A 142,289-nucleotide genomic window follows, 5' to 3' on the forward strand; every position below is an offset into this window, starting at 1 on the left:
AATGCAGTTAAAATACATTTTAAACAACTGGATTAATAACCAGTGTCAGGAGCTTGGTGTATCATGAAAACCCAGAACAAAATAGGACTCTGGGTTTTACCTTTGAGTTTCCTAGGAACCACAGTGGGAGACACGAAAGGATCATAGAGTTTGTAAATGGAAGCAGTCACATTTTTTTTTTTTTTTTTGTGGTGCGCGGGCCTCTCACTGCTGTGGCCTCGCCCGTTGCGGAGCAACAGGCTCCAGATGCACAGGCCCAGTGGCCATGGCTCACGGGCCCAGCCACTCCACGGCATGTGGGATCTTCCCGGACCGGGGCACGAACCCGTGTCCCCTGCATCAGCAGGCGGACTCTCAACCACTGCGCCACCAGGGAAGCCCAGCAGTCAATTTTGATTGGAAGCTTTATCTCTACCACCTTCTACACTGTGTTAGAGAATGACTCCTGTGTATATGTGTGGCATGTGGTGTTTGCAGGGGATCTTATCTAATCTAATCTGGTTCTCTCATTCTCTAGCTGTGTGGACAGAAGTCCAGAGGGGATGTGATGTACGCAAGGGTGTAGGTGTCAGAAGTGGGATTCCACCTATCCCGACGCCAATGACCAGCTCGATTAGCTGGTCTGTTGCTTTATCTCACAGTGACTGTGGTCAGATGAAGAAACTTGTCTCGGTCTTCAGCCTTTCCCTCCAGCTGCTGTCCCTGTGGGTGGACTCAGACTTGGGGGTGGACGTGAGGCAGGGCTCCACAGCGGGCCTTGGGCTCACCTTCGGCCATGGCATCTGTGTGCCAGCAGTGGCAGGATGGTTCTGGTCCCTCGCGGATTCCTGCTGACCCCCATGCCCTGAGCCACCCAGGGCTCTGCCACTAGGATGGAAGCTTCTACCTGGGCCGGTGCCTAAGATCGGGCTGATGTTGGCCATGGTGGCGGGAAAGGGCTTGGTGGCCGGCAGAGGTGAGGCAGGCCGGGCAGGGCTGCCCTCCCCCAATCTCCTCCCAGAGACGGACATCGTCAGAGTTGCCCTCCCACCGTCTTGGTGTGAGGACATGGCCCCTTCAGTGGTGGCACTGAAGTAGAGTGTGGAGCTCTCCTGTCCTTCCCCTCCACCCAGCCACCCCCCTGCACCCCTCCCCCGCACCCCAGAAGCAGCCCCATCTCCTTCCTTCGGGCTGCCCTCCTGCTGCATAGCTGACGGCTTCTGGGCAGGAGTTTTGTCATGATCATCGCTGGCAAAAGAGACGTAATTTGAAGTTTCGTCAGCCTCTGCTCTGGGGACAACTCGAAGCTCAGAGCCTTCCTCTGAGGTTAGGGGTTTGTGGGGTGACAATGGGGGCTCTTGCTGGGAGGATGGGGGCTTCCTCTCCTGGTTGCAGTGTTGGCTCAACCCCCATGGAGGGGAACAAAAGAAGCCAGGATTGTCTTCTCCAAAGAGTGCGTTGATCTTTGACACATTTCCCGTTTTCAGGGCAAGTTTCACCAATAGCCAGTGGTGATGGCTGAGGAAAGAGGCCTCCTCAGCCATCTGGCTTTCCATCCCAGCCTGTGGGGGACCCCACTGTGGGCCGGGGGGCTTCCCCAGGCTTGTTAGCACATCACTTTCCTCTTGGCAGGTCCCCAGGCTCTCCGGCCCCTCCCCAGCTGGCCCCGAGGCCCGGGGAGGAGAGTCTCCCTCTGCTTTATCACCCCCTGCAACGCCACAGGACTTCCTTACAAAGCCCTGCCAGATGTCTGTGGATTTAGGATGGAGCAGGCTGTAATAAATGACCAGCGAGACGCTGCCTGAAAAAGAAGAAAAAGAGCACACGGTTATCTTCTTTGAAGTCCTGCGTCCTCGCTGTGGTTTGTAGAATTCCAGGTTCTGCAATTTTGAGTGGAGTCATACAACTTGGGATCCAAAACAGGACTCGTTGGAGCACCAGAACTGGATATTTGGGGGGCATTTAAGTCTTCTCCAGCTCCCATAAGCTGCAACTGCGTCTACACCTGAAAATCTAAGAACAAAGTCTAAGTCCTGTGGATTCTATGGCTTCTTCCTTAAGGGTTGCTCCAACCGAGTCCTCTAGACGTGTGTGTGAGAGACAGAGAGAGGTTTGGTAGAAATGATCATTTTACTCTCAGAAAACTGGGTCAGATACTCAGAATTCAACCATCTACTCACCGGTTGATGGATTCCAAAGCGAGGGGAGGGGGAGGTAAGGAATCATGTCAAAAACAAGACCCAAGCAGAGGTTAAACATACGCATCAAAAACCTCGTATCAAGGAATTTCCATGAACAGCAACAATACTTCCTTTGTGCATAAACATCTTAATCACATTGTTGTCAGGTTCATTTATTTTGATCAGAAGTGTTGGCTACGGCAATAATTCATTTAACAGAGCTTTCCAGTAATCCTCCCACGTTATTTCCAGCTTCCTGTTGTACTGGACCAGGCGCCTGGTTTCAGGGCGCTCGGTATAAACAGCGTGAAACCTGACATAGGCGGGGAAGGAGGGGGGAGAGCATCGCAGGGGCCAGGAAATCGCAGCAGGGATGGAGCTAGAAGGAGCCTAAGAGACGCCCCCTTGCATCCTCTCAGGGTACCTTTGGGGGAATGGAGACAGAATTCCTATGGGATGTGACCGAGTGTTGTTTCTGCAGGGGGCTCGGCTCCGGCCGTTTCTATACGTTGTTCCAAGTTCTCACAGCCAGCGTGAGGGAGGTATTGTCACTCTCCTTCTACAGTGAGCCACCCGAGGCCAAGAAATGGGAGCTGACCCCCTTCTCCCCCATCCTGCAAGTCCCAGGTACATGTGTTCAGCGAAGGTAGACTCTCCCTGAGGCAGCGTGTTTCACCGGGTTCCTGGTTGCAGCCCCAGGCTGGCATGCAGTAGGTACTCAATAAATGCTTATCAAGGGAGCTCAAGATGGCAGCCAGAGTTGCTTCTTTATAGCCTGTGCTCCGCTGACTATAATTCATGTCCCATGTTCCCACTGAGGACTCCCTCCAGCACCACAGGGGAATCAGCTCAGGCTGCCCCAGGAGCCCCACACATTTTAGGAATGGTGTCCGACATCTCTTTTCCAACTGGAGCGTGAAGCAGATTGGGCGGGGGGGACCTTTTTACGTCCGCCCCCGCTGTGCTCACAGGACTCAGTGAGAACTGGAAAATCCGAATGAGTGGTTGGGTTGCCCGGCTTCACCGTCCCTTCATCCCAAGTGTCACGGTGCCCATGCCCCCAGGAAGGATGGCTCGAGCAGTGCTGGGAGCTGCCATGTGAGAGAGCCCGGCCGCTTCATGCCTGGGCACCCCGGGCACTTCCCTGCACCCTGGCGCCTGGCATAGATATTATTATTTTAAAAAGCACCAACCAGCTGTCCTACGATAGGCAGGTGGTTGGCACAATGAGCTTCATCCAAACCACGGACCAGTCCTCAGCAACAAAGGAAGGGATACTGATACACACGAGGGCTCAGAAGAACTGCGGGGAATGGCGCTCCGTGAACCAAACCAATGCCCAAAGCCACACATTGTACAATTCCAGCTGCATAACATCGTTGCAGTGACCAAATCATAGAAATGGAGGACAGGTTAGCGGTCGCCGGGGGTTACAGAGGAGGTGGAGATAAGAGGAAGTGGATATGGTTTTAAAAGAGTAACAGAAGGGTCCTTATGGCCACAGAAGAGTTCTCTCTGCATCTTGAATGTGTCACGTCAACATCCTGGTTCTGATGTTCTGCTGTAGTTTTGCGGGAAGCCACCACTGGGGTACGGGGGAGGGATGCAGGGATCTCTCTGCGTTCTAGCTTTCCCTTCCCTCCCTCCCTCCCTCCCTGCTACCCTTCCTTTCTTCCTTCTTTCCTTCCTTCCTCTCTCTTTCAAACTCTCTCTTTCATGCACAATTTTGAAAATTTTCCCTGTTCCTTACCATAATACCTTCCATCCATCCTCCTAGATCCGACTCTCAAGTTATCTTCTCGTTGAATTACTTTCATCCATCTCCAGCCACATTAGCCGTCCTTGCGTCATTTCTCACTTTACACTCTTTAAAATGTTTTTAAAAAAACATTTATTGATGTGGAGATCTCTGTATTATTTCTGAAAACTTCAATCATCTCAAAGGTAAAAGTTTAATTTGAAAAAGAAGGGCTGACTTGGCCACCGGCATCTCTAACGAGCCTTGGTTCCTGACAACGGAGGGGGTCGAGCTTAAAGGCCACCGCTGGTTCGTGGCCCTCGAATACTTGTTTTATGGCCACGTTTATGAATCTGCTCCGTCCCTGGAAGAGTCATCTTCATGTCTCCAAACGCTGGAAGCTCCGGGGCGTTTCCTCTCCCTGGTCAGTGCTACCCCGACGGGCCTGTCCAAGCCCCGGCTGCTGGCCACGTAAAAGGACCCTACTCCCCGCCACCCATCCTCCTGCGTCAGAGGTCAGGGCTGCCCGGCGGTGCCCCGACTCCCACGCGCTCCCCCCGGGATGTGGGTGGCCAGAGGCAAGGCCTTGGGGCGCGCGCGGGAGCTCGGGCCCCGAGTTGTTGCGAACACCAGGAGAAGCCTCTGCCCTGCACCGTGTTTCAGAAGCGCAAGGACCCACGTGGAACATTCGGCTGTTGTCCTGCAAGCTCTGGCAAAGGCTGCAGAATGAGGGCACCGCCATCGCCGGGCCAGCGCGTGCTGGGGCAGGAGTGCGGGGAGGAGGCCGACAGCAGGGGTGCGTCTTCTGTTATTTTCCAAGTTCAGGAGAGGAGCTCACACCCGATCTGCTAAGCCGGGTTAGCGTGGTGGGCACAGCGTGGACCTTGGAGCCGTTCCCTCATCACGAGACGTAACCGATCACCTTAAACCGCCAGGCCCTATGGCTCTGCCACTCCCAGACCGCCTGACCTCGCGGCATCGCTTAACCTCGCCTTTGCCTCACCCCAGGCTGGGGGGAGCTCAGCCCCTCTCCTAGGGTTCTCGTCGAGACACCGCACGTGTGTGGAGCCAGGAAGGCCCCTGCTCTGCCCCCTGCGCACCCACTGCCTCGATGCTGGGAAAAGAGCGGGAGCTTACGTCCTTGACCCCTGCCAGCGCGCCAGAGAGGGTCCCACCCCCGAGGCAGCCCCTGCCTCACCAGCAGTTCCTCTGAGCACAGCCAAGCAAGGCAGACGGAGGCTGATCCGGTTTCTCGTGCCCCTATGGGAGCGGCCTTGCTGCCCGCAGGGCAGGGAGTTTCCCTGGTCTCCATCCAGCTGCTTCTGAGCACCGTTTCCTACCCTTGGAGGGAGCTTATTGTAAAGAAGCAAGTTGGGGGAGGGAGGGAGGGGCTAGGAAGGAGACGTGGGGTCTTACCGATCAGAAATCCAGACAAGACTCCGGCTACCGTCCACAGGCTGGTCCGCGACGCTCCCTGGAGAAAATCCGTGGCCAGCAGCACGAGGATGGTGTTCTCAAGCAGCATGACCTAGGGCACCAGAAGGAGAGTCAGCACGCTTGGTCGGTGCAGGCGGCCTCGGGACGCTCCCGTCCTGCGATCGGCCGCAGCTCCCTTCAGGGTTGGGGGCTCTGTCCTCGTGCCCACGGGGCCCTCCTGGAAGCAGGGTCAGGGTCGAGGGAGCCTCCCTAGCAACGGGGTGTTCTCCCTGTTCTCAGTGCAGCTCATTAAAATGTCTGCAGAATCATAAACGCACAGGAAATGTAAGGGCACAGCTCACGAGGCTCAGGGGATTCCCTCCAGTGAGTCAGGTGGGGCTGATAGCGACTTTTATTTCCTACTTTATATGCTGCACATTCTCATGTTACATTAACTGTATGCACCTGTTGGCTTTACCATGCAATAATTAAAAGTATCTGCAGAGCTCACAGTGACACTGAATTCCAGTAAGCCATACTCAACACACTTTCGTAACAACTTCAGAATTTTTTTTTCGAATATTTACCTCTTTAAAGGTAAATCTGGCCCCTGGCCACCAGGTGGCAGCAGGGGAGGTACTCTTGCTGGCTGAACAGGAAGTCTTCCTCCCGGGCCTGAAATAAGGGCAGCTCTTACAGAAGGCTCTCCGTACCTCCCGTCCAGGCGGGCTTATTAGCTAAGGTTTCCAAAGCTAATAATTTTAAATATAAGTTAATATAAAAATATTTTAATATAAAATATATCAATATAATACAAAATATATTTCTTAAAATAAGTAAATAAACGGGATGTAATTCAAAGATGATGTATTTAAACACTGTAGGAGACATTTTTTTAAAACCCTGAATTGTCATACTATTATGCTAAAAGTCTTCCAAGGTTTGGCATAGCCATTCACTGGCATCATTTTAACTCTAGAAAGGTCAGATAAGGAGAGAATAAAAAATGATATTAGGGGCTGCTTAAAAATCCTAAGAATACCCACCTCCCCATGCCTTAGGCTCTGGGCAGCTGTGTTTCAAGGGTCCAGCAGATGTTATTTCGGTTCTAAACGGCACTGCCCAGCAGCCCAGCCTGCAGAACTTGGAGGTACCCTCTCTCCTCAAATCAACTACATCTCATCAGCTGTCTGGCCCTCTTGACATATACAAACTCTTAAGTTTGTATATGTCAAAACAAAACAAAACAAAAAAACTGGTAGTGCAGACTGTGGAAAAAAAAAATCCATCTCCTTTTTCCCGTCCTTACTGCCATTTCACAGTTCTTAACTTCCTACTTCCTGTCAGGGTTCTACTGCAGTCTCTCTTCCCCACCATTGTCGGGGTGACCCGTTTCACCTGCACATCAGGCCTTGTCATCCTCCCTAACACACCTGGAAACAGCCCCACCTCCACCCAGCGTCACGTGTCCACTCCTTGACAAGGCAGCGGTCCTCTCGACAGTGTGTCCCGACTCTCCGGTCCAGGGTCACCTTCCTACAGGCTGCCCCCTAAAGGACTGTGACTGTTGATGTTATGTGTCTGCTTGACGGGGTCAAGGGATGCTCAGATGCTGGTAACACATTACTTCTGGGTGTGTCCGTGAGGATGGGAAGAGATTAGCATTTGAATCAGTAGTCTGAGTAAACATCACCTTCACCCATGCAGGTGGGCTCCGTCCAATCTGTTGAGGGTCCGAATAGAAGAAAAGAGAGGAAGAGGGAATTCTCCTTCTCTTCTTGAGCTGAGACATCCACCTTCTCCTGTCCTTGGACACCGACCTCCTGGTTCTTGGTCTTCTGGACTTGGACTAAATTACCACGGGCTTCCCTGGTTCTCCAGCTTGTGGATGGCAGACCGTGGGACTTCTCAGCTTCCATAATTGCATAAGCGAATTCCCATGACAAATCTGCTCTTACCCATCCATACACATCCCATTGGTTCTGTTTGTCTGGAGAACGCTGACAAATGCAGTGACTTTCCACTGACAAAGACCCTCTTCTTGACCAAACGACTCAGACAGGCTCCCCTAAGCCCTCTTCTGGACGAGGCCTCAGCCTTGGCCTATAAAAACTGCAGACTCGTAGCAGAAACGATTTTGCCCACCTCTGCACATTAAGAGACCCGAAGCAACACTACCATAGTTTCTAACAGCTCAAGCCTGCCCCCCTAGCATGATGACCCCAGCTGCAGTTAAGTCCCTGCTTAAGAAAGCTCAGGGCTGCCAGGAGAACTTACCGTTCATTCCAGCCAACATCTGGTCACAGGCAGATGGGCCCTGAACCTCCTCTTAGGGGGCGTTACCTCAGAAAGTCTGCGATTATAAATCCTTTCTCTGTCCCTTTGAAACGTACATCTTTTACCACCCAGAGCTGTCTTCTCCAGGACCTGAGGACCATCTCTCTGAAACCCACACATCCCAGGAGACGACTCTCCCAGCCTGTGAGCTCCCTGCTCTAAGGTGTGTGAACACTCTTCACGACAGAGACGGGAAGTGTGTTTCTCATCCCGAAAGTGCCAACTAACACCCCAGATGGTGAGGTCGCACTGACCACACCCCTTCACTCCCCGACTCTGCTGGAGCCCACGCTGTCCCACGCCGTTCTCCCTTTAAAATATGCAGTCACCTCTGCACAAATTGAGGTCGGGGTCAGTCCACGCTGGACCCCTTTCCTTGTTGCGACTGACTTAATAGAATCTGTTTTCATCGCCGTCAACTGGCGTCCGGGTGTGTTTAACTCGGTACCGTCCACACTGGCCTTCCTATGGCCTCCCCGCACCCCGTGGCCTTCATTTTGCTTCTGCGTCTTTGCCACTCCACACTTGAAACTTCTGTAGCGTCTAAGTTCTGTCTTTTCCTATTCAATCACTCTGAACTCAGTGGTCCGGTGACTAGGACAGCTGCAAAGAATTAAGCATTTGTTTCCCTTCCTTATGTAACAGCCCCCAGAACTCCTGGCACAAGGGTGTGAACGTGACAAAAACAAAGAAAGAAAAGCAGCAACTGTGAAACGTCTCCTTACGTAGTACTGCTTCTCAGGCCGCCCATGGGCATCGGCACGTGAACACGCTGCTCCGGTGAACGGACGATGGAAAAGTGACCCTCAGGTTTATTCACGGTGCATGGGGGCGGGGCCCTGCCACACACTCAGCCCTCACCCCCCGCAGTGAGATGGGCCTTCTTACTCCCGGTTTCCAGATGTGGAAACTGAGGCTTGGTGGGGCTCTGTGACTCGTTCAACATCACAGGTCCCCTTTGGTCTGTGGGCCCCGTGGTCTATGGGGTCACCAAGCTCTACGGTGCTCTCTTAAAACCAGGAGGTGACCAACGCCGCCCACCTGCTGCTAGACAGGAGCTGCACCTCCAGGCTCTTCTCTTTGTTCCCCCCTCCATCCTGGAGCGCCTGCACCCCTGAAAGTCTCTTCAACTTTTTGTATTAGTAACAGCCACTATTTGCTGGTTATTTCAGCCCAAGTTGTTTATTATTTAATCTTCCCAGGGACCCTGAAAAGCAGGTAGGTCTTACATCACTGTCACAGGGACACCGAGAGGTGGGTGGCTATGTCCTGATGTGCTGATGAAAAGATAGGTCCAGAGAGTTTAAATTCTTGGCCACGTCATTTGGTGACAATTAATGGTACAGCCAGCGTCCCACGTAAGCCCGTCTGATTCCAGAGCCTGTGCTCCGAAGCCCTGGCTGGTCCTCTCTCCTTTGCCATTTGCAATGCAGTTCAACTTCCCCCTTCTCATCAAAAGTGTCCCCGGTCATCCCAGTGGGAAGTGGCACTCCTGTGAGATTCAGACGCTGCTTTCTCTGCCAGCATTTGTCCACATTCTGCCTCTTTTTAAAACTTGTTTGGGTAGAAGCTTATCTCCTCCATGGGACCAGAAGCGGCCTGCAGGCAGGCATTACGTCATCTTTGTGCTTTTCACACTCTCTAGGACCACAGCTGTAACTCAGTGATTGAGCTGATTAACAAGGGCATCGCGTATATGACACAGAATAGAACTGTGATTGTATTTATCAGATGGGCTGACGTAGAGAGCGGCTGAAAAACATCGCCAAAGGCGCCACAATCCTTGCCGCGGTAACTACGTGGAAACGACTGGACGTCAGGTTGCTATTTTCAGAGCCCATCATCTCTGTTCAAGACTATAATTCCCTTTAGATTTTTTCCTAAAATTAAGCTATTCCTTCTTAATAGATATGTGTGCTCAAGCGCACACACACACACGCATGCACGCACACGTTCCACGTATACAGTAAAAGCTGGGATTAAACAAAACCGTCATCACCACTTGCCGTGTAGAACGTGGCCATCCGGCTTCGGGAAGGGCTGTCCCAGAAGTTGAGGTAGCAGAGGATGTACACGGCACCCGTGAGCAGGTTGAAGAGCCTCCAGCGGCAGGTGCTGTCCACGATGTCACTCTGCTGAGCCACGAGCCAGAACGTCATCACCAGCCAGTGGGCACCTGCAGAGAGCGGCCTCGGAAGTCAGGGTCCTCGGGGTGGGGGGCGCTGAGGGAGGAGACGGGGCGGGGGTAGGGCAGGAACTCGGAAACCAGCGCCTGTAGCCCTCCTCTCTGTTCTGACTGCATCTGACTCGGCACCCAAGAAAACAAATGAAAACCCAGAAGAGATTCAAGGGCCACAGAAAACCCACACTTTTTATTTTGATCCTCATGAAGGGTAGCTGACGTAATTTGGAGATGAGCAAACAAAGACTAGCTTCTGTAACACTCACTAAATATTGCGTACTTAGGCCTTTTTAGTTCCAGAAAGTGTTTAAAGAGCCAGTGACAAAACTGATTGCTCACTGTTTTTTAATCCCTGCTCGAAGGGCTAAAACCCTCCACATCCAAAGGAAAGATCTCTATGCGGTCCAGCCGTGATATTTGTTCCTATAGTTTAGGAGGAATAATGTCATACTGGAGTTTGAACTGAACTTTTTTTAAAAAACGAATTTAAAAAACCTAATGTCTCTTTAGGAACACAATTTCTTTCATAGATTTCTGCTTTCTGCCAATAAATGTATCCGTGCTTGTTCTAGGCTCAAGTCTAAATATGTCTCAGTGCTTCTTGTTCCTTCTTGTAGAGGGTGTTCCCTGATGACCGGAAGAGATTCCTCTCTGGGCAGGGACACACAGGCCCCCTGCAGGCATCCTGCATCACCAGGCAGACTCCCTGTCATCACTGGTCAAACCAGGTGCGGCTAGACTGAGGGCTGAGGGGGGCTTTGGATTCAGTGGAAATGTCCTGTTTGAAACAGAGAAGACGGCTAAAACTCAGCATTTGAATAACATGGAGGGCTTTGGGAGGCTATGAGTGACAGCACAGTATGTACTGCACGTTTCTGTATTGCGTCAGGGCACGTGGGACCCTGTGCCTCCCTCCTGTTTAAGTGTCAGTTTTACTGAGGATTTTCAGCCCATGATACAGAATGTGGAGCCCTCACAGCAGCTAGAGCTGCGCTCTGGGGCTGGCTGGTCCTGTGAGCGCTGGGCTCTCTGAGCTGCAGGTGCGTTTCTCCAAAGAGACCCTGCATGCATTCCTCCTCTCCCTGGACACTCGTGGGCTGAATATTCCTCCACATTCTTGAACTTGGGCTGGCCGAGACCGCTTTGCCAGGCAGAATACAGCAGAAGCCATGCTGATCCAGTTCCGGGCCATTCCACCCCCTTTCTCTTGGAATGCTCAGCTGACATGTCCGAATCCAGATGACTTTGCCGAAGAGAAAGGGTGGAGGAGCCCTGGGTGCCAGACGTCTGTACAGCCAGCCCAGTGGCCCCGGGCAAGAACCCCCCGCGGAGCCCAGTCAGCCCTCAGAACCGGGGCTGTTGATCATGAATGGTTCTTTTTTTTTTTTTTGCGGTACGCGGGCCTCTCACTGTTGTGGCCTCTTCCATTGCGGAGCACAGGCTCCGGACGCACAGGCTCAGTGGCCATGGCTCATGGGCCCAGCCGCTCCGCGGCATGTGGGATCTTCCCGGACTGGGGCACGAACCCGTGTCCCCTGCATCGGCAGGCGGCTCTCAACCACTGCGCCACCAGGGAAGCCCTATTGATTTGTTTTTATAGACACATGCAAAGTACGATTAAGTAAAAGGTTGAATAAGTCAAGTCTACTTCGGTTTTGGGTGAAAACTACATGGTGGTCTGCTACATTATCATCTGTAATTTTAGCAAATATTTTATAATTTAAAAACATTTAATAATTATAATAAATGAGTTATATTGTGCTCAATATAAGTGCTCAATAAATACAAGGAACTATCACATTCTTATGTTAGAAAACCCATCTTTAGACTGGTAACAAAAAATGCACAACAATTTCTAAAACAAACGTGATGGTTATATATATATATATATATATATATATATGGGGTTTTTTGAGTTTTTTTGGTTTTTTTTGCGGTACGCGGGCCTCTCACTGTTGTGGCCTCTCTTCCATTGCGGAGCACAGGCTCCGGACGCACAGGCTCAGCGGCCATGGCTCACGGGCCCAGCCGCTCCGCGGCATGTGGGATCTTCCCAGACCGGGGCACGAACCCGCGTCCCCTGCATCAGCAGGCGGACTCCCAACCACTGCGCCACCAGGGAAGCCCCATGAATGGTTCTTGTAAGGCATTAAGTTCGGGGTGGTTTGTCAGGCCCCAATAGATAGTCGGAACGTACGCTCAGCTCACCTGCAACAACCAGAACCCAGACGCGGTAAACTTGGAAGAACAGAACCAGACTCAGAACGCGGGCTCCCACCATGCCCATCCTCCAGAGCAGCTGGCAGCCGAGGGCCGTCCACGGCATGGAGAGGTGACCCGGCTTCATGGCGCCCATGGCACGAGCATAGCACACCAGGGCCCAGGACAGCACAGACCAGGAGCACAGCGCACTCATCCCTGGAAGCGAAGCGCACAGGACAGCCTAGTATTTACAGGACGTTAACCCTTAACAAAATCTGACTCCTCAGAGGGCATCGTCCCCTCTGTGCAAACACTCATGTCTTTCTCTGCTCTGAAGAAAAGAGGGTGTGCAGCAGAGCTTTCCTCTGCTTAACACATGGGCGTTTGTCCCCTCAGGTGGGCTGGGCTCTCCGTGTTCACCCTTTAAGAAAAGCATCCCAGTCACTGCTCCTCAGGCACCTCTGGTTTATGACGAAGCAGATCCTAACGGCTCTGAACGTGCTATTTCATCCCAGACGCACTTTGCCATTCAATCCATATAAAGGAGGTTTAATCAGAGAAATGAGACCAGGACATCCAATGGTTCCAGCCCATAGGAGAGAGCCTGCCCCCTGGAGTGAGAGCCAGCAGAGGATGCATGTTTGCTGGGGCCCGAGTTGCTGTTTCCACGGCTCTCAAGGTGTGAGGCTCAGACTGCAGAGTTAGTCCCGGGGGAAACAGACACCCTGATTTCGCAAGAGGCAGCACGCGGCACCTTCCCAAGGTGCTTTCAGGGTCATCTGACTATTTCTGTCCCATGGACCGAACCCCACGAAGGAAGCCGACCCCCGGGAACTCATCGCCCCAAACAAAAGCCAGTATTAACCATTCCCTTGGGCTGCCCTAATTCTCCCAAACAGGAAATCTTAGGTTGCCAGGTTTTGCTAAATAAGGGGTTTCCTTCTGTCCGCCTTGAGAAGTCGGACAGTCTGAGGTCAGTGGTAGGAGACACTCACCCGGCACGATACCAGTGAAGTCCGAGGCGAGAAAGACATATGTTTGAAGCAGCAGGTGGGGCCCGACCTGCAGCAGGGCTTCCAGGAGGCGCAGGGCCGACAGGTCGGCCTCCTGCATCCGCAGCTGGCCCCAGGCGGGGGCCTCCCCTTCCTTCCGGAGAACAGGGGCCACGGCGTCCCAGTGCCTGAGGAAGAGGAGAACCCAGCACTCAGAACCACACCGTGATAGCTTAAACAGGAACCCCCTTCTCTGGTTTATCGCGTAGAGACCGATAGCTTTCCAGGGGTTAACTGATCGCATCTACACCCCAAGTCCCTGAGCTCTGACTCCAGAGTGAAGGTGGCACGTCTGACCCAAGTGCTGCAGCAGGTGACCTTGCCCAGCAAGGCCCGGCCAGCGGAACACACTCTGGCCACACGTGGAAGGGGTGCTAGGCCGGGAGCCTGGACCACACAGGTTTGCTGCGGGCTCTCTCTGAGCCCCGCAAAGTTTAGCGCTAACCCTGAACTACCTCCCCGGCCCCAGGGCCTCTCGGGATGGGAATTAATCCACTTCCGCTGGACAGCGGGAAGGGCAGGGCACCATCGTGGGGTGTGCAAGGACGGGCTGCCCTGGCTGCAGGGACACACGTCCAGGAAAGGGAGTCAGTGCAAGAGAAGAAAAAGGAGGAAGTGCGCCTGTTTCATTCTACTTCCCCCAAACCCACCCTAGAAATGTTTCTGATGCTTCCATCTTACGAAAGCCGTCTGGAGGTACCACGGGTCGCTGTCCCGCGCCCCCAGGAGGGTCGCGCACGTATAAAAACGACACCGTTCCCCAGGCACGTGTGGGCTCTGGGGACTTCGGGTTTTCACAGCAGTTTCCCACTCACGCGCCCAGAAGCAGGAACACGGTGATCCCTACACCTGCCTGCAGCAGGGGCTGGCGTGCCTGCCAAGTCCATGTGCAATTGCGAACTTCTGTCCTGTCCAAGTTCAGAAAAACTGGGAATCGTTTTAATTTACCGACTCCTGAAAGAGAGCTGAGTGCGCCTTTCAAGTTACCCCAAACGCCCCCACCTCTGATCTCCGGCCAACATTTCTACGGCCAGAGCAGAAGGGGGTCCTCTTTGAAATGGCTTTGTTCAGGGTACACAGGGCCCAGGAAAGACACTTAAGAAAGACAGCTTTCCTCTTTCATGATTTGGATCCTGGAGTGAACTGATTTCTTACTGAGTCTTTGAAGCCGTGATCTCTGACCCAGATATAATGTTACGAAAAAGCATATGGGGCTTCCCTGGTGGCGCAGTGGTCAAGAATCCGCCTGCCAAGGCAGGGGACACGGGTTCGAGCCCTGGTCCTGGAGGATCCCATATGCCGCGGAGCAGCTAAGCCCGTGCGTCACAACTACTGAGCCTGAGCTCTAGAGCCCACGAGCCACAACTACTGAGCCCGTGCACCACAACTACTGAGTCTGAGCTCTAGAGCCCGTGAGCCACAACTACTGAGCCCGCGCGCCTAGAGCCCGTGCTCTGCAACGAGAAGCCACCGCAATGAGAAGACCGCGCACCGCAACGAAGAGTAGCCCCCGCTCGCCACAACTAGGGAAAGCCTGCGTGCAGTAACGAAGACCCAACACAGCCAAAAATAAATAAATTTATTAAAAAAAAAAAGCATATGAAGTTGAATACGGTAGCTTCCCTTTCAGTCCTGAATCCTCCATTCTGGGGACGTGCCAATCTCCCTTCCTACCCTCCCAGCCGCCTCCATTCATTCCATGTCCATCCTATTGGGCTGCTCCCACCTGCTGGAGACTGCAGAGGGTGCAAACGAAATTGAAGACCTTCTCCGGAAGCCCACGATTCAGTTGTGGAAAGCAAGCCATACACATGCGCAAAGTTTTAAGCAGGAAGAAAGACGTGTGAAAACGAGAGGGGCGGAAGGGGTCCCGGGGAGAGAGGAAAACATATTCAGGGAAAGGAGGGATGGGCATACTCAGGACAGGGACAAAGCCTGAGGGAGCACGGTGGCGCCGGCGGGGGCAGGAGAAGGGCCACTGAAACGGCGGTCCATCCTGGGGCAGCAGAGGCCTCTTCTGGCCCAGCTGAGGAGTTGGGTGTCCCTCCTGGACCAGTGGGAAATGGAGAACCAGTGGGAATGCAATCCACCTGGTTTTCGGAATCGCGTTTCTGGAACCTGCTGCAGGGGGAGGGACTCAGGCTGAGATCACTGGTTAGGGGGCTTCGGGGGGCCCAGGTGAAAGCGGAGGTACGGGGTGGTGAGTGGGAGGAGGAGGGCGGAGGTGGGAATGGATTCTCTCCTTCCAGGTACTCACCAGCTCCTGCCCGGATTTCTGGCCGCCTGCCTGGCCCTTGGACTCTCCCTTCTCAGTTCCTTTCCTGTGCCATCTCTAAGGGCCTTATCTGACCAGTTTACTCCTTTACTTAAACCTTTCCAGTGGCTCTCAAACCCCTTACCTGGTGGACAAGTTCCTTCATGGTCCAGCCCAGTCCGTCTCCGTCCACATTGCTCTCGTCCAGAAAATCCTTACCCCGCACTCACAGCACAACAGACTTCTAGTTTTCCAAAACCACCACTTCCAGCACTTCCTTCTGCAGCAGCTTTGCTGTTGCCTGGGTCCGAAGTGCCTCCCCTTCCCACGTGCTTCCAAGTCCACCTCATTCTTCAGCCCTCCCACGACGGCTCCTGTGTCCGGATGGCGGTTCCAGACGTGAGCACCATCAGAGTCACCAGGTAGGCTGTTGAAAGACAGGTTGCCCGGCCCCAGGCCTAGAATTTCTGATTAAACAGACGTGTTTGGAGAATTATGAGGAGTTTGCCGTGATGCCATGTGGGTCCCGGTGAAGCTCGAGAATTTGCGTTTTTAACGAGTTTCGGGTGATGAAGACGTCGCTGGTCCAGGGATGCACCGTGGCAAACCCTGGGGCTCGCAGCATCCTGTGAACATCTCTCTCTTCTTCTAATTCACTGTTCCAGCTCTGTTCACAATTTGGCCTCAGACTGTGCCTTAATCACGTGTCTCCAGTCCCTTTGGTCACACAAGGTTAGTAAACATGAACGAATAAATACCGAGCATATTGAGCTGTGTTGATGGTGGTCTAAGATTTCTCGTTGCACTAAGGACAACATGCACTAAAAATTGACGTTTGTTAACACGTTTAATTAAACTAACTTGGTCTTTGGAATGATGTCTCTCAGCAAGCTCCACTGAACAGCTTAAATAAAAAACCAAACGTATCCGCTTCCCCCGGAATAGTCTATCGTAGCCCCACAAGGTGAAGAATTAGTGATGCTCCTCTCCATCTTAACACTTTATGGTGACGTGAAAGCTGAGGCAGTGAACGGTGGAGGTTTCCACTAGGACTATACATTTTTTTCAACTTTTTAAAATTGCGGTAAAATGCACATAACATAAAACGTATCATCTTTACCGTTTCATGAGTACAGTTCAGTGACGTTAATAATTTAAATTTCATAATTGAATAGATTATTGACAATTTGCAATAATTCATAACGGTGTGCCACCATCACCACCATCGTCCCCTGTAACTCTTTTCATCTTGTAAAACTGAAACTCTGTCCCCATTAAACAATAAGTCCCCGTTCCCTCCTCCCCCGGCCCCTGGCACCCCCCATCCTACTTTCTGTCTCTATGAACCTGACTACTCTAGGTGCCGCATGTAAGTGGAATTATGTATTTGTCTTTTGCGTGGCTTACTGCATCATGTCCTCCAGAGTCATCCACGTTGTAGCATATTACAGAATTTCATTCCTTTTTTCCATTGTATGTACAGACCACATTTTGCTTATCCATCATCTGTTAATAGACATGTGGTTTGTTTCATGTTTTGGCTACTGGGAATAATGCTGCCAGGAACATGGGTGTACAAAGATCTCTTCCAGACCCTGCTTTCAACTTGTTTGGATATATACCCAGAAGTGGAATCGCAGGATTATCTGGTACTTCTATGTTTAATTTTGTGAGGAACTACCATTCTGTTTTCCACAGTGGCTGCACCATTTTACATTTCCACCATCAGTGTGCAAAAGCTCCAGTTTCTCCACATCCTTGCCAACACTTGTTTACTGGGGTTTTTTTTTAAACAGATTGATGTTGAATAGAACTTTTTTGGTTTGTTTTTGTTATCTGGAACTTAGATTATGCAATCATTCCAGTACCTATTTAATTAATTAATTTATTTTTGCTGTGTTGGGTCTTCGTTTCTGCGCGAGGTCTTTCTCCAGTTGTGGCAAGCGGGGGGCCACTCCTAATCGCGGTGCGCGGGCCTCTCACCATCGCGGCCTCTCCCGTTGCGGAGCACAGGCTCCAGACGCGCAGGCTCAGCAGTTGTGGCTCACGGGCCTAGTTGCTCCGCGGCACGTGGGATCCTCCCAGACCAGGGCTCGAACCCGTGTCCCCTGCATTAGCAGGCAGATTCTCAACCACTGCGCCACCAGGGAAGCCCTGTGTTTTTTTTGTTTTTTTGTTTTTAAATTTATTTATTTATGGCTGTGTTGGGTCTTCGTTGCTGCCCAGGGGCTTTCTCTAGTTGCTGCAAGCGGGGGCTGCTCTTCCTTGCGGTGCACGGGCTTCTCATTGCAGTGGCTTCTCTTGTTGCGGAGCACGGGCTCTAGGCATGTGGGCTCAGTATTTGTAGCTCGCGGGCTTGAGAGCGCAGGCTCAGTAGTTGTGGCGCACGGGCTTAGTTGCACCACAGCATGTGGGATCTTCCCGGACCAGGGCTCAAACCCCTGTCCCCTGCATTGGCAGGCGGATTCTCAACCACTGCGCCACCCGGGAAGCCCTACGTTTATGTTTTAAGTCCTTGCCTTTTTTACAAGCCACTTCATGAGGTTTGCGTTTAATTGGTTTTTTGCTGTCAGTAGATTCTTCTGCATTGCGTTACGACCCCTTTCTAAATGCTGTTTGTATAGGGCTGTGCAAACAGAACTGTTTTGGCTCCTCCTACAGGTGCTTTCGCTGAACTGCAGTTTTCTGAGCGGCTTCTTTGCTGGCCCTGACTGGGAATCGGTCTTGCGAAGTTCCGTGTGGATGTGCTGAAAGACACTCCATTACCCAGTGTCTTCTTTGCGAAAGCCCAATGAGCTGGTTGCAGGATAGGGAATAGATTTCTTGTTTTCTACTTTAACTTTCAAAGTTTTCTTCTAAGGAAGTAGATTTCCATTTGTTTGGTTTATTTTCTATCGCAGAAGCATTGCAAAACCATGTAGCTTCTTACGCTGGTTACAAAACTGAGAGACAAATCTGCGGTTCACCGTGAGCAAGGGTAATTGTGCATTTTCTGGCGTTACCTTCATTTCCAACATCCCCTTCCGTTTCCTGACTCTTCTCACTTCTTTTCTTTTTTCATGCCTTTTTTTTTGTCCTTTTAAATTATACATATATATTTTTAGTCACCTTAACTTTTTTTTTTTTTTTGGCCGCACAGAGCAGCATACGGAATCTTAGTTCCCTGACCAGGGATCGAACCTGTGTCCCCTGCAGTGGGAGCGCAGTCTGAAACACTGGACTGCCAGGGAAGTCCCACTAACTTCTTTTTTTAAATAAGAAGAGATATAGATGACTAGTTGTTTTTCCTAATTTCTAATTTTCCTGTCTCTCTTCATTTACCCATTTTAGTTTTTTAAAAAAATATATTTAGTATTCATGGCATCATCTGAGAAACTTGGGGAAGATGAGCGGGGGTCAGTATTGGACACCAGCATGGAAGTGGATACATGTGAGCCTGACGCTGCCCCATCTCTGAAGAAGGCACTGGATCAAATGGGACCAAGGGTCCCCCCAGAGCCCCAGAAGACAGATCTATCTGACAGTTATTCAGGAGGCTTCTCTCAAGTGACTGGCCCTGACTTCAATCTTCTTTTGAGCTATGACATGTTTGCTTAGGGGAGAGTTGATTCATTTTTTTTCAATAGGTGCTCTGTCCTTGAGGTCGCAAACTTGATGACTATAACGTACCACGTGGTCCCTGGAAGGACCGGAGCCCTTAATGGTTTTCATACCAAGTTGGGCAGACAGAAGGGTCAGCACATGTGGGTAGCGCCCAGTACAGGCTCCGATCCTCCCTGAGTCCAACAGGAAAGCCAGCTCTGCTCTCTTCCCACTGGTCAGAGTCCTATCGTTTCAGAGGAACCACATGGCTTGAACACAAAGGCTCAGCTTTAGGTAAAACTGCTGTAGCTGAGAATGCTTCTGCTGCCTTTAGAGATGTAGGGTTCCAGCTCCGAGGGGCCCAGAGAAATTCGGGTGGTTGGGTGATGTCTTTATCAGAAGTACCCTCTGCCTCCAAGCTGAGATTCATTCCCTCCTCAGACGCAGCTGGGAAATCAGAAAACTCACTTCAGCGCCTCCAGAGAAAGCCTTGGGCATGGCTTGAAGGCATAAACCACCCAGGACAGCCAGCAGCGCAGCCCGAGATCTGAGACTTGGCCGTGACTCCTGATAGCCTTTCTATCCTCAGCGTCTACAAGTTCATGTGCTCTTGAGCCGGAGGCCGTCACCGATCTGATCTCCCAATTTTCTCCCTTTCAAAATTCCTGGCAACTCTATGGGATTACGAGGCTGCTGAGAGCTGAAATTTGCCCCAGTGTAAGCTCACTGCCGCATCTCCCCTGACCCTCCAGGAATCCAGGTATCCCAGGGAAAATGACACCTCACCTGCTGCACTGGTGGGCCAAAGCCGAGCCTGCTGAGCGCTAGGCCTGCCCAGGATGCCTTTTTATGGAAAAATGTGGCCCTGGCACCCAGATGGCTTCTTCTCGCAATAAAAGCTTAATGCAAATGTTACCAGGCCGACCCCACTGCTGAGTCTGCTTAAATCTGTGTCACCCTCCTGGAGTGAGGGAGTAGGTGTTTACAGGGACCGGCCCTAACTGAGTCACTTTCCATGGCTCTAAAGGCGAGATCAACTGAATTAAACACGAGCACATAGGATTTGGCCCAAGTCAAGAAAAAGGTTTTGAAGGGTCACGGCTCCTTCTGGTAGGAGGCCCTTGAGGATGCTCAAGGAAGTTCAGGCTCAGTGAGGGGACAAATATCAGAGCAAATGTTCAAAGAGGTGGCTTCCAACGTTCTCCCAAGCCTGCACTTTTGTGACCCTAAGGATGGAATACATATGCGCAGAAGAACCCTCCTATCGCACGTGTGAAATCACGCTTCAGGGCTGAAAGGGGCTGCCTTACCGCTTCCACACGCCAAGCTGGAGGAGGTGCAGCACCACCAACGAGCAGCGACTTTGATGTCCATCTTCTCGGAACCAAAGGTAGCTCAGGCCCTGGACCAGGAAGCCAGGTAGTAGCACAGAGAGGGCCAGCCACCCCCAGAGGAGCCGGCCTGTGGTGAAGTAGTAAACCACGGTGCAGAGGCCTGGGGACCAGAGGAAGGACCAGAGGGTTAGTGGAAGGCAGGAGGGAGGGACCAGCAAACGCTGTGTCCCTACAGCCAGCAGTGCCGCCTGCTACACCTAGCCTGGAGTGGGCAGAGCCCGCGGGCAGTCTAGACCGGAATGAGGTCGAATGAAAGCGCCAGAGCTTCCCAGAGGATCCCAAAGGCCAGACACCATAGCTGTACAAAGGGACTGTTGGATCGCATAGGACAGCGTGCAAAAAAACCCACAAACACCTGTACTTAGTATGGGCTCAAAAATGTAAAACGTCCTCTCTGGGGGCGGCTTCATTTATTTTATTTTCGAGGGTTGTAGGATAGGGTCAGGGAATGGAAAGAGCTTGATAAATCTAGGTTAGGATCCGCCCTCCCTGATGAATGACAATAGACGTGGGTGCTTACCTCTGTCCAGTACTAGCAGGTGCTCGGGACTCACAGTAATTGTTTTACAGGACTATTGCTTGGGCTCCCCAGTGTTAGAGTTTAACGTGGATTTATGGGCACGTAAAGCTGTGAACTGCGGCGGTAAGAGAGCGCTGCCCCAGGTACAGACGGGAACCCTGCAGGTTCCCCGAGAAGCCACTCCTTGGTGCCCAGGCTCTGTCTCTTGCGCTAACCACCCGGCACACAAGGCAAACCAGGAGCCCCAGGCACCAGAAGCCTCTGGGGGAGTCACCGCCCTGCCCAGTCTGAGGAACGCTGAGGCCCAGGCGTTCCTAGCTGGGAGGGAAGGAGGACCCCACGTCCGCGGGGCCACCTGGGGTGGGTGCTGAGACCCGGGGTCCTGTCTCATCTTAGCCCTGCTCAGTGGCGGCGCTGGAACCCGGAGCTCTGGAGCCGATCTCAACGTGGGACCTCCTCTGGGCGCCTCTGAAACCTCATGGCGGGGACGACCCCGGGGGGCCTTCGTGGACCGCGGTTCAAACAAGGGACCCGCCGACGCGGCGCGGGGGCAACTCCCTCCCAGGAAAAAGTGCAGAGCCAGAGCCCGCCGGGGTCCCCAAGTGCCTGCGAGCTGGGGAGTGGCGAGGAACGCTGGGGGGTCTGGATGCTGAAGCCCCGTTAATTCCACTCCCCCCACCCCTCCCCCCATCTGCGGGGGCCCCGCGAGGATAAAGCGGCTGCAGGGAGCCGGGCGGCAGCGGGCGGAGGCTTCCGCTCCGGCACCGAAGGAGTTACAAGTTCAAACTGGAAAGGCGCTGAACCGCCCCGCCCTCGGGCCCCGCCTCGCCCGGCGGACCGCGCTCCCGACGCGACTACCGCGTCCCGCGCCCGCCGCCTGCGGTCCAGCTGTAGACCGTCCTCCCTCCAGAGCTCCGCGGAAGCCAAGCCCAGTCCCACCACAACCTGGCCCCAAGCGGCTTCCCCCGCCGCCCAGACCCCCAGGCCGGCCGGATAGTGGGGAGAGCAGGGCGCCCCCAGGCCCGCGTGCAGCGCCTCGGGCACCTGCGGCACTTTGCCGAGTTCTGGAGGCCTTTCTGGAGGGAAGGGGGGGGCCACGTGTGCCGCGACTCCTGCAGAGGATCATGCACCCGCTGGAGGGGGAGGGGGGAGGATCGTGCACCCGCCGCGGAGGGGCCTCAGATACAAGGGGACCACGCATGCAAGGGGGAGGGGGCGGAGGGGGAGCGGCATTCATCCTCGGGGGCAATCACGCATCCCCGGGAGGGTCGTGCATTCGCGGGGATCTACCAGGGACTGGGCGGGTGGGATGCCACCGTGCGTGCACTGGCGCGCAGTGCTGGGCGCAGGCGGGGAGAGGCCGCCGCCGTGGCCGGGGTGGCGTGTGGGTCCCCGGGCGTCAGGATGGGTCGGAGGGGTGAGCGTGGCCTGCCCGGCACTCACGCGCGCTCTGCTCGGCCGCCAGCAGCAGGGCGGAGAGGCCCAGGACCCCCGCGTGCATCCTCTGCGCCCGCCGCGCCGCTGGCCTGCCTCCCGGGCCCCCGCCCCTTCCCCTCCGGCCGCCCCGAGACGGGGAGGGTTCCGGCCGGAGACCCGACTGCAGGATGCATTTCGGCTGAGCCTTTAGGCGCAGAGTGTCTCGTCCTGGGTTTTCCCGAGTAGCTAGACGGGTCGGAGGGAGGCAGGGAGGGGGGCAGAGTTGTCTGCTTCCTAAGCAGGGAAAGTACCGATTACACCCGGCCTCTAGATGTGCGCAAAAGCAGTTCCTCTGCCGTCCCCCAACCTTATAACGGGCCCTGGAAAAGTACTACGTGAACCTTAGGACCGCAGGTCGGTGGTCAGCAGGAAGTTAAATTGGCCACCGCCTCCGGAGCCGCTGAAAGGCAGTCTGGTCAACCACTAGGCAGAGAGCACATGTAGGTCTATGGAAGGAGTTGAGTTAGAACTGTTCATTAGTCTTTTCAAAATCTTAGAGAGCATGTAAACTGATATCTTCTCCTGTATCTCACTCTCAACTCCATCCCAATCTCTGTCCTCACAAAAGGTTTTTTTTCCACCTGGGCTTCAGGGTTAATCAAGATTCCCATGCACAAGAAGTAAACCTGCCCACTGGAAAACCTTCTTCCAGAACATACATCTATCTATCTATCCATCCATCCATCCATCTATCTAACTGTGGTGTAAAGGAGGAGTGGTATTTAGTCATGATGATGCTGAGATGAAGTTGGGATCTTTAACTTTTAAAGCAGACAGTTATCCAAACCATTCCTCCTTTTGATTTGGGGGGAGTTTTCCACCTCCATCAAGGATTTGCCACGTCCAAACCATCTTGCTGCGCTGATCCCACTAGTTTAATGAGATGGAGTACCCCCTCCTTCCCTACAAAAGCCCTGCAGGAGAAAGAGCCACAGTTGAAGAACTTACATCTTGAAGGAAAATATATAGAGTTGGGTGACCCTATAAATCAAGTGAAGCTACAAAACTCATGATTATTTTCCATTTACCAAAGTAAAACCTCAAATTCAGACATCTTTGGCTCTTCCCTGCATTTTCGATGTGATTCGTACAAAATGCTTTATTTCATTGAAGGTAATGTTGATTTATCCTAAGAGGCTTCCTTCCCTCCCTTCCCCACGACCAATTTTCCACTCACTTTTCAACGCATTTCTGGTTTTCTGGTCAGAACTTTGAATTCTGATCTTCTACGTCTCTCCCCATTTCAGAGTCTCAGTTCTGTGATACAGATGATCAAACCCACTGTAAACATTTTGAGTCTCTTCCCTCTACATCAATACAAGGGAGCAGGTTTAAGGTCTGGGTTCCCATACCTTCAGGTTCATACCTCATTGTTAAGAGGCCCACTCCCTCTGGTGTACTACAGCCTCCATTTTTACTGACTGCCAGTCCCCAGACCCTCTTCTCCTGGTTGTCCTGCGAAGGGAGTACGTCATAATGTGGACCCACTGGGAGAAGGACCCTCCTCCACTAGTAAAGGAATAGAAAATTGAAGTCACATACAGAAATTGCGATTGAGAGTAAAGGGGGAATCGTTGTGGTATTCCATACTTTGCTCAAAGTTTCAAGTTTTAGAAAAAAATGTTTCCTGAATTCCTAGGTTTTTGGGGGTTTTTTTTTTTGGTACGCAGGCCTCTCGCTGTTGTGGCCTCTCTCGTTGCGGAGCACAGGCTCCGGACGCGCAGGCTCAGCGGCCATGGCTCACGGGCCCAGCCGCTCCGCGGCATGTGGGATCTTCGCGGACCGGGGCACGAACCCGTGTCCCCTGCATCGGCAGGCGGACTCTCAACCACTGCGCCACCAGGGAAGCCCCCTAGGTATCTTTGAAGAATAAACATGTAGCCCATTTTCATATGTTAAAAAAGAACCCAGTGATTTAAAGGTTAGGCGGAGGGTCTTTCTCCTTGGACAGCAGCAGTTTGAATAGGAGCTACAGTCGATGTCTTCTGCCTCGAACCTATGGGAGAGTTTTTGGAAGGAAAGGTAGAAAATAGAAAACTTCATGGAGAAAGGGGTTTATACTGTCCCAGGAGAATAGCCTCAGGTCAGAAAATAGTGGTTCCCACTCTGCATCAGAGCCATGGGATGAAAGAGATCGTGATATGGTGTGAGGGGGAGGAATCTGCAGAAATCTTGGAAACTAGAGAATCATGTATCACTAAAGTGTAAACACCTGACCCCACATCTAAGCCTTTTGAGTTCGATTGAAACAAATCCCCACAGATTCCTTCCACCTTCTCGGGCCCACGGCTCTGCCGTGTGACTTTGCCACTTCTCTCATTAAGGGCTGGACCTTTCTCTTCACCCCCAGAATGTGGCCAGCCTGCCATTTGCTCTGAGCAACAGAATGTGGGAGAACTTATGCGGTAGGAGTTCTAAGCCGAGCCCAGTGGCCCTGCAACTGCTTCTCTGTCTCTGTCTCTCTCTCTGGGAGTTTCTCTGCCTCTGCCTCTCACTTTGACTCCGTGGGCCTGTCACTCTCAGCACCCGAGCCTGTGAAGAAGCCTGGGTCAGCCCGACCAAGAGAGCCCTGAGTTCCCCCCAGTGACTAAGCTTCAGAGAGGTTTCTTCCCGACTCCAGGCCCCTCTGCCACTCAGACAAGCGGCCAAGGTGCCCCCAAACACACCTCCTTGTGAGATGCTGCCCCCCTGTGGTCACCATTGTAGGGGAACAGCTCTGAAATCCCTTGTCTAGCTAGGAATGCCGAGCACAGGCACATGTATAGGTCAGCGTAGATAAATCCCAGTGGGACGTGCACGCCTCTGGGAAGGGAGTGTGCACATCACCACTCCTGGGGGTCCCAGCACCTGCACAGGCCTCACCCCTTAACATCCTCACCCTCAGGCCTGTGGTTTGGGAATTGTGCTACTTTGTGCTACGAGAACACAAGTCATCCCAGTGGATATCCTGGAAGAATTTCCCTCAAGATTTAGGTTCGATATTGATGTGTGTCAAAGGATAACACTCCAAGTCCTGCAGACAAAGTAGGGAGATCCGCTTTGTGAGAACATTCATTTTTTCTTAGCGAAAAGTATATTGCACTAATTATTTTAAAAACTGGAATGTGTTGTCGCTGATAGTTTCATTCCTGGAAATTTATTCCATGAGCTTATGCAGGGGTATGTGTTCCTCTTTAGTGAGACTGCTGAGTGCATAATTCAGGAATCAGCTGAAAAATATAGTATGGTTATGGAAGGAACTCTTCATCCACTTAGCTCAATTCAGAGGTTTTGGGACAAAATAACAAGAGATTTCTAAGGTCTGGGAGGGCAGAGTTGCCTGTCTCTTTAGCCCACGGTGGTTTCCATCTGCAGAAATATGTTGAGGGACCTCAAAAAGTGTAGGACTAGGTGTCTTTGAGACTCTCCCATAACCTTGCCTGACCAGGGTCGTGACATTCTGGGAAACATGACCAGTGGAGCTGATGATCAGAGCTGTGTCACCACCAGGGCCTGAAAGGGTAGATGGGGTTAGGGGGATGCAGGAATGAGTGGAGCTGAGTTGTGTGGAAAGAGCTATGGAGAAAGGGGACACTCAGAGAGTGGGGCTGAGTCTCCGCCCACTTTCCGAGGGTGCAGACCTGAATCCCTGTGCTTACAGGGGTACAAAGAAAACCAGACACCAATACTTAGCTCCTTTAGCCACAGACTTTATTGTGTGAATATTTGCAACTATTATTCTATACACAAATTTTAATTTCTTCCAAACTCTACATTCTATATTGCTAGATCACTTCACTCTCCATTTTATGCCACATTTGCATGAAGAGGTATTTCCGCAAATCACAATTTGCCTGAACGTGTGTTAAAGGATTCTTTAAGAGGCTCCCCCTCCCATTCAGAGGGTCAGTTTTTTCTGATACGAAATCTAGCTGTAGCTCCACTTTGATTTTTAGGATTGCTACATCCTCAGTGTGAGAATTTAATGTTGACTAAGAAATAAGTGATCACTGAAGACTTCCCTACCTTCACGACACTGAGGGTGTGTTGTACAGTCTGAGCACACGTGGTCCAGAGAGGTTGCTCTATGAAGAATTTCTCATGACTTTACATTGATTCACTTGTCCAGGATGAATTATTTATAAGTATGCTTTGGTGTTGCTCAACGTAATTGGGTATTTCTCAAGAGTTCACATCTTTGTTCTTGTTTTAGTGTTTATTTTTTTCGCTGAGTTTCCCATGCACATCAAGCCTGGTGATCAGCTGAATGTTTGTTAACAGTCATTACAGTCTTAGTGGTTCTCTACCTGAAGATGGCTCGTGTTGAACAATAATTATCAAAGAAGAATTAGGGGTTGGTTATCCCCTGCTCAAGTCCTCTAGGGTCTTTAGAGTTGGGAGCTGTTGCTAAAAATACCCATATTGTATTTACAGAGTGAGTTCTGCTAAGTTACCTGAAGTCAGGCCAATGACTAAAGGCTTTGCCACAGAGACAGGGCACATATGGATCCACGTCCACAGGTGATGCCTTTCTGGACTGAGGAGTGTGATGCCTGAACAAGTGTCCATATTGATTACAGACAGAGTGTCTTTACTGGGTGTGAACCTTGGTGTGGTTAAATGCTAAAGCTATGCTGGTGTTCCATCCACATTCCTCACATGTATGACGCCATGTCATCTCAGATCAGGACGTCTACTGAGGGCCCTCCTGACTTTCTCTCCAGTGCTGAGTTCCCTCATGTCGTCTCAGGGAAGAGCCTCGACTGAAGCATTTCCCACACCACTGACATTCATAGGGCCTCTCTCCAGTGTGGGTTCTCTCATGTTCTCTCAGTTTAGCATGTTCACTGAAGGCCTTCCCACACAGAAGGCATACATGTGGTTTCTCTCCAGTGTGGATTCTCTTGTGCGAACTAAGCCCTGAACTGTGACTGAAGGCCTTCCCACACTCAAGACATACGTGTGGTTTCTCTCCACTGTGGATTTTCTTGTGCGAACTAAGGCCAGAGCTTTGAAGAAAGGCTTTACCACACTGATGACATTCATAGCACTTCTCTCCTGTGTGAATTTTCTCATGTTGTTTCAAGGAGGAACTTTGATTGAAGACTTTCCCACACAGATTGCATTTGAATGGTTTCTCTCCAGTGTGAATCATCTTGTGTCTTATGAGTGTAGAGCATCTACTAAAGACTTTCCCACATAGAGGACATTCATACGATTTAGCTCTAGTGTGAATGTGATCCTGTTTGTCAAGGAATGACCCTTGACTAAGTGATTTTCCATGCTGTTTGCTGACATTACTTTTCCTTCCTAAGGGAATTGGTGAAAGTTGAGGTGAAGATCTAGGAGTAAATTCATCACTCAAATCAGTCCATCCAACAGGATCCCCTTGTGTGTGAGAAACCTGCTTTGGGAAAAAGATAGGAGGCTGTTTCTGGTTGCCCACGTCTACGCAGACACTCATTCCTCTACATTTACACCCTATAGGATCAGTCAGTTATAGTCTCTTCTTAAAATGTTTCCTGTGTCAGTTGCATACACATGTTGTGTTACTCCTCTACAGACACAAACATTCTCTTTTACAGTTTCCCAACCCAGATATCAGATTAATTTTGAAGACTTCAGTTTGTTCTAAAGGCTAGGAGATGAGCAATATTTGTGCAACTGACTTTTTCTTAGGTCTCATGTTGTGGTTTTGAGCTCATATTAATTTTTCAACTGACTTCAGCCTATCCAAAAATATTCCCAGAAAGAGCTCAATCTCCACTTAATTACATACAGGCAATTTTGCTCAATTACCAACTTATCTCACTGCCAGGTCCTTCATTTGGATGACTGGTGTTCCACCCATGAAACTTACCATTGGCATGGTGTGAGATATGTGCTTCCTGTACACTTGTTGCATGAATATCATTTCTTGTTGTATAAGCGGACTTTCACTGCCTAAAGAAATGGAAAAAATATAAATTTTAAAATGAAATTAGGGAAATAAAAATGTAAACAAACACCAACGTCCATGTGAGTATCTTTCAAAAATTGGCACTCTGATGGAGAGAGTGTGTATAATAAAGAAATACTCAAGGTAGTAGAAATACTTTAAAAGTCATTGTCTATTAGAGAAAAACAGGATTAAAATATAAAAATGTAATGTGGTGGAGAGACATCGGGTCAGCAAATGATGGAAAACACATTAAATGGGGCGATCAGGACAAGAATCACTATGTGAAAGTTTAACTGCAGTGAGTCCACAAGCACCCTTTTCCTTAAAGAATAGAAATGGCAGGAAGTAATATGAATTTTCATTGCTAGATGCAAAGAGTGATAACAACATGAAGAATTTCAGCCCAGTGTCCTCACTTCCAGTTTAGAACATATCGCTCACATCATAAAACTTTCATTTGGTGTTTCCAAGGACTTAACACACTGACTGAAACTTTCTTGCAGTGAAGCACAGGCCCCTGATTCTTACCTGGACTCTGGCCTTGGAGGCATCCTGTTGCTTCACTCCACAGCTCTTTTCCTTGTTCGAGCTGGGAAATCACATCTGATTTGCTGATCTGATACCCTGTTTGATATGAAAAAGAAAAAAAGCGTTGGATTTTGAGTCTGGGCTAATTACCCTTTGCTGTGCTCAAGTCCAGGGTAAGGGAACGAGGAAAATAAAGAGATAATTGAAGGTCAGTGCAGGCAACAACATCTTCAACAGACAGAACAGTGAGGGTCCTTCAGCAGACCAGGAGGAAATCCAGAGCAGCAGCAAACACAGTGAGACCCCCTAGCGGCTGATGCCTGTGCACAAGTTCAAAGAGAGATTACAGAATCCTCAGTGTTTTCCAAATGGGAAAGATTGAAAGACTCTACAGTGGGCTGAATATTACTTTCAAACAGGAGCCAGTAAGGATACGCCTTACAGGAATCATCAAAATTATGTCATATACACGACTCTGGTCTCAAGCCTTCATGGAGTGACTAGAACAGAAGACTCATTTTAAAAATATTTGATCCATTTACTTATGCATTAAAATATCCATTGAATCCCCAGTTCTGTTCTGAGTGTAAACACTGAGTAGCCACAGAGATATGAAATGTGGCCAAGATTACTTTCCAGTGTAGTAATGAAAAGTGCCGTGAAAAGAAACGTCTTCGTTTTAAGTAGTTATGAGGACTATCAAAGAAGCAGGAAGGACTTGGAGTGGGACACGGGGAAGCTGATCTAAATGCCTGTTTGGTGAGTGAATGAATGCAGTGAACACGTACATCCGTGTTGACAGACTCACCTACGGAGACCAGGTGGGTGATATTTTCCAGCATCACGTTTCTGAACAGGGTTTTCTGGGATGTGTCCAGCAGGGCCCACTCTTCCTGGGTGAAGTTGATCGCTACATCTTCAAACGTCACTGATTCCTAAAACATCAGGGATGTTCTGGTTTAGACAGAGCAGTCCCTACCACTGTCCAGGGTGGGAGGGTTGAGATGAGGAGGTGATGGGATCTGGGTGGATAAAGGATCACGCTCTGTGTGGGGTTCCCCTCGGTTCTCTGCCAGCGCTGAGCTGGTGTCTGCCTTTCAGGTACATTCACGGACACCTACACACTCTGACGTCATGAAGCTTTATTTTACAGAAATATCACTTGAAGTGTGTTATAATACATTGTCGAAGTTTTTCAATAACCTGGAAATTAGGACTTCCAGACAGTTGATAATAAAAGATTCACTTGCATATTCATAACTCAATCTCTCTTCCTTATTAATTTCAAGGAATTCTACAGATTCATGACAAGACAAACAATAACCATGATGGGCTACTTTGAAAACATGACTCTTGGTTTAAATTATATCCCTAGAGGAATCTTTGATTCTCCAAAAAGAAACTGCTTTCATTACTTGTTATGAGTGTTGAAATCATCAAGTATATAATTGTATGAAGTGTTTCCGTTCTAGCAAACCTATGCTAAATACAAAACACTATTCCACTAATCATGCAATTGTCAGAGGATCATGAAGAAATGTCTAACATTCCTCAGAACTGAGCAAGGTTCATACAGAACTTGGTACCAGGAGGTGATCTCCCTCTTAACACTACAGGACTCAGGTGTTCATAACAAACTTTGAGGTCAGATGGTTCAGCAGAATAAGCCGGGGACTCGGGTGGCTGGAGTGAAGGACAGACCTAGCCTGACCATCGCTGAGGCGTGAGGACTCCCACTCAAGATTTTCAGGGACCTTGACCTTAGTTATCACTGTTTCTCTTGTAATCTAATCTCATCTCCATGCTGAGGGATGAAAGAAGCCTAGTGATTGGTTTTGTTTTCTCCAATTTTTCAAAAATCTATGAGAGAACCTAATTTTAGTCTACCTACTGTACTGTTTCTCCTTTCTGTGCAGCACAGTTAGGAAAATACTCCTCCCTACACATTCCTCCCAGTTATCGAATATGAATAAAAGCTTAATTACTAAGAGCTGGAAGGTGTGAATGAGGGAACGATTGCTAATGGCACTCGGGGTGTAGCTTCAGGAGAAGGAGGCGTCGCTACCCACCAGAGGCTCCATTGTCAACAACTCAGTCGCCAGGAGTCTTTCTCGGGATTTCACTCACAGCCAATCCAAGCACTGAGCACGCAAATCTGAGGATGGAGAAGAAGCCATGAGACTCCAGTCCTGTGCACAACTTCCAGACCCACCTGAAATGGAGCCTCACACCTCCACCTGGGTGTGACCCCAGCCCCGCAAACGGAAACCAGCAGTGCATCCTAAGAACACGGTGCAGTCTCTTCTGTCCCAGATCCCATGTAAGAAGCTAGAGCAGTGGTTGCTAAGACAGAAAGTCAAAGTTCAGAGAGTTTGCAAATAAGAATGTGCTAAGCATTGACTTTGTGTGTTCAGCAGCCTAGGGCATCCAGAAGCATTCAGTGTCCTCCTTGATTCAAACCCTCGGGAACACTGACTCATGCTGGAGTAGAGTTTGGTTTCCTCCTGTAGGAAACACTGGAAATCCCCAGATCATTCTCTTCCCTTATGCACCCACAGTGGTCCTCCAACACCCCTGGCAGCCCGCTGGAACCTCACTGCCTTCCAGCTCTCCCTCAACCCTGACTTTTAGTTCTGTCCCCCATCTACGTGGATATTAATCAGCTGAGGACCCATTTCAGGATGCCGTTAAACCAAGGGCTTATTCCACTTGGAGGAACCATGGCACCCACCCTTCTGGTCTCATCCTTAACATCCGCTGCTCCAGAAGGAAGCAGGGGTACACGAGTCAGTGTTCCGGTTGTGGACTGTCTCAACCCTCTGTGTCAAGGATGCTCAGAAATATGGAATGGCTAAGGTTTAGCAGAAAATTGGTTTATTTCCAATGACATGCAGAGGTTCCAAAAACTTTAATATATGACAGAGTTACACATCTAGAAGAAGGATCAGCTGTCATTTAATATTGTTCAGTCTGTGTCCTGTGTTCAAATTCCTTTAGGGTAACAAAGATCACCTAGGTTTTACCTGTAACATGACCGCTAACATTAACCATCAGAAGAAGCTCCCTGTTATTTATGTCTTCATTTTTATCACCCAGTTTTGGGGGAAACCTCCCTGTATGATGCACAATCAATCCTCTCATTACATCCTGTCTATCTTGAAACAGAAATATCTTCTAAAGGTATTTGCTCTCAAGTTCCTTCTCTCCTGAACTCCTGCCACAATCAAAGTGAAAGCGCAAAGTGATCATTTTCTATCAGAAATAAAGAGAAGCCTTGGGTTAATGCCGGCATCTGTTTATTGTGGATTGGAATCAAGTGTCCAGGACAATTCTCAATGCCCAAAACACACTCAAGAAAAAGTTTAGTGTTTGGATTTTCCAGAGCACCTGGGAAATCCAAGGTGGGAGGGACTTCCTAGGAAAACCAATCAAGAGTTTACCTTTGGTTTTGCCTTCAAGGCAAATTCGAAGGTGAAATGAAATGTCTTTTTTTACAGTTAGAATTTTTCTTCTCTTGATAATAGGAATATGTAAATCCCTATATCCAGGGAAACCCCAGGCATATGCAAGAGAGCCGCCTTACAAGTAGAAAGAAGACGGAACCTAGGCAACCCTGGCTACGTCCAGATTACAAGTCAGAGGAATCAAAGTGGGTTAATATGTATTAATTTGGGGGAAGAATTAAAATAAATATCTCAAGAGATTTATTTTACCTTGAGATAATTATTTCAACATAAAAATCTATCTCAAGACACGTAAGAAATGAAGAAAATCACTTGATGAAACCCATAAAAGAAAAATAATTCACAGAGGCAGAAAATGAAGTATTTAGAAACAAATTAATAAAAACAGCGGATGTGGGGCTTCCCTGGTGGCGCAGTGGTTGAGAGTCCGCCTGCCGATCCAAGGGACACGGGTTCGTGCCCCGGTCCGGGAAGATCCCACATGCCGCGGAGCGGCTGGGCCCGTGAGCCATGGCCGCTGAGCCTGCGCGTCCGGAGCCTGTGCTCTGCAACGGGAGAGGCCACAACGGTGAGAGGCCCGCGTACCGCAAAAAAAAAAAAAAAAAAAAAAAAATCAAATGTAGATCAACAGTCAATAGAACTTTCCAAGACGAAGAACATGCTCTACATATGCAATGTATGATACAGAAACTACCACACACACGTGGTAACAGAACACTTGAAATCTGACTGGCGTTACCAAGGATGTGAAGTTTAGTTATTTAATTTCATTAATTTGAATGTTCTAGCCACATGCAGCTGGTCGTCACTGTATTGGGAGAGCACAAGGCTACAATCTTAGGTTAGGCAGATAAAATAACTAAATAGATTCAAGACAACTGTGTTAGAGTTGAAAAAAGGGACATGTACAGTCAAGAGTAGGAAATGATGGTGGCAAAATACATGTTGACACAATACGATTCAGAGACCATAAGAGGCTGCTTTGATAGGGCAAAAGTGTAAAGACAGATAGGACTTACAACATTTTCATGGAATGAAGCCAAGGCACATCTCACGGTCTGGAGGACTCACCAAAACCCCAAACTGGAGGAGCTGGTGAAGCCAAATGGGTTCTGAGGCAAGTACCAGAGCAAGCAGCCAATTTCTCTTCCTCCAAAGCCCCAAACTGTCCAGCTTTTTCTTCTCTGGACAAATGCATCCCTTTGCCTGTCTGACTTTCCTTTAAACCTGGATAACAGTTTATAACCCAATCTGGGCTACATTCCAGGATCCACCCTCTCAGAAGGTTACCGACCCTAATAGGGTTTCAGTCTGTGAGCCACACCCTGTTCAATTTGATTGGATTTTCCAGACTAATCGGAAATTGTAATCCTCACACAGTGCTGGAGAGCAAAGATGTAAGGTCATGTCCAGGGATAGTGAGAAGATCCATTCATTCCCTTCTTCAACCGTAAACACTGTCGAGTGCATTCTCTATACTGGGAACCATTATGTATCTTCAGAATAACAGGATATCAGACACATGGGGATTCTGTGGAAATGAAGCTGGGATTCCCTGAGAGAAATCTGGAATTAAAAATAAAATGCAAGATGAGGAACTATGAAAATGTGAAATATAAATAATGAGGTGACAAAAGAAGATATATTGCTGGGATGCAGAACACGACTCTCAAGGCACTGGCCACGTAGTATTTTCAAGAACATGTTAAGAATCTATTAACTATGCAAAGAAAATGGGAAGACAATTTTATACTTTAGTTCTTGGTTAGTGGGGAAATCCATACAAAAGTTCCTACATAGTAAACTATTGTAGATAATTTTTCTTCCATGTCATTCACAATTGATTTATACATTTGAGTGGCAATCTTACGGGTGTGGAGATGGCTGTTTAAGTTTAAAATTCCTGGTTCCCAAATGGAAAAAATTAAACCAGGGGACATGGTGAGTATTTCATTGTATCTGAGGACATTTTGCTTGTATCTCATACAAAGCCTGGCAATCCTATTATCTCGTGCATTTCAATTCCGTCTCCCGTACACATTAAAGAATATTTCACCTGAAGCTAGTATATTAAGGTAAATCAACTATACTTCAATTTTTTTTTTTTTTTTAAAAAGAGTATTTCAGGGCTTCCCTGGTGGTGCGGTGGTTGAGAGTCCGCCTTCCGATGCAGGGGACACGGGTTCGTGCCCCGGTCCGGGAGGATCCCACGTGCCGCGGAGCGGCTGGGCCCATGAGCCTGCGCGTCCGGAGCCTGTGCTCCGCAACGGGCGAGGCCACAGCAGTGAGAGGCCCGCGTACTGCAAAAAAAAAAAAAAAGAGTATTTCAAACCTTCTCCATTACCCCTCAATCTCCAAGCACTCATCCTTTTCTCCTACATTCCTCAGATTATATATAACCTATTTCCTAAATGAAATAGATATTTTTGGATGTAGGTACTTTCCACCATAAGATTTAAAGAACTCTCTACTGTCATTCATTACTCATGCCATCTCCTGTATAAAAGGAAAGAAATAAAGATGTTAAAAAAATAAAATAAAATAATAGTAAATACATTAAAAAAAAAAAAAAGGAAAGGAATTGCCTTTCCTCTCAGCTCAGGAATTTATTTCTAGATTTGTGCTCTTTCCTATTCTTTCCTGCCATGTCAGAATGTATGTTATAATTTAAATCAAATACACTTTATTTTATTTTCATTTAACTTTTAAAGTATAGTTAATGTACAATATTATATTCGTTTCAGATATACAACATAGTGATACAGTATTTTTTATAGATTATACTCCACTTAAAGTTATTATAAAATATAATTTGGATTCCCTGTGTTGTACCATATATCCTTGTAGCTTACTTACTTATTTTATACATGGCAGTTTGTATCAATACCTCTTTTCTTTTAAATTTATTTATTTTTGGCTGCATTGGGTCTTTGTTGCTGTGTGCGGGCTTCCTCTAGTTCTGGTGAGCAGGGGCTACTCTTCGTTGCAGTGCGTGGACTTCTTAGAAATAGGAGAAGAGACCAGGGGTCTGAGCAAGAGGAAAGGCCATGTGAGGACGGCAAGTCAGCTCCCCTCGGCTTGACATGGACGGAGGCCTTGGGGAGAAACAAACCCATCTATACCTGGATCTGGGAAATTCTGGCTCCAGGACTGTGCTGCTTCCAGCAATTAGAGACCTTTGTTTAGATGGAAACTAATGGGAAACTCCTTCTCGGCCTGGAAGGAATGCACTGTTTCACACTAAAGACTTCAGAACGTATTTTCCATGTCTTTTGTCCATTCCCTCAGGAGGCAGAGACTCCACACAGGGCTCAGCTCCGGGGACCTCACGGGGCCAGGACATGGTCAGTGAGACTGGAGGGCTTAGGAATTCCTTGAAAAGAACACGTGCTACTGTGCATATCTAATATCTATACAATATCACCTGTATACATTCTTTATCATTCTTTATTTGTCACGTGTTCTATTTCACAGATCTTGAGATAAGTTATAAATTCAAATACCTTTTTAAAAATCTGGATGCATCTCATACTTTTTCACTTTTTCTAAATATATTGTCATATCACATTTTTCATTATCTTTCTTCCCTGGACTATTTGAAAGACTATTTTTATTTTGAAAGTAGGAGACTGTTGAACCTCTTTTTGCTTACTCTGTCTGAATATTTGGGGTCGAGTATGGTTAATGAGCTGTGTGGCATCACCTGGGTAGATGGAAGGTACGCCACCACCTCAAAAGTGACAGCACGTGTTTCTTTTGAGCCCCAGATCAATGCTGTCTCACTAAACCCATCCTGTGTGCTGAAACCCTGTCCCCTGTATTTGCAGGTCCAAGAAAACCGAGCCCATCCCTAACAATTCCAATCCCAGATGGCTACGATGACAGACTCCTCTTCTTTACTCCTGTGATGTTCAGAGGATTCCATAAAATAGAGCATGTGTCAGGGCCTATTCAGACCCTTTGAAATGCCAGAAGTAAGGATCAGTGTTGTTTTGTTTTGTGAGAATCTGTAAGGAAGTGCTGGGACAGGACTGAGGTCATGAGATAAGGGAATATAAGGAATAAGGTCAGACCCGGGTCACAAAGAGAAGGGTCATTCCAGAAGTTCCCGTAGGTGTGGGCACGGCCCCGAGTGTGCCGGCTCTGCTTTCCCGATATTTTAACAACCTTGTGCCTTCAACCAGCAGCTGCCCTTGACGTACAGGCTTCTGCGGAGTGAAGATGCTCTCCCCAAACAGTTGTTCTGTGTGGAACATGGTTTGCTCTTCCCGGGAAGCCCTCTCTACACAGCTCGGTGAATTTTCTTGGACCTGCTCAGGTCTCTTCCTGTTAGAGAACAGAGGCAGCATGTGACATAGGTGATATCACTGCCACCACCTCCAGTGGTTCTCAAACCAGATGATATAATCACCTCCAGAGCAGCTGTAATCCCAATGCCCGGGCCTCAAAACAGACAACATGAACTCGTACCTTTTGAAGTAGGATTCAGGCTTATGCACCTATTAAGATTCACCAACTGAGTCCAGTGTGGCCCAGTGTGAGAATAAGGCAGCCTACACGTTATCACATCGTCCACGCAGGGGATTGACACGGTGCATTGTTAATGTGCATATGTAGACCCGTGGATCTGGGAGGGCCGGAGATCCTGTATTTTTAAGCCTTAGGTCCTCCCAAGCTCCCTTTTTCCTCAGTTACAAAATCCATCTTACTTTTTCTTTTCTGTTGTTGTTTTTTGGCCGCATGGCATGTGGGATCTTACTTCCCTGACCAGGGCTCGAACTCGCGCCCCGTGCATTGGAAGCAGGGAGTCTTAACCACTGGCTTACCAGGGAAGTCTCCACAAAATCTATCTTGAGTAAAAATAGACGTTAAGATGATCTTCAAGGCTTAGAGATAAAAACCACGTACAGCATGTCTTATACGGTAGAACTTTATTAAAATTGAAAGAAAATTTGAAAACAAAGCTTTATAGTAACATTTAATGAAACATAAGAAGCAGAGCCGGGGGACTGTCCCCACCGTGATTTACAGTGAACGACTCCACAGAGTCCACGAGTCTCATCTCAGGACAGGGCACTGCTGACCTTCTGCAAAGCACAGCGTTGGGCCCTTTAGCCAGGTTCCAAAAGTTCAGACATTTGCACCAAATGCAGATTACTTCCATAGCTTCCTATTTACACAATAGTTAAAAGTTACTCCTGGAATTTGCCTCAGGTACTTAAAATAGACTCAGACTGACAAACAACTTGCCATTCCAGCGTGATAAGCACCATTTGACAGACGGCTCTAGTTCCATCAGGAGAAGGTGCAGTGCGTGCACGTGTGTGTCGCTGGGGCTTGTCTGGGTTTCCAGCACCGTTCGCCCAGCAGGGGTGCGGAATCGCTGCTTCTCCAGGAGCAGCTGCTCTTCGTGACTCCCCCTCGTCAGGTGCACAGTCACCTCCAGGGCACCTGGGGCTGGAGGACAAGCCTTAGCTGCCATTGGCGTGTCCCTCCCAGTCGCTGTCTTCAGAGGAAGAAGACACCTGAAGGTCATCGTAGAGGACACTCCGGGGGCCAGGGGCCCAGTGTCGCTCAGGCTTCCTGCCAGCGGGAGGAGGGGCTGACTGCTCAGGACGAGGCAAGGGGGGAGGCGTCACGTACCTGCAGCTCCACCGGCCTTCGTCTACTCTCACGAAGAGCATCCTGAGAGGCTGGCCTGGAACATGGCTGGTGGGTGGAGGATGGTGTCTGGTGCAGGCTTGGACACTATTGGGGCAAGATCTGTCCAGTGGAGGTTTGAGGGCAAGGCTTTGCCCCTGGGCAGGTGTCTTCCTGCTGACTTGGGGGGTCCCTGTGGGTCCGGTTGTACTGGGTGGAGGAGGGAGATTCTGGGAAGCCCCCAGGTCTGCTGTCAGAGTGCTCTTCTGGGGAGGCTGGATGGGGCTGAGTCTAGGTTTCTTTGGGGGGTTCAGACATGTCTGGATGGGGATCTGGGCAGACCTCTTGCCTGGGGCCTTGGTGCTGCTTTTGGAGTCCTGGACCAAACTTCTGCTGATGAGAGACAATGCAGGGTGGGTGCATTTCCTGTCATCTCTCCTGACAGGGGACCTACTGGGGAGATCTGGATCCCGGAGGGGTTTCCTCTTCGATGCCTGGGTGAGTGTGGGCATGTTTGGATGCTGTAGGAGTAGACCAAACAGAAAGGCCAGACATGAGCATCTTCTCTCCATCCAGGAAAAATGAAAATTAACCAAAAACCATCTCATAGGAATTAATTGTATGTGATGAGATACTCAACCTCAGTGGTGCTCATGAAAAAGAAAGTTACAATATCACCTTGAGACATTTATACATCAGATAGGCAAATAGAAAGAGTTTAACAATGTCTCTTGTTAAGTAAGTGGGAACAAGCTTTTTGTGTACCCCCTTCCGAGGGCTGCGCACAGCTTGGTGTTTTGCGGGCACTTTGATGGCATAATAAGTTTTGATGGCCAGTTTGGGAGGATGAATCACAATTTACAGATTCGTGTTCTAACTTAAAGGATTCTGCTTACGGAATGCTGCTGATAAAATCACTTCCTTTTACCAAACAGCATATTCTTGCCAGCCACGCAAGTAAGAATGAAAAACCAAAGAAACCGAGGAAAATGGCATCTGAAAAGTACTCTAAGTGACCACATTGGTTGGAAAAGAATGGGACCCGCTCCCTCCCACAGAAGGGGATAGAGGCCAATTGTGTTACCCCAGAAGAAGAAAGAGCGCGAACCAGGAGACTGACCCTCAGGTAGTGGCAGGATTCTGTCCCCTCCTTCCAGTACTGCTGCCGCCACCCTTGGGGTTTCCTGGGAAATCTCTGGAGTAGCTTCCTCTGCTGCTCTTCTTTCCTGCAAAACAAACCACGTTAAGGGGCAGAAACCCAATTTCCTTGTCACAATTGGGACCAACGGTGCTGTGGCCCAGCCCCTTTCCAAGTCTGGGGGTGACACCGGACCTGAATCCCTGTGCTCTGTGAAGACTCCTCCCCCGCTCATATCCTTCCCCCGACTCCAGGGTTCCCTCCTGGGTTTCCCAGGAAGTCCTGTCTATTTGTCCCTATGGCCTTGGGGCCTGTCAGGTGCAAAATTGCGTGTGTTCTCCGCACCCCTCAGTGACTGCAAGGCATATTCTGAGCTCCTGAGTGTGGCCCCCTCAGGACATGGCTCCTGTTCCCCCATTTTCCCTGTCATTTCTAGAGATGGCTCGGCACCCAGGGTAGAGAAGGAGACGAACCGTCTCCAGCGATTTCAGCCCGAAGCTCGGGTACCACCCACCCCACTGCTCACCTTTGCCTTTCACCCTTCTCTCTCTCGGCCGTGTTAGGGGTCCCGGGGGTCTGCAGGTCCTGCAGCTTCCGTGGTTCCAGGTTCTCCTTGCTGAGTTTGGAGCCCAAGGGCTGGGGGGCCAGGGCCCCATGCCAGCGCTTCATGGGGCACCTGAGGCTCCTCGCTTTGTGCCCAAAGGCTCCGCAGTCCCTACACTTCACCTGTGGGTGGAGGGGAACAAGGTCAGTGAGTCAGCGGAACCCACAGGTGCATATGTGCAAAGCGAACACAAGGACAGATGGAGAGGGATGAACACTGGCTCTGGAGAAAGGACAGAAGCACGCGGCCCCTTAGCTGCCAGGGTATTTATGATACTGTGCTGCTTCCCAAAGCCTTCGCCAGGGAGCATCAGAGGAGGAAGGGCTGGTGCTCTAAGTGTGCACAGCAAGACCCCGATTGAAGGACTTAGATAAAAGCAGGCCAGACATCACACTAAGGAGGGGTCAGGTGGCCCCCGTCTCTGAATGGCCCGGTCTCCCTGGGGATGAGGTCCCAAGGCAGCTGTCTTTGGATGGGGCTGGGCAAGGGAGTTATGCACCCAGGTATTCCAGGCCCAAACCCTGTTTCCGGAGTCCACGCCTCCACTTACCCTGGGGTCTTCGTCCCTTGGCGGGGGAGCCACCTGCCTCCCTGCACCCGGGTTTTGCTTCCTCACTTGCTGGGCTTGAGAGAGTTTGCAGGGACCCAGCTGTCTGCAGCGACCGGCCATGTTCCCCCTCCTCGGTGCTTCTCGCCAATCTTACTTTCTGGATTTCCTCTGTATAAAGAAAGAGAAAACTGTCATTTCCTAGAAGTCACCCCTGCCCCCTCCACACAAATGGGGTCATGCAAGCTCACGACCACTAAGGAAATCCAGGTTCCTGATACTTTGACTTCCCTGCCCAGACATTTCTCCATTCTCTCCAGATACCTACCCACAGATGAGGACCCTGACTTGGTTAGAAGTTTTAGGCAGAACTGTGAATTTGGATTTGCATCCTTGAAAGACTAAAGTTAGAGACTTTGGTTACATGTATCACAGTCTAATAGATAAGAGTGAGAAAAGATTTCCCCACACGTACAGAAATACTTATGCTATGGAAAGGCCACATTTAATATTGACGCCCAGGCATTTGAAAACCAAACATAAGTTTGATAACTCCTTGAGAATTGGGCTGTCCCATCTGACATCAGAGTAGGCAGTTCTCAAATACAAACTCACGTAACGCAATTATTTTCTCCTCTGCTAGCTTAGACGGGGCACAACGCAGGGTCTGAACTGTTTTCTGAATCCTTCACCCTCAGTGTCTCACTTTTACCTAGTTAATAAAATGTGAAATACATGTTTCAACTGAGGATGAATGAAAATTTTTTAGGCTTTCAATGCCTACAGACAATCCCACCAAGTTTTCATAACTGCTCATCCAGTGCCCCACATCAATCAGAATGCTAGGATGCTAGATTCCTTAGAATTGGAATCTTCACGTAATAAGAGCATTCGGAAGGATATATTTTTTCAGCCTCTGTTCTCAAAACTGCTACTGATGTTAAATGATCTAGATCATTATGTGACACCATACTTAAAACTCAACTCAAAATCGATGAAAGATTTGAAGATAAGACCTGAAATTGTAAAACTCCTAGAAGAACACAAAAGATATATGCTCCTTGACATAGTTCTCAATCAACAGAAAAAGCGATAAGGAAACAATAGTATGTATATTCTGTGGAAATCTATTCAGCCATAAAAAATGTTGAGATCTTGTTATTTTCCAGAACATGGATAGAACTTATTGTTATGATGCTAAAGAAGAAAGTCAGAGGCTGAAGGTGAATACCAAAGGACTTCACTCATGCGTAGGATAGTAAGAACAAACAAAGAGGAAATAAACCAACAAATCGGTGAACAAACCAAATGACAAAAACAAACATATAGATTCACAGAACAGAGCAGTGGATACCAGGGAGGAAACGTCAGGGGCCAAGGCACAATGGTAAAGGTGGTCAAATGTGTAGTGACAGTGGGAGAGGAAAATTTTGGTGGTGAGCCTGTGTTAAGGTTTACAAAATTTGAAATGTAACACTGTACAAATGAAACATCTAATATTGACACCCACTGTTAATGCAATTTAAAAAATAAAATTATGAAAGTAAAGACACTTTGGGACTTCCCTGGTGGCGCAGTGGTTAAGAATCCACCTGCCAGTGCAGGGGACATGGGTTTGAGCCCTGGCCTGGGAAGATCCCACATGCTGCAGAGCAAGTAAGCCTGTGAGCCGCAACTACTGAGCCTGCGCTCTAGAACCCACGAGCCACAACTACTGAAGCCCATGTGCCACAACTACTGAAACCCGCATGCCTAGAGCCGGTGTTCCGCAACAAGAGAAACCACCGCAATGAGAAGCCCTCGCACCGCAATGAAGAGTAGCCCCCGCTCACCGCAGCTAGAGAAAAGCCCGCGTGCAGCAACGAAGATCCAACACAGCCAAAAGTAAATAAATAAATTAAACAAAACAAAAAAAGACACCTTACCCTATTGCCAGGCCAAATCACTACATATCTTCACTATGGACTTCTTGTTCTGAGGGATATGCCAAACACAAATTTAAAGCAAACTATCCTAAGGTCCAGCTGTGCTCCTCCTCTCTGTCAGGAGAGTATCAGGGAGGTGGGTGGAGGAATGCTGCTTTGAAGTGGGCTGAGGACCGTCAAGGGGGAATTTCCTCTGCTAGCTGACCTGATACTGCTCCAAGGTCGCATGACCTTGTTAAGGGTTGCTTAACCAATCAACATCGTCGGTCACCTTTGGTCTGACGACGTGTGAAGACATGTTAAGAGAAAGAAATAATTCGTGATTTCACTCATGTGTGGAACACAAAACACTAACAAACACAAAGAAAATAAGTAAAAACAACTTTAAGGAAGAAAACAATTGACACGATAACAAATACAAAGATACACAGACCCGAGTGGTGGAAATCAGAGGAGAAGCCACGGGCAGAGGCAAAATGGACAAAATGGGGCAGCTAGATGGTGACAGAGGAGAACTGCATTTTTGGTGCTGAGAAGGTGTATGGTACACAGAAACTGAAATGTATTGCTGTGTACATAAAACTCACTGAAATTGTAATGGAATGATACCTAAGTTAAAAAAAAAGTTTAATTAAATTAAAAAGAAATTAAAGAATCGATACTCAACTGCCTAAAGCCACATCACTACGTAATTTTATTCTTGTCCTGTTTCCTTGAGGGACTCGCTGAACACCAAATTTAAATCACACAACATGAACCTCAGCTGGATACCTCTTCTCTCAGTAGATGCTCAGAATGGTGGGTGCTGGACACTCTCCACCTGAGGAGATGCAGCTTTGTGGGTGGCTGAGGAAGGAATTTCCCTTTCATGCTGACTTTATACTACTCTAAGGTCACAAGACCTTGATGAGGTTTATTTTTAACCAATTAACATTATATGTCACCTTGTATTTATCAATGTCTTGAAGACACATTTAGAAAAGAGAAATATCTTATGAATTCACTTATATGTGGATCACTAAACACAAATACAAAAAGCAAATAAGTACAAAAAAGATTAAAGAGGAAAACAAATGACACAAAAACAAACACATAAATTCACAGAACAGAGCAGCGGATATCAGAGGGTAGGATCAGGGGGGTGGCCAATGAGTAACATGGGTCCACAGGATGGCAACAAAAAAACTCAAGTTTTTGGTGCTAAGCAATTTAATGGTATACTGGGGTTGAAATATATTTCTGTGCACATAAAACTTATCTAACATTTTGACCGAATGATACCCTACAAAAATAATTAAATTAAAAGATTAAAGCGTCTGCGCCCCATTGCTTAAACCACATCAGTACATATTTTGTCTACTGTCAGATTTCTCTGACAGACAAGCTGAGCGCCACATTTAAATCAAACAACCTGAATCTTAGCTGTGTACCTCTTACCTGTCAGTAGGTGCTCAGAATGGTGGGTGCTGGATACTCTGTGCACCTTTGAAGGGGGCTGAGGACAGGTCAGTGGGGGAATTTCACTTTCACAATGCCTTTGATTCTGCTCCCAGGTCACATGACCTTGATGAGGTTTTTCTTAACCAATCAAGGTTACGTATCACCTTTACTCTAATAATGTCTTGAAGACACATTTAGAAAAGACAAATACCTTATGACTTCACTCATATGTGGAACACTGTATACAAAGAAAAAGCAAGTAAGTAAAAAAATTTAAAGAAGAAAGCAAATGACACAAAAACAAACACATATATTCATACAACAGAGTAGAGGATATCAGAGGGTAGCAGCAGGGGGATGGTCAATGAGTAAGATGGGTCTACAGGATGGCAAAAGAAAAAAACTAAGTTTTTGGTGCTGATCAGTTTTATGGCATACTGGAGTTGAAATATATTTTTATACATATAAAACATGTAATATCATAATCCAATGATACCATAGAAAAATAAATAATTACATTAAAAATTAAATTATCCATGACTCATTGCATAAAGCCACATCCATACATATTTTGTCTACAGTCCTGTTTCTCTAGGGGATACACTGAACACCAAATAAAATCAAACAAGCTGAAATCCAGCTGGTACAGGAGTTGAAATATATTTTCATACACAAAAAACTTATCTAATATTATAACCAAAAAATACCTCATTAAAAAAGTCTACTGCACAATAAATTGAAAAGAAATTAAAGAATCCGTATCCTTTGCCCATAGCCACATCATTATTTTTACCACTGCCCTGTTACCTGAGGAACAAGATGAACACCAAATATACAGCAAATCCAGCTGGGTACTTCCTGTTGGTAGATCATCAGAAATATGTGTGCTGGACAAACCCCACTGGACACAGTGTGGGTTCCAAGGTGCCTGAGGAACCGTCCATGGGAGAAGGGTCCTTTTCTTGCTTGCTGTTATACTACTCCAGGTCACATGACCCTGTTAAGACATTTGTAGCCAAGGAAAGATATCTATCCCTTTTTTTCTTACCTTGTCTCTAAGGAAGGTCTATACACTGTGATTTATTGTTATCATGCATTTTAAAACTAGAGGGACACCTGTACAAACTTTTAAGAATAATCATGATCTGAAAGAAAATTAAACATTTTTGCATATGCTTATTTTTTCTGAGAATCACAATTCTTACTGTGGTAGAACATGCATGACATAAAATTTACTGTTTAATCACAGTGAGGTGTCAAGTCTTATGGCATCAGTTGCGCTCATGTTATCCTGCAGCCACCAGCACCATCCATGTCCTGATAAAAAATAGACGGAAAAAGAAAGACAGCATTTCCCCACATGGAACAAATAATCATGCGATGAGAAAGCTGCATTTAATATTGTGGTACATGCAACTGAAAATCAAAGGAAACGATGCTTACTTCTTGAAAATTCGACTTTCCCATCGGACATCAGAGCAGGCCATTATCAAGTACAAATTCACTCAGGAAAAACATTTCCTCCTCTATTAAACTAGAAGCTTCACAGCTGAGCTTTAAATCTTTTCTCTTCAGTGTTTCTTTTTCTTTTTTTTTTTTTTTTTTTTGCGGTACACGGGCCTCTCACTGTTGTGGTCTCTCCCATTGCGGAGCACAGGCTCTGGATGCGCGGGTTTAGCGGCCATGGCTCACGGGCCCAGCCGCTCCACGGCATGGGGGATCTTCCCGGACTGGGGCACGAACCCGTGTCCCCAGCATCGGCAGGCGGACTCTCAACTACTGCGCCACCAGGGAAGCCCTCAGTGTTTCTTTTTTATCTAGTTTCTGTTAATGGAAGACAAAGAGGTTTCAGCTAAGAATGAACAAATCCATTATTTAGGCTTTCAATGCCTATAGAAAATCCCACCTTGTTTTGATAACTGCTGTTTCAGTTCCCCACATAAACCAGAATGCTGATTTACATGCCCTCTGAATTTTCATCTTCTTGTAATAAATAGTGTGAAGAACGTTGTATTGTATCAGTTTCTGTTTTCAGAATTACCCTTAAAAATAAAGAACCAAGGTCACGAACTCACACCATACACAAACCTGAACTCAAAACACATGAAATACTTGCATATAAGACCTGAAACTGTAAAAATGCTAGAAGAAAACAGCGACAGTACACTCCTTGAGATAGCTGGTCATCAATGGAAAAACAGATAAAGAAGAGGTAGTAGGTATTTAATGGAACACTATTCAGTCATAAAACACTTGACATTTGCCATTTTCCACAACATGGTGGGACCTGGAGGATATCATGCTAACAACATAAGACAGGCAGAAAAAACAAACACCTTATGACTTTACCCATACGTGGAATATAAAAAAATTACAAGAAAAAATAAAGAAAAAATTAATGATGAAACCAAAGGGCACCAAAACAAACACATAGATGCACAAGACAGAATACTGGAAACCAGAAGGGAAGTGGCAGGTGGAAGGCCCAATTTGTAAAATGCCACAAGATGGTAAAAGACAGAAACTAAGTTTTTTGTCCTGAGCAGGTGCATGGTATACGGGAGTTGAAATATATTGTTGTAAACATAAAACTTATCTAATATTATAACTGAATGATACCTCAGTAAAAAAAAAAAACAATAGAAATGTAAATTTTAAAAAATTAAAGAAACTTTACCCCATTGCCTAAAGCCATATCACTACATATGTTGACCACTGTCCTATTTCTCTGGGCGATTAACTGAACACCAAATTTACTTCAAACCAACCTGAAATCCAGCCGTGCTCCTCCTATCTGTCAGTAGAATCTCAGAAAAGTGGGTGCTGGACAAACCCCACTGGTCGAGATGCAGTTTCCAAGGTGGCTGAGGAAGGGTCCATGGGGCAAGTTTTCTTTCCGAGCTGACTTTTATGCTGCTCCAAGCTCACAGGACCTTGTGAAGCCTTTCGTACCCAGGGAAGGAAATCTGTCACAATTGATAAGACAATAGAATTGGTTGCTCATCCTCCTCACACAAGACTGTTTTTCACCCTGACTGTTCCCCAGAATCCCTTGTGGAGATTTGAAAAGTAATGATGGGTCAGTATCATCCTTGTATGTGTTCCTGTAAAGGGACTCAGGCCTGTGGTTTGGGAATTGTGCTACTTTGTGCTACACGAACACAAGTCATCCCAGTAGATATCCTGGAATAATTTCCCTTGAGATTTATGTTCAATATTGGTTTGTGTTGAAGGATAAATTCCAAGTCCTGCAGACAAAGTGGGGAGATCTGCTTTGTGAGAACATTCATTTTTTTCTTGGGGAAAAGTACATTGCACTAATTATTTTAAAAACTGGCTTACATGATGGCTGATAGTTTTAGGCATTTTATATTCCTCGAGGCTTATTCCATGAGCTTATGTGTGGGTAACGAGGCTGGGTTCCTCTTTAGTGAGACTGCTGGGTGCATAATTCAGGAATCAGCTGAATAAGATAGAGAGTACGATCCTGGAAGGAACTCTTCATCCACTTAGCTCAATTCAGAGGTTTTGGGAGAAAATAACAAAAGAGATTTCTGAGGTCTGGGAGGGCAGAGATGCCTGTCTCTTTAGCCCCCGGTGGTTTTCCATCTGCAGAAATATGTTGAGGGGCCTCAAAAAGTGTAGGACTAGATAGATGTCTTTGAGACTTCCTCATGACCTTGCCTGACCTGGTTGATGACATTCTGGGAAACCTGGCCAGTGGAGCTGAAGATCAGAGCTGTGTCACTACCAGGGCCTGAAAGGGTAGATGGGGTTGAGGGATGTTGAAATGAGTGGAGCTGAGTTGTGTGGAAAGAGCTGTGGAGAAAGGGGACACTCAGAGAGTGGGGCTGAGTCTCTGTCCACTTTCCAGGAGTGCAGATCTGAATCCCTGTGTTTACAGGGGCACAAAGAAAACCAGACACCAACACTTGGCTCCTTTAGCCACAGACTTTATTGTTTGAATATTTGCAACTATTATTCTATACACAAATTTTAATTTCTTCCAAACTCTACATTCTATATTGCTAGATCACTTTACTCTCCATTTTATGCTACATTTGCATGAAGAGGTATTTCCACAAATCACAATTTGCCTGAATGTGTGTTAAAGGATTCTTTAAGAGGCTCCCCTCCCACTCAGAGGGTCAGTTTTTTCTGATACAAGATCTAGCTGTAGTTCCACTTTGAGTTTTAGGATTGCTACATCCTCAGTGTGAGAATTTAATGTTGACTAAGAATTAAGTGATCACTGAAGACTTCCCTTCCTTCACGACACTGAGGATGTGTTGTACAGTCTGAGCACACATGTTCCAGAGAGGTTGTTCTATGAAGAAAGAATTTCTCATGACTTTACATTGATTCACTTCTTCAGGATGAATTATTTATAAGTATGCTTTGGTGTTGCTCAACATACTTGGGTATTTCTCAAGAGTTTACATCTTCGTTCTTGTTTTAGTGTTTATTTCTTGGAGGAGTTTCTTGTGCACATCAAGCCTGGTGATCAGCTGAATGTTTGTTAACAGTCATTACAGTCTTAGTGGTTCTCCACCTGGAGTTGGCTCGTGTTGAAGAATAATTACCAAAAAAGAACTAGGCGTTGGTTATCCTCTGCTCAAGTCTCTAGGGCAGGGGTCCCCAACACCTGGTCCACAGCCTGTCAGGTACGCGGCCGCACAGCAGGAGGTAGCACGAGAGAGAGCCAAGCTTCATCTGCTGCTCCACATCACTTGCATTACCGCCTGGACCATTCCCCATGCCACCCCACACACCCCCGGCCCGTGGAAAAATTGTCTTCTACAAAACCAGTCCCTGGTGCCAAAAATGTTGGGGACCACTGCTCTAGGGTCTTTAGAGTGGGGAGCTGTTGCTGAAAACACCTATATTGTATTTATAGAGTGAGTTCTACTAAGTTACCTAAAATTAGGCCAATGATTAAAGGCTTTGCCACAGAGAGAGGGCACGCACGTATGGATTCACATCCACAGGTGATGCCTGTCTGGACTAAGGAGTGTGGTGCCTGAACGAGTGTCCATATTGATTACAGACAGAGTTTCTTTACTGGGTGTGAACCTTGGTATGGTTAAATGCTAAAGCTATGCTGGTGTTCCATCCACATTCCTCACATGTATGACGCCATGTCATCTCAGGTCAGGACGTATACTGAGGGCCCTCCTGACTTTCTCTCCAGTGCTGGGTTCCCTCATGTCGTCTCAGGGAAGAGCCACGACTGAAGCATTTCCCACACCACTGACATTCATAGGGCCTCTCTCCAGTGTGGGTTCTCTCATGTCTTCTCAGGTTTGCATGCTGACTGAAGGCATTCCCACACCGCTGACATTCATAGGGTTTCTCTCCTGTGTGGGTCCTTATGTGCCGAGTCAGTTCAGAAGTTTGAGTGAAGGCCTTCCCACACAGAAGACATACATGTGGTTTCTCCCCAGTGTGGATTTTGTTGTGTGTGCGAAGTCCAGAACGTTGATTAAAGGTTTTCCCACACAGATGACATTCATAGGGCTTCTCTCTGGGATGGATTTTCTCATGTTTTCTAAGGTAAGAGATTTGACTGAAAGTTTTCTTACATAGACAGCATTCATATGGCTTCTCTCCTGTGTGAGTTTTCTCATGTCGTTTCACGAGGGAACTTTGATTGAAGACTTTCCCACACACATGACATTTATATGGTTTCTCTTCAGTGTGAATCATCTTGTGTTGCCTGAGCCTAAAGCCAGTACTAAAGGCTTTCCCACATAGAGGACATTCAAACGATTTAGCTCTAGTGTGAGTGTGATCCTGTCCATCAAGGAATGACCCTTGACTAAGTGATTTTCCATGCTGTTTGCTGACATTACTTTTCCTTCTTAAGGGAATTGGTGAATGTTGAGGTGAAGATCTACGAGTAAATTCATCACTCAAATCAGTCCATCCAACAGGATCCCCTTGTGTGTGAGAAACCTGCTTTGGGAAAGAGATATGAGGCTGTTACTGGTTTGCCCACATCTATGCAGACACTTATTCTTCTACATTTACACCCTATAGCATCAGTCAGTTGTAGTCTCCTGTTAAAATGTTTCCAGTGTCAGTTGCATACACATGTTGTGTTACTCCCTTGCAAGCACAAACGTTCTCTTTTATAGTTTCCCAACCCAGATATCAGATTAATTTTGAAGACTTCAGTCTGTTGTAAAGACTATGAGATGAGCAACGTTTGTGCAACTGCCTTTTTTTCTTAGGTCTCATGTTGTCGTTTCGAGCTCATATTAATTTCTTAACTGATTTCAGCCTATCCAAAACTATTCCCAGAAAGAGCTCAATCTCCACTTAATTACATACCAGCAATTGTGCTCAACTGCCAACTTATCTCACTGCCAAGTCCTTCATTTAGATGACTGTTGTTTTACCCATGAAACTTACCATTGGCATGGTGGCAAATATGTGTTTCCTGTAGACACTTTGCGTGAATATCATTTCTCGTCTAAGCGGACTTTCACCATCTAAAGAAATGGAAAAAATATAGATTTTAGAATGGCATTAGGGAAACAGAAATGTAAACAAACACCAACGTCCATGTGAGTATCTTTCAAAAGTTGGCACTTAGTTGGAGAAACAATGTATAATAAAGAAATACTCAAGGTAGTAGAAATACTTTAAAAGTCATTGTCTATTAGAGAAAAACAGGATTAAAATATAAAAATGTAATGTGGTGGAGAGACATTGGGTCAGCAAATGATGGAAAACACATTAAATGGGGCGATCAGGACAAGAATCACTATGTGAAAGTTTAACTGCAGTGAGTCCACAAGCACCCTTTTCCCTAAAGAATAGAAAATGGCAGGAAGTAATATGAATTTTCATTGCTAGATGCAAAGAGTGATAACAACATGAAGAATTTCAGCCCAGTGTCCTCACTTCCAGTTTAGAACATATCGCTCACTTCATAAAACTTTCATTTGGTGTTTCCAAGGACTTAACACACTGACTGAAACTTTCTTGCAGTGAAGCACAGGTCCCTGATTCTTACCTGGACTCTGGCCTTGGAGGCATCCTGTTGCTTCACTCCACAGCTCTTTTCCTTGTTCGAGCTGGGAAATCACATCTGATTTGCTGATCTGATACCCTGTTTGATTTGAAAAAGAAAAAAAAGTGTTGGATTTTGAGTCTGGGCTAATTACCCTTTGCTGTGCTCAAGTCCAGGGTAAGGGAACGAGGAAAATAAAGAGATAATTGAAGGTCAGTGCAGGCAACATCTTCAACAGACAGAACAGTGAAGGTCCTTCAGCAGACCAGGAGGAAATCCAGAGCAGCAGCAAACACAGTGAGGCCCTCTAGCGGCTGATGCCTGTGCACAAGTTCAAAGACAGATTACAGAATCCTCAGTGTTTTCCAAATGGGAAAGATTAAAAGACTCTACAGTGGGCTGAATATTACTTTCAAACAGGAGCCAGTAAGGATACCCCTTACAGGAATCATCAAAATTATGTCATATACACGACTCTGGTCTCAAGCCTTCATGGAGTGACTAGAACAGAAGAATCATTTTAAAATATTTGATCCATTTACTTATGCATTAAAATATCCATTGAATCCCCAGTTCTGTTCTCAGTGTAAACACTGAGTAGCCACAGAGATATGAAATGTGGCCAAGATTACTTTCCAGTGTAGTAATGAAAAGTGCCGTGAAAAGAAGCGTCTTCGTTTTAAGTAGTTATGAGGACTATCAAAGAAGCAGGAAGGACTTGGAGTGGGACACGGGGAAGCTGATCTAAATGCCTGTTCAGTGAGTGAATGAATGCAGTGAACACACGTGCACGTACATCCGTGTTGACACTCACCTACGGAGACCAGGTGGGTGATATTTTCCAGCATCACGTTTCTGAACAGGGTTTTCTGGGATGTGTCCAGCAGGGCCCACTCTTCCTGGGTGAAGTTGATCGCTACATCTTCAAACGTCACTGATTCCTAAAACATCAGGGATGTTCTGGTTTAGACAGAGCAGTCCCTACCACTGTCCAGGGTGGGAGGGTTGAGATGAGGAGGTGATGGGGTCTGGGTGGATAAAGGATCACACTCTGTGTGGGGTTCCCCTCGGTTCTCTGCCAGCGCTGAGCTGGTGTCTGCCTTTCAGGTACATTCACAGAAACCTACACACTCTGACATCATGAAGCTTTATTTCACAGAAATATCACTTGAAGTGTGTTATAATAAGACATAGACATTTTTTTAATAACCTGGGAATTAGGACTTCCAGATAGGTGATTATAAAATATTCACTTGCAAATTCATAACTCAATTTCTGTTCCCTAATAATTTCAAGGAACTCTACAGACTCATGACAAGACAAACAATAACCATGATGGGCTACTTTGAAAACATGACTTTTGTCTTAAGTTATTTCCCTAGGGGAACCTTTCATTCCCCAAATATGAACTGCTTTGATAACTTGTTATGAGCTTTAAAACATCCAAAGTATTTTTCTATTAAGTGGTTCCTGTCTAGCAAACCTACAAGAAATACATTATTCTATCAATCAAGACCTACCTACGAAGGAATGCCTAGCATTCCTCAGAAGTGAACAAGATTCATACAGAACTAGGTACGAGGAGGTGTTTCCTCTTAACGCTACAGGACACAGGTGTTCATAACAAACTCTGAGGTCAGATGGTTCAGAAGCATAAGCCGGGGACTCAGGTAGCTGGAGTGAAGGACAGACCTAGCCTGACCATCACTGTGACGGGAGGACTCCCACTCTCTACATTCTCAGGGACTTAGACCTTAGTTATTACGGTTTCTCTTGTAATCTAATCTTGTCTCCATGCTGAAGGATGAAAGAAGCCTAGTTATTGGTTTTGTTTTCTCCAGTTTTTAAAAAATCTATAAAAGAACCTAATTTTATTCTACCTACTTTAGTCTTTCACCTTTCTTTTTAGAACAATTAAGAAAATACTCCTCCCTACATATTCCTTCCAGTTACCAAATATGAATAAACGGTTACTTACTAACACGTATATAAAATGTGTGATTTGGGGGAAGAATGCTAATGACAGTTTGGTGACTTTTTCAGAAATCTTCAGTAGTGCATATATACTGAATAATTGTGAAAGGTTTCAAATGGAGAAAAAGTAAAATGATTCCCCTTTAGTTCTAAACCTGTGCTCTGCTCTTGTCAACACTGAACAGCCTCACACCACGTGGTGTAACACTGGATTCGTTACATCACAGGCTGTAACCTCTGACTCTCCAGGGACTGGAAGGTCTGCTCCTTCCTCAGCTCTGCTACCTGCCGTCACCAACTCCTAAGCCTAGCACATCCAGAAACGGTCAACAAGTTAATCTTTGTTTGCCAATCAGGACAAGGGTTGAACAAGTTAAAAGAAGTTTTCTTATCTCTTCTGTAAATACATATGATTAGTGCCGGCTCTCAAAAGTTTAATTAAAGAACGAGATTAGTTTCTGATTGGTCCTGACCCATGATAACTATCCCAGAGTCCTAGAGCAAAGTAATTTGAGCTCAGATGACTGAACACTGCCTGACTACACTTAGAACATACAAGCCAGTTTGAAAAACTCATCCATCTAATGGCACTTGGGGTGTAGCTTCAGGAGAAGGAGGCGTCGCTACTCACCAAAGGCTCCATTGTCAACAACTCAGTCGCCAGGAGTCTTTCTCGGGATTTCACTCACAGGCAATCCAAGCATTGAGCACGCAAATCTGAGGATGGAGAAGAGGCCATGAGACTCCAGTCCTGTGCACAACTTCCAGACCCACCTGAAATGGAGTCCCAAACTGTCACCTGGGCGTGACCCCCAGTCCCTCAAACCAAAATAATTGATGCACTCTAAGAATCTTCGATGCAGGGTAACATGGTAGAAGGCTACAGATGTGGATGCTAATAAAGAAGGTCAAACTACAGACCTCTTACAAATAAGCCATGATAAGCCTTGAGTCTTGTGTGTTCAGCAGCCTAGGGCAACCAGAATGATTCAATGTCCTCCTTAATTTAAACTCTCGGGAATCGTGACTCATGCCACATGTAGACTGTGGTTTCCTCCTGTAGGGAAACACTCTGCAACTCCTCAGATCATTCTCTTGCCTCATGCACCCACAGATAAACTACATATTATGACCAAGTAACTCATTTACCCAGAACAATTCACTATGCCTTAGGGACCTCCAGGAAATACTGTGTAGGATTTGGATTAGCCAGAGAACATGGGAGTGTTCAAGGAGGGAAGGAAGATCTAGGAAAACGAATTCAGACGTGGCCGTGGATTATGTTTGGTTTTGACATCAAGGCAAACTCAGAGTGAAGTGGACTGTTATTTTTTACTCTCAGGTTATTTACTCTATAGATAGATAGGAATATGTAAGTCCCTATCTGTTATGCAAGAAATCCCCAGGCATGTGCAACAGGGCATCCCTCTAAGCAGAACCAATATACCTAGGAAATCCCTGTGCAACTCCAGCTCTCAAGTAATAAGAATCAAAGGTTAATATTTATGAATTTTTTTAATAATTAAAATAAATACCTCAAGAGACTTATTTTATCTTGAGATACTTATTTTAAAATATCTATCTCAAGACATGTAATAAATAAATGAAGAAAATCGCTTGACGAAACCCATAAAAGGAAATTAATCCAGAAAGGCAGGAAATGAAGTATTTACAACAACAAAAAATAACACACAAGATACAGATCAATGTGCCAATAGAACTTTGCAAGGTGAAGGAAGTGCTCTGTATCTGCATTGTACAATACAATAACTGCCACACACGTGTGGTTATGGAATACTTGAAATTTAAGTAACACTACAGAGGTAGTGAAATGTAGCTATTTAATTTTATTAATTTAAATTTTATAGCCACATGTGGCTGGTAGTGACTGTATTGTTGGGACCAAAAAACAACAAAAAAAAGACACAAATAGTCAAATCTAGAATTATGAGAGTGATAAAATAAATCTTGGCACAATAAAATTTAAAGACCACAAGAAGCTGCTTTGATAGGACAAAAGTCTAAAGACAGATACGACTTAGACAATTTTAAGGGAATGAAGCCACCTCACAACTCACTGTTTGGAGAATTTACCAGAACCCAAAATCAGAGGAGCTAGTGAAGCTAAAATAGATTCAGAGGCAAGTTCCGCTGCAAGCAGCCAATTCTTCTTCCTCCACCATCCCAAACTGCTCCTGTTCTGTTTCTTTTTCTGGGGACAAATGTCTCCTCTGTTTGACTTTCCTTTTACCGGAATCCTAATCTGGCTACATTCCAGGGACACACCCTAACTAGACTCTACTAGGGCTTCAGTCTGTGAGCCACACACCCTGTTCAATTGGATTGGATTTTCCAGACTGATATAAAATTATAACCCTCACACACAGTTGCAGAGCAAAGATGAAAGGACATTGTAAAAGGATATTAGGAAAATCCATTTATCCTTTTTCATCCATAAATACTTTTGAGTGCATTCTATGTATGGGGAAACATTCTGTGTCTTGGAAGTAAAGCAGGACATCAGACATAACGGAATTCTATGTACATGAAGCTGGAGTTCCCTGGAGGAAACATGTACTTACAAATAAAATGAAAGATGAGAGAATATGAAAAGCTGAAATGTAAATAATGAGGTGACAATATAAGTTATATTAGTGGGATGGAGAACTTGACTCTTAAAGCACTGGCTACGTAGAACTTTCAAGAACATGTTAATAATTTATTAATTGTCCAAAGAAAATGGGAAGATAATTTTATACTTTATTTCTTGGTTAATGGAGAAATCAATAAAAAATGTCCCTACATAGTAAACTATAGTAAATAATTTTACTTCCAGGCCATTCGCAGTTGATTTATACATTTTGTAACAGGGAAGAACAAACTCTGACTCCATGTTGGATCTGTTTCTTTCACTTTGACCTTTGCTCTCTATTGCTTTTGTTACTATCTGTCTGTAGCTACAAGCATACATAATAGCCTGCCTCTGGGAACCCCGTCCCTCTGCCTGAATGATAAACTAAAGTGCCTTTGTTCAGCTCACAGGGAGAAATTCTGACCCTGTCCATCTGTGAATGGCTGCAAGAAAAGAAGAAATTAACACACCCCCTCCCCAGGCTGGCCAAACCAGATGTTTTGCAAGACTTATGGCCTTTCTTACTTTACTTCCTCACCTTCTCCCCCTCTGTGTTCTATAAAAGAAACTAGCATCCAGACCCTGATAAGATGGTACTCTAGGACCCTGGTCTGCTATCTTCTTGGATGCCGGCTAAAGTCGCTATTCCTTTCCTCAACACCTCATCTCCAATTTATTGGCCTGTCACGTGGCGAGCAGAGTGAGCTTGGACTCAGTAACAAATTTGGCTCAGCCAGCCAAGAGCCTTGCTGATCATGGCTAGCCGGCCCCGGTCAGCAATTTTGAGACAAGGCCCCAGCAGCTTCTGGGGCTATTTCTCCTGAGGATCTTCCCTTCAAAATTCCCTGAAGTGGCACCGGCCACCCCAGCACTTGGCAGTTGGAGCAAGGAATCAACAAACTTCTGCGAGACTCGCTCTTTGCAGGGTATGTAGCTCTGGTACTACTGTGAACAAATTCCCCCCCTCGATTTGTTTTGCATTTGGTTGGGCTGCCCTGTTGGAGAGGGGAATTGTTCTTGGACTCTACCTGATTTGGGAACCTGTTCATTTACCTGCATCGATGTTGGAATTTGTTTGCGTCTTTTGTGTTTTGGTGTTATCAAACTTATAAAAAAAATGGGAAATATTCCATGTATCCCAAAGGAGAGCCCTTTGGGGCATATATTAGATAAATGGGCAAAACATAGCCATGAGCCTATGACTAAGAAAGAGGTGATATACTATTGTAATGGGGTGTGGACCCAATATATGCTAGGCTCAGAGGAGCGATGGCTCCTGAATGGCCCACTCAATTACTGTACGATCTCGCAGTTAGAAGTGTTTTGCAAAAGACCGGGGAAAGAGACGAGATTCCATATGTAGAAGCATTTATGCTATTGCATCAGGAGGAAAGGAGTCAGAGGGCTGCACCCTTATAGTGCAGCGGTCGAAAGGAAACCCAAGGGCAGACCTAGACAAAAGAGCTTTAACAAAATTCAGGAGATAAAACAAAAACCAAATGAGGATCCATCGGAGTTTCTAGAAAAGATTTATCAAGGTTATAGGCACTACACAGATATAGACCCTGAGGACGTAAGGGGCCTTCATTGGACAAAGCGCCCCATATATAAGAAAATTACAGAAGTTAGATGGTGTATGTGGAATAAGCCCTTCTCAATGAGTAGATGTTGCTTTTAAAGTATTCAACAACAGGGAATGACGACAGAAGCAAGAAGATGCAAACTGAAAGGCAGCTTTTCTGGCAGCAGCATTGAATTCCTGGAAGGCGAGTAACCTAAAGGACGGTAAGCAACCATTGGGAAAGGAAAAATGTGCTTACTTCAAGGAGGAAGGGCATTGGAGAAAAGATTGCCCGAGACTAAAGAATAAGAAGGAGAATAATAAAAAGGAGACAGGAGGGGCTTCCCTGGTGCCGCAATGGTTGAGAATCTGCCTGCTAATGCAGGGGACATGGGTTCGAGCCCTGGTCTGGGAGGATCCCACATGCCACGGAGCAACTAGGCCCGTAAGCCACAACTGCTGAGCCTGCGCGTCTGGAGCCTGTGCTCCGCAACAAGAGAGGCCGCGATAGTGAGAGGCCCGCACACCATGATGAAGAGTGGCCCCCGCTTGCCACAACTAGAGAAAGCCCTCGCACAGAAACGAAGACCCAGCACAGCCAAAATAAATTTAAAAAAAAAAAAAAAAAAAAAAGGAGACAGGAGCCTCTCATATGGTGGAAAGAGAGGAACACTCTGATAATGAAGGAAGAGGCCGGGGGACTCCCTTGGACTTGAGGCATCCGATTCTAATTTCCCCACTGGAGGCCCGGGTAACTTTGACAAGTGGGGAACAAGTTGATTGACTTTCTAGTAGATACGGGTGCCACATACTCTGTGGTAAATACTAAGGTTGCACAGAAAACATCTCAGTCTATCGTGGTCATGGGAGTTGTTTGTTCTTACAACAATTCTCTGGAATGCCAACTAGGGGACCTCACATTGAAACATAGCTTCTTATATATGCCAGAGTGGCCAATCCCCCTTTGGGGATGAGATCTCCTTTGCAAAGTGGATGCTGGGACACCTAATCTAAAATAATATACTGAGACAAGAAGTCCCAAAGGGAATTTAGCCAATTCTAGGAAAGTTTTCGAAAGCAGGACTGATTAAACCTGGCAGGTCCCCATATAACATCCCTATCCTCCCAGTCAAAAGGCCAAACTCGGGCTTCCCTGGTGGCGCAGTGGTTGAGAGTCCGCCTGCCGATGCAGGGGACACGGGTTCGTGCCCCGGTCCGGGAGGATCCCACATGCCGCGGAGTGGCTGGGCCCGTGAGCCATGGTCGCTGAGCCTGCACGTCCGGAGCCTGTGCTCCACAACGGGAGAGGCCACAACAGCGAGAGGCCCGCGTACCGCAAAAAAAAAAAAGGCCAAACTCAGCAGAGTATTGCTTTGTCCAAGATTTGAGGCCTATTAATGAAATAGTCCAAGACACACCCTGTGGTACCTAGTCCATACACTCTGCTCACAACTATTCCAGGAGAACACGGCTGGTTCTCAGTCCCAGACTTAAGAGATGCCTTTTTCTGCATTCTTATTGCGGAAGAATCACAGCAGCTAAAAGTAAAACATTCCAACATAGGTAAATGGGTACGTCAGCCCTTCCATATCGTTGAGGTAGCCACCCAATTCTTTGAAAAAAAGAAAAAAACTGTCCTTGTTTTCCAAATCTAGTCTTTACAGGACCAGAGGTGTGGCTCCAAAAATAACCCAAAACCCACCAATCCTTTTACCACTCCCCAAACCTTCCTTACTTATCTTAGAAAGTCATCCTAGGAGAAACTTGCCTGTATCTTTGAGATGCAAAAGTCCTATCTGGTCTTGTCAGGAACCCTTATCTCTGCCATCCTTTTAAAAGAGGGCAAGGTGTAAATAGAAATCCTAAGTGTCTTTTCTGTAAACATTAGTAAAAAGATTTAGCCGTCTAGACAAGCGAGCTTGATTTGTTCCATCTGCCAGAAACCCAATTTTAATCCAATCTCATTTGTAAACTGATGGGTTTTACGTTGCTGTACCTGACTCAGGGCTGAAATTTTGAAATGAGAGCTATGAGGTCTGTTTGTGTGTTTGTATGTGTCTATGTGTGTCGTAGATGTATGGTATCACCAAAATTAATTCGTAAAAGAACTCTACTTAATTGACTAAAAAAGAAAAACAAAACTAAATACTTATATATTCAGGAATACAAAACTGGCCAGGATGAATTTTGGGCTCATGTAACCTAGAAAATATTCAGCATCAAACTGATATCTGGTATTGAAGGTGCCTTAAGCTTGTTGATCTAATTAATATAGACCTGTCTTTAGAGTCATCATTATTGAGTATAATACTTTCACTGCACCTAGTGTTCCTGGTGAATTTCAGGTTCTTTCTTTGTCATGAAAGAATTTGGAGATGAAGTGATAGGTAAGAATCAGATTTATTTAGAGAAACACGCTCCACAGACAGAGTGTGGGCCACCAAAGGCAAGAGACTTCGAAATAGGGCATGGTTAGTTCTTTTGTTGTTGGGGTTTTTTTGGTTTTGTTTTGTTTTGTTTATTTTATTTTTGGCTGCATTGGGATTCTCCCGGACCAGGGCTCGAACCCATGTTCCCTGCAATGGCAGGCAGATTCTTAACCACAGCACCACCAGGGAAGCCCCACAATAAAAGATTTTAAAGGCAAATACATAACAGATCACTTAAAAGGTAAAGAACTTAAAACCTGTTACCAAAGGCAGTTTAACATTTTAAGAAAACTTGTCCTTTTAACAGAGAGAAAGGCCAAATTCAGGTTTTGCACCAGCTTACATTTAAAATTCATTTACTCAATTAAATTTATTCTAAACCTAGTCAATCCTGACCATGCACAAAACTCTTTTCTCAGCGTTCACTTTCCACAAAACTTCCATCACTTTCTGTATCCACCCCTTTATTTTTTCCTTCCAAAACCATCCAGACTTACTTTCTTTTCCCTTCATAAAATGCAGTTCCATTCCTCATACCTTCTTTACTAAAAACACACACCTTACTTTCCTTAAAAGTTTTTTTCACATCGAGTTACTTTCCTCGTTGACAAATTTTAACAGATAGAATGAGGTCTTATTTCACCTCTAGTAAACCTCGGTACAACAGAAATATTATACTTAACATTGATGACTCGAAAGACATGTCTATATTAATTACACCAACAAGCTTACGCCATCTTCAATGCCAGATATTAATTTAGTATTGAATATTTTCCAGATGACATAAACCTGAAATTCATTCTGGCCAGATCATATTTCTGAGTATTTATGTAAGCTATAAGCACTTAATTTCCTTTAAGCCAATTAAATAGAGCTCTTTTATGAATTAATTTTGGCAGTACCATGCACCTACACATAGATGCATACGAACACACAGACAGAGACTTCATAGATCCCATTTCAAAATTTCAGCTCTGTCAGGTACAACGTAAAACCCATCAGTGACAAGGGGTTGGATTCAAACTGGACTTCTGGCAGATGGAACAAATCAACGTCACCTGTCTAGATGGCTAAACCCTTCTTACTAATGTTTACAGAAGACACTTAGGATTTCTAAGTGTCCTTTATCCTTCACAAGTCAAGTTCTAAATTGCTTTACTCTCTTTGAAATTTGCATTTTATTTCATTTTATTTAAAAAAAATTTTTGTCTGCGTTGGGTCTTTGTTGCTGTTCGAGGGCTTTCTCTAGTTACGGCGAGCGGGGGCTACTCTTCGTTGCGGTGCGCGAGCTTCTCATTGCGGTGGCTTCTCTTGTTGCGGAGCACGGGCTCTAGGCACGTGGGCTTCAGTAGTTGCAGTCTCAGTAGTTGTGGTGCATGGGCTTAGTTGCTCCGCGGCATGTGGGATCTTCCCGGAACAGGGATCGAACCCATGTCCCCTGCATTGGCAGGCAGATTCTTAACCACTGTGCTACCAGGAAAGTCTGAAATTGCATTTTAAAAGGATGATGGAGATAAGGGTTCCTGGAGAAGACCAGGTAGGGCTGGAGTATTAAAGGGAGATTGGCATGGTACCAGAAGCCTGTATTTAATGAATTTTGAGATTAGGGGTTGGAGGCCTTGTTGAGCCTCTGGTTTTATAGGGTACTGGCACCTGGAAGGGAAGTTACTAGTTTCCTTTAAGGTGATTTTTATAGGCGTGACAAACTTTGCCTTCTCTGGGATTCCCTGATCCCAGACCTGCGGAGCTATAAGTTTTTTAATTTGGGGGGGAATATTTGGGGTTGGGCCGTCCATGTCTTCTGTAATACGTAGTCCAGCCAAAAACATTCCTTGGCTTTGGTTTTCAGAGACTAAGTGTTGACCACAGGCTGACAGAAAATCCCTTCCCAATAATGAGCTGGGGCATTCAGGCATGACAAGAAACTTGGGAGTTACAAGAATTTTTCCCCAGGTGCAAGTTAGAGGGGTTTTAGTTTTGGCTTTCCTTCGACCCCAACAATAGAGCAGATTACAGGGGCAAGGGGCCCAGCGTGAGAAGTCAGGACAGAGTAAGTAGCTCCTGTGTCCACTAGAAATTGGACAAGCTTACCTGCCATGTCAACGGTCACCCGTGTTTCCTCCCGTGTGATGACGACGGTAAGGCGAACTGGCCCGAGGCAGGGGAACACAATCAGACCGAAACTTTCCGGACCACCCAGTTCCAGGAACTGACCTGGGGACTTTCCACCCGGCCCAGCCTGCCCGCCTTTCGAGGGGCGGGACTAACGGTCCCAAGACTGATGCAACCGTCACCGGATATTGCCAGGATACCCGAAGAGACCACCAAATAAGGAATACCCCGCGCCCTCCCAGATTCACCACACCCCTTTCCCGTCTTCCCCTATAAAATCTTGCCCAACCCTCGCCCGGGTGCGACTTCTCTGGCCCCTTTCTGTCGGACCGCGCCCGGGAGCAGCTCCCTAATAAAGCTCACTTGAAACTTTCCTTTGTTTCTCGCGGTGCCGTTTGTTAAGATCCGACCTTACAATGACTGTGTTCTCAGGGGCCTTGGGGGGTCCCAGGTCCTGTCAGTCAGCCACTGCCGTGACTGACATGGAGGAATTTCCTTACTCCCTTCGGAGCTGGGGGCAGTCCCTCTTCCAGTGGCCCATCTTCTTGCAGAGTGGGCATGGCATTTGGGGTTTAGGCTGGGGCCTGTTTCCTGAGCATTCCTTGTTCCAGTGTTTGGGACTCCCACAGCTGAACAGGCTCCCTTCCCTGGCGGAGGTCTTCTGGGAGTACTTTTGGGGTGACCAGGAGGTGGGTTAGGTCTTGTCAACACAGCTGCCCAAAGCCTGGCTTGCCGTCGTTCCTTCCTTAAGTCACACTGTTCCTTCTTTCCCTCCTCAGCCTGGTCTCTGTTGTTAAAGACACTGAAAGCTTGTCAATAAGGTTAAGAGGGGTTTGGGGGTCCATGGTAAGCTTCAGAAGATTCCGACGGATGTCGGGGGCTGATTGGCTGATGAAGTGGGTTGCACATAAAATGTGTCCCTAGAAAGTATTTGGGTCTTCTGTCTGGGGCTCCTTTTCTTCCAGGGGTGCCACTAGAGAGGGCTTTTGTGTAGCTCGAATGGGTCCCAACTGGCAAGGTTCCCTAACCTAGGACTTGCATAGCTCTGGGTTTTCTCTTAGGGCCATAAAAGCCTGTACATAAGGAATTCTGTCCATTTCCCCTGTCTTTTGCAAAAGACGTCTAACTGTAGGATGGCATTATAGTTGAGGCTTCCGTTTTCTGGCCAGGCCTCATCGTCCTTAAGTTTATACATTACCAAAGAAAATGAGCTTTTTTTTTTTTAAGGAATTTTGCCTTTTTTCTTTTTTTTTCAAATTTTATTTATTTATTTATTTGTTTATTTATTTATTTATGGCTGTGTTGGCTCTTCGTTTCTGTGCGAGGGCTTTCTCTAGTTGTGGCAAGCGGGGGCCACTCTTCAACGCAGTGCGCGGGCCTCTCACTATCGCGGCCTCTCTTGTTGCGGAGCACAGGCTCCAGACGCGCAGGCTCAGTAATTGTGGCTCACGGGGCTAGTTGCTCCGCGGCATGTGGGAACTTCCCAGACTAGGACTCGAACCCGTGTCCCCTGCACCGGCAGGCAGATTCTCAACCACTGCGCCACCAGGGAAGCCCGAGCTTTTTTATTTTAAAGTATCTAGAGAAAACTTGTCCCAGTGACTCCAACTGCACCCGAGGGGTGAGTCCTCGGGGATGGTGGAGGTGTTCCCCGTCGTTCCCTCGGGGAGAGAATGCTCCTGTGCCAGAGAGGAGCGCTAGCGCTAGGAGGTCCCATGGGGGCTCTCTAGTCCTAATGACTTTACCCACAGTGGGGGCCAGCTACTCCCGCAAGTGGCAGTCCTGTTGGCCGCAGCGTCCTGGGGCCCGTGCCCTACCCTGGCATCCGCAGTACCCAGGATGAGTGCCCTTCCCGAGGTTTCTCTATAGAGTCTATAGATTAATCCCTGTGTTCTGGGATATGTTCCCCTGGACATCCTCGTGGTTCTAAGACCTATTTAATCAAGACCCAGGCTTTTTCTCTAAAAAGGTGGTAAGTTTCAGAGAGCAGGCACTGGCCAGTAAGGGGGATGGTTTCTGAAAAAGGAAAAAACCCTGTCTTTTCCCTTCCCTTTCGTGGGCGGCACCCCTGGGGCCTCGGTGCCACGCTTCCCCCGCCTTCGCACACGTGCTCTGGCCAGCGGGCAGTGGGGCTGGGCGCAGGGGCGGATCTGCAGCTGAGGCGGAGGCCTCGTGGCTGTCGTTGGGGGGACGGAGGCCCCGCGACCCTGAAAGGACACTCCCAATCACTCGACCCGGGGAGGCAAGCACGGTAAAGGCGGGTCAGGGCCCGGGCACGTATCCCCGGGGCGGGGCCGGGTGCAAGGCCCACCCAGCTTGAGCCGCCTGCCCCGCCCTAACAGGGCGGGGTGCCGTCAGGGTGGACCCTGGAGGGGGCGGGCCAAACACCAGGAGGCTGGCGGAGAAGGGACGGACCCACTGCCCTAAAATCCCAACTAGGCGGCGAGGGACCCTCCCCCTCCTGAAGCCCCGGGAACCGCCCACCGTGGAGGGAGCACCCCAAAGGGCTCGCATCTGCAGTAGCCAGGGCACGAACTCTAAGTAAGGCTGTAGTCCATCTTTTTGCACAACTGGACCTGTTACTAGTGAATTAAATGGTGCATAAGGCCAACCCAGAGGGCAAAGATCCTACGGTTAGGGCCCTTAGCTGTCTGCGAGGATAGCTGGAAGCCTTCCCCGGCATGCCCAGCGCACATGTAACAGCGGCAAGGCTGGACAATGCCTGGCAGATTTTTCCCCCCGTTTCCGGCAAAGTCACGAGATAAGAGTGGCAAGTAAGAGCGAGGTAGGGATGCAGAGTTGAGACAAGAATGGTTAGGCATAGGTGGACCAATAAGCCTATGAGGGTAGCCTCGGGGAGGGGGCGATGTTATGCTTGTACCGAGCCCACATTTCTGCTGCAATAGCTCTGAAAATGAGACAGACTGTAAGAAAGAGACGGAGGGAGAGAGGGAGATGGCCGCAAGTAAGGCCGCGCTTCTCAGGCCCAAGAGAGGCCAGAGGCTACGTCCAAAAAGGCAACAGAGAGTAAGAAAGCAAAAGAGAGAGAGTGGGAGAGTAATGGTGAGTAGCGCCGCTCAAGCGCAAGAGCGGCGAGAGGCCGAGGCTCGTCGTATTCGTCTGACTGGCTTCGCCGAAAGCTCAAGGTGAAGTTAAGGTTCTCTCTTCGCCGCGGAAGAATTCGGAGACGAAATGATAGGTAAGAATCAGATTTATTTAGAGAGAAACACATTCCACATCCAGACAGATTGTAGGCCATCTCGGAAGGCAAGCGATTTCGAAACATCGTGCGGTTAGTTTTAATGGGCTGGTCATTTCATAGGCTAATGAGCGGGAGGATTATTCCAACTATTTTGGGGAAGGGGCGGGGATTCCCAGGAATTGGGCCACCGCCCACTTTTTTTTGTTGTTGTTTTTTGCGGTACGCGGGCCTATCACTGCTGTGGCCTCTCCCATTGCGGAGCACAGGCTCCGGACTCGCAGGCTCAGTGGCCATGGCTCACGGGCCCAGTCGCTCCGCGGCATGTGGGATCTTCCCGGACCGGGGCACGAACCCGTGTCCCCTGCATCGGCAGGCGGACTCTCAACCACTGCGCCACCAGGGAAGCCCTATCCTGTCTATTTTTATAAAATTGTCTCTTACAGTACCCAGTGTGTAACCAGGCCTCCAACAAAATTGATGATGGCTAAACATCTTGAGGAAATAGATCACATTTATGACTCTCATAGAATAATTGTAATAGTGTGATTCTAGGTATGGGAAGAAGCAATAGGGAAAACACTTCCTGGTTCATAACAGGCTAGTGAGACAGAGAATCCAGAAAATCTTCAATTATCAACAGGGCCTAATCGGGAAATTAGCACCTGGAGTGGCATATCAACAAGAATTTTCGCCTGATCTGGGATGAGCCTGCCAGCTCTGTGGGACAATATCTGGTCATGAAATGTCTCCCAAATATTGGTCTAATTCTGGACCAAGGGGAGGATCTGAGAAATGGAATATTTCCTGCCGTATCAGTGAAGAAAGGATGTCACAAGCAGCAACTGCAGCCCTCCAACCTGAGCTGGGAAGCCCCGAGGGAACCCCGGAAGGAAACAGAATACCTGCCATCTGGCCACCATCAGACAGCAGCCACTCCCCCATGGTGAGCCTTGAGGAAACTCCGGATGTGAAAACATAGAATACTGGCCCCAGATAAGTGAGGTGTATATCAAAGGAATGATTTCAGCGAGCCCAGACTCTTGCATCTTCCCATACATAGAAAAGCCCTAAATTCCTTAACTTGGGATGGCGATTTCCTTACAGCTGGAGAAGGGTGGGTCAATCTACATCTTTCTATAGCTATAAGCATACATATTGACCTGCACCGGGGAAACCTGCCCCTCTGCCTGAATATTAAACTAAACTGCCTTTGTTCAACTCACACATTCTGACCCTGCCCACCTGTGAAGGGCTGCAAGAAAGGAAATTAACACACCCCCTCCCCGAGGCTGGCCAAACCAGATGTTTTGCAAGACTTATGGCCTCTTCTTACTTTACTTCCTCACCTCCTCCCCTTCCAGACCCCGATAAGATGGTACTCTAGGACACTAGTCCGCCATCTTCCCAGATGCCTGGCTTTCCTGATAAAGTTGCTATTCTTTGCCTCAGCACCTCGTCTCCGATTTATTGGCCTGTCATGCGGCAAGCAGAGCGAGCTTGGACTCGGTAACTATCTGAGTGGAAACCTTATGGTTGTCCAGATGGCTCCTTAAGCTTAAAATTCCTGGTTCCCAAGAGGAAATAATTAAACTGGGGGGCACAATAATTATTTCATTGTATCTGAGGACATTTCAGTGATGTCTCAGAAAAATGCCTGGCAATCCTATGATTGAATTGCTTGTCAATTCTGTCTCCCATTCACATTAAAGAGTATTTCAAACCTTCCCCATTGCTATTCATTCTCCATGGACTCGCATTTTTTCCCCACATTTATCAGGTTGTATATAAACTCTTTCACAAAGGAAATAGATATTTTTGTATTATTTTCTCAATATAAAAGTAATTTATTCATAGTAGAAATCTGTAGAAACCTATAAAGAATGAAATTTTATATTTAAAAATCACCCATAATCCTACTACCCAGCAATGATAACTGTTACCATTTTAGTCTAGGGAAATAGATAATTTTGGATGTATATACATTCTACCACTAGATTTAGAGTATTCCTGTACTGTCATTCATTATTTATGCCATCTCCCTCATAACAGGAAAGGAATTGCCTTTAATCTCAACTTGGTAATTTATTTCTACATTTGTATTCAGTTCCTATTATCTCCTGCCACATCATGAATTTATGTTATAATTTTTTTTTTTTTTTTTTTTTGCGGTATGCGGGCCTCTCACCGCTGTGGCCTCTCCCGTTGCGGAGCACAGGCTCCGGACGCGCAGGCTCAGCGGCCATGGCTCACGGGCCCAGCTGCTCCGCGGCACGTGGGATCCTCCCAGACCGGGGCACGAACCCGCATCCCCTGCACCGGCAGGCGGACTCCCAACCACTGCGCCACCAGGGAAGCCCCTTGGCCTTGTGTTTCTGATCCCTCCTGCTGCTAGGCCTTGCTTCCAGGGAACACTTTTTCATTGTGTAACCAGCACTCTGACTCAGACTGCCTCCGCGAAGTCCAGGATCTGTATCTGTCGTTCACTTGAGGGAATCTGTACTCTTATCTACCCTCTTTGTAGGTTGAGTACTATTTTCAGTATTATAATTGTTAGTATCACTAGGATGATAATGATCTTTGTTACTGGTGACATTCATGATTATTTTTATTCATATATCTGTTGCCCTTATGTATTGTGTTTTGGTTGTATTTATACAACAACGAATAGAGTCTCTCTACTCACCAAGGGTGTCTGATTTTCTGAAGATGCCTGTGAGGGGTCCCCAACACAATACTCATATACTGCAGCTCCCAGCTCGTGATATTCCCGACTGAACCTTCGGCTTGAAGATGCTCCTGAGATACTCCTCGTTCCCCTTCTGAGGCAGGGGCTCTCCCAGGCTGGAATGTGAGAACCAAGGATGATGTACTGGGCCCTCCTGAGACTCTGCAAAAAGTCACAAGTCCCTGCAAAGCCCAGCAATTGTTTGTAGCCAGCTGGAATCGCCACCCGAGGGCATCTTTGGACATATTGAGAAACCACTGAATTTTCTCCTTCAACTCAGGGACCCAGAAACAGCTCTTAATGACACAGAAGGCCAGCGAGTGAACGGTGGGCATGAGACTCCTGCTATTTCTCTCAGATGCTCCCAAGGACACAAGAACCAGTCCGGAAAGGCTGCAGGGAGAACACTTCTCCCTCTTCAGAAACTTACTTAAGCTCGAAAGCCAGGAGACCACCATTGGTCAAAATGGCTGCTCAGTCAGCTACCTTGTTCCCCTTGAGCTGATGAAAACTTTCCAGGTCGCCTCTGGTGGCCAGGAAATGTTGATACTGACCTGGAAGCCGTAGAGGAAGTGACCGGCTCACTCAAGCAACCACGGAACTTTCTAAGTACTCCGGGGAACCTTGGAATTTTATGGAATTTACTCCAATTGGGATATAGCTGATGATTTTTCTTATAATTAGTTTGGCTTATGTGTTTCTTTATTTGTTGAATTTTCATTTTGTTCATTTGTTTTTTGAGAAAGACGACAGAGGTAAACTACCATTCTCATCATTTCATTTCAAGGCTACAAGTATGAAATGATTTATCACTAGGATGTTAATGTTGTCTGTCCAGCTATTTACCAGGTTTCTCCAGTGTAAAGTTATGCTTTCGTCGTCAAAAAATGCATTGTTTTGGAAGGATTTCACCATGTGCGGCCCTTAAGGAGTGGAGAGTTCTACTCTACCTCCTGGATTGCTGATATCCACCTGAATTATCAGGAATTCCTCTCCATGGAAGATTTGTACCCTCCCCCAATTTATTTATATAGTTAGTCTTTTATTTAAATCAGTATGAACTCTTGGATATTTACTTTGTACCCTGGGTTATAGTGAATACTACTTAATTATTTTGTTGCTCAGAATCTTCCAGTTTTGGCCCTTGGGAATTCTTTTAGTTGATTTCTGTTTTCCTTTGACATGATCCCATCTGTGCCTGTGTGTGTATGTGTGCGTTTATTGTTTTGTTGAATTAACACTTCCTCACTGTCTGGAACTACAAGAGTCTCCAGGTTCATCTGGTACATTTCCTGCTCCAGACCTAGAATGACCTATTTCTCCAAGGAACATGGTTTCTTTTCATTGGCAAATATGTTCAAAAACAACAACAACAACGTAGATCTGAATGCGTCCATTGCTACAGGGGAGTGCTTGTTTCTTGGCTTCTCAGCTGACAGTGTGAGGAAGTTTTTGTATGTTCTGACCTATGTATGTCCACCTAAGTTGCATCTACCGATCCATTGATCCATATATACATATAGACATAGATGCATGTCTATAAGGAATAATCGTTTATATTAACATAGTAATATAAATATTTATAATATTAAGCTATCAACATAGCTTAATACGTTAAGCTCCGTCATCCATTAGCACATGGGCTGTTATAGCCGTCTCCCCTCACGTGTCTGTTACCCCCAGGCTAACTGCGCAAGAGCCTGTGAAGGGCTCACTTCCCCAGCGAACAGCGAGCTCTCAGCATCCTGTACCGCGTCCGGCCGCCGGCAGAGGGCGCAGAAGCGCCACGTGGCGTGACGCACATAGGGCGCATGCGCTTTCTGCCCGCGGACCTCGAGGACGCCGCCTGCCCCCGAGAGCAAGCGGTTTGTTTCCTCAGGACAGACCCGACCTGAAGGTACGTATTTTTCTCAAAGAGCGGCAAAGTGCTTTCCGTTTTGTGGACTTTTCCAAGTGTTTTATTCTTCACTTTCTCATGCACTGATTTAGCAAGACTTCTTTTACAGAAGTATGCGTTCAGTGAGGGGTTTGGGGTGAAAATCACAGGAGGCTGTCGTATTTTTTACGGGTTCAAGATAATTTCTGAGGGGAAATCCCGCTACAGATTCGGAGGAAGGGACCCGTGTGGACGCTGGTGGAAGCACCACGACGAGCCGGGGTGTTTGGTCGAGTGACTTGGGGACACGGGAAGGGCCTGGTCAACACGCACCCGGTTCCCAGGTGAAAGGGAAGTAGCGTTTGCAGCGCTACACGTGTTTATTACTTTCTAGAGGGTAGTTTTTCTATAAAGTGAAAGTAGTTGAAAAAACATTGAAAAATAGAAGAGTAGGTGTATTAAAACTCCCAACCATGTTTAAATGTTGATATTTTATTCACATCCAAATCAGAATTTATTATGATTTCACTTTGCAGGCTTTAAAGGAAGTTGCCTTCTCTCTCATATATTTAAAATAATGCTTCTCAGTGTATCTCGTTTTCAAGTTGAATTATTACCATGATTAACTTTTTTTGTGTGACCCAATGACAGCCCTAGATACTTTTGAATTTCATCTTATGACAGGTCTTCTGCAGGACCTTAGTGTGACAGGAATTGTTGAAATAAACCGAGGACACTCCCAAATTTATAAAATTGTCATAAAAAGACATGGAGGGAAAATATTGATTTTGAAACAAAAGCTTATATTCAAAATGACAGTAGATTGTTTTTAAACGGTTTTTCAGAATCTTGTATTCTTCTTTCTTGCACCAGTAGTCTGAGACATCTCAATTCTAAGTTTTATTTATTTATAAATTTTATTTTACTTATTTATTGTTTCTGCCTACATTGGGTCTTCGTTGCTGCGCGCGGGCTTTTCTCTAGTTGTGGCGAGTGGGGGCTACTCCTCATTACTGTGCACGGTCTTCTCATCGCGGTGGCTTCTCTTGTTGTGGAGCATGGGCTCTAGGCCCACGGGCTTCAGTAGTTGTGGCTCACGGGCTCTAGAGCTCAGGCTCAGTAGTTATGGTGCACGGGCTTCGTTGCTCTGTGGCATGTGGGATCTTCCTGGACCAGGGCTCGAACCCGTGTCCCCTGCATTGGCAGGTGGGTTCTTAACCACTGCGCTACCAGGGAAGCCCTAGAATATTTTAAAGACAGGAATTTGAGCTGTCAGATAATCCTAGGAGAGAGAAAGTTCCCAAGAGGAGATCATGCTTTGGTTCCAAGTAAAATGTTGAGATACACTCGTTGCATTTAATTATGGGGGAATAACTGTGATCTTATCAAAATTTATTAACGAGATCATTAGTGATTTTTACAAGTGAGGGAGTGTGACCAAGTATGTACTGTCACCATACTGTGACCAAGTATGTACTGTTTTTCAGTTTTATTTTGAAGGGGAAAGGTCACGTGGCAGGGATGAGATGTAAACTGGCTTAGAGCTGGTTTTTATTTCAAGAGTGTAGAGACTAAATGAGTTTAAGGAGATGGATGGGGAAGTGATGAAGAGGTTGCTGGTACAATAAATTCAGTTTCTAATCTATAATATGAATATTTGAGGGAGTAGGTGAAAAAGGGGTACAACTGGAGAAGTTGGATTTAGTTAGGAATAGAGATGACTTTTCAGTTTTTACATGAGAAGACACACTGATGAGTTGGAGTTCAGGAATAAGTATAGATTTCACACCAGCGAGCGGAACTGTTTCTTCACATTATCTAATTCATCTCTGCAGTAGGAAGTGAAGCCATTTTTGAAAAGAGGAAAAGAGAATTTGTGAGATTTGAAAGGTACAGAGAATATTGACATATTAATGAAGCATGGCAGAGTGATTAGTAAGCCATAGTAAGATGCCAGATACTTAGACAAAGCCTTTGGGAGATATATGACACTGTAATTAGACCAGATCAATACCTAAACCTGAACTGTGACAGATGCAGCCATGGGAAGAGGAGATATTTGGGGTCATCTGGGACTGGCGTCTCAGCGGATATGGGGAAGGACTAAGGGGCATTAGAATTGTTGGTCTTGGTGTGTATACGCTGAAATGAGTAATTGTGTGTTACACTGACCCGTAAAAATGAGGAGAGGTGAGGGCTGATTTTGGAAATTGAGGTCAGTGAACTGGAGGTTCCCATGTAGTAGGAGAACCTGGGCACGGGCAGTATTTGTAGGAACAGGCCGAAAGGAGGAGGTTTGTGAGGGAGAGGTCTCTGGTCATGGATCTGACTGGTGACATATAAAGGTAAAACCTGGTTTTGGTGTCTACCCACAAGATTAGAATATTTAGTTATTTGATATTCAGAGATGGGCAGAGCTCATTTTAAATTCTTATTCTGTCGATTTCTAGCCGCACAATTTTGTCATATAAATAAAGCTTCCTGAACCTAGCGCACATCAGTTGTTAAATGTGTGACTAGGGCTTCCCTGGTGGTGCAGTGGTTAAGAATCCGCCTGCCAACGCCGGGGACACGGGTTCGAGCCCTGGTCCGGGAAGATCCCACATGCCGCGGAGCAAGGAAGCGTAGCCCCTGCTCGCCGCAACTAGAGAAAGCCTGTGCACAGCAACAAAGACCCAACTCAGACAAAAATAAATAAATAAATTTATTTTTAAAAAGAAAAATGTGTGATAATCCATAAAGGCAGGGTTGTTGTGAGTATTAAATGCAACAACGTATGTATGTAAGCAAATACATGTGAATTCCACTCAGGGTCTCACTAACACTAGCAGATTTTTTTTTTCTGTGTCCAGGTCCTCAGCATCAAAGGGTTTTAATCATATTCTGTTGACACAGTGTCAGTATTTGGCGATGTAATATATTTAATTGTAAACTTTGTTTTAGGTAGTACTTGAGAGTTGACAGATTCTGTCATATCCTTAAATTATAAAATGAAGGGATAATCTTGTTCATAAAAATAACTAGAATTCCAGACACCATTTCACTGAGATATCCCGGTCCATAAATTTCCTCCAGAATGAAAGCCCTTCACTATATTTTATGAGCCTGTCTGCCTTATGGGGATTGTGCAGCATAACTGTAGCATTATGACACTTGTACTCCTGCTTGGTTCTGTGCAAGGGGTTGTATATGCTAGACTCGCATGATGAGACTCATTGAGCACTTGAGCAAGGGATGGGTCTCTGAATTGTTTCCGCTCAGCATGAAAGAGATTCCAGAGTTGCTGGGTCACGTATCCAAGGCCCTGAAGTATACAGCTAGGGTTGAGACACTGACATTGCCTGAATTCCACATGTGGAGGAGCCAGATGACTAAAGGCAAGTTATCTTGAGCGCGAGTACGGGACACTGCTGAGCTGAGACGGGTGTTGCAAAACAATGCTCGTGGACCTCACCAATATTTATAGAATCAGCGACTCCAGAATGGCGTCCTGGGTTATGGATACGAGACTCTCCATATGGCAGGAGTCAGGTTCTCTTAGGATTTGGTGCCAGTGGAGTTAAATAATACATCGGAACGCCGTGTCTAATTAAACTGTAAAGCCCCATACTTGTGTTTTGTTGTCTATGTAGTGAGGATGTTAATATCTGCATTATGAGCGTCACAGACTTACAGTCGACCCTTGGAGAGGAGAGCCCTCTCCCCATTTGTCCTTGTCGCTGCTGCAGACACATGTGGGTTGAGGAGTCACTACCATGTGAAGGTTTGCAGATTCAGGACGGTGGGCATGTCTGGGAATGTTAGAAAAGACTGGAGTCTCTTGGCTTCTTTCTCTTTCCTCAGCTTTGCTTAGCTTTTGAACTGTCCTTTGGTGAGAATACACAGGAAGACAGGGCGACTGAGTTCCAGACAATGCAACCCCAGGTGAGTAGGACTTGCTCTTCCTTGTGAATTGATACCTGTTTTTCCAGGGGAGGAGTGTGTTTCCCGTCTTGGCCTGGATCTCCTGTGTGCCCCCGTGAAGTTAAATTACTGCCTGTCATATTTCCTCAGGACTCTGGGAGGCTTATGGCAGGTCAGGGATTGATCAAGAAATAATCCCCTACCCAATATTTACACTACTTTATTCCGTTCCCCACCCCCTTAATCATGTCCTTGAAGAAAAGGTGAAAAGTTGTTTCTTCTAATGTATCCCATGTTAGTGTCTGCTTTGGGCTTAGGCATGTGGTGGACACAGGTGATGGAAATGAGTAAGAGCAAACGTTTGTAGTCCTACAGGGAGGCAGATGTTTCTTCAGGTGAGTTCAGTCCATCCAGTGATTCAGATGCTGCAGAGGAGGGCTGTGCAGCATTGAGATTGGGGTAGCGGGGAGGAGAGCAATGAGGAATAATTCATTTATTTTTCCCAGTTTTAAATTTATTCAAGTGTTTATAGAACACACTTGAACATTTAAATAACTTGAAAAAAGAAAACAATTCTCCTTACCCCTCTTGCTCCCAAAACCCCAGTTTCCTTCTTTGTAATTAAACTGTGTTGAAATTTGAAAACAGAAAGAAATGTCTGGGGCTTCCCTGGTGGCGCAGTGGTTGAGAGTCCACCTGCCGATGCAGGGGACACGGGTTCGTGCCCCGGTCCGGGAAGATCCCACACGCCGCGGAGCGGCTGGGCCCGTGAGCCATGGCCGCTGAGCCTGCGCGTCCGGAGCCTGTGCTCCGCAACGGGAGAGGCCGCAACAGTGAGAGGCCCGCGTACCGCAAAAAAAAAAAAAAAAAAGAAAGAAATGTCTGGAATCGTTTTCTTAATTCGGGCTGTGCATTGCGGAAAAAGGATTGTAACGGAGTAAACCTAGGTTCTTGTAGCAATTTTTGAAGGACTGGAAAGATCAGGTTCAACTGAGGGGCCTCTATTTCCCATTAGCATATAGACAGGGTTGTGATAACGGGAAGAATAATGATAACCCATGCTTGAAGGTCCCAGAGAAAATGGAAACGCAGAGCCTCACCACAGGAGGGTCAGGCCAGGACACTCCTTCTGCACAGCAGTCTCAGGCCCCTTGGGGTTTGCTTCTGAACTGTACGACTTATTCTCTGTCGCGAACATGTGAGTTGTGTAGAGATGAGAGAGGCCACCCCTGATTACCCACATTCTCTTGGAGGATGTTCAGTCCTACAGAATTTGGCCATCATCTGTGCCCACGTTATTTCCACCACAGTTATCTCACTCATGTTCATAATGATGTTATGTTTTCAAAGTGGGTGGATATTTCTGTCTGCGTGAAAGACACACGACATGTCACCATAAACATTTGACTGGAACCCCAAACAGGGTTGAGCTTTCTCTTATACAGCAACCCAACCGCAGCACTGCCGTGTCCAGTATCTTCCCGTGGCCCTTTGTAGGGAAGGCCCTGGCTTCACAAAATGTCCATGATGTTTTAGGAATTAGTGACCTTCAAGGATATAGCTGTAGACTTCACCCAGGAAGAGTGGGCCCTGCTGGACACATCCCAGAGAAAGCTGTACAGAGATGTGATGCTGGAGAGCATCATTCATCTGGTGTCTGTGGGTGAGTCTGTCAACACTGATATATGTTTAACAAGTATCCAGAACAGCTTCCACGTATCCCCCTCCCTTCTCAACCCTCATTCACATTCTTTCATGGTTCTTAAAACTACTTGAAGTTAATTCATTTGTTTATTTATTTACTTACACCTGTTTTGTCAGCCCCAAAGAATATAGTTTTCCTGACCACTCTTCCCTTTCTCTCTTCTTTATCTTTAACAATCAGGAATTCAATGAATATTTTTAAATGAATAAAAGTAATAAATATTTACTAAATAACTGTCCTGCTCTGTATACTCACCTGATGGTTAAAAATTCATTCTTGAAAATGATACCAGTGATCTATTTCCAAAGAGAAAATTAGATTGTTCTGGTGGAGCTTCTGTGTTTCGGATTCTTTTTTAAAATGTAAAGTTCATCCTACTGTGGGAACATTTAATTTCTCCGTTGAAAATGCTGAGGATTCTTCACTCTGGCTTTGACCTTGGGCCTGCACACCAGCAACAGGAAGAGCTCCCTGTGTGGTCACAGTGACAGTGTTTCAGCGTTGGGGGTGCTCTTCCCTGGGCTGTCCTCCAGTGTTCACCTTGTCCCTCCTTGGTGTCCTGCCCTCAGATTAAAGGACATGCATGGTTCTCAGCAGAAAATGCAAAACCAATGTATCTTTTTTCCCCCCCACAAACAGGGTATCAACTCCGCAAATCATATGTGACTTCCCAGTTGGAGCAGCGAGTGGAGCTGCGGAGGGAAGGAAAAGGAGTTCAGCAGTGCCTGAGTCCAGGTGAGCTCCAAGCTTACATGTGCTCAGCACGAGGAATCCTGATATTGGGAGAGCAGAAGCTGGGAAATGGCCGCTGCAGATTTTGTTTCTTTTTTTAGTATTTATTTATTTATTCATTCATTCATTTTTTTGGCTGCGTTGGGTCTTCGTTGCTGCGCGTGGGCTTTCTCTAGTTGAGGCGAGCGGGGGCTACTCTTCGTTGTGGTGCACGGGCTTCTCATTGCGGTGGCTTCTCTTGTTGCGGAGCACGGGGCTCTAGGCGCACAGGCTTCAGTAGTTATGGCACATGGGCTCAGTAGTTGTGGCTCACGGGCTCTAGAGCACAGGCTCAGTAGTTGTGGTGCACGGGCTTCATTGCTCCATGGCATGTGGGATCTTCCCAGACCAGGGCTCGAACCCATGTCTCCTGCATTGGCAGGTGGATTCTTAACCACTGCACCACCAGGGAAGTCCTCACTGCAGATTTTCTTGAGTGAGTTATGTTTTTAGGAAAGCAGTAGAGGCCACTGGGGCCTATACTCTCTTTTGCACTTTCTTGTGGCCTCAGAAAGGGACTGTTCATGTCCTTTTAGAGTTAAAGTTTCACATAGTGTCTTTTGTCCTGTTCCCTTCCCTTTGACAATTTTCCTTCTCTTTACCAATCTTGATTTTATTTTTTCTCTTATTTCAATCCTGAAAATACTTCCTAATTTTCAATTTTCTGAAATGTGTTTCAACTCACTTTACTTCCTTTTCACATTCCTGCTCTGTGTCAGGGTCAGTATTTGAAACATACTCACACGGGCCTTGCATACTTTCAGCAGGTTTCTTTCTCCAATGCCACACTAGCATTTTCTAACAGTACTTTAGACAGGAAAAGTGGCCTTATGGGAGAAGAAATAATATTTGTACACGATATCTGCAGAAAGGACCCATCTAATTGTATGTCAGTGGTGAGTTTCAAGGGGGTAAACCCTTTCCTCCATATTAAAGACATGGGGACTGAAAGGCTTTAGAATGCAGGACACGATGGTTATTTGAGTTGGATGTAAATGCTGCCCCAGCAGAAGGTTGTGGGTAGTTTCAATTTAGGGAAAAATTAATGTGTGCTCAAAACCGTAACCTGAGTTCTTATAAAAGAACAATTGCCTAAACGTGGCTCATACTTGAAGTCTTTGAAACTAGTGAAATCTTTAACAAGTTTGATAGCCCAGCAGTTGAAATGTTATGAAACAGGAAATCTCTTTGTGTTGTGGAAGATAACACGCAATGCATATGTAAACAACATGGGGAAGATTTCAGCAGGAGACACTCACCTCATGGTCAAAGTAGAAGTCATGCGGCTTCCCTGGTGGCGCAGTGGTTGAGAGTCCGTCTGCGGATGCAGGGGACATGGGTTCGTGCCCCGGTCCGGGAGGATCCCACATGCAGCGGAGCGGCTGGGCCCGTGAGCCATGGCCGCTGAGCCTGCCCGTCCGGAGCCTGTGCTCAGCAACGGGAGGGGCCACAGCAGTGAGAGGCCCGCATACTGCAAAAAAAAAAAAAAAAAAAAAAAATCTGTTATGTTGCTCAGTTTATATTTTTATGCAGCTTTCAACATAATTACAGAGACTTGGTTCAGTCATAATCTAAACTGAAAAATATAATACAAAATAATGTAATCTGTCATATCACTGTTTAAAAATGTATATGGTAAAAGTTAATACAAACATGGAAGAATAAACATATAGTTTGTGACTAAAGCTTGATGTTAAAGTAATACTTCTCTTTTGGAAATGTCAAACCTTTCTGCATTTTCCTACCTGTCCTGCCACAATCATTCCTATCTTGAATAGGTCAGAGGAGAAGAGAGAGGGGATGGGAGACCAGGGCCAAGGTGGGGTAGGAGAAAACCAAAAGCGATCAGGAGAAAGCACAGGTGGGTGAGGGGGCAGCAGTTCCTAAGGTGCGCGGCTGGCATCTGAGGCACAAGGCGTCACTGGAGCAGGGATAGAGTGAAGGGAGCGTTCAGTGAACTTAGGGGCTGGCAGAAGCAGAAAGCAGTGTGTGATCCAGGACTGGATCCTGGAGAGTGGAAAATTAACAAATAGCATTTACATTAGCACCAAAAATAATAAAATACTTAAGAATATATTTATCATAATAGAGTTGTACACTGAAAACTACAGAATGTTTTGAAAGGAATTAAAGATATACGAAAAAAGGAAATACCTAAATGCCCTAAATGAAAGTGATTATGGATTGAGTGACTATATATTAGATGACAATACTCCCAAACTGATCTACAGATGAAATGTAATCTTTATCAAAATCCCCAGTTGGCATTTTTGAGATCAGCAAGCTGACCATAAAATTCACATGGAAATTCAAGGACACAGAATAGACAAAACAACCTTGAAAGGAAAAATAAGTTGAGTCCTCATACTTCTCGGTTTCAGATCTTACCACGGAGGTACATTAATTAAGACTCTGTGATATTGGCAAAAGAACAGATTTATAGATCGATGGAATAGAATTGAGAGTTCAGAAATAAATGCTCACACTTATGGTCAATTTATTTTTGACAAGGGTACCAAGAACATTCAGTGCGAGATGTGAGTCTTTTTTATGTGGGCATCTACATGCAAAGGAAGAAACTGTACCCATATCTAACATATTTTTAAAAACCTAAAATGGATAAAATACCTAAATGTAAGAGCTAATATCACAAAACTCTCAGGAGAAAACAAAGACGCAAATATTTGTGCCCTTGGATTAGGCAATGATTTCTTAGATAATGACGTCAAAAGCACATGCAACCAAAGAAAAATTGATAAATTGGACTTCATCAAAATGAAAATAAAAGTTGAAAGACAACCCACATGGGGGTAATTCTATGACTGATGTCTTGTGAAATCTCTCTGTGGAGGTCTGAAGAAAGCAACACCACAGCTATAATTTGTAAAGAAGCAGCAGTCACTTGTATATGCTGAGACAGGGGGATGGTGGTTGTTTTTTGGCTTGGACGACGTCCATATTTTGTCTGTGTCCAGGGTGGAATTGTTTTCGTCTTGATTCATCATTGTCGTATAATGGCCTTGAGTGACGCTGATGTTCTGTGGAATTGTTATGTTCACCGGACAACCGTGACCCAGCTGAGGGTACCAGACCAGCTTGCGGCTGACAAGGTCTGCTCTCCTCTCATACAATTCAAAGATGAGGGCAGAAGGGGAGCTGGAGCATTCAGGGCATCTGCTCTGGACTCTAGGCCCAGGAAAGAACAGAAGTGGAGTAAAAACCTGATGGAAAATATTGGAGCCACAGTGAGCCTGACTGGAGGAGGAAGGGAACTGGGCTGGTGGTGAGAACGACCCTCAGCAAAGGGGTGAGGCAGGGTCCAGGCAGCCAGTGAGCCCTGGTTCATTCCCCTTAGGGCCGGTGCCTCCCCAGTCTCTCCGGATGTTGGTCCCCCGCCTTCCCTTGCATCGGGAACAGATGTCGGTTTTCTCCCTACCCACGCCCCCAGCTCTGCTCCACCCACTCCCATACCCATTGCACTCAGCTCAGTCCTGGAAGCCGCTTCAATGCCAGCCCCATAGGATCCGGGGCTGAGCCTCTCTCACTCCAGATGCCAGCTCAGAGCGGAGAGATGTACAAAGGCTGATCAGTGACCTAATTCACGTGCCACAGTGGCTTCCCTATGCCTCATTTGAGAACATTCCAAATAGTAAGTGAACTGATACAAGATAGAAATGTCTACCACAAAAATCATTTCGTATGGAGCATTCATGACAGTGAAAAACTAGTTGAACTAAAAGAAAACAGAAAAACCCTTTGGCTTTTACCCCGAAAATTAATGCGTAAACTGTATGTGATGTAACAATGAAATGACACTGCACATTGGATCCAACAGGAGTGCACCAGTGGGCATGTTCATGCCACACGCTCTGGGCGCTGTGTCACTGTCACCTGGGCCCAGTGGGCTGAGTCTCCTAGAGGAAAATGGCCTCAAGCGTTTACAGTTTATCTCAGGAACTACTTTTACTCCTGCTCTTGGGGGACCAATGGTCATTTTCTCCTCCAGGAAGGCGAACTTTCTATTGCCCAAACTTCTCTAGCGTTTTAATTTGATTAAGGAGAAGAATAACAAGGAACCATACGAGTAATTACTAAGTGCTTCTGAATGATCCCTCTAAAATAGTACAGGAATTTGGTGCTGTTTTATTATTGTCACTATTAAATCTGGATTATCATATTTAGAATACATATTAAAAGTTAATTGATTTATTTATTTTCTCCATGCTGCGTGGCTTGCGGGACCTTAGTTCCCCGACCAGGGATTGAACTCCGGCCGAGGCAGTGAAAGCCACTGGACCACCAGGGAATACCCAGAAGTTGATTTTAGAAATCTACTACAGCTTGTTTTCTAGAGAATCAGCAGAGTGGAAAAATTAAAGTGCCTTTTTAGTTTTGCATGATGTACATTGCTGATTCATGTGATAATATGTTCCAGGCATATAAAGACTAAAACAATGTCTATTTTACATTCTATCTTAGGGTCTGTCATCTAGCAACATTTCATGCTAGGCTCATTCACACACTACAACACTGTCGATGTACAGAAGAAGCTCTTCCAAAATAACTGAAATTAAAAAATTATGTAAAATGAAAAATGTACATTGAAATATAACCGTTATGAAATTTAAAATCAATAGTACTAACAAATATTTTTTATAGCACATGTCAAATATTGTAGATTAAGGTAGTCTAGTTAATAGTAATGTGAACGTTCAAATAAAGTGCTCTTTACCAGGAAATGATATATTTAAAGTATGCCAGAGTGTGAATCACTTAACATTTCAGATGAGAACATTAACCAATACTGGGAATCCTTCATAAATATAAGGGGGTAATAATAATTTCATTATGTGGAAAATTAAAAGACATTAAACTATAATTTCAGATAACCCATTCTTTTGCAAATATACACTTTTTAAAAAGTTAATCAGCACAGAGGATTTTTAGGGCAGTGAAAATACTCTGTATGACATTATAATGATGATAAATGTCATTATACATTGTCCAAACCCACAGAATGTACAACGCCCAGAGTGAACTGTGAACTATGCACAGTGGGTGATTATGATGCCTCAGTGTAGGTTCATCCCTAGTGAAAAATGTACCATCTGGTGGTAGTGTCGATAATGCAGGAGGCCATGCGTGGGTGGGGACAGAGGGAAATGGGAGATCTCTGTACCTTCTCAATTTTGTTGTAAACCTAAAACTCCTCTAAAAAACTGTCTTTAAAAATTTTATTAACATCACATATCTTTCAAATTCTAACATAATATTAGTAATGTAAACTAGAATATATTAACAGTATTCATAATTTGATATTAAATTATCATTACTTTTAATTACTGCATAATTCAGTATTAATAGTATAAGCACAGGTTATATGTTAATGAAATTGAAATTTATATGTTTACCATTAAAATATTCCGCTATGACTTAATATTTTCACTAATTACTGTATCATCAATACTGCAATGATTATTATTTTAATTCACCCTTCTACTCAAAATCTCATTGGTTTTTCTTTAGAATTCCAGATATGACTGCAGTCCACCTATCATAGAATCCTGCTATTCTAAATCTGAGGGCTCTCACTGCCTGGGCGCTGCAGGAAGAAATGTAACTTTGTTTTCACCTCAGTCATATTTGATTTCTAACATTTTAATTAAAACTTTTAAAATGTGAAAACCCCTAAGAATAGTCTCTTTATTAAATGCAGTGGAACTTGAATTTAGCTATAGCTCTTCTCATTCAATTCAAAGATGCTTTTCAGAACGCTTCCACATGCATGTGATCGTGAATCACCGTTTGGATAACCTTTCTCGGGGCTAGTTTTCCCCAAAGGGCAGCTGTACAGTTTGTCTTCAGGAACTAATAAACTGAGTGAGGGATACCTTTGAATATTAAATGTAGTGGGGATATTAATCTTCTAAATACAGTGCAGTTATCACCCAGAGGTTGCCTTCCCATATGGAGAAGACTAGAAACCAGCTGATTGTTCTCCTTGCTGCAGTTACGGCTGATTTACTCAGAGGACCGTGGCTGGGCTCTGGGCACTGTGGAGAGGAGGGTCACAGAGCAGTGTACGCGAATGATTTGGCAACACTAGAACCAGCTGTAGAGATAGTTCTGCATGTCATTCAATATCTTATATATTTAAACTTAGTAATCTCCAGGTCTTAACGCATGTCTTATGGAGGAACTTCTCAAAGGATTTGAGGACCTGCTTTCTTATCTGGGAGGTATTGTCCGTGTATAACTGTAGTGTGAGGTGATGGAATACACCAGGGGTAGAAAAACCTGGTTCCCATGCACCATCTGAGGACACAGAGGTAGGTGACAGAGAGAGTGGTTTTCATGTCCTGTATGGAAAACAGCAGTGAGAGCCCTCCCCAATAACATGAACCGAAACCTAGAAATAAGGTGCATACAAGTTCATTGTGATAGACATTTGTTTTACTGCTGTTACATGAACTACTCCCTCTCAAAAATGTTTTAAGACGATGATACAGGCTTGCCTTGGAGACACTGTGCGATCAGCTCCAGACAAGAGCAAAAAGTGAACATTGCAATAAAGCAAGTCACATGAAAGTTTTGGTTTCCCAGTGCATATAAAAGTGACGTTTACACTATGCTGCAGCCTCTTAAATGTGCAATAGCATTATGTCTGTCTAAAAAGTGTACAGACCTTAGTTAAAAATGCTTTACTGCTAAAGAATGCCAAACATCATCTGAGACTTCAGTGAGTCCTGCAGTAACATCAAGGTCACTGATCACAGAGCACCATACCAATATAATAATAATGAAAAAGTTTGAAATATTGCAAGAATTGCCAAAATGTGACCCAGAGACATTAAGTGAGAAGACGCTTGAAAAAATGGCGCCAATAGACTTGATCAATGCACAGCGTTGCCACAAACCTTCAATTTGTGACAAACAGCATCTGTGAAGCGCATAAAGTGCAGTCCAGTAAATCGAGCAGGCCCGTGTTTCAAACATTTTCATGTCAGATCAGCCTGGCTGGTTCTTCTGAAGACTGTCAAAAGTCATCACAAATAAAAAAGTCTGAGCAAACGTCACAGCCGAGAGAAGCTTAAGGAACCATTCTGAATAAACGTGATGTGGTGTGTGTACTGGATGGGGTTCTGAAACAGTAAGGGTGAACCTAGGGGAATCTGAATAACGTGGGCGTTAGTTAATAATGTATCAATACTCACAAGTCGCGTCAAATATGGCAGTGGTGCACGATGGTAAGAGAGTAAGTGGCGCAAGCAGCTTACTGAAGGGTGAGACAGTTGTAAAGTGCCTTGCGAAGCTTTCAGAAAAGCACCAACACAGAGAAGGTTTGCTAAGACTGGCAGAGTATTCCGTGTGTGTGGGTTTTTTATTTGTTTCGTTTTGGTTTTGGTTTTTCTGGCTCCAGTGTTTAAGGAGATACCTCTCAAATCACAAGGTGACCATTAAGCTAATAGAACAGAGACCTCAGTGGCATTCATGACAAAACCTTTTACAGGAAGAGTTCAGAAAATCAGTAAATAAACAACTAAGCCCAGACCACATAAAGTGTCAACAAATCCCAGGAAGCCAGGAGAATCTGATTTCTAGGTACATTATAATGTTCAAAATATCTAGTATTCGACAAAAATTGTCATGCAAAGAAACAAGAAAGTACAACCCATCCTCAGGGAGAAGAAAAATTAACAGATACTGTACCTGAGGGAGTACAGACATTGGACTTGACGAGAGACGAGACAAAGGCTTTACACAACTGTCTCAATGATGCTCAAAGAACGAAAGGAAGCAGGCAAATGACGCTTCACCGAATCAAGAGTTTCGGTAAAGAGACAGAAATTATAAAATGGAGTCAACTAGGAATTCTGGAGTGGAGAATTGCTATGGGTTTTTACCTCTATGTTTTATATTATATAAAATACTAATAGAGGGCTGCAGCATCAGATTTGAGCAGGCAGAATAAATAACCAGTGAATATGAAGAAAAAAATCCGTTGAGATTATCAAGTAGTGTTTTATAAATGAGTCAAAGGTGGTCCTTGTATATTGGGCCTCTTGTTTATGTCTTCACAAGAGACTAGGCCCATTAGCTCAAAAGCCCATCAGTGCCAAATTAAAATTTTTATATACTGAATTGTCTTAAACATAACATAGCTCAAATGAGATTTTTAACCATTTAGAGCCTGCCTGCTGTGCATACCCTGTGAAAATGCACCCAACATTTGACCAGCTGACCATAGATAAGCTAAACCATGGGTATACAAGCCTCTAAGCTGCTGCTGGCCTTTTATAGTCCTCTGACCAAGAGACTCCCCATCTTTGGGCTGAGAGACTTCAACTGGACAATGAAACCACCACCCCTTTCCAAACACCTTCTCCCGCAGGTGTTCCCTTGTTATCTTCCCCTTCCTGGTGGTGGTCCCGCACTCTAGCCGCTGGAAGGAGTTATCCTTGACAGGGAAGGTGCACCTTTGTGCCACCCAATACATCTCATTTTGTGATGCCACCCCTCTGTGGTCATGACTTTATGTGATCAGTCCTGAAATCCCTTGATCTCACTGAAAATGCCCAGCACACTCATATGCATAGGTCAGTGTAGACTCCAGTGTAACATGAGCTCCTCTGAGAAGGGAGTGTGCACATCATTCCTGGGGGTCCCAGCACCTACACAGGCCCTGCCCCAAGCAGCACCAGGCCCTTCCCTCCTGGAGACACAGGCAGAGGAAGTGATTTCTGACTAAGCCACCAAATAAGTCTCAAATTCAGCTGTGGCCCAGGATCACAGCTAAAGTCAACTATAGCTTTAGGGTAAATTAGGTATGTCCTAAGCAGATTAAATGTAATAGTAATACAAATCTATTATATTTTTAAGTGATGTGAAATATTTCAATATAAAAATGAGGTAAGGAAGAGTGGTGTTTCCAGATCTCAATTTATAAAAAATATTCTCTATTTGCAAACACAAAGTGCCTACTACCTGCAGTAACAACTTGGTGTATACAGTATCAACTCAGCAGTACTCACTACAACTCCGAGAGGCACGAAGCTTACTTCTACCTTAGAATGGAGGAAACTGAACCACAGAAAGGTTCAGTAACAAGGTCTCATGGGCTGTGACAGTGGAAATAACCCATTGGGGGGGGGGTCTGTCTTCCAGATCTGAACTTCTGACTAGTTTGTTCCACTTGACCCTTGTTCACACTTCCATGTGTCCCTGCCTGCTCACAGCCAATACCCCTCCAGCCACAGCACCAAGATGTTCAATTTTGGTTGGTCATCATCCTCGCACACGAGTGTTTCCACCCTAGCTGAACAGTAGAATCACTTTTTTTTTTTTTTTAATGATGATGTATTGGTTTCACCCTGAGATGTGTGATTAAATAATCAGCCTGTCAAGCTATGATTTGGGGATTGTGCTAGTTTGGGAAGAGCACAAATCAGCTGAGTTATCTCTTGAGAACACTTCCCTTGAGGTTTAGGTTCAGTATGGAAGTTTGTTGAAGGGCAACACATTTCCAAGCCCTAGGCGCAAAGCAGGACAGACCTGCTTTGAGAGAACTTTCATTTTGCTTGGGGAAAAGAACATTAATAAGACAGGCTTGTGTGGTGTCTGATAGGTTAGGGGATATTATATTGCTGGGGTCTTCTTTTCAGGGCTGCTCTGTGTGTGTGTGTTGGCGGGGAGGGCACAATAATGGCTCCGTTTGGGAAGCAAGTAGGTGCGTAACTCAGGACTCACCTGAATAAGATGTGGGATGGCGTCATACGATGAGCTCCTGCCCCCAGCTAGCTCAACTCAGGGGCTTCACGGAAAAATCCAAGGAGTGTTCTTGGCCTGGAACAGCAGAGCTGCCCGTCTCTCTGGCCCCGTGGAGCTGCCCAGGGGCAGAGACAGGCTGGGGACTACCCCGTGGTTTACACTAGACGTCCATGATACTGTCCACCTGGTAGGCCAGGGTCATGGCACATTGAGAAACCAGCCAGTGGGGTGAAGGCCCCTGTTGTGTCACCATCAGTGCATAGATGAGACAGCTGATGTTGGTGGGAAGCTGGAATGAGTGGAGGTGAGCTGTGTGGAAGGGGCTGTGGAGAAAGGGAAGACAGAGAATCGGGCCGAGTCTCCCCGACACGCCATGGAGTGCAGACCCAGATCTGTGTCTTTGCAGCTGCATGGAGAAAACTACAACTTCACCAACAGACTAGACTTTTCAGCAACCAACTTTATTGTTTAAATATTTACAAATAATCTGTTGGAAAAAGTTTAATTTCTTACAAAATTCTGCATTCAGTATTCCCAGATCACCTTACTGTTTGCATTTATATGTCAGGTTTTTCCCCATAAATAGTTCTCTCAAAGTTCTGAATTATTTGCTGAATTGTATGTTAAAGGCTCTTTTAAAGGGTTTTTCACCCCCTCAACTTAGCTTTTCTGAATGTGAAGTCTAGATGAAGTTTTCGCCACACTGATTTTAGGACTGCTGTCTCCTCAGTGTGAGAACCTTAACGTTGATTATGAAATGAGAGATCACTGAAGTGTCATCCTTATTTCATGACACTGAGCGTGTTTTGTACAGTCTGAATCCACACAGGTACCACAAGTGTGGCTCTATGAATAAAGGATTTCTCATGATTTTACACTGAATCACTTCTCCTGGATGCATGACTTGGTATTCCTTAAGAGCCTTCATCCTCTTACTTCCTGTTGTAGTGGGTATTTATTCCTTCACTGAGTTTTCTCGTGCACATCAAGACTGTGCTTGGCTGAATGTTTGTTCACAGTGATTAGACCTAGGGGCTCTCCCAAATGGAGTTTGCCCATGTTGTTTAACCATGAATTATAAATGAAAGCATTTGCACATTGATGGCAGACCTGGATCCTCCCTGATGCAAGTCCCCTAGTGTGTTTAAAGTTTAGAGCTGTTGTTATTATTGACAGTATGAGTTCTCTCATGTCATCTATGGTCAGACCACTGACTGAAGGTTTTGCCACATAAATATCACACATATGGACTCTCTTCCATATAAATTTGCATATGTCAAGTTGAATAAGGATAACCGAAGGATCTTCCCCATTGATTACAGCGTTTTCTTCGATGTGAGTCCTCTGGTGTGTTTAAATGTTAAAGCTACGGTTGAAGTCTTGTCCACGTTTGTTACATTTATAATACCATGTCATCTGAGGTCAGAATACTTACTGAAGGCATTCATAATTTTCTCTCCATTGTGGGTTCCCTCATGTCGTCTAAGGGCAGAACACTGGCTGAAGGATTTGCCACAAAGATGACACTCATACGGTTTCTCTCCAGTGTGAGTTCTCTCGTGTCGTCTAAGAGCAGAACATTTACTGAATGCTTTCCCACAGAGTTGACATTCATACGGCTGCTCTCCAGTGTGTGTTCTCTCATGCTGTCTGAGGTTAGAGGACTGACTAAAGGCTTTCCCACAGAGATGACATTCATATGGTTTCTCTCCGGTGTGAGTTAGATTGTGTTTTCTAAGGTCAGAGCTTTGAATAAAGGCATTCCCACAGATGTGGCATTCATACGGTTTCTCTCCAGTGTGAGTCATCTCGTGTCTTCTAAGGCTAGAGCAATTACTGAAGGCTTTCCCGCACAGATGGCACTCACACGATTTACCTCTAGTGTGGATCTGCTTATGTTGATTAAGGTATGATTGGTCACTAAGGGATTTTTTACACTGTTTGTTGATACAGGGTGTCTTTTCCGTGTGAGTTAACAAATGTTGACTCAGTGTGGAGCTATGAGTGAAATCTTCTCCCAAATCATTACATTCGAAGGGATCCTCTGGAGTGTGAGATACTTGCTTTTGGGAAGGAGATAAAAGGCTATTAACGGTTTGTCCACATACATACATTCTTTTCTCTACACGTGAATCTAAAACAAAGCATTCAGTGAGAGTCTCCATTTAAAATCCTTCCGATATGACCTGCATACGCCGGATGTGTTACTCCCTGCATACACAAAGGCTTTCTCTTTATAGCCTCCCTGCTGCAGAGGTTATAGGCTAATTTTGAAGACTGCAATATGTTTCAAAGACTAGGCATATAAGCAATGTTTATACAGTTGCCCCTTTTTTTTAAGATCTGAGGTTATGGTTTTGAGCTCAGGTTAATCTCTGCACTAAATTCAAACCACCCATAACTTTTTGCTCAGAAATAGCTTAACCCCAACTTAATGTAAATCAGGCTATTGTGCTCAATTACTAACATTCCATTGCCAGGTCTTTAATTTGGATGACCAGGGTTAACACTCAGGAAACTTACCAGTGGGATGATTGTAGATGTGTCTTTCCTGCTGATATGCTGTGTGGCTAACATTTCTTTAAGGGCACTTTCCCTGCCTAAAATAATTGAAAAAAAAAAAATTAGAATGCCATTAGGGGAATGAAAGTGTTGAAAAGCTCCAAGACCTTTATGAGTATGTTTCAAAAATTGGTACTTCAATAGGGAATACTCTAGGAAACAGAAACACATTATAGGGCATTGACAATTAGGAAAGATTTTCAGGACTGAAATATGAAAATATTAAAATGGAGATGAGATGTTGGGTAGAGAGAGGGAAAACCTTCAAAGGGGAGGATGAGAACAAGAGTTATTATGTGAAAGTTTAACTTTCCCTAAAGCCCAAAAAAGATAATGGCAGGAGTACACATGAATGTGACTGAAATATGTAAGGAATAATAACATCTAAAGAATTTTGCCCCAATGTCGTTCACCTACGTTTTAGAAAACCTCACTCACTTAACAAAATCTTCAGTTGATGTTTCTAAGTACATATTCACTCACTGACTAGGCACCTCCTCATACTGAAGCACAGGCTGCTGCTGCATACCTGGACTGTGGCTTTGGAAAAATCCTCTTCCTTCAATCCACAGCTCTTCACCTTGGTCCAGCTGGAAAATCACATCTGATTTGCAATGCTGATACCCTGTTCATGGAAAAAAGGTGGATTTTGAGTTCTGTGCTAATAAAAGGGCATTATCATCAAGTTCAGGACACGCTACTGAGGAAGAACAAGGAGACCACTGAAGTTCAGCCCAGGCAACAACACCATGAGCAGAGGAAACACTGAAGTACAGATCATGTGACCAAAATAGTGAAGACCTCTGGATGCTGATGTCCATGGCCAAGTTCGAAGACAGAACACAGAATCCTCAGTCTTTTAAAAAATGGAGAAATTAAATGTCTCCACAGTCGGTTGAATATTATCTTCAAACAGACGCCAGTAAACATAAGTCCCACAAGAATAATCAAGGTTTTGCTATTTTCTCTAGTCTGCTGTCAAGCCTCAGCATAGTGACTAGAGCAGAATATTTAGAAAATATTTACTCAATTTATTTAGGCATTCAAAAACATTCATTGGGTTCCTGGGTCTGTTCTGAGTGTGAGAGATTGAGTAGCAAGAAAGACATTAAATTGTGGTCAAGACTACATTTTAGTGGGGTGACAAACTAGATGTAAGTAATATATTAAACAACTTTCTCTCATGTAGTTATAAGGTCTATGAAAGAATCAGGACAGGGAGTGGAGTGAGTATGCAGAAGCTGTTCTAGATACTTATCGACTGAATCAATGAATACCTACCTACCTACCTACCAACCTACTTACCTACCTACCTGCATACATACATAAATGTTGACAGACTCACCCACGGAGACCAGATGACTGATGTTCTCCAGCATCACATCTCTGAACAGCTTTCTCTGGGATGTGTCCAGCAGGGCCCACTCTTCCTGGGTGAAGCTGATTGCTACATCTTCAAATGTCACTGATTCCTAAACATGGATATTGTGGTTCAGACAGAGCAGCCCCTACTAATGTCCAGAGCAGGAGGGTTGATGTGGCAGCACTAAGGAAAGGGGCGGAGAAGCTGGGTGTACAGAAAGATCAAACGGAGTTTGGGGTTCCCATCAGTTCCTTCTCAGTGCTGAGCTGGCAACTGCTTTTCAATATATCACACAGATATGCACAGTCTGAATTAATAAAACTTTATTATAAAGGAATATCACACGAAGTGTGGTGTAATAAAAAAAACCCTGGAAATCTGCCCAAAAAACTGGTAATTGTGAGTTCAGACATGTGATTAAAAGCTGCATTTGAAAATTCATAAAACTCTTCCTGATTAATTTCCAATAACTTATTGACACATCCAAGGCAAATGATTTGCCACTTTTTTTTTTTTTTTTTTGCGGTACGCGGGCCTCTCACTGCTGTGGCACAGGCTCCATATGCGCAGGCCCAGCGGCCATGGCCCATGGGCCCAGCGGCACGTGGGACCCTCCCGGACCAGGGCACGAACCCGCGTCCCCCGCATTGGCAGGCGGACTCTCAACAACTGCGCCACCAGGGAAGCCCTGATTTGCCACTTTTAAACCATAACTGTAGTTGTATCATTCCCCTAAATGAACTTCAGACTCATCTATTAAATGGTTTAATAACCTGTTATGAGTATTGAAAGATCCAATGAAGTAATGAAGTTCTCCCTACCTAAGTAAACATGTATTAAATACAAGCCTTAGTCTATTACTTATTAAAATGTCCGAGAACCTTGAAACTGTCTCCAGCATTATTCAGAAATGAACAAGTTTCATACAGGACTTGGTATCAACAGGCGTGGTCTCACTGAACTCTACAGAACTTGGGCGTTCATAAGAAGGTATGAGGTCAGATGGTCCAGCAGCACAAGCCGGGGGGACTCTGGGGTGGCTGTGCTGAAGGACAGACCCAGCCTGACCCATCCCTCTGGTGGGAGGACCCCCACTCTCAATGTTTTCTGGGACCTCAAACACCAGTCCTTACTGTCGCCTTTCTTTAGCTTGTCTCTCTGCTGAAGGATAACAGAAGCCTCTTGACTGGTTTTGATCTATCTAGTTCTTTAAAACTTTCCACAGGGTCTTAAATTTTACTCTATTCCTCCTCAATATGGAGCCACAATTAAGAAAATAATACTCCCTATACATTAATTCCAGTTACCAAAAATGAAAAAAAGCGTTAATTTTCTTTTTAAGAAGTTCCTAAAAGAGCAAATATATTCTATCAAAACTTTAAAATTAGAAAAAAATAAATGAATGATCCCTCATGCCTCCTTTGGCCTCAGCTTCTCTCGTGCTCCCTTCACAGCTCGCAGCCCGCACCCAGGACCTGTGAAGACAGGACTGACTGAACCCACCTCATGAGACCCTGGCCTCCCCATTGGGCTGTAATGTTCTCCTCCTCCCTCCTCTCTATTCACCACAACCTTAGACCACGATAGCCACTAACGTGATTATCGACTGAATTATTCCCCAATGAGACCATGGACAGATTAGAGAAAGAAAACTTCTCTCACCTCTTCTGTAAATACACAAGCTTAGCAGAGGCTGGAATAAAAGAGTGTGATGTTAGGAAGGATACTAGTTATTAAGGAGTTCTTGACCCATGACAACCATCCCAGAGTCCTGGGGAAATTTCATTGGAGCTCAGATGCCTGAATGTTTCTTGACTGCACTTAGAACATCCATGCAAGTAAGAGAATCCTGCCCATCTGCTGTCAGCAGCAGTGTGTGCAATTCCAGCAGAAAGAGGCACTGCTTACTCACCAATGGCTGCATTGTCAGTAACTCAGCTGCGAGCAGTCTTTCTCTGGGTTTTCACTCACAGACAGTCCAAGCACTAAGCAGGCAGAGCTGCGGATGGAGAAGAAGCCGTGAGACTCCAGTCCCGTGCACACCTTCATGACACCCCAAACCTTCACCAGGATGTGACGCCCAGTCTAACCAACAAACATGCAGTGCACACCCTACTGGAAACACACAGAGGCCTCTACTCCTCTCCCAGGGTCAAAAGTAAGAAGACTTTAACTGTGGTTGTTGATTTAAAAAGTAGAAATACAAATAACTTACAGACAAGAAAATGGAAAGTATTGAGCTTCATATGTTAATTAGCCTGTGGTACCCAGAGTTATTCAGTTCTCTCCCTGACTCCAAACCAGTGACCCCTGACCCACGCTGCACGTAGATTTTGGTTCCCACCTGCAGGTAAACACTGGGAATTCTCAGATTTCATTATTCTGACAGGGGTTCCCCAGCATTCATGGCAGTGCTCCCTTAACTCTGTTGGATCTGACCCCCACGGACCTGGAAGTCAATCAACTAAAAGTCTGTTTTATGAGGGAGTTAACTTAAGGACTTATTCCACTTGGAGGAACCGTGGCACCCACCCTTCCGGTCTCGTCCTTAACATCCGCTGCTCCAGAAGGGAGCAGAGGTACACGAGCCATAGTGTTCCGGTCGTGGACTGTCTTGAGCCCTCTGTGTCGAGGATGGCTGGGCTAACTCCAGCTGATCATCTTAGTAAAGGGGTAGCTGAAATCCTTGAAATCATGTTCTGCATTAATCTTCATTAGCTGCAATATCCCTGCATTTCATTATACACAAACACACGTATGTGTACATGCATATATATATATATATATATGTGCACACAAATGTGTGCAAGAGACACACAGAGAAAGCATTTATAAAGTGTAAATTCTCCCCTGAAATACCAATAACTAAATATATTTCACAGGAAAATGATGATAATGCATCATAAACAAAAGCAGGATTAACTCACCCATTTGTACCTGAGGTCCAGAAAAAGAAAAAAAAAAAAGTTTGTATCAAACATGACTTAGTGCTTGGATATTTACGTATATTCACTCATTTAGGCCTTAAAATAAACCTGGCGATTTTAGTTTGTTTACCAATATAACAAATGACATACACAGAAGAGGTCCAAAAAGTTAATCATATAACAAAGTCACAGCTAGAAATGACGCGTCTATAATTTTAATTTTGTTCTGCCTGTCTCCTATGCTCATATTCCTTATGCAACACACATCATATCCAGGTTTTACCTGGAATACTTCCTCTGACATTAATCAGGAGCCCCAACCTGTAACTACAACCCCTCTGCCTTCTGATACCCCAAACTCAGGTCCTCTGCCACATGGGGACCCCCAATGTACTTGTTTCACTTCTCAAACATCGAGCTACATCTCTCTACATTTTTCCTGCTCAGTTTAATCCACACTTACTCATTTCAACAGGCACTTACCAAGACCAGAACATTTTCTATGTCCCTTGGACTATTAACCGTATTTCCCCATCAAAATCCCAATAGCAGGTGACTCCTCGTACCTGCCTTTTCCATGACTGCATCCGACACACACTACTACTAAGTGGACCCCTGCCTAACACAGAATCACCTACTCCTAGTTGTTTTCAAATATATCTGGCAACTCTACTATGTCTGGCAAAGTAAAACAGAAGTATTTCAAATATTTGCTCCATAAATATTTCAAATTGTCACCATGCCTTTTGAATCTGCACTCTTCACGTTTCAAAAGATGAGGTTATCTCCTACTACACATAGTGTATTAGTTTGCTAAGGCTGCTGGAACAAAGTATCACAGACTGGGTGGCTTAAGCAGATTTATTTTCTCACAATTCTGGAGGCTCTAAGTCCGAAATCAAAGTGAAGCCAGGTTGGTCTCTTCCGAGGCCACCCTTTTTAGCTTCCGGATGGCTGTCTTCTCCCTGTGTCTTCCCACTGGACACGTCTGTGCCATAATCTCCTCTTCTTGCAAAGACACCAGCCCATTGGATTAGGGCCCATCCTAAGAACCTCATTTTAATTTACGCACCGCTTTTAAGGCCTAATCTCCAAATACCATCAGGTCTGAGGATGGCTTCAGTATTTGACTTTTGGGGGCACACAATTCAGTTCGTAACACAGACAGATTACATGATGTGACAAAGTAACTCGGTTCACCATCATGATCGCTACAGATATTCCTACATTCCGACCCCTGGGCTACTCCTTTTCTCCCTTCAAATTGACGGGTCATGCTGCCTCTAGTCTAGCGTCTCCAGCTGAACTCCTTTCTCTCCTGTTTTCTTGTTCTCCTTTACCGGACACCTGTCCATCAGTCCCCTCTTCAGTTAAGCTCATTATGTCTCTTTTTACTTGAAGCAAAAATCTCCTCTGAACCTATTTTTTCTCAAGTCCCTGCCCATCTATCCTCCCTTCACCATCAAGCTGGAAGTACAGCCGTCAGCCCCTCATGTCCTCCTCTCCCTTGACTTGCAAAGACCCTCAATGTTTATCTCACGCATACATATTGTTAATATCACCAAGTATCTCCCCACAGATAGAGTCTTCCTTGAAAACAAAAGTTGAAACTTGACCTCCTTTCCGGAACATTCTCCTAGCCTAAACTGAAACCTCATTCTCCTGTCTTCGATCTACTCTGTCATCAGTCCTCTGCAAAGAATTCCTCAGTCCTACTGGAGTGTCTCAAGACTTAATGGGAGCTCCTGTTCTCCTCTCACACATTTATTCAATTGCTCTCATTTCTTCTACTGCTATCTCTGTTGAAAATGACCAGCTTCTTGTCTGGATTCCATTTCTGTGCTATCATCTCTCCTTGCAAACTTACATACACCTAAAACGAAATATTTCTCAGGACAACACCTCTGCCCCTCCAAATACAAAAATCACTCCTCCTCTAGTCTTCAGTCTTAGTTAACGGCTCCACCAGACATCCTGGCATTGATGTGTGCATGACCTGGCTGAGCCCACACACATACTGCTGTTATCTCTACACTGGGGGACTGGTATCAACCTTCATTTCCACCCAATCCACACACACAACCTTCCCACCCATACACAATTTATGTCAGCATCAGTTTAAATCTCAACTAGCAGGAGACTTTCACTAAACTCCAACCAAGTTAAACCTTTCCCTTCCCCTCTGCCCTAACTTACACAGAACTCTACCACTCCTTGAGGCCATTCACCTAATTAGTCATTAGATATTTATATATGCTCTGCCCTCCCAGTGGTCTAAATCTACCTATACATGGTAAGATTAGGCAAGTTCACCTCTGACCATTACATATGAATTATAAATACAGAGAAACTCTATGTCCACAGTAAGGAAACTTGCCCCCAAGTGGCTGCACTCATGTGATCCATCATTTCCTGATTATAAACTCTTCTGAAATAACGGAGTTGTCTTTCCTGACAAAAATTCTCTCTACTACTTACCCAAACCCATGGAAAAGCCAAAGAAGCCAACTCTTTATTGAGGATGCAGTCACCACCCAAACGAACTCAGAGTTTCTTTCTCTCTCTAGATAAACCAGCTTTTCATGGCAAGCCCTCTTTGTAAGCAGCTGATAATCTCATCAATCATGTAAATCGAAAGACACACCCTGATTAATTTGCATGCCAAGTCAATGTGGATCTAATCAACGCATGCCTTTTTTTTTTTTTTTTTTTTTTTGCGATACGCGGGCCCCTCACCGCTGTGGCCTCTCCCCGCTGTGGCCTCTCCCGTTGCGGAGCACAAGCTCCGGACGCGCGGGCTCAGTGGCCACGGCTCACGGGCCCAGCCTCTCCGCGGCATGTGGGATCCTCCCGGACCGGGGCACGAACCCATGTCCCCTGCATCGGCAGGCGGACTCTCAACCACTGCGCGGCCAGGGAAGCCCAAGGCATGCCTTTTTTAATCAAATATTTTCTCACTAATTAGGTAAATCACATAAATGGAATTAAGGAAAACAGATGATATCCTTTCATTCTTTTTCTAAAAATGCTTTATTTTTTTAGAGTTGTTTTAGGTTCCAAGCAAACTGAGCAGAAAGTACAGACAACAAAGTCTATGGATAACTCTTATGGAAGATCTAAGAAGCTCTTTACCCAAACATGTCATCAATATTGATCACATATTAGGTAACAGGAGTATTCTTATAATCTTGCCATTTATTCATTTGCCATTATTATTATTATTTTTTCTTTTCTTCTGGCCATGGCACGTGCGGCTTGTGGGATCTCAGTTCCCCGACCAGGGACCGAACTTGGACCCTTGGCAGTGAGAGTGCAGAGTCCTAACCACTGGACCGCCAGGGAATTCCCTCATTTGCCATTATTATTGTCACTTTTCCTTTCATGAAACCGACCTGGAAAGGATTCATGTGACTTAACAAAAACTACGCAGCATATAATTGGTTGAACTACGTTTCACGCTCACGTGTATCTGGCTCAAAAGTCTGTTCCCTGACCACAGTTTCATGTGAGTTATGTCCTCTCATGGTTCGGTGTGCAGGTGAGGGCGGTGAGGATAGGCCTGAGTTACACGGGGGCGTCGCTTCCACCACCTGGCAGGCGAGTGTGGCCTGGAATTGAAAGTGACCGCACAGCATAGCAGCGCCTCCTGCAGAAGAGCCCCGGCATCCTCCCTCCCCTGGCCTGAGGTGTGGACTTCCAGGAGCTGCAGGACTTGGAATCTGGCATTCTGAGGCCAACAGAGAGGATGTTAGAAGCAGAGAGGAAGTCTTCAGTGCTGGGAGGAATATTTTAGTTCCAGTTATAGCAGGGAAACCATCCTTTCTAGTTGAGACAATACTTTGGTTGTTGAGCCCACTCTCATACTGAGCTTCTGAAGATGTTGGGCTACTGCCTGCAGGAATCCACCTGACGAGAAGGAGTTCACCAGTTTTAGGCTGTGGAGTCAATCAACTTCAGAGACAGCCATCATGAACCCCTAGTCAGGCACGAGGGGAATGTCCACCAACTCCAGGAAACACAGAGCCTGCAGCCTGGGCAGGTTCATCATCTGCCTGCCTTGGAAGGTAAGAAGAGGGTCCAGGACAAGGTTGTGTTAGAAAAGCAGTGGAGAGAAGTCACTTTCCTTGAAGATCCGTGACTCTGAAATTTCACAGTTGTATAGTTCCACACTTGTGAGGACTGGGCAAGTTTGGTGATCGGGAATTTCCTCAAGTATAGAACATGCAACTAGAGTTCAGTTTGGTGAGGGTACCTCTTCCCAGCTTCCTTAATTAAAGCTGGAATGATTTCAGAAGGCTTTATGCTTCAGATCATGTAGAGCCCCACACTCAGTGACTGGAACCCTGCTCTCACGTGTCTCTGGAAGAGATGCCTGACAACCGGGGCCTCTCCCTGCAACACCCAAGCATTCCGATGATCAAAGGACAAAAATCAACTGCGTTCAACCTGAATCAGGGAGTGGAATGACAGATATTCAGGGCCCCTGGACAATATCAAAGCTCACTGAGCCGTCATATATACCTGCTCCAAGGAGCCCAGCATGGGTTTTGTGTAAGAACTGCCATGCCCGGTTTACAGCAGAGACCCTCAAGCATTTTCCCAAATAGAGGCCATACATACCTTGTAAGGTGTCAGGTACACATCTCCATAGTGCAGAATGTTCAACTAGCATCTTCCAAACTCTGCAGAGAGAGAAAACTGACATTGATCTCGGAAACTGACGCGAGCCCATGGTTTCCCCTCCGAGGCCCCTGCTGTCCTCCTCCGTGACCACAAGGCCAGAGAGTGGTTGGAAGCCCTGCTCCAGTTGTGCCCCAAGCTCTTATCCCAGTGTTTCCGTTTTAGTGCACTTGGACTGGGTCCTATGTTCTACACCCCTCAAACACCTGCCTCTACCCCAAGCTCTGAGGTACCTGATCTTCAGAACAGTGAGGACGCCCCTCCCCCAGACATGGGTCCATACCTGGAAATGTGAATCTTCTCTGTAACACACAGGAAGGAGAATGTCTTCAGCATCACAGAGGCAAGTAGTGCCAGGGTGGTTCTCCAGCTTTGCTCTCTGCCCGTTGTATGCATGCACTCTGATGAGGAACTGGAACCTTCTAGGGTGAGTTGAGGGACTGAGGATCTAGAGGGTTATTTAAATGTCTGTGGGTGGGTGGGTGGCGTGATAGCTGGATTCTGGGCACTGTTTCTTCTTATTTTCCTCTGTGAGTCACCCAGCAGGGAGGAGAGTACTTTCAATCAGATCTGAAAGGAAAACCCCAGATTAATGCAAGGATCTGATAACTGGGGAAAGGTAGTCAATATCTAGGACAGTTCACAATCTCCAGAAGATACTCCATAAATACGGTTTACCTACTGAGTTATCGAGAGCATATGGGAGAATCCAAGGACAAGGAAGGAAAATCTAGGAAGACTAATAAGGCACTGTCCATGGGATTACGTTAGGTTTTGACTTCAGGGCAGATTTAAATTGAAACATAAAATATTTTTTTTACCTTGAGGATTTTTCTTCTAAGGACATACAGGGACATCCAGGGAACCACGATGCACATGAAACAGAACAGCCCTGTGAGTGGGAAGGAATGTACCTAGGTATCACTGTGCTTTGCCCACACTTCCAAACAGAAGGCATCAAAGAAGGTCATGAGTGGATGAGAACTGTAAATAAAAGCAGCCCCTCACTATAAAAAAATAAATACCAGGTCCCACAAACTTTCCAAATGTCCTGTGTTAAAGTTATTTCTTTGAGCCAGGAGGAGTTCCTGCTATTCTCTCCAAACTATTACCATGAACTGATGTGGCTTAAGGAGAACTCAACTCAATGAAAATAACTTGGAAAAAATAACCAAAGCAGTAACTATTAAAAGACTAAAGCATAAGAGAGGTTGGGGTAAAAAAAAATTGAATATTAATATTCAAGGAACCCTATGCCTTGGAGCAAAACATTATTTAAAAATTATCCAGGGGCTTCCCTGGTGGTGCAGTGGTTAAGAATCCACCTGCCAGGGCTTCCCTGGTGGCGCAGTGGTTGGGAGTCCGCCTGCCGATGCAGGGGACATGGGTTCGTGCCCCGGTCCGGGAAGATCCCACATGCCGTGGAGCGGCTGGGCCCGTGAGCCATGGCTGCTGAGCCTGCACGTCCGGAGCCTGTGCTCCGTAACGGGAGAGGCCACAACAGTGAGAGGCCCACATAATGCAAAAAAAAAAAAAAAAAGAGAGAGAGAAAGAATCCACCTGCCAATGCAGGGGACACGGGTTCGAGCCCTGGTCGGGGAAGATCCCACATGCCGCGGGACAACTAAGCCCGTGCACCACAATTACTGAGCCTGCGCTCTAGAGCCCACAAGCCACAACTACTGAGCCCACGAGCCACAAATGCTGAAGCCCACACGCCTAGAGCCCTTGTCTGCAACAAGAGAAGCCACTGCGATGAGAAGCCCGCGCACCACAACTACTGAGCCTGCGCTCTAGAGCCCACAAGCCACAACTACTGAGCCCATGAGCCACAACTCCTGAAGCCTGCATGCCTAGAGCCCGTGCTCCGCAACAAGAGAAGCCACTGCAATGAGAAGCCGGCGCACTGCATCGAAGAGCAGCCCCTGCTCGCCGCAACTAGAGAAAGCCTGCACGCAGCAACGAAGACCCAATGCAGCCAAAAATAAATAAATTAATTAATTAAAAAAAAACTATCCAATAAGTTTAGTAATGGACTACAAACTATTAAAAACCTTAACAGAACTTCAAAGCGTAATTACAAAGATGAAAGAGATTATAAGACAACAGAAGAAAGAAAAATGACTTGACAGAGCTCCAAAACTTCCAAAGTAAAATAAATTAAGATTTATTAATAATTTAAGAGAAAAGACCACAGTGGGAGATAAGAGAAAGGAAAACGACAATGCTAAAAAGTCATTAATTTACATGGATGACAGGCTTTAAAATCAGCAAAAGAAAAAAGAATTAAGTAAGTAAGGATTAAGTAAAAACTACTGAAAGGCTTAGAGAGAAACTGAAAGATGTGAAAGACATGTCAACCTATAAAATCCATGTTAATGGTAAAGATAACAAAGGAAATGATATGACAAAATAATGTTATGATTTAATTCAATAAAGAAGTATTAAAACATACAACAAAGGAATACATAGAATACAGTATAACAGAGACAGAATGCAGAATGATGGTTGACAGGAGACGGGGAAGGAGGGAACAGGAAGCTATTTATTGTTTAATGGATTTAGTTTCAGTTTTGCAAAATGAAAAGAGTTCTAGATATGGATGGTGGTGATAGTTTGGACAACAGTATGAATAAACGTAATACCACCTAACACCACTGAACTGTACACGTAAAATGGTTAAGATGGTAAATGCTATGTGTATTTTATCATAATTAAAAAAAAAACTGAAAAAAAATTAGGCTGGAATGCTGAGTGTTCTGCCAGAGACAGAATTTATTCCTTAAATTTCTCTATTGTTCCAATACAGGAATGAACCTCAAATTAATCAACCATTTGCTCACTGCTTGATTTTAAGTTGGCTTCTCCTGCCTCTTAGTGATGTCAACATGAATGAATACTTGGCATTCTTAATTAATAATGAGTTTATTACTTTGAGGGAGACTGGCAGAACATGCATTCTAGTTGTGGGCTCATGTGTATTTTAAAAGTGAACAGATATTGCCTGGTTGCTAACCCCCAAATGTAGCACACTTTTGTTCTATCTGCAACGTATGAGAATCCAGTTTTCTTTCATCATATGAAGTAGGATTTTTCACTTTGTTCATGTTACCAGTCAGAGAAGATTAAGCAAGGCATGTTTACATAATTGTATCATTGTTTCAATACTTTGCCCTCCCACTGTCAGATAGACAGCTATTCCCCCGTGTCCATATCTATATGTCTGTGCACCTTCGTATGTTTACAGAGGTACATCCATTTCTTTGAGCACTTCTGGGCAATGAGTGTTCATATGCTATGCCTGTTTTGGAGGAGTTTTTACAGCAAGTTAATATGAATTTCCTGCTTTCTGTAGTTACACCAAATTTCATGGCATTTTTAAGAAGAGTCTCTGGCTCAACTTTATCTTCTTGTCCACAGAGTGCCACATGTTACTGCATCTTCCCTTAAACCATCCTTCTACCATGGAGGATCTCACGGAGTTCTTCATAAAGTCTATTCCAGGTAGAACGGGATCTAGCTCTGGCTCTGAATGGATTTTTTTGAGTGTCTATAGTTTATAAGTACTCATATGATTAAAAATCTTTCCCATCCTCTGATTTGTTCATAGTTATTGCCCCCTTTTTCATCTGGTGTTTTATTCCTATGCTTCCTGCCAGCCAGAGGAAGGGAGATGACACCTTCCAGCAGCCCCAGGCAGAGATACTGGAACAGAGGTGCACAGATACTGAAGGACCCAGGAAGAGCAGACGGCAGACAGGCAGCCAGAACTCAGGGCTGAGAGTGCTGGGGCTTAACATTCCTCGTAGGGGAGCAGGGATCCCTGCCTTCCAGGGAGACCCCCACTCCTGCCAGATGTCCAGGGGATGGGATGGGGCAGCAGGGAGGCCCTGGACCTGGGCTCCTCTTCCTGGAAAGTCTCACCTGCAGATGATCTCCTAGGAGCCCTTGCTTTCACCTATGCCCCACTTCCGGTGTTTCTTTTTCTCTTTTGCTGCTTGTCCTTCACCTTCAGAGAACACGTTTCACGGAGCAGACCTAGGACTCTGATTCGAACCACCCCAAGTCCTACTGGGTATCTGATCACTCATTCACTGAGGTCTGTAGTCTATTCTCCCATCTCCTTCAGTTTCTTCTTATTATTGCTCTTGTCATAAGGACCATTTTCATTATTGATGTTAATCACCGTGATTGTACTTATTACAACAATTATGATTTATCACTCTTGTTAAAAAACACTGAATCAGCTTTCTCTATCCACGCAGGGTATCGAGTTTACTGAAGCGGACTACAGAGGGTTCCACAAAATACAAACACACAGATGCTTTCAAGTCATTCCCAGTGCCCTTTCCGGAAACGAGTGTCCACAAATTTCCCAAGTTTGTCTCAGGAGGCCTGGAGTGGCCATTTTGACAGGAGAGACTAGATGAGGACATTCTGGCCTGCCTGAGCCTCTAGAAAACATTCTAAGTCATCTTGGGGACCAGCAACCATTTGAGCCTGCCTGCAAGGCCTGGGGAGGGAGTCCATGGCTGGCCAGGCTCAATGAACAACTTCCTAAGACCCCTCGGAGGCCCTGGAACAGGTATAAGAGAACACGCGTGGAAAGCTAAAGAGGAGGTCCTTGCTGCCTGGAGGCTGTGCGGTATTTTCTGAGTGTGCCCAGAACCAGGCAACTGCTCACGCCCGCTACAGTCCTGCAAGCACAGGAGGGCAGGGAGGGACCATCCAGTTGCCCACCAACTGTCCCAGGCTCAGAGGCAAGATCCCAAAGTAATGATACATACCTCTAGGCTGTAGGGTGGGGCAGTGGCAGAAAGCGCAGCGCCATGGGGCTGAGAAAGCGCTCTAGTCTTATTGTTCAGAGCAGGTGGAGCTTTGCAGGGCTAGTGGGCAGGGCATGGTCCCTGAGTCTGGCCTTCTTCCCGGGAGGCCAGATTCCCTGGAAGACACATACACACATACTTTAATGAACGTGTGTGTATATGCGTGTACATCCAAAATGTAGAGACTTTTTATCCCCACTTATTCCAACGTAGAGACTTCAGTACATCCAGTGCACGCATCAAATTTGACTTTGTAATTAGCCACAGAGAAAATTTTAGCTAAATGCAAAAGAGAATATATCAAATAGGCCACATATGCTTACCACAGTAAAATGAAAATGAAAATAAACAATAATCAGGTAGTACAAACAAAACTAACAGTCTGAAAGACAATGACAGTTTAAACAACAGGGTTACAATACAATCGAATGACCATTGCCAATTCGAGTCATCATCACCATGAAGAATGAACATATCAACTCCATAGAATAGGGTTAAATACACTTAATAGACGCAGAGAGGGCTTGTTCAACTTTATAAACCAAGAGAAAGTAAAAGGAAACAAGAGTGAGTTGACATTTCAAATTGTTACAAATTAAGAAGATAAAGTTAAAAGAAACAAAAGCTTAAATAAAAGATTAAAGACGAAAACGGAGAAACAGATTATTTGACAGAAATCAATGAAAGTTTTGACAGTCAAATCAAGGAATTAATAAAGACACGTGGAAAGCTTCTTTCCCAGCCAAAATCAGCCTTGAGATCCTCCCTCGGTGCGGAGGGTGTGCCTCTCATACCAGCTCCCTACGCCTCAGCCACACACAGGAAGGGACTCACTAAGTGGCAAAGACCGTCCCCTGCGGCCAGTGAAACCACAGGGACTCAGAAGTGTTACACAGGAGACGGGCAGATGGGTAACGCCCTCCCATCCTACGGAAGCCCACATACTCCATGGCAGCAGCGAGTGTGAGCGCTCTCCCACGGTCTCCTCCGTACCTGCTGAGCACAGGGTCACCTCGGGTGAGGACGGGAAGACGTTTCCCTTCCTCTTGTTCCCGAGCTTCTCAGTCTCCCTCCCATCCCCGGCTCCTTGGCCCTCGACAGCATTCTTGCTCTTTCTTCCGGCTCCCTTCAGAATCGAGTGCCCTCTTCTCCCGCCTCACTAGAGAGAGACTTTTGATCTTCGCTTAGTTTGTGAAGTCCGGGCCCTCCCTTGTCGGGTGGCCTCGTGACCCCCTGCTGGGTTGGAGCAGGCAAGGGGGTCAGCAGGAAAGGCCGGCGGAGAGGAACCAGGTCTGTCCTCACAGGAATGACATGGCCTGGATGAGACAGTGCAGGGTTTGCCCTTCTCACCCCTGCCTGCCCCTAAAAATCACATTTCCTATTCCTGAGCAAGAGCCACTTCCTTTCACGATTTTAATCACAATAATCTCAAGTATTTGACTCCTCTTTTCCAGAAGAACATCACATTAAAACCATCAAAAAATGACACGGGGCTTCCCTGGTGGCGCAGCGGTTGAGAATCCGCCTGCCAATGCAGGGGACACGGGTTCAAGCCCTGGTCCGGGAAGATCCCACATGCCACGGAGCAACTAAGCCCGTGAGCCACAGCTACTGAGCCTGCACTCTAGAGCCCGCGAGCCACAACTACTGAAGCCCGCACACTCTAGGGCCCATGTGCCGCAACTACTGAGCCCGTGTGCCACAACTACTGAAGCCCGTGTGCCTAGAGCCCGTGCTCTGCAACGAGAAACCACCGCGATGAGAAGCCTGCGCATGGCAATGAAGAGCAGCCCCCGCTCGCCGCAACTAGAGAAACCCCACGTGCAGCAATGAAGACCCAACGCAGCCAAAAATAAAATATAAAAAGAAATTTATGATCTTAAGAAGACCTAATTGGTAGCACTGGAAAACACGAAAGGAGGTCAGCAATGGAAACAGCTCAGCGATTTATTCACCAGGAACAGAAGGGCTCTCTTCCAACTACTTCTGAGGACAATCCAGCTCACCCTTGATCACTTTCAGAGACACGACAAAGGGAATATATACTTGGCTGGAAACTTCAGTTCACAGCCCACTAAGTTAAAAGCTCATAAAAGGGGATAAAGATGTTGAATATCAGACTAAGTGGTTAATCTAGGTTTTGACTGTTGACATAGAAAATTACCGATATCCTTAGTAAGAACACACTGAAATAGTGTAAAATTACTTGCTAAGCACTATAGAATATTTTCAACATGTGATGAAGACTGGAAAACCACTGAGACCTCATCATCGGAATCTGACACAATACCTGTAAACGGGACTGTAAGCTGGAAATTTAAAAACACAACTAATGAATCCGGGATCTACCTTTCTCTTGCCCCCGCCGCTACTGGTGCTCGTAACTCCCTCCCCGTCTCTGCCCTCTTCCATCTCTGCTGATCCTCTTTTGGTCTATTTTCATTTATTCCCCTGCTGCCCAGGTCATTCTCCTTCACTCTTAGCGGGTCTTTTCAAGCCCATGGGACCCACTCCCCCAACCTCAATTCACCCCTGCTTTTATCTCACTCTGTCTCCCTGGTTCTCCCTTGATCTCGCTCCTTTCTCGTCATCCCCCTGCCGCACCTCTGCAGTCGCAGGAATTGAATGCAGCAGCCCCTGAACAGCAAGAGCACGCTTTCCAGGGCGGCCCCGGGAATGTAAACACACCCTGCAGGCACGGCCGGGTGGGATGGGATTCGAGACCGCGGGGTGTCACGGGGCGGGGACGGGTGAACGCCCCCAGCGCTGGGCTCAGGGGCCTCTCTGAAGAGGTGACTGTGACGGGAACGCCTGGAGAGCGGCAGGGCTGGGCCCCAGAATGGAGCCAGGATGGGGACGCAGATTCAGGAGAGGACAGGGGGCTGCAGGACGCAGGGTCGGGAGGAGGCTGGACGGCCCGACGCCGCCCTCCAAGGCCGGAGAATACACACCGAGAGGGACCTGACAAGGCGCGGGGTGGGGAGCGGAGACGGTGAGAAGAACCGGGGCAGAACGGTCGGGCGAGGACCAGCCGCGCAGCGATTTTACCGGAACAGATTCAGGTCCGGCCCCGGCAGCTGAGCTCCCCCCGACTAGGCGGGGCTCCCCGCGGGCGGGGACGGTAGCGGTCGAGGGGCCCGGGACTCCGGGTGTGGAGGACGCGGCGCTGAGGGCATCCACGAGAGAGTTTGAACGAGAAATACTGAAACACACGCCAGGTAACGGTTCTTCGGGCCAGAAGAGCTGCTTCCGGCTCTGCCGGAAATTGCTAGATCGGGGGGCGGGGCCAGGGAGGAGGGGCTTGCGTGGGGCCGTGACCTGCGCCCTCCGCCCCGCCCCCAGGGAGTTACAAATAGAAAGCATTCATCACAGTCTGAGAAAAGTTTGCGGAAAGAAATGACAGTCATACAGATGTCAGAGCTGGAAGGGAATGAATGCTTTTCTATGGAAACCCCACACTTTACAGAGAGAGGAAACCACGCTCCCAAGAAACGCCACTGTCCTGCAGTGCAATTGACAATCACAGTCATAGCAGTTATTCATCCTGACACTGGCATTCCTCCAGCTTTCACAGAGAGCCGATTTTACAGAGGAAAACTGAGCCATAGCCAGGTAAATGAGTTGTCCAAGGAGAAATCATTAGTTACCGGAAGAAGGAAGGCCAGTCCAGGTCTCCAGATCCCTAGTCTGTGCTTCTTTGATCTTCATTAGATTTGCAGCCCATCCCTTCACTCGGCTGTCCTCCCCAAAAAGCCATGACAGAGCTGAGATGACATGGCATCAGAGAGTACACCCCATTTGGAGCTGAGATATTGCGCAAGGTTGTTTTTTAAATCAGGTAAGACCAACACGGTGGGTGTTTTGGTTTTCTGAGTCATGATAGATTGGCATTTGCAGACCTGACATAAGACCTTTCTTTCAACCATCTCATTCCCAAATAAAAAATGCTTTCTTTTTTAAAATTGAGATATAATCAACATATAATATTACATTAGTTTCAGGTGTACAACATAATGATTCAATATTTGTAGATATTGTAAAATAATTACCATAAGAAGTCTAGCCAACAGCCATCACCACATGTAGTTCCATTTTTTTTTTCTTGTGACAAATAGAAAATGCTTTCCTTATGGGAACGTTGGGTAGTTGTGCTTGACCTACAAGTCCACAAGTTATGGTGAGGAGAGCTCGGTTTTCTTTTCTTTTTTTCACTGTAGGCTGTAAAGCTGAAAATTAGGCCACAAGCTGAGAATCAGAACGATTTCCTATTTTCCTAGAGACCAAGACACACCCATCCAATCATTCGACTCTGTTCTCCAAAACTCTCTCTGCTTCTCCCTGTTGCATTAGCTCACATCCATCACCAGGAAGCTTGAGAAGCCTGATACAGTACAATAACATATAAAAATGTATGTATTATATATATCTTCCTGACAAAATTTTGAGATATGGATTACTGTCCCTGTTTTAAAGCTAAGAAACTGAAGCCCAGTTAAACTGGAACCTGTCCAGACACTTCATTTTTTTAAGCCTGTGGGCTGGGGTCATGCTTTATTCTTTTGCTATATGAACTAAATATCAGCTCTAATTTATTGTATCAATAGGGGACATTCCACCTGCAATCAGAAATGTTATCTGTTTTATGCAACATGGACCCTGCAGACTTTTTTTCTGCTATTCTGGTGAGAAAAAAGCTGAAATCTGCTCTGATCCCTGGAATAGGTGCTGCATACCACATACAGAGGAAGAAAAAAATAAATAAATACAATAAACCAGAGATGGATGGCGGATCTAGCACCTAAAATGTAAGCTTCCAGAAGGCAGATGGGATCTTGAGGTATCCTAAGGGCTTAGAAGAATGTGTGGCTTGTAGTAGGTGCTCAATAAATATTTGTTGAATGACTCCAGTACCAGTGATGAAGGTCTTATAAAAGATTTTTCCTAAAAGCTTACCTAGTTTGTCTTTTTCTGTTTGTTTTTTTTTTAAAGAGTCTCAGAGGGGCTTCCCTGGTGGTGCAGTGGTTGAGAGTCTGCCTGCCGATGTAGGGGACACGGGTTCGTGCCCCGGTCTGGGAGGATCCCACATGCTGCGGAGCGGCTGGGCCCGTGAGCCATGGCCACTGAGCCTGCGGGTCCAGAGCCTGTGCTCTGCAACAGGAGGAGCCACAGTGGTGAGAGGCCCACGTATCGCATAAAAAAAAAAAAAAAAAAGAGTCTCAGAATTTTATAATATCCACCTCCTTTCCCTGGTCCAGGGACTGTCTCTTACCTACCCACAAATAGGGTAGACCAGAAACCAAGCTGATCTCATCTTCAGAGAGACAGAAATGCAGCCAATCTTTTGGTCTCTTTTCCACCAAATGACATCTTTCCTCTCATCAAACCCAATCCCAGCTTCATCCTACTTCTTCCCAGACTATAATGTGCCTTGTCCCCTTTCCATAGACTCCTCAAGAAATAATAACAATAAGTCACATGTAAATAGGATTTTTTAAAATTTTCAAACATTTAGTCTTAGGTTATCTCAGCTGATTAACACACAGTCTAATGGAGAATATAGTCAGGTTGAGGCAGTTCCATTTTAGGGATGGAAAGGAAATGAAAATCAGAGGCTACGTGAACTTCCCCAGGTGAGCGGTTCGTGAGTAGATTCCTGAAAATCAGAGGCTACGTGAACTTCCCCAGGTGAGCGGTTCCTAAGTGGATTCCTGAAAATCAGAGGCTACGTGAACTTCCCCAGGTGAGCGGTTCCTAAGTGGATTCCTGAAAATCAGAGGCTACGTGAACTTCCCCAGGTGAGCGGTTCCTAAGTGGATTCCTGGCATACCTGGCCAATCAAGTGCCCATTGTTCTATGTTACCTCTGAAGAACATATATCTGAGTGAACAAAGCAAGGCAGGGCTCTTGTTCGTGAAGATTCCTTGCCGCTTCAGCCCGTGGTCCTTTGCGTTTCTCCAAATCCTGCTGGAAGTTGTCACTCATACCATATCGTTGAACCAGTCATGCAAAGAGCAATGAACATTCATTACAAGTAAGAAATGTAAAAGAATAATAAAAGCAAATGTCCTGATGTCGGAGACCAGGAGCCAAGCTCTTTCTAGGCTAATTACAGAGCGTGGTAAGATACCTTCTTTCCGTATTTCTGTTCACTGCCCGAGTCCAGTTTGCTTACAGATAAGCTGAACTTACTTTAAGAGTCACCAAGAAAATCTCCTCCTGGTTCCTGTCTTGATTCCCAGCTCAAGTTTCAATGAACATTTGGTATAATGCCTCGGCCTCTCCCCAGGCTCTCCTAAACTTACTCGTGGCTGTTTTCTAAATGGAATCAGACAGACGCGTGGGGCTGCATGGAGTGGAGTCTCTTAATCACAGGCATCTCTGGAGCCCTTTGTCGTCCCTTCAAAGGATGGAGGAGCAGTGCCGGCCTTGGAGGGAATGCCTGCCTGGGAAGGGATTTGAAACAGGCTTAGCTTTTGCTCCCAGGTGAAACACGACAGGTCTTCGTGCTTCAGGACAGGCAGACACATACACAGCCAAGAGTCCTGTCATTCCATGGGCATCTCTCTGTCCACTAACAACTAAAAACACACACACACACAAAGGAATGGGCCAGGGCCCAGAATGCTGGGGAACCTGTGTCTGGTTCTGCCTCTAGTCCCTTCACTTGACCTTAGTTTCCTCAAAAATAAAATGAGGTAGCTGGTCTAGACCTCTGAGAGCCATGACAGCTTAGCATGTGGGTGTAGAATCAGTGCCTCATCGGTGATCAGGGATAGCTGGGGCCGGGGCAGGGGGGCAGGGGCATGCCTGGGATTCTGGCTAGTCTCTTCTCTGGGTGGAAGTGGAGCTGGGAGCCGGGACCCTCTACTGGCCCCAGGAGGGCCTGGACTGTTCCTGGTGGCGAGATCCTGGGCCCCAGGCAGCCGGTGAGAGACAGAGGGGCCCAACTGGGTCCCACAGGGGTCCAGTGTTCATACCTGGAAAGTCTTTATACATCCCCCACGGCTCCCTTTTCTGAGCTAAGTATAATTATCTCCCACTGTGCCTCTCAAAGACTCAGCTTCCTCTTCTGAGATGGCCAGTAGCAGCTAGGAAGGACAGAGCAGTTCTTCCCTCCACTCCAGCGGGCTCCAGTGTCCCTCCACTCAGGACCCCCCGGCCCCCGCCCCCGCACACTGCACAGCGGAATCTGTTGCTGGAGCTCTGTGCCCCCACAGGCTCTTCGGTGCTCCCCATGTTGGGATCTGTCACTGTGCTGCTGTTACTTATTTACATGGCTACTTCCTCGCTGGCCTGTGAAAGCCTCAGGACAGGTCTGGGTCTTACTCCTCCATGGAACTTTAGTGACCAGCCAAGCACAGTCAGGGTGAAAGAGGTGAAGAAATGAATCAATTAATCCAAGCCTCAAGCACCAATCTTCAATCTACCACTGCTGTCCTTTCTGCCCCAAGGACAGGCCGTGGGAGCCACCAGGGGACTGGGGACACCACACTGTGACGACTGCCGCATCCCTGTCACAGCCTAAAGCCTGCATCCCCCCTTTTCTCTCACAACTGGTCAGAAAGTGGGACAAAGACCTTACTAGCTCTGCCCTATTACATAGCCTCACAGCTGAGCACGTGACCCATTCATTTTCGGGGGCTCCCTGCTCCCCCACCGTAGGCAGCAGAACTAGAGAAACAAGGCTGGGAGAAGCCCTGAAGAGCCCTCCTGGACCCTGAGTCTCCACAACAAGTATTCGCCTGCCTGGCCCTGCCCCTCAGACACAGAATCGTAGACGGAAAAGGGTCCCAAGAGGTCATTTAACAAAACCACCTCCCGATAAGGAGCACAGTGTCATGGAAAGACTCTTGACTGAGGAGTCAAAACCCCAAATTCCAGTCCTGCAACCGTCATGCCTGTCAGGCTCCTCATTTGAAATGTGGGCATATATTTGTATCCGCTGAGTTCAAATTCCTTGTGAATGATAGAGCATTGGGCCTCTACGGGTGATTAATTTTTTTAGTTAATGGTGGAAACTTCTCGATTCAAGTAAGACATAGAATGATTTGAGATTGCTTTTCAACGTGGAAACAGTACACATCACATTTGAATACCAGTGGGTGGAGTAATTTAGTGATCAGAATACAGACATGCATACACACGGACCCATTTACACAAGGTCTTTCCCTGTACAATTATAGCCTGAGTGGATTTTTAAACCCCTCAAGGGTGAAACAGTCCCTCAGCCGAGTTCAATGTCGATAATCTTTGTCAGGTTCATCTGGACTCTTCAGACGAACATGTTTGCCCTCCCCATGTCTTGGGGTCTTTGAACACAGGTAAACTGCAGAGAGAGGTGACAAGCTTGCTCCCTCACCTGCCTCTGAAGGAGATTGTCGCCACCAGGTCCCACCCTGCGACAACTGCGTGCTGTGGAGGTGACTGTGCTAATACCATGGACCATCTCTCGGGCCAAGCCCCGCCTGCTCACACTTCCAGAGCAATCCTCTGCCTTCTGAAACCCACGCCGGCCTTGGAGGCGATGCAGCAGAAAAGGCTGCGATGGAATTTTAACAAAACAACACGAAAACTCTCCAAAGTGGGCCACAGGCCGTACACGTTGACGATCGTGTTGCACTAGCGCAGCCTGTCAACTTCCTCTTCTGGGACAGAACCCGCCTCCACGAAACGCAAATGATGCCATCTCCTCCGAAAGAACCTAGTAGAGCCCGATCACGTACGGAGGAGTCAGGGAAACCAAGGCCCCGGAAGCTCAGAAATCCACCCATGGTCCCGGGCTACATCCCTCTCTTGGGGGTGAAATAAGGATTCTCCACACTCGGGAGTCTGCAGCCAGACCAGACCTTACGAGGCCCCGACCCTCACTTCTGCCCCGAAGTCTCCAAGGGCTATTGCCTGTCCTCATGTGGGGCCCTGAGCCGCTCCAACACGGACTACGAGACCCCTCACAGCAAAACCCGGGTGACCCCAGCTTCAGCTGTGCCCTTGCTAAGCTCCAACCCGCCCAAGCGGCCTTGAGCTTTGGGACTTCCTTTGATCTTTTACCTCCTGGATTTGGTACATTCTGTTTCCGAGGCCCTGGCGATGCTCACCCACGTCCAGTCTTTGCCCTTCAGGCCTTGGCTGACACGGCACCTGCTGGGACACGGCACAGCGCCCCCAAGTGACCTGGGACCCCTGCTGCACTGCCTGAGGACACCTGGGGCGAACACCGTCCCCCGCCAGCAGCCACGCTCCTCTGCTTGCCCGATGCGCCCTTGGAAGCCCAGGGCCTGAGGCCTGTCCACCATTTGTCTCGAGCTTGTAGCTCAAGTCCAGTACATTTCAGAGGCAGAAGAAGGAGAAAAGACAAAAAGAAAGACAGGAAGTTAAGAGAAAGCTCTTAACTTTAAGACAAGTTAAGACAAGCCACCAGGGCTTGTCTGCAAAGAGAGCTGCTGACCTCTCTGAGGTCAAGGCCCAGGATCCCACGTTTCTCCTCAGGGAATGCTCTCTCTGTCTGAAACGGGGTGTCACCCACCTGGCGTCTCTCTTCGTACAGCACTATCTTTCTGGGTACAAACGCGGGCCTCCGAGTGAGGTTTGCCCTCTAGAATACGCCTCCCTCTCTGACGTGAAGTGCATCATATGACATGTCTCCTCCGAGAGCGCTGTCCCTGTCTCTGAGGAGGAAGGCTAGCCTTCCCTCTCACAGATCGTTAGCGGGTCTGTGGATCGTGTGAAATGACCAGCGTCCACTGCAGCTCCTCTCTGTCTGCCACTCCTTCGGAGCCTTAGTTAGTGGGGGGATGTGGTGATGGCCAGAGTCATGTTACTGCAGGGAAAAGATACTGAAGCTGCTGGAGAGGATGTAAGGGAACCACGATTCTCCACCTGAGGCCATGGTTCTCAGCTCTGGATGCACAATAGTTTCACTCAGGTCCCTTTACAGAATTAGCTAAGGACCCACACTGCTCAATCAGTCATCCCTACAGGTGGTGCCTTGGGCGCCATATGTAATTCTTAAATGCTGCCAAGATGGTACTGAGAACCACAGGGCTAAAGGAGACGGTTTCTGAAGGGTGAAGACACTCCTCTGGCTTCGAGACACAAACTTGGGCTGGTAGCTACCCCGTCTCTGCTCCCCCAGCTTCCTCCCTGGAACAACACAGTGACAACAGTAAAGTGAAATGTGCAGCTTTTCCAGTTTTTCATGGTGCTCGCCTGGAACTGCACCACACCTAGTGTCAAGCATCACACCTGAACATCCTGTTCCATGAGTCACCACGGCTCCGCCATCAGCTGGTCGGGCAGAGGTGAAGCCAGGGAGCCCCAGGCTGGCTCACTGTGAGACTTCACACCCCTGGTGCCTGGCTCGCCCTTCCCCTTTGCTCCCTGTCATTCTGGCATCCGCTCATGTGGAGTGAAGACACCATGAGTCTTGGGAAAGGAATTTGCTGGAGAGACAGCTCTTCATGAAAAGAAGGATGAAGAAGCACCATGATGACAGAAAGCTTTGTTCCAGGATCTTCCACTCCAGCAGTTTTCCTCTCCAGGTGCCAGCGCCCACCCTGACCACGCCATGGAGGGTAAGGGTCTCGTGGGTACGTGGTCCCACCTTCCCTTTGCTGCCCGCTTCCTGGTGGCATAGTGATGCGTGCCTCCACAGGCCCCCACCCCCTGCTCTGGGAGCAGCTCTTCAGGGCTCTATCCAGACAACTACCGAAGCACCATTTGAGAAAAGGGTATAAGCTCTGAGTTTTTTTTGTTTTTTTGCGGTACACGGGCCTCTCACTGTTGTGGCCTCTCCCGTTGCAGAGCACAGGCTCCGGACGCGCAGGCTCAGCGGCCATGGCTCACGGGCCCAGCCGCTCCGCGGCATGTGGGATCTTCCCGGACCGGGGCATGAACCCGCGTCCCCTGCATCGGCAGGCGGACTCTCAACCACTGCGCCACCAGGGAAGCCCGTGCCCATGCTTTGAATCATTACAACGTACACATCATGACCTTACAATTTTATTTGTCGATTATAACTCAAATTTAAAAATCAGAAAGTCAAAAATAAAATAAAAAGGACATGGTCTAATTAATTTAAAAGAGAAAGAAAACAGGAAGGGAAGAAAGGAAGAAAGAGGGGAGGGAGGTTTCTGAGAACCAGGAATCCAGACACGAACAATGAGACAAGTTTTAGGGAAGCGTCGTTTGGCTCAATAAGGAGAAAAGTAAAATGATAGGCATCGCAGCTGAAAGTAAAGTGGGATCCTTTTGGGAACACTGAGTTCACCAATGTTAGAAGTGTTGCAGAAGAGGCAGGATTCAACCGTCACGTGAGGCATTTTGTTACATGACCTTGCAGATCCCTTTAACTCTTGAGATCTTGTTGCTGATGATAAAGCAAGAAAACAGTCGCTTTTAAATCGTGGATAAACTCCCCTAGAAGCATGGGCTTGACCATTTCAGCTCGGTTCTGTTTCCTCCTATGGAGGGAAGGCGCACTCACCGCCCTATGCCTACGTCATGGGGATTTGAGAAAGGTTAGTCCTCGATAAGATTTGAAGCCCTCCCCCCTTGAGCTCTTCTCCCCACAGAAAATGCGGGTTGATTCTTATCTCTGTTAGCTCATTCCGCATGAACCTTCAAAGGACGAGTCATTCCCGGGCTTGGCGGCAAGGTTTATTAATAGAAGCAGGGGGGCTTCCCTGGTGGCGCAGTGGTTGAGAGTCCGCCTGCCGAAGCAGGGGACGCAGCTTCGCGCTCCGGTCCGGGTACATCCCACATGCCGCGGAGCGGCTGGGCCCGTGAGCCGTGGCCGCTGAGCCTGCGCGTCCGGAGCCTGTGCTCCGCAACGGGAGCGGCCACAGCAGTGAGAGGCCCGCATACCACAAAAAAAAAAAAAAAGCTTTATAGCGCCAGTTACAGTGCTAGGAACATAACAGTTCAGGAGATGCCAGTCATTATGTGTAAAGCATTTGATGGTTTCCCATTGCTTATTTCAGCAATAGCCAATAGGTTCATTTCAAGTATCAGTTCTGATTATATAACAGTGCCGGAAGTCCTACATTTTCAAAAATTTTCCCTGGGGTCCTCTTGCCTTTGGATACATTACTTCCTCCACCCCAGCCCCTGGCCCATTGACGAGTTTACTACATAGCTGTTTTCTAAGAGCCACCTATGCCCTAAAATTCCTGCTCAGAGAAGCAGCCAGCAGACCGTGTAGGCTAGCACCAAGAGCTGCTGTCTGGTGAGCTTTCACTGGGGTTGAGCGTGAAATGCAGTCAAAGAATCTGATTAAAGTGTAGAAGTATAAACAGAAAGTAAAGCGCCATGCACACTTCATTCTTCTTGGGATGAAAACATTGCTGTCAGATAGGTAGGAGGTCTTTAGCGTGGCCTTATATGAATTTCTCATGTAACAGCCTTGTTTTTTGCCCTCAGGAGTCAAGAGATCAGCCCCACCTTGTTGGGTGTGATTTTAGACTCTGGGAAAATGCACACAGCATCACATTACCGCTAAGGCTTCAAATTCCTCAAATAGCTTGAGCTTGTTAGAAGGTGTCACGTCTGCAGCCTGGCTCTCTCTCCAGAGCGTGTCTCCCTTCATGCCTGCCGGGGGTCACCACCTTGATTGTCTCTCCCTATTGATGATACCACCATCTACCTGTCCCCTGAACAGAACACTGGCGGTCTTCCTAGCCGGCTTCCTCTCACTCTTAATTCCTTCTCTCACGCTCAATCGTACCAACTTTGGATTCTACCTTCTGGCTGGTTCTCGCTCTCAAGTCTGTCTCTTTATCCCATGGTTTTTGGGAACTAAAGAGCCCTCAGTTCAGCTCTTGATCTCCTGACCTTTAGCCTCAGAATCCTCTAACCCAACCTCCATATTATATTTGCTGTAAGTTTTTTGCTAAAATATAAATTCATTCAGATTGTTGTCCTTTGTAAGTCCTTTGTTGACTTTGCATTGCCTGCTGAGGTTCTCTACTTCCTAACTCTTCTGGTATTATTTCTCCTTTATGATATATTTTTTTCTAAGTTTCCTAGTTTGAAAATACCTCCGATTATTCAAAGGATGAAAGCAATGTAGGTCATGAATATCTACTTTCTCATTAACACAAGGACGCAAGTAAAGAGACACCATCTATTAAAGGTGATAAGAAATGTTCACAAATAGTGATAGTATATGACATTTACTAAGGAGTTTGGCAATAGCTCCAAGTATAGTACAAAATATGCCCGGGATAAATGCAGAGTAGAGAGCAATCACTTTCAGCCAGGGTGGTCAGCATCGTGAGGAACTGGTATGTGAGCAGGGCTCTGTAGATTGTGCAAACAGCTGTGTGGAATGAATTGACTGGACACCCTGATTGAATTTGAGTAATTAGGAAAAGAGAAGAATCAGAAAGAATGAAATATATAAAGATGATGGGATACCTTATCTAGCTTCTCTAAGTCTTGGCTTCCTCAACTGTGAAATGCAGATAATTATATTAACCTTATTGAATTATTGCACAATTCAAATAAAATAAATGCATATAGATTGCTCGGCATGGGGTCTGCATGTAGTCTGTGCTCAATAAATGTCAATTATCATGATAATGACGACCATTATTATCATTGCTGTGATAATATTAAATTCTTGAAGATGTTCGCTTTTATGGCCTTGGAGAACAGAAAGAGGAAAAATTCCATAATAAACCAAAGATAGCAATCAAATGATAGGAGGAAATTGGAAAGTGTATGTCTTTTATATTATGTGTTACCATGTCAAATGCCTGTGTCTTTCCACCATTAGTGAAGGGCACAGAGCCCAGAGACTAAATATTGTTTATCGATGTATCTGTCAAGGCTCCAGGTCCCAAGGTCCTAAAATAGAGTCACTATCCACAAAGTTTTTTGGATGTTGAGTTGAAGTAGAGGGACAGGTTTCAAGATTGAAAGTAGCCCCACAAGTCACATGTCGCAAAGAGATCAAATCAAATGATTACTGGCAAAGAAGCCATTGGATTGGAGATGCCAAAGTCATTGTTGAACTTGGAGAGAGTGCTTCTGATGTATTTCTTGAGACAGATGCCGGGAAGCAATAAATTGGGACCAGTTGGTTGAGGGAATATATACTGGTATAGACCACTCTTGAGAAATTTGATAATAAATGAGCAAAGACAGTGAAGTAATGGTTTGAGGGGAAAAAAGGGTCAAGGAGAGATTATTTTTAAGTAGAGAATTAAGTGCGATTATGGGCCATAACAACGGAGCTGGTAGAGAAAGAGAGGGTAAGAAAGTGGCTTGAGAGAGAAAGAGGATAAATAATGGTATATGGTTAAAAGAGGTGGATTCTAAAGGTATAGAAAGAAGAGCCTCGGAAAAGAGAAATACTCCCTCTAAAACAGAAAGAAAGAAGCGAGAACAGTAAAAATATACAAATTTGAGGGAGAACCTGGAACATGGAGATTCACTGAGGAGAGTTGGCTCCTGTACCCTCCATTCCCATAAGTTAAAAATACTTGGTGAGAGAAAGAATTAATTTTTAGAGCCCTGCGTATGTCTTTTACATCTTTGCTTAATTTGTGTACTCTAAACCATCAGGGTATCTTCTTCCACAAAAAAAAGATATCATCAGGTGTCTAAGCTACAAAGAGAAATACAGGGAATAGCCCAAAATTTTTTTAAGCTGTATTAATTCAGGAGATATTTCTCCCACTGGCAGGAGTCAACCTGGGTGTGTCCAGAAATGAAGAGTCTACCCTTTAAGCTCCAGCCTGAGTATAATATGAACGTTCATACAGTGAACCCAAGGTCTCTTCTGCAGTGAACTCTTCCCTTCCAGCAGACACAAAGTAGGCACTGCCCAAGCGTTCACCACTGAAGACAACACAAGCTCCTTCCTCTTCCCTCCTGAGAGGTTCTGTTCCCCATGCAGTGGCTCTCATTTTTTTTCCTGTTCTTGTAATATTCTTAGGCAACATCAAGTAAGTGTGGTCCTCACTTGAAGCAAAGTCAGGGAGGGTAATTTGAGAGGATTTGGACTTGTGACCCAAGTAGCACCTGAGAGGAGTGCTCTATGCAGAGTTGGTGCAGAATATGGACACAGAATCACTTTGCCAGTTTATTCGCCCTTTCCCAAAGCTAAGAAGTATCTCTGTGTCTGCTGGACCCATGAGTAAAATCCTGAGCGATAGTCCGTCATCAAGGCAATGGTGAGGCATCAATGGGTCTGGCTGGCTTAGAGTGGTCCACGTTCAGAGGAGTGGGAAATGGCTGTATGAAGGTAAGACGTGGTGGGTGCAGAGAACCTTGAAAAGAAGCCTTAGTGATGTAGCCAAAGAGGATCTTAAGCATCACCTCTTCAAATTAATTTATTTTTCATATAAAGAAATGAGGACTAGAAATGGCAATGTACGGTGATTTTAGTATTTGGACAATACAGAGTCTTAGTGACTCTCAGTGAGAGACCACTGAGAAGATATGCCCACGGCCTTCCTCAACAGTCTTTGAACCTTAATTCAAAGCTCCTGGGTGGGGCTTCCCTGGTGGCGCAGTGGTTGAGAGTCCGCCTGCCGATGCAGGGGACATGGGTTCGTGCCCCGGTCCGGGAGGATCCCACATGCCGCGGAGCGGCTGGGCCCGTGAGCCATGGCCGCTGAGCCTGCGCGTCCGGAGCCTGTGCTCAGCAACGGGAAAGGCCATAACAGTGAGAGGCCCGCGTACCACAAAAAAAAAAAAAAGCTCCTGGGCGGAGAAAACAGGCACACTGCCTCTACTGAGAGTTCTTCCCTCTGGTCTATGTCTAGCTGTGCTGAGAACCACCTTGCTGCTGAGGTGTGGAGGAATAGGACAGAGTGGCCGAGATCCAGCAAAGGTCCCTGGCATCAGTGGCCTGTCTCACAATGGCCACACTCCCAGAGCCATTGATAGACACCACTTGGAGGTAGATTATGTAAATGGTCTTTAACACACAAAGATTTTTGGAAGAGTTACCACCAGGCCCATTGGCCTAATTGTAAGCACGGCTTTCTCAGCCCTTCTCCTCGGTCTTTATTGGAGATGCTGGAGAGGTCAGCATTTTATTTATTTATTTATTTTTATTTTTAACATTTATTTATTTATTTATTGCTGGCTGCATTGGGTCTTTGTTGCTGCAAGTGGGCTTTCTCTAGTTGCGGTGAGTGGGGGCTACTCTTCCTTGCGGAGCACGGGCTCTAGGTGCGTGGGCTTCAGTAGTTGTGGCATGTGGGCTTCAGTAGTTGTGGCACGTGGGCTTTAGTAGTTGTGGCTCACGGGCTCTAGAGCACAGGCTCGGTAGTTGTGGCACACGGGATTTGTTGCTCCGCGGAATGTGGGATCTTCCCAGACCAGGGCTCAAACCCGTGTCCCCTGTACTGGCAGGCGGATTCTTAACCACTGCACCACCAGGGAAATCCAAGTTCAGCATTTTAGATCATTTAAATCTTAGATCTACAGCTCGGTGTTTTGTGACCACCTAGAAGGGTGGGATAGGGAGACGCAAGAGGGAGGGGATATGGGGACATATGTATATGTATAGCTGATTCACTTTGTTATACAGCAGAAACTAACACACCATTGTAAAGCAATTATACTCCAATAAAGATGTTAAAAAAAAACCTTAGATCTAATTTTTCATGAATTCTTGTCATCACCCCCACTACCAAATCAATGCAGACTTGTCCCCACGCTTGTCCACTTGGCTAGACTAGACGGTTCACTGTTCCCTAACTTGCCCCATCTCCCCACCATGTGCTCTGGCTCCTGGGGTGAACAGTTGTGTCTCTGACTCTGCTCCACCTGGTCAAGCAGATAGGAGTCCCTGACTCATGGTGAGCCAGGTATCCCTCACGCCCACACTTGTCTGTTCTTTGCACTTCCTCCCTTCACCTTTCTATTGATATTTCCTCTATTTTTTTTGTACAGTGGATGGAGCAAAATGTCAAATAAAATGTTCACAATTCAAGAGTATTTTCAGGACGCTAAAGGGTCAACCATGTTTGCTCATGCCTGGGAGATGCCGAAATGCCAAGAATACTTGCTGCCTGAAGATGACGTAAAGTATTAGTCCACACCCAGGGGGTTTGGTGGAGACAGCTCAGTCACCTAGTGTGAAATACAGCCTTTGCCTTCCTAGTCCATGTCCCCATGAAATGTAGCTTTTTGAAATGTAGCTTTTTTGAAATGTAGCTTTTTTTGAAATGTAGCTTTTTCTGACTTGGGTTTGAAGGGAAGACCGTATCTTTTAAAGCAGGAGTAACGGCTCAGATGCCTATAGGAAATATGCAAATATATTAATGTATGAAGCATGGGAATAAGAGTAAGTGGTAAGCTAATTTCTAAACCTCCACGGAGACAAAACAAAATACCTCCATAGATGGCCCCAAACTAAAAGCCTACAGTTTGCCACCCTTCCAGAAGAAAAGGCGGTCTGTGGTTACATAGTTAAGGCAAGGTTTTGTCTCTCCTGTTTTCTTTTTTTTTTTTTTTTTTTTTTTGCGGTACGTGGGCCTCTCACTGTTGTGGCCTCTCCCGTTGCGGAGCACAGGCTCCGGACGTGCAGGCTCAGCGGCCATAGCTCACGGGCCCCCGCGGCATGTGGGATCTTCCCAGACCGGGGCACGAACCCGTGTCCCCTGCATCGGCAGGCGGACTCTCAACCACTGCGCCACCAGGGAAGCCCTCTCCTGTTTTCTTTTCTTTTTTTTTTTTTTTAACATCTTTATTGGAGTATAATTGCTTTACAATGGTGTGTTAGTTTCTGCTTTATAACAAAGTGAATCAGTCATACATAAACATATGTTCCCATATGTCTTCCCTGTTGCGTCTCCCTCCCTCCCTCTTCTGTTTTCTTGCTTACATTCTTCTGGAGAAAAATAATTAAGCTAAGATAACAGTGATATCTTGGAATTCTAGAAGCTGCCTCACCTACAATGGGAAGCACACAACTGGGAGAATGTATAAACAAAGGGCCACAATTAGTTGGTAGCAACCAGCAACTCTATACCATCATCTCAAAGCTCCCATTTTATGCTAAATCTTAAGATGTTGATAAAGTAGACAGGAGGGCAGTGTGTAGCAAAGTATTCTAGCTGGTGACAACGTAGTATTGGCACCAGAAGGGGAAGAATGAACAGAACTTTCATAGCGTTATGATTTACAGCATGGACTTGGAAGATGGTCAAAATGCAACAAGGGAAATTGAGGTAAATATAAGAATCTCACATGGGAGGGGTTTAATATGGACAACTGGTTATAGAGGTGATAGGCTGAGAAATCAAGCCTATGGTGAGTCACTTCAGCATTTGCAACAGCAGAAAGGCACTACTATCCCTGGGGCTAGGGGGACAAAGACAGGAAGGAGGTAACCTTCCCAAAGCCTGGGATATGGACTGCGCAGCAGAAGCTGGTGTCGTGGTGGACCTGCCTGTGGAAGCCAGGCCCATGGATGAAGTAGCTTTCTGGCCAAAATTGAAAGCACAGAGGAGATGCCTTCTGAAGTTCAGGAAGATAAATATCCCGGCTTCTCACCAAGTCCTGCCTTCTCATCTTCTACCAGTGCATCCCTTTGGCAAATCTACATGGTACCTGGAGGTCAGGAGTGGCTGGGAAATGTACACAGTTCCCCACAGCTCAGGGCACTGCCATTTACTAGCTGGCTGGCCTAAGGAAAGTCACTCAACCTCTCTGAGCCTCAGTTTCCTCATCTGTAAAATGGGATAATGCGTATCCTTGCCCATATAACTTAAATAACAGTGGTCATGACAAGATTAAAATGGCTGCAAAGGAGAGCGGCTGAGTCACACTTAGACTCTGTGAAGATCAAGAAGAGTGGAAATCCTGCAAGGGAACCCGTGCCACAACCTTTGCCCTACCTTGTTATTGGTAACCAGACCTCATTGGTTATTCTTCCCCAGACCACATGGGTGATCCGTGGTAATTTGCAGTTTACAAGTCAATTTTATATCATTAACTCATAGGGCTTTCACTGTGGACTAAACAGGACATTGATTACTCTCTGTGCTTTACTGCTGAGGTACAGATGCTCAAAGAGCTTAAGGAATTTATTCAGGTAAACCCAAATAATAAATGATAGAGCTGAGAGGTAAATGGGAACGTCTCACTCCAACCTGGACCTCTGCACCCCACATAGTACTGCCCCTGGACCAAAAACTTTGATCTACCAAATCTCTGCTCCATAGTTTAAAACCAGAGTTTAAAAAATAAATAAAGGATTAGAGGAGATGAGAGGAAAGTCTGACATGAGCGAAAATAGTTGAATTACTCAAGTCTCTCCTCTCTCCACCTAATCAACATAGAAAACTGCTGACTCACAGCAGGGAGAAAACCCAGCACATCCAGTCAGCAGGGTCTGCATCTCCAAGCCCTGCGAGTCTAGGCCCTCTCGGCCCTGGGAGTCGCTGCTGTTCTTGTCAATGTCAGACTCACAGGCATGTGTGAATTACTCAATGGTAAACGTGTAACTGCTATTGCTTGAGAGGCCAAAAGTACTGGTGACATAAAAAAAGCTATAATAAGTCAAAAAGAAGGCAAATCAGAGTTACCAGTGTCTCCCCAGGGCAGAGAAGTGAACAGTCTCACTCTCCTATTGTTTGAATTTTTACCACAAATAAGAGTAACTTTTATAAACATCGTAAAATACAGAAATGTTCCTCAAACTTCATTTTGCGAGTGGGGTGAGTACCACTGCCATGGTACTTTCTCTCCCAAAGCACTTCTTAGGAAATAGTGGTGTTGCCTTGGAGAGCCCTCCCTGCTTTGAAGGGACAGGTTAGACCCTGGGCTCACCGTGGAGGTCTGCTCTCCAAGTGGGAAAGTAAGTCCTCACCGGTAACCAGAGCTCTGAGGACTCCAGCCCCGCGCCTGGGCGGAGAGCTGGTCCTAATTCTCTGTGACACCCCTGCAGCTATCTCTTTTACCCGCTGTGAGGCCGAGTGAGACTCTTACCCAGTCAGCACCTGCCCACCCGGAATTAACCTCCTTCCCCCGTTAAACATGTCTGCATTGGGGAATCAAATTAGCGCAGCCTCTGTGGAAAACGGTATAACTACCATATGACCCAGCAATTCCATTCCTGGGTGTATATTCAAAAAAAAGCTAAACCCACTAATTAGAGAAGATACATACACCCCAGTGTTCATAGCAGCAGTATTTACAATTGCCAAGACATGGAAGCAAACTAAGTGTCCATCAACAGGTGAACAGACAAGGAAGATGTGGTATATGTATATAATGGAATACTACTCAGCCATAGAAGGAACAAAATAATGCCATTTGCAGCAACATGGATGGACTTGGAGGATATCATGCTAAGTGAAGTAAGTCAGACAGAGAAAGACAAATACTGTACAATATTGCTTATTTGTGGAATCTAAAAAATACAACAAACTAGTAAACATCACAAAAAAGCAGACTCACAGATATAAAGAACAAACTAGCAGTTACCAGTGGGGGGAGGGGAGGGGGGAGGGGCAGATAGGGAGAGGGGAGTAAGAGGTACAAACTATCATGTATAAAATAAGCTACAAGGATATATTGTACAATATGGGGAATATAGCCAATATTTTATATTAACAACATTATAATACAGGGAATATAGCCAGTATTTTATATTTTTAAAAGTGTGACTAATAACTGATTCATTTTGTTGTGAAGCTGAAACTAACATACCATTGTAAAGCAACTATACTCCAATAAAGATGTTAAAATGAAAAAAAATAAAAAATAAAAAAAATAAAAGTGTGACTCACTATATTGTATACCTGTAACATATAATATTGTACATCAACTATATTTCAACTAATTAACTAATTAAAATAAAAATGTCTACTTTGTCTCAAATCCTGAACTGATGAGGGAAGTTAGAATTTAAAAGTATGAAGTGTCTACAACTCGAAATTCTTCTTAAATCGCTCTCCAAACTTGCCTTTCAGCATGAATTACCTTTCTTCTACATTTCTACAGCCTTGTGCTTGAACCCTTATTATGGCCCTTATTAAAGTCCATTCTCTATGGTTTATTCGATTCTATGCCCGTCTACATGGGAGTTCCCTGAGAGAAAGCACCAGAACTGGCCCCTCTGTATTTTATCCCTTCTATCCCCTCACCCACCCCAAGCACATGGTACTTTATCTATAGCAGGAGTTCAGAATTTGCTTACAGAATCCGATAGGTACAAGAGGATCCTGAACCCACAGTCCTAGATCTAAGACACCCCAGAACCCTGGTGGGCCCATTACAATTGCTTTCACACAAAGCAACAGCCAGCCAACACCATGATGATTTCAGCTTCCAAGGAAATAATCTATCGAGTATAACCCACTGATTGGATTTCTTAACAGTTAAGCCTGATAATTTTTTTAAAAAGCAGCTGGCCCCCTAAATATTGAATCTATATCCAGTGGAAATCACCTGACCCCTTGAATGCTCATGACACAGGAGTAACCAGAGGTTGTAAGTGTATCTTCCGAAGCTCCTCATTTGTATAGGGAGTGTCGCCAATGAGGAGGAGATGTCAGTCCATCAAATGTATCACCCCAACATCCTCTTCCTCTGATAAAGGAAAATGAGGCACCTTCTTGACTCATGACTTGGCGGTTTTCAGACAACAATGAAGTACATAAGCTGTGCTTCACCCAAGGGGCAACACCCCGTCACAGGCCAAGGGGCATAAGGGCAGGGTCTCTGGAATGTGGCCCACTTTTCCTCCCTTCCCACACTGCTTAGAAGCTGATCCTGTTTTCAGAGCAATTTCAGGCGTATCCGTGCAGGCTCAGGGCGTGGCCTAGCCCCAGTTTACGCCTAGATTCTGAATATACCAGTCTTGGAGTGTACCGATGTGGTTCCCAGTGGCCCTCGGGCTCTCGCAGGACTTTAGGAAGAGGCAAACACTTAGAAGGACCACAGTGGAGACAGGTGAGCTCCCAGCTGCATGTCCTAGGACTCCATACGCAGGAGCAGGCAGGTCTTTCCCACCTGTGCTGGCAGCCAGACCTGAGCCAGACGTACACGAGCACCCAGAGCTCAGAGGCGTCAGGACAGCCCTGCGCTCGCATCAAGCTCTGTGTCCCCCTTAGGTCTGTAATTAACTCCTGGGAGGAATGGGCGTGGTCTGCTTTGTAAGGTACGTTGGCATGAAGCATTAGGAAATACATCATATTGTCATAGCTGTAATATTACAGGAATTGCAGCTTTTGAATGCTTCTCCCTGTGGCTGTGGACCTGGAGCCTTTATAAGGTGAGCCAGTGCACCCTCCTGTCCAGTCGCAGCTGCGAAGCCGGCCAGCCATGAGGGTCTACTACTTTCTCTTTGTGTTGTTCTTCTTGTTCTTGCTGCCTGTTTCAGGTAAGAGGGGCTGGGAAATGAGAGGGCTGAAAGGATTGGGAATATATAATTCAGAGTCAGCCCTCTCCACTCTTCTGGGAATTTTAGACCAAATAGATTTATTGTCTGGGAACTAGACATAACCAATTTTTTTCTTTCTGACAAAGACCATTAAGAACCTTAAAGTAAGGGTCTCGAGCTCTTCTGATTCACTCTTAAGAGAAAAACCAGATCACAAAAGCCACCCCTTCCCGGGAAGGCCGTTATACCTGTTAATGAGACAGGAGGAAAGTGATGTAAAACTTTAATACCAAGAGGAAAAATTGACAGTCGAGAACAGAAGCACAGACTTCCCTTTTATTCGCTTAGTGGTTGGTGGTAGAGTCTTTTGGCCTCTAGAGAGTCCCGGGGGACCACCGTGGCCCCGGCCTCCCAGGTGTCAGTTCACGAGGGGGGCTGCCCGTGGTCATGCCACTTTCTCAGCACTCCTGCGGTTTATGACTGAGCTGAACCCATGGACACGTTGTTAGTTGCTTAGTCCCACGTTCTACTTTACTCCTGATGGTATAGAAAAAGGAAAAAGAAATAAAAGAAAGGCCACAGATCAGTTACGTGAGGAATTCCAAAAGCCTAGGTCTTGCACTTCCTAAAACCTTCCCGTGCTTTCCGTTTCTTCATTGCAGGCAGTGGAAGAATCGTAAATATATTACAAAAGTATTATTGCAGAATGAGAGGCGGCCGGTGTGCTCTGTTTGGCTGTCTTCCGAGGGAGATACCCTTAGGCCTTTGTTCCCACAGTGGTCGAAAGTGCTGCCGAAGGGAGAGATGAAAATTCCAGAAGCGCGATGAGAATGTCGCCAAGTGTGAAAATGCTCCCGCGGGGTCTATAGAAGCCAAATCAAATTAAAGATTTTTCACAAAAAAATTAGAAGGTGGATTATTGTTTTTTCTTTTAATTCTGGTTATGGTGCTAGTTGTTACCAAACAGGCAACTTAGGAAGTGTTGCTGACTCACCTTTAATTCAAATAAAGTATTATCTCTGGAGCAAGCCACGAGGGGATCTAAACTGATGTTCCCGGGGTTATCAGACTTTATTCCTCTTTTGCAAATCTTGCACCCCAGTGACACAGGACTCCTCGTTCTTCCTGAAATATTTTCTTCACTTACTTGTCACCCATTTTGAGTTTCCAGTTCATCTATAAGCCATAGCCTCTCCCCATCAAATCTATGTCTCATTTTTTGATGATGGCCATTCTGACTGGTGTGAGGTGATATCTCATTGTGCTTTTGATTTGCATTTCTCTAATGATTAGTGATGTTGAGCATCCTTTCATGTGTTTGTTGGCAATCTGTATATCTTCTCTGGAGAAATGTCTATTTAGGTCTTCTGCCCATTTTTGGATTGGGTTGTTTTTTTGTTATTGAGCTGCATGAGCTGCTTGTATATTTTGGAGATTAATCCTTTGTCAGTTGCTTCATTTGCAAATATTTTCTCCTATTCTGAGGGTTGTCTTTTCGTCTTGTTTACGGTTTCCTTTGCTATGCAAAAGCTTTTAAGTTTCATTAGGTCTCATTTGTTTATTTTTGTTTCTATTTCCATTTCTCTAGGAGGTGGGTCAAAAAGGATCTTGCTGTGATTTATGTCATAGAGTGTTCTGCCTATGTTTTCCTCTAAGAGTTTGATAGTATCTGGCCTTACATTTAGGTCTTTAATCCATTTTGAGTTTATTTTTGTGTGTGGTGTTAGGGAGTGTTCTAATTTCATTCTTTTACATGTAGCTGTCCAGTTTTCCCAGCACCACTTATTGAAGAGGCTGTATTTTCTCCATTATATATTCTTGTCTCCTTTATCAAAGATAAGAGAGTGTGGAGAAAAAGGACTTGCACTGCTGGTGGGAATGTGAATTGGTACAGCCACTATGGAGAACAGTATGGAGGTTCCTTAAAAAACTAAAAATAGAACTACCATACGACCCAGCAATCCCACTACTGGACATATACCCTAGAGAAAACCATAATTCAAAAAGAGACATGTACCACAATGTTCATTGCAGCTCTATTTACAATAGCCAGGACATGGAAGTAACCTAAGTGTCCATTGACAGATGAATGGATAAAGAAGATGTGGCACATATATACAGTGGAGTATTACTCAGCCATAAAAAGAAACAAAATTATTTGTAGTGAGGTGGGTGGACCTAGAGTCTGTCATACAGAGTGAAGTAAGTCAGAAAGAGAAAAACAAATACCATATGCTAACACATATATATGGAATCTAAAAAAAAATGGTTCTGACGAACCTAGGGGCAGGACAGGAATAATGACGCAGATGTAGAGAATGGACTTGAGGACATGGGGAAGGGGAAGGGGAAGCTGGGATGAAGTGAGAGAATGGCATGGACATATATACACTACCAAACATGAAATAGATAGCTAGTGGGAAGCAGCCGCATAGCACAGGGAGATCAGCTCGGTGCTTTGTGACCACCTAGAGGGGAGGGATAGGGAGGGTGGGAGGGAGACGCAAGAGGGAGGAGATATGGGAACATATGTATACGTATAGCTGATTCACTTTGTTATACAGCACAAACTAACACAGCATTGTAAAGCAATCATACTCCAATAAAGATGTAAAAAAAAAATCTACCTCTGAAACTTCAGTGCATCCCTCAGGGTTTTTCCCAGGTCCCTCTGAACACTTTACACCTCAGAGAAGTGGGAAGCCTGACTCTTCCTCAGCCATTCCACTGGTTTTCCTCTCATCCTTGCCTCTGTTCTGGCTGACCTCATGTCTGGCATATAATCTCTCCCCTAGCTTTGTCTCCAAACTTTAAGCCACCTCTCAGGGGCCATCTCAAATTCTACCTCCTTCTGGAAAACACAGCTGATTTCCCAAACAAATACAGCCTTTCCCCTGACTCACCACAGGGCTCTGACTTAAGTACTCCAGCTGAGTCTTGCTTAATTTTTGCATCGTACACATTTGCATATTTCCAATCTCCATATTTGGTCGAAGGATTTTGAAGGGCAAGGACCTTGTCTTAATCACTTCTGGCCTAAGTGTCTTGACACAAAAGCTGCTCAACAAGTGTTTAGTGAGTTGAAGTACATTCCAAGGCGTTGGAGCCATTGCTCCAACTAAGTATTTAGTGGTCTCTCGAGGCTGATATGGAATGATTCCAGCCAATGGAGTGGGAGGCTCATTGCCTCCGATTCTAGCCCCCAGTCAAGGCACTGGGCTCGTAGGAAGAGGGGAGCGGACACTCAAGGACAAGAGCTTGGACCCCACGATTCATCATAAAAAAAAAAAACAAAAAAAAACTGCTGCAGGAACCGCCCTCTTACAGTATACAGCTAAGGAACCAGACAAAATGTGTCAAACCACTGTTTCAGACACTGGACACAAGCAGTGCAGGACAATGATTGAGGAGAGATGAAAACAAGTGAGGGGAAACTTAGGAAGTCTCCAGCCTCTACAGGAGACAGATTTCCAGGCTAAAGCGTAGAGAGGAAGAACCCAAACAGACCAGCAATTCTTCTGAGTTGAAGAGACTGGGATCAAAGTTCAAACAGCACAGGACATCCTCATTTCCAGGACAGAAAACCAGCAAGGGGCATCAGGATGGGGGTGGGGCTCCTGAGGGTGTATGGGAAATCTCTGTACCTTTCATTCAGTTCTAAAGTTGCTCTCAAAAATGCAGTCTATTATTTTCAAATAAGGTAAAAACTTTAAACATAATAACAACAACAAAATGCTAAGAAAATTCCTGAGCAGCAAACTTGTTCTATATTAAAAAAAAAAATTACTCAGGCAGAAGGAAAATGATACCAGATGGAAATCTGGCTCTACAAGATAGAATAACGTGTGATGCTAAGACTCTAGACACTATCTTCAGGAGAGAGATGGTCATTTTGTTAGGGGAACCACTGACTGAAACTGCCCGCCTTGACCAGGTAGGATAGTAACCACTTGCCTGAGTTATCTTACAACAGGAGGTCCTGATAAGGAACACAGACCTAACAAGCTACCACCAGCAGGAAGAATTCGGGAAAGGTCAAAAGGAGAGAGGAGACACCAGTCCATATGTCCTGCCAACCTCCCAGAGTCCTTTGCACTGGAATCCATCTTGGCTGAGTGATGCGTGCACCACGAGGAAGGACCCTGAGTCAGAGTGATTGGCCAGAGACAACCTGGAAACAAACCTCATTACATAAAACCCAAGACTGCGAGCCCTGCGGTACAGCATTCTCCTGGGTTCCATGACCCTGCTGCTCTCCACCCGGGCGCCCCTTCCCAATAAAGTCTCCTGCTTTGTCAGCATGCGTGTCTCCTCGGACAATGCACTTCTGAGTGTTAGACAAGAGCCCACTCTCGGGCCCTGGAAGGGGTCCCCCTGATCCTATGTGACTGAGTGTTCTAAACCTTTTTGACAAAACTTCCCAAATCAAATTGTAATGAAGTTTCTTTGACCTCTGGCTAACTTTGGGATGCTTCAAAGGGCCCCTGAAACATCCCAAAGAGAGATATTAAACTAATTAGGTTCATTTGGTATGTTAAATTAGATAGGAGGTGTTGTCAAATGAGTAATACATCTTTTTAGGTTGTATTGTATGCTAAATGTTACTAATATAGATATTCTAGAAATTATATGTGATTCCTAAAAATGTGATATGTTCTGATAAAATGTTATCAGTCATAATTCTAGTGATTATCTTAAAGTGTTGTATGTCACGACAGTAATCAAGTTTCTTTGTCAATTGCATTGTAATCAGATTTTAAACGTACCTTCTTGTAACTCTTTTGTCATTGTCTTTAGTTATGGTTTTATTCTGATGCCTTTGCAAAAATGCTTCCTCTTCAAGAGGATTTATAGAAAGGGCTTTTGGATAAATATAAGTTTCTGACTTTCAGACCAGAAAGCTGAACTGGGTAAGAAATTGAAAAATTCTAATGGGAAACCTGATGACTTCATAAATCTGTTAATAAAAAGGATTAGTTACATAGGACTGAGTGAACTGGTGAATATGGTTATAAATTTTATGGTTTCTATCTGAAAAATTACTGGTTTAAACCTGTGTTTTCTAGGTGGAAGGAAAACCTTCCCCTCAAACTAATTACGACTTACAGTAATTTGGTAAATTATACATTTGTAAGCAGAACTGAAACATGTATCTTTTCTCTCTCTCTCTTCCTCCAGACATTGGAAACTCTTAGGTTCCCATCAGCTTTATCAGATAAATTAGGAAGGCCACTCACTAACAGGTACAGAAATTTCAAGGTATTTTGGTGACCTTGAAAAGGGATGAATTCACCTAAATCTGTTAAGCAAAATCTGTGATAAGCCCTTGGCTTGACTTTCCTAGCCTGGAGAGGTCTTTTAAAAGTTCAGCCTGAGACTTCTTTTAAAAGATTCAGCAAAAAAAAAAAAAAAAAAAAAAGAGTCTGTATGATCAATTACAGTTATATAAATCATCAGGCCAAGTTTATTGAGATCAGACCTATTCTGCAAACAAACTAGTCTTAATTTCTTTATCTTTGGTAAAAAATGAGGGCAATTTTAGAGAGAAAAAGATTATGTTTCAGTGAATATTAAATTCCAGTTTTGTTAATGGTGGTCTGAATTTACAAAGACTCACCTCTCACGTAGTTCCTTGCTGTTATGTTATATTAGTGTAAAGTCTAATTGAATTATTAAAAGGACCCTCTAAGTCTGTTTCTGAAGCTTATCTCAGTAACCCGTCTTTGGATGAAGATCAGATGCCCCACGACCTGCAACCAGGGAATTATGCATACTGGAAAAGACATAATTTAAAGAACTATCTCCAACCTAGATGGAAGGACGCTTACCAGGTACTCTTACATAGCCCGTGCACAGTGAAACTGAAGGGAATTGACTCTTGGATTAATTTCCACTCACAAAGGGCCCCTGCACTGGACAGGCCTACAGAGGGGATAGCTGACCTCAAAATCACCTTAAAACCATGCTCAAACCGAGGCGAAACTTCACTGACAACAGGATGAGAAGAAGACGACATCAGAAGTAGACAGCTTGCACAAGGCCCTGGACCTGACTCGTATGATCATTTATAATGTTTTCTTGACTTCTTGGATGCTCGCATATGAATCAAATGTTTTTCTGTCATAGGCATGATCCTATGCTAGTTTTAAAAATCATTCCAATTGTCGGTTTTGTGGCCAGTTGCCTGTGTCTAGTACTTCTGGGTTACCTTGGTGGATTTCTTCATTCCAAGGCTGTCATTGGTTAGCCCTTAGGAAATTTATTTTAAAGAAAAAATTATAGTCCTGTTCAAGCCACTGTTGATATTACTAGGTGGGATCCCCTCACGTAGCCAATTAATAATACCTGCTCTGACCCTGGCCATAAATATAAATTTTTCTCTATTACTCCAGCTCCATCAGAGCAACAAGCAAAATCTCATATCAGTGATTGTGATAGTGTGACTCTAGATATGGGGAGAAGCAGCAAGAGGGAATACTTTCCTGGACCAAAATAGACTACTAAGACAGGTGGTCCAAAGACTTTTGTCTACTAGTAAGGCCTAGTCCAGTAACAGCACACTGAGTAGCCTATCAGCAAAATCTTCACCAGACCTGGGAAGGAGCATTCCTAGCACCGTGCGATGAAATGCCTCCCAAAGCACGGTCAAAGTTATGACCGTGAGGATGTCCTGTCACCTACAAATTGGCACTTGCCATCTACCTCTACAAGGATTAAACCATGACCTGCTGCAACTGCTGACCTTCAACAGCTCCTGAAAGGAGTTCAGGGTGGAGATCAGAAATGAGGCTCTCTGTGCTCTGGAAAAACTAGTAGAACAGGCCTTCAGATAGTTAGATACTGTCAGAAGAAGATTTTTATGAGCCCAAATTCTTGCATCTTCTCATATCTAGAAAAGCACTCAAATGATTAACGTTGACATCCACTTTGGCCATTAAGGAGAGAAATGCAACTGAAAGTCAAAATGGAGTAGCTGTGGTTCAGACATCCAATGCGGTTCAGGCATTATGGATGTGATTTCAGACAAGTTCTTGCTAAGAACTAAGAAGAATACTTAGCAAATACTGCTAAGAACTTGAGTTTTCTGAGCTGTGTCAGACTTGGGATGCCACCAGCCATTCTCAAAACAATGCCTGCTGGCAGCTGGTAGCTGCAGCCTTATGGTTTCAAGGTATCCTCTTGTAACTATTAAATTTTTAGACAATGAAATTGTTTTAGATCAGATATTAATAAAAAAATAAATAAAAGAAGATGTTTGGTGGCCAATAGCTCCTGTTATGTATAAGTTAACACCACATCAGAAGTTCAAACCTACTTAGATAAAAGTAAACAACTGGCTACCCAGCTACAAGTCTCCCCAAGGTGCAAGGTACAGACTGGGTCTCAGGCTTATTCTTCTGATTTCCTCAGGGAATAAGATTTATTTTGTCTATTAAAATTCCAGCTGTCACTCCTCCAACTACTTCTAATTGGGTCTGTTACACCAAAATGGCAGACCAAGGGATTGAGATTTTAATCATACAAGACTCACATCCTGGTGAGCCTTGTAGGGCATGGTCCTGGTTCCCTTTCAAGGAGTATACATAACAACATTTTTGAGTTCTTCTGCAGAAAAGGGACCCCGCCCAGGTGGAGGATGGTAACTTCAGGCTGAGCCCAACATTCCTGGAGCACCACCCTGTTACCTCGTCACCAACTATCAGAAGACAGTCACACCCTGCAGCCCTCACCCCAAATTTTGCCTTTCTTTTCTGGGCCTGACGATGACCACCCTGTTAGGCTTCCTGTTTGGCCCCTGTCTGTTTCAACTGTTTACCAGGTTAATCTCTGCCAGAGTCCAACAGTTTAAGGCTAAATTGTTGCTACTACAAGGGTCAATGCCAGTTTGGGGCACAGAATATGTCGATTAAGATCAGGTGGAGAGAGACTTCAACTCTACTAGGCAGGACTACACTCACTCTCAGAAGGAAATAGTTACAGAAGAAAGACCTCTGCCTCAATTTCCAAGAAGTATCTTGAGTATGAAGTCTCTCAGGGGGAAATTGTTAGGGGAGCCACATGCCTCGGGGCCAAGAAACCAAAACATAAAACAGAAGCAATATTGTAACAAATTCAATAAAGACTTTAAAAATGGTCCACATCAAAAAAATCTTAAAAAAAGGAACACATGTTAATACTGAATCAGAATGTACCTAGCAACAGAATTTTAAAGTTCTTAAAGAAAAACTTATAGAAATAAGAGGAGAAACAGACAAATTAACAATTACAATTGGGTATTTCAGCACTTTTCTGCTTGTCATGAAAAGAAAAAGCAGACAAAGTATCAGATATAGAAGAGTTGAAAAACAGTAGAAAAAGTTTTTTTAAAAGCTGATACTTTGAGAGGATCAACACAATTGTTAGAGCTCTCACTAGGTTCATTAAGGGGGGAAAAAGGAAATTACAAGATGCCTCAGGTGTATGCCCACCCTCCAGGCAAGTAGGAAAATGAGAACAGTTCTGCATCTCAGCATTATGTAAACAAGGAGTTGCCACAGGTGGCAGTGATCTACACCCACATTCATTACCTCCTACAAGGTAAAGCTCTTATTATTTTTTTTAAATTTAAGGTGTACTACCAAAAGCAACTACAGATACAATGCAATCTCTATCCAAATTCCAATTCCATTTGTAGGTCTTTTTTAGAAAAATGTCTATTCATTTCCTTTGCCCATTTTTTAATCAGGTTGTTGTTTTGTTATTGAGTTGTATGAGTTTCTTATACATTTTGTATATTAACACCTTGTTAGACATATGATTTGCAAGTATTTTCTCCCATTCTGTAGGTTGCCTTTTCATTTTGTTAATTGTTTCATTTTGTCGATTGTTTCTTTTGCTGCTCATAGCCAACAGGTTTAGAAAAAGATGCTCAATGTCACTAATCATCAGGGAAATGCAAGTCAAAACCACAATATCACCTCACATCTGTAAGGTTGGCTACTAGCAAAAAAAAAAAAAAGATGAAAGATATTGGCAAGAATGTGGAGAAAAGGGAACCCTTGTATAATTTTGATAGGAATGTAAATTGGTCCAGCCATTATGGAAAACATTATGGAGGTTTCCTAAAAAAACTAAAAATTGACCTACCATATGATCCAGCAAAATCCCACTTCTGAGTATATACCCAAAGGAAATAAAATCAGAATCTCAAAGAGATATCTGTACCCTCATCTTCATTGCAGCATTATTCACAATAGCCAAGATATGGAAACAACCTAAATGCCCATTAATAGATGAATGGATAAGGAAAATGTGAATACATATATTGGAGGTAATAATAATATATAATATATTCCAATAAATGTGGAATATATTATATTCCAATATAATATATTCCAATAAATGTGGAGTATATTATATTCTAATATAATATAATGGAATATTATTCAGCCATAAAAAGAAGAAAATCCTGCCATTTGTGACAACACAGACGAACCTGGAGGACATTATGCCAAGCGAAATAAATCAAACACAAAAAGAAACAAAAAACATGTTTACTAGGTGAGAAGAAGATGTATTAATTGTAGCTTAACTGCTCCGTGGCACGTGGGATCTTCCCAGACCGGGGCACAAACCTGCGTCCCCTGCATCGGCAGGTGGACTCCCAACCACTGTGCCACCAGGGAAGCCCGGGACACCCCTTCTTGCTTGGAGAACTGAGCCACTTTGCCAGAGAGACACTGCATCAATTTCCTAGTCACAGGTGAAAAGGGGTGAGGACATAGCCTTTATGTTCCCTTTAAAGAATGGGACCATGAGTTACCTTTCAGCCCAGGCATGATGGTAACCATTTTCCACACAGCCTTGTTTTGCTTTGAGCCTGTGAAAACTAACAATTCATTTAGATTTTACCTAAAATCAACCCTTCCCCCAATCCTATAACTACAGCTCTGGTTTCTGGTGAGACACTGCATATTTTCACTAGTGTGTGACCTCCTTGCTGAAGCAACAGGATCCTGCCTCGATGGACAAAAATGCCCCTTGGCTTTATCTCCAGGATAAACATAGCTGCAAAGGAGTCATCCTTAGACCTTGCCAAGGAAAAGAAGCAGCTGCAGTCATCAAAATTCCTTACAAGGGCCGTGTCCCTGTGTCCCAATAGTGACTACACCAGAAGCTTGGAGGGGAACTCCTCTGAAACTCCCTACGGCACCCTGTCCAGCCGTCTTTTTCACTCCCCTTCAGAGACTTCCTGCTGTGGAAAGCCATGCCCGGTTTTGCACATAAGACAACATCATCAGCTTCCTTTAAAAATAAAAAATCTCTGCTGTGCTGCAAACCATAGATCTTTAAAACACAGCATTTTAAAAGAAGAAAGTAGACCACGATTCAGTTTTACTTCTTTTTCCAGTGCTGTATTATAGCACTTATCCAATTGACCCTGTAGTAGAGATTTTGCTTGCAAAATCTATAAATAGATACATATATTATTTATAGATAATTATGCATAAGTAGATGTCCATCTCTCTCAAACATCATTTAGAGCTAAAGCGGAAGGACTCACGATTAATACAACCTATTTTCCCTCAGAAAAACCCTACCCCCCGGGGGCCAGGCACGGGGCTCTGTCCACTCCCGGCGGCCTCCATTGGCTTTGCTGAGCCTCAGAGGCGCTAAGCCACAGCGGGAGACCTCGAACAGACCTGAAGCTCCAGGGGCTCCTTCAGGACTGGGTCCCCCAGGGGGCATAAAGGACTTGCAGTTCCACTCCGAGCTTCACCACAAGATCCAAGTGGCAAGTTTGATCACGAGCTTTGGCATTTCTGAAAAGCAGACAGGCCACAGGCTCTCAAATACTAAAGTCACTTAGTGACAGATGTCGCCCTGAGTAACCCAGTTGAGGGATCTCCACGGCTGTCCCTGCTTCGTGATATTAGACCGAGGAGATGCGTCCAGTGACAGCATCATCCTTCCAATCTTTCCCTGTTGAACGGAAACGGAGCGCGCATCTGCGCCACCACCTGTTCCATTGAGATGATGACACATTTTGGGAGATTTTCACATGAATGTTGCCTAGGTGGGGGTCTCTCTTCCCTCAGTGTCCCAAAGCTCTCCTTGGGCCTGGAAAAATGTGGCTATCTCTAGGGACGCTGGGTTTCAGCAAGCCCTGTTTCATGCCCACAGACTGAAATTGCCTTGGGATGGACTAGTTCCTGGTTTGGCCTGAAACAATCCCAGACTCTCAGGAAAAAACAAAGTGGGCAGATTCAAAGATCCCAGGGGAAAGCAAATGAGGGGCAAGAAGTCTGTTCCCCAGGGGAGACAGGCCCCGCCCCTCAGCCCACCCCCCACCCTTCAGCTGAACTCAGTGCAGGAAGAAGTTTCTGGTCCCAAGGGCAGCAGAAAAGGTCTTCCTGGGGTTTCCCATGGCCTGATTAGCATAAGGGTGACTGACTCTGCTTTGTGTTCTGAAGGCCCTTCCCATGAGACACAGGGCAGAGGCTCTGTAATTACCAAATCTGTAGCAATACTGAATTCTCCGGGTAACCTGGAACCTTGAAAAAGGGCAAAGCCCAGCCTCCTCTCCAGTGTCAGCTGCTGTAAAACTCCCCAGATGCCAGCATGAGGCTCCATTACCTCCTTCGTGTTCCTGTTGCCTGTGTCAGGTAAGCTGGGCCCCAGAAGCCGGAGGGATGAGCAGGTGGAAAGGACAGGATAGTCACTCTCTTCTGTCTCTCCCTCTCTCTGTCCCTCATCCCTGTCTCCACACGATCAGACTAAATAAACTGTATGGATTGCTCACGAGAACCCAGCACTGTGTCCTTTGGTGTTGAAGGAGTCTGAGAACCTTCCTGCACAATTCCCAGCCGCTTCTGAGCCATTATGTGTGAGTCACCAGCTCCTAAGTCCATCTCCTCACTGTTTTTCATGTGGAGGAAACAGAGGAAGCCTCTGTTAGGCAACTCTTCTTTTTCAATAAAGGCAAAAATTTGATTTCGTCCAAGGACAGAAGTGCAGAATGTTGCTTTATAAATCTTTATAATTGGGACTTCCCTGGCAGTCCAGTGATAAAGACTTCGCCTTCCAATGCTGGGGGTACGGGTTCAATCCCTGGTCAGGGAGCTAAGATCCCACATGACTCGGGGGCAAAAAGCCAAAACATAAAACGGGAGCAACGTTGTAACAAATTCAATAAAGACTTTGAAAATGGTCCACATCAAAAAAAAAGAAAAAAGATTTCCATTAAAAAAATAATAATAAATTAATTAATAAATAAATCTTTATATTTAAAGGGTAGAGTCTCTGGGTAACCAGAGAATCCCAGAGGGTAGTAAGGCTCAGCCTGGACTTGGAGAACTGCCGTTTGGAGCACTCCGTGCTTTGCCTTCTCAGCGGGAAGGTCCTCCAGGACATGCCCCTGAAAGCGCTACCTTTGGTTCATGGTTTTTTTTTTGTTTTTTTTTTTTGCGGTACGCAGGGCTCTCACCGTTGTGGCCTCTCCTGTTGCGGAGCACAGGCTCCGGACGCGCATTCGCTCTCGGCGAGACGGCTCCATGCAGCCTCAGAATCTTTCTCAACACAGCACTCCCGAAACATTCAGTCATCACGGCCAAACTAGACTAGACTTCCTGAACTGGAAGGGCTGTAATGTATCTTCCAGCTCTGACATTCTAGTAAATTGGTATCTCCCAAGCAGAGAGGAATTCACAAACCATGAGGAAAAAGAAACCAATAGTGTTAACAATGACAAATAGAAACACCTTCATTTCAGATACTAAGTGTCTACAATGGGCCAGGCACTCAGATAGGCAGCAAGGATGGAAAAGAGATGGCTGTGGACCAGGAAAGGTCTAACCTTGAGCTGAGTACTATATTGCTCTGATGCCTAAGCCTGTGCTGTCTTATATACAGTAGACACTAGCCATGGGTGGTTATTTAACTTTTCATTTTAATTAAAAGTAAATAGAATTTAAAATTCAGATCCTCAGTCACACCCGCCACATTTTGAGTGCTTGATAACCACATGTGGCCAATGGCTGCCATATTGGTCATCACAGATGTAGAACATGTCCATCATCACAGAAAGTCCTATGGGACAGCATTGCCCATGGGTCTCAGCAGTTCTCTCTCAATGAGACAAAATAGTGAGGCAGAGTTACACAAGGTAAAGAAAATGGAAAATAAGTGCTGTTTTAGTGCCTGCATAGTTGCCTTCAATGTTTATGCTTAAGCAGCATTTTATAAATTATCTTACTTTCGCCAATTGGAGAGGAGCTTCCTAGAATAAACGTGTTTTGTTTTGTTTTGTTTTGTTTGCGGTACGCGGGCCTCTCACTGCTGTGGCCTCCCCCGTTGCGGAGCACAGGCTCTGGGTGCGCAGGCTCAGCGGCCACGGCTCACGGGCCCAGCCGCTCCGCGGCATGTGGGATCTTCCCAGACCAGGGCACGAACCCGTGTCCCCTGCATCGGCAGGCAGACTCTCAACCACCGCGTCACCAGGGAAGCCCCAGAATAAATGTTTTGATTCTCAGTGCTAAATCACTCTGATGTTTCCTCATGGCTTTTTGGTGTTGTTTTGGTTACGATATTAATTTCTTAAACTCGTCAGCCTTATGTTACTACTTAAAAATTATATGCTGAGAGCATAAAGGGTATAGCACCAAAGTTCCCAGATTGGTTCAGTGAGGCCAGACTTTTAATGGGCAATAGCCAGTATTGTTGAATATTGTACACATTTTTATATTTATTTCTTAACACAAAAGCCCAGGGTGTACCTGCCAACTTCCCCTCCCTCAGAGGGTCCCTGGGCTCAGTGTCATGTGAAAGGCTCTCCTTTCAAGACTGCACTTTGGGATTTATTGGGTGGAGATCAAACCTCAGGCTGAGGGGCAGAGCATGCCGTCTGTGCCCTGTGGTTTCACGGGTTCCACAAAGATTCCTGCCCCCAAATGCAGGAAGGAGTAAAATCATTCCATTGGAATCTTATTCCTATCACCCAAGTCTTCATTGTCTGTAGGGTTACATTAAGTTTTCTTAATCTCTTCCTTAGCCACACACACAAAATTTATGTGATAGCTTGAAAGAGATCCTGTTTTCAAACATTAATGTTCTTAAAACCCTTCGACAGTTTTCCTTTGCCCAGGAATTCAACCAAAACTTTATTTTATCTGTTTCCCAACATTCAAGCTTTTCCTTGATTTTCCAAGTCCTTATTCTACTTCTTCTAATTTGAACGTTTCATTTTTGTTCCCAGTTCTGAGTTCTTGTTCATTTTCCTCCTTTTAATCCCATGGCTGTAGTTGTAACTCAGTCTCATGCCTCCTGTATCTGACATCCCTTTTATTCTTAACCTTTATTCTTTAGCTTAATTTATTATCATACAACCTTTAACTGGTTTTAAGTGTGATTTGGTTGCACTGTTTATTAGACTTTTATCATATTCTTTAGTGGAATTTCAATTTTTAATTTTTTCTTAACTTTTAAGTGTTATCCTAAAAGGTCTGTCAGTGTTTTATTGCCATAACATTTCTAAGTGTCTTATTATGACTCTTGCAAGGGAGGAACACTCTTCTGATTTCAGTAGCAAGAAGAGGGTGGCTTTTCCATGTGAATCATGAATTAATGGGCTCACGCTCTGGTCCAAGGCAAACCTTTCCACCTGGGTCCTGCATCTCGTTTCCCTTGCTTACTCGTGGGCGAGACCCAAACCAGCTCTACCCCTTGTCCCCTTCTACTGAATCTATAAAAACTAAAAGCAACCAAACAGCGGGCTTCCCTGGTGGCGCAGTGGTTGAGAGTCCGCCTGCCGACGCAGGGGACGCGGGTTCGTGCCCCGGTCCGGGAAAATCCCACATGCCGCGGAGCGGCTGGGCCCGTGAGCCATGGCCGCTGAGCCTGCGCGTCCGGAGCCTGTGCTTCCCCAGCGAGAGAGGCCGCAGCGGTGAGAGGCCCGCGTACCGCAAAAAAAAAAAAAAAGCCAACCAAACACCTCTTCCTTGACACTACAGCATTCAGCAGCTCGATCTTGTTTGTGCTTAGTTTTTCAGCAAAACCCTTTGGGAGGCGTGTCTGCAGACCCCACTTCCTCTCCGACCCTCTCAGGGGGTTTCAGAACACTCCACCACTCCACCAAGATGACTCCAGTCAACAGGGGATCATAATACATCCTTTATGACCTCACTCAGCCCTTCCTTTGCCCACTGTTGATCTGACCCCTAATTATGTGGCAACGGACAGGTGCTCGCAGGTGTCCCTGCCTGAATGGGCAGGCAGCAGACAGCCTGAGGAGGGTGAAGAAGCCAATTGCAAGGTAGGTTTTCAGGAGAGAAACATCCGTGGTTGAAGAAGGGGTGGGAATACATGCATATTTAGGGAGTCAATAAAAAGGATAGCTTTCGGTATCAAAGTATAGGAGGTGGAAATGTGGACACAAGCTTTTAGTCTATACTTTCTTTTCTATTATTTATTATTAATTATTATAGAAGTAGTACTGGTGCTGGGGCCAAGGAAGTAAGACCCTCACAGCTAGTCTGTAGAATTAAGTCTGACTTACGTAAGCAGATTACTACAAACACTTATTCTATTTTTCAGTCAACACCACTAAATTGAAGTAGAGCTCCACTTACTGAAAGATTCAAATGCTGGTCAAAAGATAACAAGCGAAAACCTTTTATTGCCAAGTTGCTTCTGGACAGAGAGACAATGTCAGAACATATTCAGTTCATTTAAGATAGAAGAGAGGGAGATGAGAGAAGACCAGATACTATGACATTTTATGACATACTTTGACATATTATATCGGGAATGGGTGAGTGGGTGGGTGTCTGTGCTCAGAAACACTTTTGGATAAAGTAAGTTAATGGGCTCTCACCAGACCCTCAACCCAAAGATTACGTCTGAGCCTTTCTTTCTTTTCTCCCTCCCTTATGTCCTCCCTCCATCCATTTATTCATTCACCCGTAAACTGATTCTTCCATACTAGGACCTATTCATAGAAACAAATATTTGACTACCCGTTCTCTGTCAGGCACTGTTCAAGGTGCTGAGAATGTGAGATAATAAAACAGGACTTGTTACTTTAGAAATTTACATACAGTGAAAAAGAGAGCTATAAACGCTATAAAGCAAAACTGAGATGACGAGAAGGAAGAGACGGAGAGGAATGTCAATGGTTTACCTCGTATACTTCTGTGCTTTTGACTCAAGAATACAGTGACGTAATGCCTCCAGCCCTTAAAGCCTCACCTGGTGGTGGTCTGTACAAGACCTTGGCATGGTAAGCTTGCTTATGATGGAGCAATTCTCCCCTTAAAATGGTAGCCAAACATTTTTGAGAGTAAAAATGGAGAGATCATTTCAACTTCCAAAATTCCCTTCCTTTTTAAACTCTAAAGCGTGTGAGGGGGTGGTGTTTGTTCTGAAAGGAGAAACGGACAGGAGCAGAGACATGCAGCAAAGGTGAATGAATGAATGATTTGCTAAAAGAGTTCAGTTTTTATTGATTTTTCTCAAAAAACCACCAAACTTCAGAGCCATAAGCAGAAGTGAGAATCAATGCAGAAACACTGAACGTCCTCAAGTTACGCTCAGGCCCTAACCGAACATCTTTAGTAGGAATGTAAGCCTTTTCTCTTTAGCTGAATTTTTCAAATTCTTTCCCAGATCACCTGCCCCCATTGACACTGCCAGTTCCACCTGGAATCCTGAAAATTCCTTTCCCATCATGAGGCTACTATACCTTCTCTTTCTCTTACTTGTATGTCTTATCCAGACAACATCAGGTAAGCTGTGGATCCAACTGGTGGGATGATATATGGTGGATGACCTCGGAGCCTGGAGTAGGGAAGGTCAAGTTGATTCATCATCCAGGAATGCGCTGATCTATGTAGCCACTGGACAATATCATATCTGAAAGAAGCATAGCATAGACAACATGCTCCACTTTACAGATAAGGGAAGAGAAGCTTAAAGAAATGCAACATATTCTCCCGTGATTGCCCTTAATTAGTTGGTAGCGAACCTATAAGTAGTCATGGTGATAGACAACGGTCTCAGGGGACTTTACAGCTTACAAATCATTTCCACGTGAATAACTAATAGCAAATACGATTGACCACTTCCTCTTTATCAACACAAAACTTTTCATGTGTTGTCCCAAATGTATTCCTCATAACAATATTTATGGGGTAGGTATTTTTAGCCCCATTCTACCGATGAGATTAAGAAATGAAGTAACTTGTTCAAAGTCGTGCAGGTTGTACGTAAGGAAGACTTTAACTCAGGCCCAAGTGGGTTTGATTCCAAAGCCCATGTTTTTATTAAATATTCAACAATCCCAGAAAACAGATTTACTTACTGGATTATATATAAACAACAACTGTTTTTAGCTTGAGTATGATCCATGCAGCACGTGGGTCATACTTAGACTAAAAGATTAATTGTTGTTCATCTGAAATTCAAATTAAACTGAGTGTCCTGCGTTTTACCTGGCGAACCTACGCATATGTCAGCACGTGCCAGGCTATGCTGTGGTGACAGCAGCCTCCAAATCTTAGCATCTTGAAAGAGCAGAAGTTTAATTCTCGCTCAAATGATACCAACCCATGACGGCCACGGGGTGCTCTACTCACCGTAGCTGCTCCGACCCTCCTGACGGAGCAGCTCCCATCGTGAAGGCTGCTGGTCTCTGTGTCAAAGGAAAGAGCTCTGAGGACTCTCATGACGGCAATTAAGGGCTCCAGCCCTGTAGGGAAACATCAGTTCTGTTCAAAATTCATTAACCAAGCAAGTCCTAGACCCCCTTAATCACATAAAAGGTGAATCCCACTTTGTGCCAAGAAAAGAGAGACTCAGCCCTAGTTGGTGAATAGCGTAATGAAGTTAAACAACAGACAGATATAGATGTGGATGTGTGTGTGCATATGGATATAAATATAGATATAGATGAAGATGGAGATGTCGGTATTGACAGACATGATATATTCATATTTATATAATATGAATAATAAGGTTAAATATATGGATATAACATATTCATTCATTCATATTTACAATATGAATATAAATCTATATGAATTACATTTATAATAGCATTTATATCATTATTTTTACCTTGCCTTCTTAAGAAAAATTAGGAGAATCTGCAGCTCCTGAAAGAAAACTCTCGTTGTTTGTGGTGAAGCAGGACTCAGAGGCCAGGTCTCCCAGTTCCTGGTTGCGTACGCTTTTCCCATCACAACATAGTTCCCCTAAAAGCTATAACCTCGGATGGAAACTCCTCTTATTCATTGTGTCCTCATGACTCTCTGTCGTTTGCTCTCTTGACTTAAGACATTATTTAGGTTCTCTCTCCTCTCGCCCTGCTTTCTGCTCACTACATGCCACGGCGGCGACATTTACAATATCCGTGC

The 142,289-nt window shown here is 45.7% G+C and overlaps 7 protein-coding genes across 11 annotated transcripts; 2 read left to right on the top strand and 5 right to left on the bottom strand.

The window, feature by feature from the left end:
* Nucleotides 1-260: 260 nt before the first annotated feature.
* XKR5 (XK related 5) lies at nucleotides 261-22,569 on the bottom strand. The gene is made up of 7 exons (XM_004280930.3): nucleotides 22,280-22,569; nucleotides 20,233-20,416; nucleotides 13,030-13,214; nucleotides 12,041-12,250; nucleotides 9,657-9,826; nucleotides 5,314-5,425; nucleotides 261-1,780 (listed from the first exon to the last, which is right to left on the bottom strand). The coding sequence occupies exons 1-7, from the start codon at nucleotides 22,335-22,337 to the stop codon at nucleotides 651-653; spliced, it is 2,049 nt and encodes a 682-aa protein (XP_004280978.1). The 5' UTR covers nucleotides 22,338-22,569; the 3' UTR covers nucleotides 261-650.
* Nucleotides 22,460-61,439, bottom strand: LOC101288435 (putative zinc finger protein 705EP). Its single transcript, XM_049704295.1, has 6 exons — nucleotides 61,224-61,439; nucleotides 30,830-30,915; nucleotides 29,569-29,695; nucleotides 28,761-28,856; nucleotides 25,737-25,804; nucleotides 22,460-22,498 (listed from the first exon to the last, which is right to left on the bottom strand). Exons 2-6 carry the CDS (start codon nucleotides 30,839-30,841, stop codon nucleotides 22,460-22,462), a joined length of 342 nt encoding a protein of 113 aa, XP_049560252.1. The 5' UTR covers nucleotides 30,842-30,915; nucleotides 61,224-61,439.
* Nucleotides 37,241-40,276, bottom strand: LOC105748582 (putative protein FAM90A2P). The gene is made up of 4 exons (XM_012537136.2): nucleotides 40,157-40,276; nucleotides 39,529-39,728; nucleotides 38,985-39,090; nucleotides 37,241-38,385 (listed from the first exon to the last, which is right to left on the bottom strand). Exons 1-4 carry the CDS (start codon nucleotides 40,274-40,276, stop codon nucleotides 37,696-37,698), a joined length of 1,116 nt encoding a protein of 371 aa, XP_012392590.1. The 3' UTR covers nucleotides 37,241-37,695.
* LOC105748583 (zinc finger protein 239-like) lies at nucleotides 47,237-53,153 on the bottom strand. The gene is made up of 5 exons (XM_049704296.1): nucleotides 53,142-53,153; nucleotides 51,351-51,477; nucleotides 50,540-50,635; nucleotides 49,933-50,012; nucleotides 47,237-49,473 (listed from the first exon to the last, which is right to left on the bottom strand). Exons 1-5 carry the CDS (start codon nucleotides 53,151-53,153, stop codon nucleotides 48,670-48,672), a joined length of 1,119 nt encoding a protein of 372 aa, XP_049560253.1. The 3' UTR covers nucleotides 47,237-48,669.
* Nucleotides 61,440-85,634: 24,195 nt separating the features above from the next.
* On the bottom strand, nucleotides 85,635-104,819 carry LOC101288692 (zinc finger protein 705A). Of its 5 annotated transcripts, XM_049704265.1 has the most exons (10): nucleotides 104,504-104,819; nucleotides 101,514-101,668; nucleotides 97,548-97,618; nucleotides 97,010-97,296; nucleotides 96,667-96,728; nucleotides 91,032-91,118; nucleotides 89,102-89,228; nucleotides 88,286-88,381; nucleotides 87,718-87,794; nucleotides 85,635-87,257 (listed from the first exon to the last, which is right to left on the bottom strand). In XM_049704265.1, the coding sequence occupies exons 6-10, from the start codon at nucleotides 91,041-91,043 to the stop codon at nucleotides 86,607-86,609; spliced, it is 963 nt and encodes a 320-aa protein (XP_049560222.1). In that variant the 5' UTR covers nucleotides 91,044-91,118; nucleotides 96,667-96,728; nucleotides 97,010-97,296; nucleotides 97,548-97,618; nucleotides 101,514-101,668; nucleotides 104,504-104,819; the 3' UTR covers nucleotides 85,635-86,606. The 5 variants fall into 5 exon arrangements, with proteins under 5 accessions (XP_049560222.1, XP_033263684.1, XP_033263683.1 ...); XM_033407793.2 differs by lacking the exon at nucleotides 97,548-97,618 and having other exon boundaries at nucleotides 104,601-104,819; XM_033407792.2 differs by lacking the exon at nucleotides 97,548-97,618.
* An 86-nt stretch (nucleotides 104,820-104,905) lies between these two features.
* LOC117197018 (sperm-associated antigen 11A-like) lies at nucleotides 104,906-106,593 on the top strand. Its single transcript, XM_033407802.2, is given in 4 exon segments — nucleotides 104,906-105,164; nucleotides 105,264-105,390; nucleotides 106,157-106,311; nucleotides 106,313-106,593. Coding segments are annotated over 3 exon segments (261 nt in total). The 5' UTR covers nucleotides 104,906-105,164; nucleotides 105,264-105,326; the 3' UTR covers nucleotides 106,355-106,593.
* Nucleotides 106,594-123,360: 16,767 nt separating this feature from the next.
* Nucleotides 123,361-140,664, top strand: LOC117197019 (beta-defensin 103A-like). The gene is made up of 4 exons (XM_033407803.2): nucleotides 123,361-123,470; nucleotides 123,737-123,900; nucleotides 124,563-135,545; nucleotides 138,919-140,664. The coding sequence occupies exons 2-3, from the start codon at nucleotides 123,843-123,845 to the stop codon at nucleotides 124,706-124,708; spliced, it is 204 nt and encodes a 67-aa protein (XP_033263694.1). The 5' UTR covers nucleotides 123,361-123,470; nucleotides 123,737-123,842; the 3' UTR covers nucleotides 124,709-135,545; nucleotides 138,919-140,664.
* Nucleotides 140,665-142,289: the final 1,625 nt, after the last annotated feature.

Source organism: Orcinus orca, chromosome 21, assembly GCF_937001465.1.
Source record: "Orcinus orca chromosome 21, mOrcOrc1.1, whole genome shotgun sequence".
NCBI classification, from domain to species: domain Eukaryota; kingdom Metazoa; phylum Chordata; class Mammalia; order Artiodactyla; family Delphinidae; genus Orcinus; species Orcinus orca.

Bases quoted from the DNA above. Each gene is read 5' to 3' on its own strand.
- XKR5 (XM_004280930.3), bottom strand. From the start codon at position 22,337: ATGCACGCGGGGGTCCTGGGCCTCTCCGCCCTGCTGCTGGCGGCCGAG. The intron at 13,215-20,232 runs GTAAGGCAGCCC...CCTCTTCCTCAG, and splicing joins CAGCTTGGCGTGTGGAAGCG to GCACTGGGACGCCGTGGCCC. The intron at 9,827-12,040 runs GTGAGCTGAGCG...CGCTCTCTGCAG, and splicing joins CTGGGTTCTGGTTGTTGCAG to GTGCCCACTGGCTGGTGATG.
- LOC101288435 (XM_049704295.1), bottom strand. The intron at 28,857-29,568 runs GTGAGTCTGTCA...CATATCAAACAG, and splicing joins CACCCACCTGGTCTCCGTAG to GGTATCAGATCAGCAAATCA. The intron at 22,499-25,736 runs GTCAGGCAAGGT...CGACCCGTCTAG, and splicing joins CCCAGAATGTCACGACCCTG to CTACTCGGGAAAACCCAGGA.
- LOC105748582 (XM_012537136.2), bottom strand. From the start codon at position 40,276: ATGGCCGGTCGCTGCAGACAGCTGGGTCCCTGCAAACTCTCTCAAGCC. The intron at 39,091-39,528 runs GTGAGCAGTGGG...TTTGTTTTGCAG, and splicing joins GAGAAGGGTGAAAGGCAAAG to GAAAGAAGAGCAGCAGAGGA. The intron at 38,386-38,984 runs GTCAGTCTCCTG...CTACTCCTACAG, and splicing joins AATCCTGCCACTACCTGAGG to CATCCAAACATGCCCACACT.
- LOC105748583 (XM_049704296.1), bottom strand. The intron at 50,013-50,539 runs GTAAGAATCAGG...CCATTTCTTTAG, and splicing joins CCTCCAAGGCCAGAGTCCAG to ATGGTGAAAGTCCGCTTAGA. The intron at 49,474-49,932 runs GTAAGTTTCATG...TTCCCAAAGCAG, and splicing joins TATTTGCCACCATGCCAATG to GTTTCTCACACACAAGGGGA.
- LOC101288692 (XM_033407797.2), bottom strand. The intron at 88,382-89,101 runs GTGAGTCTGTCA...TTCCATGAACAG, and splicing joins CAGTCATCTGGTCTCCGTGG to GGTATCAGCATTGCAAATCA. The intron at 87,258-87,717 runs GTAAGTTTCCTG...CCTTCCCAAAAG, and splicing joins CATCTACAATCATCCCACTG to CAAGTATCTCACACTCCAGA.
- LOC117197019 (XM_033407803.2), top strand. From the start codon at position 123,843: ATGAGGGTCTACTACTTTCTCTTTGTGTTGTTCTTCTTGTTCTTGCTG. The intron at 123,901-124,562 runs GTAAGAGGGGCT...TCTTCATTGCAG, and splicing joins GTTCTTGCTGCCTGTTTCAG to GCAGTGGAAGAATCGTAAAT.